We start from the raw sequence: 144,179 nt of genomic DNA, 5'->3' as shown, positions 1-144,179 counted from the left end.
CACACAGTACCACATAGTGAGCTGTGATCTTGCCAGAGCACAGGTGTTACCAATGTGAGCTATGCCCCTGCATCAGGTGCACCGCGTTGTGACATGGCACATGCCATGTCCCATGCACGTGGATGTCTGGCTGCAACATTTTCACACCATGACATGACCTATGCACAATATAGCAGACATCCACACTGTCTGCATATCTGTAGGGAATGTGACACCTTACACTAGTATGGTTGTATGTCACATGGGCAACCACAGGGCCGTGTGCACGATGTCCACCACACACAATTGTCAATGACCCAGACAGACAAGGCCATGGTCGATACCTACAGGCATGTTGCCACACAGTACATCCACAGTGGGTAGTCACCGTTGCACCCTGTACACACATAGTGGGCTCATCACTGTAGTGGACCCCCTGGACATCCGATGTAGTACACCAGTGACATGGAATGCCTCTCTACAGCTACTACAGGTGCCTCCAATGTCCACCATATACGTGCTGCTGAGCAGCTGAACTGACTTACAGACATGGCAATGTAACGCGTCCAGGTCACGCATCGCACAGAAACATAACTGTGTCCTGCTACTGTGCAGTGGCACAGTGCCCGCACTCCACACTGTACAGCTATGTACACAGCTCACACCAACCGCACCTGCACAGACATCCCTGTTACCCATACATTGTATCTGTAGACTGTACACATAACACTGCACCGTGACAGCCGTTGTGATGTGGTGCATGCGGTGGACACCATCGTCACATGTCCACATGATACCACACATGTTTGCGGTGTACATGACATAGTGTCGGCAGCCATGTGTACTGTCAACTTCGCCCGTGGCCACGGTGTATCACGGTGATGCATGCAAACTACCATGAATGTGTGTACTGCATGCCTACTAAAAGACACCTGCCTGTTGTACTGTTCCCACCAGGGCCACTATGAATGTCTGGTCTACATTCACTGGTCTGTGGTGTGTGAATGCTGCATGCCACCTGCATTATCACATGCATGATGTGTGTGTGTGTGTGTGTGTGTGTGTGTGTGTGTGTGTGTGTGTGTGTGTGTGTGTGTCTGTATTGTAACCGATGGTATGTCTTTGTATTGACAGGTGCTGTAGGTGAGTTCCCCTCCTGCGGTCCATCTGATGCTAGTGTCCCCACAGATACTAGTGGTGATGACCATGTGCATGAGGCACAGGCAGGGTCGTCACAGGCAGACACTGTGCCATTGAAGAACATCACACGTACGTCCCCTTCATCCCTGCACACGGTTCGGATGCTGACACATACCCCAACACCGTTGCCCATAGATGACGGTCAGTCAGCGTCTGTTGGCACCGAGCAGGAATGTGTGGTGGCTGCAGAAGGTGTGGATACACACGATGTTGCCAGTGTAATGACTGGTTCAGTGCCACGCAGGCATGTGGCAGGTGCTGCTCGTAGGGGGAGCACCGCTAGACATACACCTGCCGTACAGGGTGCAGCAGCTGGTATAACCAGACGCATGTTCCAGACTGTAATGGCGGCGCAGGCACGTGCCGAACGGTAGAACCAGGAAGGGCAGAGGCTGCAGAGGTCTGCAATCCGTTCCTTGAATGACAACATCCAGGCATTGGCGAATGCCCAACAGCATCTTGCCGATGTTCTGGATAGGAGATTGGGTGAGATGGCTGGTATCCTCGACCGAGGCATGGCCATCCTTGGTAGGGCTGTCCGTGCAGGAACACCAGGTAGGGGTGAGGCATAGGGCACGTGGGCGTGGGCCAGCAACACCACCTGGTGCAGGTCAGCGTGTGCGTGCCACCTCCCATTCCCACCCACACAGTGCTGGTAGCAGCAGCAGTGCAGCTGCTACTACACCAACCACACCAGGACAGAGCAGGCCACGTGGACGTGGCCCTGGACGGCCCCGGCGTGGGCACATTTCCAGCGGACATGTGACATCGGAGAGTGGACAGTCCATACCTCCACCCAGTCATGCCCGTGCGACCCCAGGCAGGCACGGGTCACGTCACCGCAGGTGGATACAGTGAGCCGTAACACCTGCACTGTACAGTCTGGGGCTGCCAAGCATACCCCGTGTAGGCATCACAGATGACTGAACTGTGTACACACAAACCCACACACAGCAAACACGACTGTAGGGCTCCACCACACCCACATGCAATCTACACAGTCATGCCCAGTCAATGCACAGGCCCTTACACACACACATGATGTCATCCATTGGTACAGCCCATGCCTGTGGCACACATATCACCCTGTGCATATGATGAAGTCTCTGCCACATAACTGTGAGCTACACCATCAGTGCACGGTTATGCAAACATATTCTGATGCACAGGGTGGACAAGATAGTGAGAGGTGTATGTGATACCTGTGTCCGCATAGTACGTGATGTGTATGTTGTGGTGTGTGTGTGTATGGCTGGTGACAGGTGCGTATGTGATGTGGGTTGTGCACTGACATCATGCAGCAGACATACCATGCAGGACAGGTGCAGCATTCATTGATCTATGTACACAGTATGCGTGGTGGTTACATGTGTAGCACCATGTTGGTTCAGTTAACCCGTATGACAATGATGGTGTACTTGCATGTGCCTACTGGGAGCACTGTAATTAGTTCCCCACGTGTAGTCGTGGGGTACCCACAGGCATGTCTGGCAACATCAGCATAGCACAGGTACCCACAACTGGCATGGACCCCTACATAGGTACATAAGTGCACATGTACATAACAGGGTATGTGCCCTACGACATGTGTGGACCTAGCATGACTGTGTGTGGCTGCTAACACCCCTCAGGATGGGGATGCCACATCCATCAGTCCCCAGTCCCTTGTCCAGCACTGACACACAGATGATGCCTGGCGCATAACTATATTCACACATCCACACGTCATTATTACTCCTGGACGAAGGCAGTCAGGGCCATTCCTTCACATGGGCTGGCACTCCTCTACGTGTTGTAGGGGGTCTCTGTCCGTTGACCCTGTTCCCCCAGCACGTCCCACTCATCTTTGTGGTGATGTGTCTCACAGTCGCTTCTGTGCCCGTGTTTGCCTGGAGCCTAGGAAGTGGAATATGCCCATGTCACCCAGGTCAGACATGGCCGTGTATGCCAGGCACAGATCACCACAGAGCAGATGTGCTGGGAAGGTTTACAACCAGAGTCCCCTTGGTCGTGCAGCTTGTGACACATGTCCTAGCACCATCATCCCCGCCTTGTGTAACGTTTGCGGTCCTTCCAAGTGCTGCAGGCGTCAGGTTAGCTACAGGCCAGATGTGCCATTGCACGCAGTCATTGCTCTGGTGTGTGATGTGTACAGGGGTACAATGAACACCCCTGATGTGGATGCGATTCCTTCCAGACCAGGAGGCCACAGTGGAATGTCTTCACACCCACATTGCCATTGTGTGTGTTGACAGAGGTTACCGACAGGTGTGGTAGCCATTTCCATGAACATGTCCACCATCTTGAATGGCTTACCACCTACATGTGACATTGGGCCAAACATGTCCTTCACACTGGGTAGGTCTGCACCTTCTCTGGCATGTAGTAGCAGGCCATGGCTCTGGCACCAGTTATCCATGTCTATGACGCCCTAGGTGGATGTCCGTGTCACATGGGGTGTTGGGTATGGTGGCGGTTGTGTAGTCATCTGCATACCTTGTCTGCCACAATCCCCTATGATTGCATGCACATTGGAAGGTCGAATGCCGATGGGCACGGGGCCCAGGACTGAGCCCTGTGGGCCTCCACTGGAGACCAGATATGAGTGTGACAAGGCACCAGGAACACCAACCCTGTGTGGTGTGACCTCCAACCTTTCTGAGAAGCATCGGGTGACATATGTCCCCACATGTATGCTGGCGAGCCTTTCCATGAGTCCCATGTGGAGTGTGCTCTGAACGCTCCCACCAGGTCATGGTACTGTGTGCAAACCCACGTATCCCCATCAATGGCCTTGGTGACCACTCCAGACAGGACGAGCAGGTTCGGGAGGCAGGATCCGCCCTTGACTATGTTGTTGTGGGTATGTTCCGGTATTGGCTGTACACCGCTGTCTGTATCCATGGGCACCTGTATGGACCTCCCCACAGCTTTGCAGACAAGGCTTGTCAAGCTGATAGGGTGTGGCTGTCTACAGTCCATAAGAGCACTACCCTGGCATAGTGGGACCACAGATGCCATATGCCATCCATCTGGGACATAGCCCATAGTAAGGCTAACATGACACAGTGGCCGCATGTGTGGGCCGAGGGCCTCAATGAGGATGGGTAGCACACAGCCAGGGACACCATCGGTGCCCATTGGTGCTGTGTCAACCGCCATAGAGATATGGGATCACTCCAGGCCATATGAGATGTTTGGAGGCTACACTCTGGTGGGATGGATATGTCCCCTCTTGGGGGGGGGGTGGATGTATGCATGGAACATGTCCGCTGGTTTGCAGACAATGTCTGTGGGTGCAGTGACCGTTGTACCATTCTGGACCATTTCGGCCAAGTCTGTGTGCCCCAACCATGTCCTTACCACAGTTAGGGAAGGCCCTATGGTTGTCTCATGTGCCCTCTGCAGTACCACTCCCACAAGCGGCCGTGGATGATTGTATGTGGCCGTATGGTGACGCCGGTATGAATGGGAGATGGTTTCCCTGGTACTGACATTGCTCTGTCATGTATTAGCTCCAACTGTTGATGTACAGCTTGTCAGTGGCTGGGGTCCACCACACCATGTGCCTACCTGTGGTGGACAAGGTCCTGATGTTATCATGTTTGCCTGTTGCAGACATGCATGTGGGTGCTCAGAGAAGGCATTCGTTAGGCGGTTGGCAGTCTGGCCTGTGTTCAACACTGGCATGGAGGACTTGTAGGTACCACACCGGTCGTATGATGTGTGTGGTTTGTTGTGGAGAGGTCATCACTTAGGTCCCCCATGCCGGTGTTGGGTGCAGGATGTGGATGACCAGTGGATCCACTATATGGTCTGGCATCACCATTGAGGGCTGTACATCCTGTGTGGGACATATCCTCACCATGTGTGATGGGCAGAACTGTCAGACATCCCCCCCTAGTGTGTATGGTGCATGGCTGTTTAACAGTGGCCAGGTGTGAGAACACCTGGGACCGGTGGCGTAGTGTGTTGTGCCATGGGTAATGTTCCCAGTCTATGTATGGGTGGTTCATGTCACCCAATACGGTGTTGTTGTGAGGGCATGCACACTCACCAGTGTCCTCAGGACGTCTGTGCAGGTATCCTGTGTTTGGGAGGGTTGTCTGTAGCATGCAACAAACTGTAGGCCAGACCTACACATGGTTAATTGCACCTAGATATTCCCCGCTGCAACGGCCATGTCTGTGGCATGGCCGGGTTGCTGTTGTGTGGCTGGACACACACGATGGTCCACATTCCGCCACCCATGCCGTCGCACCATGTGTATGCATGTCTGCCCTGTGCCGAGTGTAAGTGTCTGAGCATGCCCAGTAGGCAGCTGTGTAGATAGACACACAGCACAGTGCACACCGCCCGACTGCAGTTATACCCGGGTGCATGCCTGTATCCCCGCCATAGCGGCCACGTCTGTGGCATGGCCAGGTTGCTGTTGTGTGGCTGGACACACACGACGGTCCACATTCCGCCACCCATGCCGTCGCACCATGTGTATGCATGTTCTCTGTGCCGAGTCTAAGCGTCTGAGCATGCCCAGTAGGCAGTGATGTACTGATCAGTAGTTACTTGGTATTCCCGACTGCAGCACTAACGTGTTACTGTACGGCGACCTTGGGATGGTAACAGGCTGCGTGACTGCGCACTCTGACATAATTCCCGATCGGGCGCATTGCTTCTGCAAATGATACCACCCACGTAGGGGTATGCCTCCTGACAGCGCTCTGCTCAGTAAACTCGGTAGCACGTTCTGCAAATGCTTCATACTGTAGTGTGTTCATGTAGATAGGCGTAGGTTCGTCTCCCGTCCCTTCCATGTGTGTGTGTGTGTGTGTGTGTGTGTGTGTGTGTGTGTGTGTGTGTTTCCAGCTGCCTCTGCGAATGAACATGCTTTTAGACGCTTCGCAACACATACCTTGGCTATTGCCAACTATTGTCTTGCGGGTGATGTCACCAGCCTAGAAGTATGCCTCTGACAGCGCTCTGCTCAGTAAACTCGGTAGCGCGTTCTGTAAATGCTTCATACTGCAGTGAGTTCATGTAGATAGGCGTAGGTTCGTCTCCCGTCCCTTCCCCGTGTGTGTGTGTGTGTGTGTGTGTGTGTGTGTGTGTGTGTGTTTCCAGCTGCCTCTGCGAATGAACATGCTTTTAGGCACGCAACACATACCTTGGCTATTGCCAACTATTGTCTTCTTGGTGATGTCACCAGCCTAGAAGTATGCCTCTGACAGTGCTCTGCTCAGTAAACTCAGTAGCGCGTTCTGTAAATGCTTCATACTGCAGTGAGTTCATGTAGATAGGCGTAGGTTCGTCTCCCGTCCCTTCCCCGTGTGTGTGTGTGTGTGTGTGTGTGTGTGTGTGTGTGTGTGTGTGTGTGTGTGTGTTTCCAGCTGCCTCTGCGAATGAACATGCTTTTAGACGCTTCGCAACACATACCCTGGCTATTGCCAGCTATTGTCTTGCGGGTGATGTCAGCAGCCTACAAGTATGCCTCTGACAGCACTCTGCTCAGTAAACTCGGTAGCGCGTTCTGTAAATGCTTCATACTGTAGTGAGTTCATGTAGATAGGCGTAGGTTCGTCTCCCGTCCCTTCCGTGTGTGTGTGTGTGTGTGTGTGTGTGTGTGTGTGTGTTTCCAGCTGCCTCTGCGAATGAACATGCTTTTAGACGCTTCACAACACATACCTTGGCTATTGCCAACTATTGTCTTACGGGTGATGTCACTAGCCTAGAAGTATGCCTCTGACAGCGCTGTGCTCAGTAAACTCGGTAGCGCGTTCTGTAAATGCTTCATGCTGTAGTGAGTTCATGTAGATAGGAGTAGGTTCATCTCCCGTCCCTTCCGTGTGTGTGTGTGTGTTTCCAGCTGCCTCTGCGAATGAACATGCTTTTAGACGCTTCGCAACACATACCTTGGCTATTGCCAGCTATTGTCTTGCGGGTGATGTCAGCAGCCTACAAGTATGCCTCTGACAGCACTCTGCTCAGTAAACTCGGTAGCGCGTTCTGTAAATGCTTCATACTGTAGTGAGTTCATGTAGATAGGCGTAGGTTCATCTCCCGTCCCTTCCGTGTGTGTGTGTGTGTGTGTGTGTGTGTGTGTGTGTGTGTGTTTCCAGCTGCCTCTGCGAATGAACATGCTTTTAGACGCTTCGCAACACATACCTTGGCTATTGCCAACTATTGTCTTGTGGGTGATGTCACCAGCCTAGAAGTATGCCTCTGACAGCTCTGCTCAGTAAACTCGGTAGCGTTCTGTAAATGCTTCATGCTGTAGTGAGTTCATGTAGATAGGCGTAGGTTCGTCTCCCGTCCCTTCCGTGTGTGTGTGTGTGTTTCCAGCTGCCTCTGCGAATGAACATGCTTTTAGACGCTTCGCAACACATACCTTGGCTATTGCCAGCTATTGTCTTGCGGGTGATGTCAGCAGCCTACAAGTATGCCTCTGACAGCACTCTGCTCAGTAAACTCGGTAGCGCGTTCTGTAAATGCTTCATACTGTAGTGAGTTCATGTAGATAGGCGTAGGTTCGTCTCCCGTCCCTTCAGTGTGTGTGTGTGTGTGTGTGTGTGTGTGTGTGTGTGTGTGTGTGTGTGTGTTTCCAGCTGCCTCTGTGAATGAACATGCTTTTAGATGCTTCGCAACACATACCTTGGCTATTGCCAACTATTGTCTTGCGGGTGATGTCACCAGCCTAGAAGTATGCCTCTGACAGCGCTGTGCTCAGTAAACTCGGTAGCGTGTTCTGTAAATGCTTCATGCTGTAGTGAGTTCATGTAGATAGGCATAGGTTCGTCTCCCGTCCCTTCCCCTGTGTGTGTGTGTGTGTGTGTGTGTGTGTGTGTGTGTGTGTGTGTGTGTGTGTGTGTTTCCAGCTGCCTCTGCAAATGAACATGCTTTTAGACGCTTCGCAACACATACCTTGGCTATTGCCAGCTATTGTCTTGCGGGTGATGTCAGCAGCCTACAAGTATGCCTCTGACAGCACTCTGCTCAGTAAACTCGGTAGCGCGTTCTGTAAATGCTTCATACTGTAGTGAGTTAATGTAGATAGGCGTAGGTTCGTCTCCCGTCCCTTCAGTGTGTGTGTGTGTGTGTGTGTGTGTGTGTGTGTGTGTGTGTTTCCAGCTGCCTCTGCGGATGAACATGCTTTTAGATGCTTCAAAACACATACCTTGCCTACCAGCAGCCATTCCTGTACGGTTGTTGCCACCCACCTGTACATGTGCCTCTGCTGGTGCTGTACTCGGTGGTCCACGTAGCGCATACCATACCTGTGTTGTACGTTTGTGCGGTTGAGTATGTGGGTGTGTGGTCAATCATCATGCGTGCCACATGTGTGTGTGTCCAGGCTCCCAGCTGCATGGGTTCATACGGTATGGCTCTGAGTTTTACGCGGAACACCCATAACCTGACGCCATCCTTGTGTTTGTGGATGGCGGGACGCAGCTCGTGTACTGCTTGTGTGCTTGTTCTGTTCGGCGACCTCCGTAGCGTGTTCTCCACGTGCACCCTACTATGGTGTTGTGGGGTGCTGCTGTGTACATTACACTCACGGGCCTGACAGATGTGTCCGCCTGTATCTCTTTCTTTGTATATCTATGTACCTATGTTGTGGACGTACCGCTGCTCTACCATGGACAGCTGTCTTCCCCATGTATTGCATATTGTCACGGCTGCCACATATAACTGTGGTACGTTGCATATTCACACATTGTCCATGCACCGTCCGTATTCCAGAACACCTCATAGACATCTGCTGGATTACGTGGCAGACAGCTATCCTTGCTGTCCTGACACTGTACCCATAGACGACATACACCTTGTGTGTAGTTGCCTCTATGGTGTGTGTATGTCTAACTGTGCTGTATGCATGGCCGTGTGTGTGTCCCGCTATAGCCATGTGTGCAGCTGTCACCACTATGGGTATCCTTGTGGACCGCTGTTACATGGGCACGTCTGAACATACCTGCAGACTGTACTACCCCTCCGATGGCAGCGGCCTTAGATCGTCCGCTGCCCTAGGCTCTGGGGCTACATGGCGCACGCCAACACAACACATGGTGCACCCATCTTGGTATACCTACGTGACACGCCTACTAGACAGGTGGCCCTACTAGAGCGGCGCCCTGGGCAGCCGCAGGATTGGCGTATGCCTACGGCCGGCTTTGGGCCCATCACAAGGCAAACATCTACATTCGGTGTTTTACGACGTCTAGATTATAACACCACAGGAGGGACTTCCTCAGCTATGCTGAAGAATGCGGATGTGGATAGATTAGTAGGTGGAGGGTTGGCCACACACCAGGGCTGACCGATGGATAACTGCTGAGGCATCTTTTGAGAGGCAGGTGGAGCAAACACCCGTAATGGGAATGTAGTGTAGATACAGATGTAGGGTTAACATACATTTGTCCACTCTGTCGGTTCTGTACCATTGTATTACAGTGATATGCTATGCATATCTTCCATAGACATTGTTAGGTCTTCGGTTTTTGAGGATTCGACATAGTACAATATCATACTACGGAAATACGGAAAAATGCAAAACCGTAAAAACAAACTAGCAACCTGCGGCAGAATAGCCGTAGTTCGACACAACACAAGTCTTCTTAACGTTTTATTTAAACATGCAACGCAGCCTTCTTCGGAAAAAAGCAAATTCTTAAACTGTTCACAATCAACAATGTGAGATTTAAGAACTCGTTAAGACTCACATTGTTGATTGTGAACGTCTTTAGAATTTGCTTTTTTCTGCAGAAGTTGTGGGAACAACGAAAACGTTGCATGTTTTAATAAACTGTTTAAATGTTAAGAAGACTTGTGTTGTGTCGAACTACGGGGACTATTCTTGCCGCAGGTTGCTGGTTTGTTTGTTTCTCATAGTACAATATCATGTAATACGTGTGTTCATAGGATGCTTTCTGAGATGTTGACATGTGTGTGTTTCGTTAGCAGTGCGTCTGTGCTTTCTATGCTGTGGCTACATGTTCATTGTTCGCATAGAAAGTGACAAATGGAAGTGCAAGGGTGGATATTTAAAGCCTGGATGCTTCCATGTTATGTGTAAGTCTCACGGGGCCTACGGGTGATAGCGCATACATGTCTATGAAGAACCTTTGGATACCATATGCGACCTGTCGTGGACGAAATGTTTAAGTTGACTGTTCCATCTACCTATGTGTGACATGGTTTGTGGCCATAGGGTGCCAGCAAGTCTTTCCTGTTCATTGGGTGTTTGCCATGGTCAATTGACATCAATCCTATTAATTCACTGAAGGATGTCTTTCTTTGGTGGGAACGCCATAGTTTGACCATCGTATGTCTTTCCCAGCCGACGTTGATATTGTGCCATTGGTATGTTTACACAGGTCACCCATCTGTTCCACTGTATGGAAGCGTGTGATCCCCATTTATGTGCTGGCAGATTGAGTGCTGTGTATGCCGGTATCTGCCCAGCGGTCTGGCTTTGTATGGGGAGTGTCTACTGTAGTCCCTATCTGTATTTCCTGGGTTATGCCTTGCAACAGCTGTGGCATTCCCCCAGGTTTGCAGCTATGGGTGCCATCTTGGCCGTACGTTTGTCCATCCATGGGAACTGCCTACTGGACACTAGTATAGGGCTGTACACATTTCACAGCTGCATTCTGCATTTCCAGTGGATGATCGGCATTATTAGTGTGGAGTAACGCATATGCCATGGCCACGTCCCGCACACGGGGCGGGACAACGAATCATCTGCCAATCCACACCGAGACCCATTTTTGCATACCCACGATCCCATGTCTGCAACCCTAGACAGTACCCATTGCACACCCTTCATGTGTGCGGAAATGGGATGTGAACGCACGTATGGACGCAGCAACCTGGGGAGTCCTATTCATATGTCCTGCATTTCATGGACGGTTGTCATCACCCTTGAAGACGCTTGTGGTGCATATATCTACCTGTGCCGTAGTCATGGCTGTCACCTCTTCTGGGTCACACGATCGCAGCCTGTTGCCAACACTTAAGGAGAAATTTTGGGTCCTGCAATGGACACCGATGTGCATATGTAAAGTGTAGAACATGTTGGACTGTGTCCATTCGGCCAGTGGGTTTGACTGCCGCCATATGTTCCCCAGTCCCGGATGTCTGTTTGCCTACCCATATTATGTAGTGCTACGGAACCCGTGTCCTTCCACAATTAACCCATATGGTGTTACTGTAGTACTGCAGGTTGGCAACTGCTTTAAGTAATCCTCAGAGGTACCATTGTGAACTATCCGCCACTGTATTGTCATTATCACACAGCCGGTACATGTAGAACCTATTTATTCATGAAAGGATGTTATTTATGTGGGAACGCCATAGTTTAACCATAGTATGACCTTCCTAGTTGACGTTGTTGGTGTGCCATTAATATGTGTTCCACAGGTCGCCCGTATGTTCCGCGGAATGGAAGCGGGTGTTCCCCACATACTTGCTAGCACCTTGGCTGCTGTGTATGCCGGGATTCGCATGGCAGGATAGATGTCTATGGGGTGTGTCTACTGTTGTTTCCATCTGTATTTCCTGTGTTATGCCTTACTACGGCTGTGTGATTCCACCAGGTTTGCTATTATGGGTGCCATCTTGTCCGTACGTTTGTCCATCCTTGGGAAATGCCTACTGGACACTGGTGTAGGGCTGTACCCATTTCACAGCTGCATGTAGCATTCTCCGGTGGATGATTGTCAGTATTGGTGGGTGGTAAGGCATGTTCTGTACCCACATCCTCCCACGGGCGGGACAATGGATCATCTGCCAATCATCTCCAACACCCATTTCTGCATACCCACTATCCCATGGCTGCAACCCTCGACAGTACCCATAGCAAATCCTCCATGTGTGCTGGAATGGGATGTGGACGCACATCTGTGGACTCGACAATCTGTGGATTCCTGTGCATATGTCCCGCATTTCATGGACAGTTGTCATCAACCTTGAACACGCTGGTGGGGCATATATGTAGCTGTGCCGTAGTCACGGCTGTAGTTCATCTTGGTCTTCCGCTCGCACCTGGTTGGTGTTGCAAAAGGACAAATTTTTGGGTCCTACAATGGACACAAATGTGCATATGTAAAATGTAGAACATGTTGGACTGTGTCCATCTGGCCAGTGGTTGTGACCGCTGCTGTATGTTCCCCAATCGCGGATGTGTGTTTGACTACACATATTATGTTGTGCTACGAAACCCATGTTCTACTACGATTAACCCAAATGGTATTGATGTAATGCTGCAGGTTGGCAACTGCTTAAAGTAATCCTCAGAAGGCCCAGTAGGACATATACGCCACTGTATTGTCAATATAAAACAGCCAGAACATGCATACCCTATTTATTCATTGAAGGATGTTCGTTAAATGCGGGAACGCTAGTGTTGAAACATCGTATGACCTTCCTAGTTGAGGTTGTTAGTGTGCCATTAGTATGTGTTCCACAGGTCGCCCATTTGTTCCGCAGTATGGAAGCGAGTGATCCTCATGTTGTTGCTGGCAGATCGAGTGCTGTGTACGCCGGTATTCGCACGGCGGTCTGACTTTGTATGGGGAGTGTCTACTGTAGTCCCTATCTGTATTTCCTGTGTTATGCCTTACCGCAGCTGTGTAATTCCACCAGGTTTTCAGTTATAGGTGCCATCTTGGTCGTACACTTGTCCATCCATGGGAATAGCCTACTGGACACTGATATAACGCTGAACACATTTCACACCTGCTTTTAGCATTACCCAGTGGATGCTTTGCATCCTTAGTGGGGACTAAGGCACGTGCTATACCCACAGCTCTCCCATGGGGCGGGACAACGGATTATCTGCCAAACAACACCGAGCCCCATTTTTGCATACCCAGGATCCCATGGCTGCAACCCCCCACGGTACCCATTACACACCCTTCATGTGTGCGGGACTGGGATGTGGACGCACTTCTATGGACACGACAATCTGGGGATTTCTGTTCATATGTCCTGCATTTCATGGACAGTTATCATCAACCTTAAACACGCTGGTGGTGCATATGTCTAGCTGTGCCGTAGTCACAGCTGTCACTCTGTCTGAGTCGATCACAGCTGGTCGACGGTGCAAACGGAACAATTTTTGGAGTCCTACAATGGACACCGATGTGCATATGTAAAGTGTAGAACGTGTTGGACTGTCACCATCTGGCCAGTGGTTTTGACTGCCGCTGTATGTTCCCCAATCGCGGATGTCTGCTTGACTACCCATATTATGTATTACTTGGCCTATCTATATCCACGTGCCAGTAAGCGGAAATACAGCAAACCGTGCGTCCTGCCCATCTTCATAAAAGACATTATTGAACATATATCGGCCAAAACAGACAATGACAAAAACGATACACTCCACAGTCAAACGATACTGAGCTCTTTCACCTACTAACATGGGGCATCGTCGGAGTACGAAATACATTACATAGTCGTCCCTTATACACTTCCTTCAGAGTCAGTTTAAAGTCAATTAATCAATAAACCTGCTCATAGTTAAGTGGACAGTGCTCCAAGTCTTGATGATAACGTGACATATACAAATCAGTGTTGCATACATTACTTAATGGAAACAATAATACGACAACAATGTGTTAATATAAATACAATATTGGTCAATACAATCAGTATATTGAAACATAGTTGATAATTGTTGTGAGTAAACCTTAGAATGTAGTGTGTTGATCAGGATATTTTATATCAATGTGTATAATTGTAGCATTACGATTCCAAAGCATGGAATCAATAAGTACAATTTAAGCATATATTTTACAATTATGAATGTAAATGAGTGGAGGACACATCCTTAACCTTCCCTGCTTCGAGTGGATCACACACGCACACGCACACTCGCATTTCCTAATTGTGGGTTACGCGCAGGCGCACATGCATATCCGTATTCTGTTTATATATGTTTACTGGGTCTGTGTGGTTACGTGGTGTGTGTTAGTTGTGACTATTCCGGTAACATGTCTCTGATCCGGTTGACGGACGTGTGCAGAATGCACTTACAACTTTATACATGTAACAGTCTTTGCAGCATGGACGCATTACGTACACGTTCACATCTATATGTTCTATAGTCGTAATTCAAACGTGACTGCATTCACGTTTGCCGGTTACTGTGACCACTACACGTTAGCTGTTCGGTGTCATTAATATGCATACCCATGGTACTTAGCTACATTTACATATCCCCCGCACTCACGCACGTCACAGGCATCCATTCTCCTGCTAGGAAAGGTGCGGTACTGCATGTTAAACATTCCTTATTCCCTCTCGCTCATGGCCCAGGATGCATATGTCGTGACCGCAGGGATGTTCAGATCACAGGTGCTTATATCCCCTACGCATACAGGCCTTCGATTGTCAGGGTGTTCCTGTGGTGCTTTGGGTTTGGTCTTGTCCGCCCAGTGTACGGAACTGCCCTGACCGTGTATGAATGTTAGATGAGTCACATGGGCACGGTTTGTCCGTGTCTATGATACCATGTCACCCCCCCCCCAATTATTCATAACCGTGTGCTGATTGGCCGGTGTACCCGTTGTAGATCTTGTTATACTAATTGCACACGGTCTGGTCGAACGGACCTATTTCCATTACTAACCCTCGGTATGTATGACCTGTGTCGCAATATTACATGGGTTTACCATTGCGTGATGGCTTTCACTGAGCCACAGACATGTCCGTTGCTTGGTTTGGGCCGGTTCCGCTCTGCTACACACATTTAACATGGCGGAACAGGTTGAACAGCTCAGCCACGGGGACATTGGGCTCTCCGTCGCTGTTTAGTATTGAATCGCTATGTTGAGTTTGTTTCACAAAGCGAGACAGTGTCGACATTGGTAACGGACATCTCGCGCGAAAGCCCGCACCGCCGCGGGTGCCGTATGTCTGCGTTTGGGCGGCAGACAGGCATTATGCTGTGCCATTATGTCTGGGAATATATGGTTTCTTGCCATAGATGATATGGCATACTAGCAATGACCCGTGTCTGGGTGTGGGTACTGCTGTATTACCCACGGGAAGAGTGGCCTTAGGTTAAGTGGTGCCCTAGGCAGAAGGACTCCATGTTGCCACCGTCACATCACCCGCTACCCCCCTCCTGGTCTACCTACACCAAATAAAGTCTGGAAAGGTGCCCCGAGTAGAACAACGCCCTAGGCGGCTGCCTACTTGGCCTATGCCTAAGGCGGCTATGTGTGTGGTCCCTCGGGCATCAGACTCGGGAACGCGGCACGTCTGCCGTGGGTATGTCCAGCATTACCCACATCCGGCCGTGGTTTATTGCTATGATGTTCCATGTGTACAGTGGTGCCGGTTACCATACATATGCCTTTCTCAAAAGCTGATTTCACACTTCTGAACACTACTGTGGTCTCCTTTAAGGCCCCTGAGCCAGTGGTGAACATTACTCAAACCGCTGAATCACATACATATGCCTTCCACCAGCACCTACAGGACTGCATGGATCAGGCAATCCCATACAAAACTGTGACTCTTTGTACCAAAGACAAGCATCCAGTCTGGTGGACCCCAGCCATGAACAAGCTCTACAACGACAGGAGGTAGCTACTACAAGTTAAAGCGGAATACTTGTAAGGTAACACACCCTTGCTCATTATATGTGAAGAACTACAAGCTGTCATGAAATCATCCAGGGGAAATTCAACAGAGAAATTAACAAGGACTCAACAGACAATCATAAGGCCTTCTTTAGCTATGTTGGACACCTGGGAGGACACTCCCAGATATGCTCAGACTGGGTTCAGAATGATGTGAAGATGACTGAACCTACACACATTGCCAACATACTGGCTGACAGGTTCAGTGCTAACATTTCCTCCCCCACATGGAGAGATATCTATACCAGAGAATTGTAGATCCTGGAACATCTGTAACGCAGGTGGAAATGCTGTCTCAAGGCAGTAAACACAGCATCCATGGGACCAGATGGTGTCCCAGCTGTGTACTCCATGAACTCTATGGGGAATTAAACCCACACTTAGGACAGCTGTTTAATCTTAGCCTCACCTCAGGATACGTACCCAAGTAGTAGCACAAGGCGACTGTAGTCACACTTCACAAGGATGGTGCCTCCACTGACCCTGGTTATTACCATCCCATTAGCTTGACAAGCCTTATCTGCAAAGCCATGGAGAAGGATCATAATGGAACTCATAGATAAAGACATAGGTGACTTGCATACTTTGGATCCAACCCAGTTTGGCTTGGTCAAAGTCAGATCATGCCTTTTACACGTGTTTGACTTTGTAGGATCAGTCACCAAGGCCATTGATGAGGGTAAAGCAGTCCATACAGCCTACCTCAACCTGGCAAAGGCCTTCGACACAATACCCCCCTTGGGTATCATTGATAAACCCATCATCTTGAACGTAAATCCATACATCACCATATGGGTTGCAAACTGGCTAAGTCACGGAACCCACACGGTCATAGTTGCTGGCGCCATGTCATACTCACAGCCAGTCACAGGTGGTGTCCCATGGGGCTCAGTCCTGGGTCCACTATTTTTCAGCATCTACATTTCCAAAGTACAAGCAAACACAGGGGGGTTATGGCTGACAATGTTTGCAGATGACTGCAAACTGGGTGCCATAGTCGGACACACATCTGACACAGATATCCTTCAGGAGGGCCTCACAGATGTGGATAAGTGGTGCCAGAGACATGGCCTACAGCTAAATGCCAGGAAATGCATAGTCATACCCTTCGAAGAACAAGGTTACCCTAGCTACCATATAGGTGGCAATCCACTGAGCACAGAGGAAGTTACCAGGGATCTGGGGACCCAGGTTGTTGTTAACCGTTCGTTCGACACACACGTTGCTAACGTAGTTAGGTAGACCTTCAACATTGCCCACATCATCATGAAGGGATTCACATATAGATCAGGGGAGGTCATTGTCCCCTTGTACTCATCACTCATTAGACCTATGATTGGGTACAATGCCCCGTTCAGAATGTATCTGACCCGACACCTGCAGCAGCTGGACAGGCCCCAACAGTTCATCGACAAACAGATGCAGGGTCTCAGGAATATGTGTTATGCTGACCGACTGAAAGAATTCCAGCTGTATACAGTCGCATACCACTTGCCCAGAGGTGACCTGTGCCTGGCATACAAGGCCATGTTGAACCCAGATCTGATGACTATGCTTCACCTAAAGAATTTAGATCCCTCAGAACCACAAGGGCAGGTGACGTACACCTTCACACTGTCATTAATAGAACGTGCTGGTGGGACAGATTCATCACCCAGACACTCACTATGCTGTGGAACAACATCCCAGTACATGTGAGGCCAAGCACCTCGCTGGCCTTGTGTTAGTATTTTTACAAGGATGTCTGAATTGATTTCTTTAACTAACCTTCTAAATGAATATTTACTTTACCACATTGTGAATCTTTACATTTCGTTGGTCTATTTTACATTAGTCATAATCATACGGTTTATCTCTATATATTATGGTTCATTTATATTACTAGGTGTCTGTAGTTCTTTTAATATATTGGCACAATCCGTAGAACATATATATGTAGCTTAAACAGTCAGACATTTGGAAAACATTATGTTGGTTCTTCTTTCATATATATACATATATTTCTATTTTTCTATGAAGAATGTACCTTTCAAGCAATGTCTGATGTACTCACTGTGTGGAATCTGTAACCCAAGTAAAGTTTGTTTGCTTGTTTGCCTTTAAGGCATTTAATTAATACTTAGCACATCTAATTTAATGACCAATTAAGGGTTTTAAATGTAGTAGGTTGGACTGCATTGTATGTATTCTGAATAAGTCTGCTTATGAAGCAGACGAAAAAAGAGCTTCAATAAACTATGGTGACTGCATTTAATTCCTGGTGGGCTCTGAGTGGTCGCTGACGGTGTCTACAGTACCTCGTCTTTGCTTTGGACTTCTTCAGCTGGTTGTCTGTGTTTTTTGTATGGGGAATGTCAAGTGTAGTCCCTATGTGTATTACCTGTGTAATGCCTTACTGCGGCAGTGTAATTCCACCGGGTCTGCAGTTATGGGTGCCATCTTGGTCATACGCTTGTCCATCCATGTGAATTGCCTACTGGACACTGGTATAGGGCTGTACACATTTCACACCAGCATTTAGCATTCTACGGTGGATGCTTTGCATTAGTAGTGGTGAGTAAGGCAGGTACTATGCACACATCCTCCCACGGGCAGGACAACGGATTATCTGCCAGACAACACAAAGCCCCATTTCTGCATACCCAAGATCCCATGGCTGCAACCCTCGACAGTACCCATTACACATCCTTCATGCGTGCGGGACTGGGATGTGGACGCACATGTATGGACACGTCGATCTGGGTATTTCTATTCATATGTCCTGCGTTTCATGAACACTTGTCATCAACCTTAAACACGCTGGTGGTGCATATGTCTAACTGTGCCGTAGCCACGGCTATAGCATCGTCTGTTGTTAAACGTCTGGAGTGAGTTATGTGAAAAGGTATTTTAGGGTCCTTCAATGGACACCAATGTGCATATGTAAAGTTAGATGTTGCTGGACTGTGTCCAACTGGCCAGTGCTTTTGACTGCTGCTGTATGTTCCTCAATCGCGGATGTCTGTTTGACTACCCATTCTTCGTGGTGCTACGTAACCAGGTGATTTACAGCTGTGAACAGATGGTGTACATCCAAAGATGCAGGTTAGCAACTGCTTCAAATAAAACTCAGACGTCCCAATAGGACATATCCGTCACTGTAATTTCAACATAACACCACCGGAACATGTAGATCCCCTATGTCTTCATTGAAGCATGTTTTCTTCATAGGTGGGAACGCCATAGTTTACATATCCCAGTTGACGTTGTTGGTGTGCCATTACTTTGTGTTGCACAGGTCGCCCATCTGTTCCACAGTATGGTAGCGAGTGCTCCCCCATTGTGTTGCTGGCAGATTGAGTGCTGTGTACGCCGGTGTTTGCATGGCGGTCCAACTTTGTATGGGGAATGTCAACCGTAGTCCCTATGTATATTTGCTGTGTTATGCCTTACCGCGGCTGTGTAGTTCCACCGGGTTTACAGTTGTGGGTGCCATCTTGGTCGTACGCTTGTCCATCCATGAGAATTGCCTACTGGACACTAGTATAGGCCTGTACACATTTCACACCTGCATTTAGCATTCTCCGGTAGATGGTTTGCATTATTAGCGGAGAGTAAGGCAGGTGCTATGCACACATCCCTCCCACAGGGCGGGACAAAGGATTGCCTGCGAAACAACACCGAGGCCAGATTCTACATACCCAGACTCCCTTGACTGCAACAGTCGACAGTACCCATTACACATCCTTCATGTGTGCGGGACTGTGATGTGGACGCAGTTCTATGGACCCAGTACCCTGGGTATTTCTGTGCATATGTGCTGCATTTCATGGACAGCTATCATCAACATTGAACACGCTTGCGGTGCATATGTGTACCTGTGATGTGGTGATGACAATGAGTTCACGTGGGTAATGCAGGAAGCTAGCAGGCATTCAATGAATGGAATTTTTGGGTCCTACAATGGACACCAATGTGCATATGTCAGGTTAGATGTTGCTGGACTGTGTCCACCTGGCCAGTGCTTTTCACTGCTGGTGTATGTTCCCCAATCGCGGATGTCTGTTTGACTACCCATTCTACATGGTGCTACGTAACCAGGTGATTTAGTACTGTGAACAAATGTCATACATCCAAAGATGCTGGTTAGCAACTGCTTCATATAAACCTCAGACATCCCAATGGGACATATCCGTCACTGTATTTTCAACATAACACCACCGAACATGTTGATCACCTATGTATTCATTTAACCATGTTGTCTTCATAGGTGGGAATGCCATAGTTTACATATCCTACTTGACGTTGTGGGTGTGCCATTAGTATGTGTTCCACAGGTCGCACATCTGTTCCGCTGTATGGTAGCGGGTGCTCCTCATTCTGTTGCTGGCAGATTGAGTGCTGTGTACGCCGGTGTTGGCACGGCGGTCCGACTTTGTATGTGGAATGCCAACTGTAGTCCCTATGTGTATTTCCTGTGTTATGCCTTACCGCGGCTGTGTAATTCCCTGGGTTTGCAGTTGTGGGTGCCATCTTGGCCATACGGTTGTCCATCCATGACAATTGCCTACTGGACACTAGTATAGGGCTGTACACATTTCACACCTGCATTTAGCATTCTCCGTGGATGGTGTGCATTATTAGCGGAGAGCAAGGCAGGTGCTACGCACACATCCCTCCCACGGGCGGGACAAAGGATTGCCTGCGAAACAACACCGAGCCCAGAGTCTACATACCCAGAATCCCTTGACTGCAACAATCGACAGTACCCATTACACATCCTTCATGTGTGCGGGACTGTGATGTGGACGCAGTTCTATGGACCGGTACCCTGGGTATTTCTGTGCATCTGTGCTGCATTTCATGGACAGCTATCATCAACATTAAACACGCTTGCGGTGCATATGTGTACCTGTGACGACAATGAGTTCACGTAGGCGTTGAAATAAGGCATCATTCTTGTCTTTAGACAATTTTTGGGTCCTACAATGGACACCACTGTGCATATGTAAAGTGTAGAGCTTGTCGGACTGTGTCCTTGTGAGCAGTGGGTTTCACTGATGCTGTGTGTTCAACAATCGCGGATGTCTGCTTGACTACCCATACTGTGTAGTGGTACAGGAACCATGTTTTCCGACAACAGAACCCAATGGTGTACATCCAATGTTGCAGGTTAACAACCACTTTAATACCCAGAGGTCATGATTGGGAGGTATTGCCACTTTATTATCGGAACAACACCTCCAGACTGTGTAAATCACGGGAACTTTAGGCCAGTCTTACCGGCCATTTGCAATTGTAATTAGCAGACATGTGTCAATACATGTATGATAAGACATATTGTCATGCAGAAGTTAATCTATGTTATTTGGACATTGGCTTCTGCTATTGGCATCCGTTGCTGTGAGTGTTGCCAGTTACCATACACATTGCTTGCTCAGAGGCAGACTACACAATTCTGCACACTACTGTGGTCTCCTTTAAGGACCCCGAGCCAGTGGTCGACAGTACTGCAGCCACTGCATCAATCACATTTGCCATCTACCAGTACCTACAGGACTGCATGAACCAGGCATTCACTTACCCAACTGTGGTTCATTGTACCAATGCCAAGCATCCAGTGTGGTGTACCCCTGCCATACACAGGATGTACAACACGAGGAGGTGGCTACTACAAGGTGGAGCAGACACCTTGTGAGGTATGACACCCTTGGTCATCATATGTGTAGAGTTACACACTGTCATGCCATGGTCCAGGGCACATTCCACAGATATACCTACATGGACCTGGCTGACAATCATACCACCTTCAGTTGCTATGCTCAACACCTGGGAGGTCACTCCCACATATGCTCTGACTGGGTTCACAAAGAGGTGGAGTTTACTCAACATACACACATTGCCAACATACAGGCTGACAAGTCCAGTGAGGACATCTCCACACCCTCCCCACACATGAGGAGATGTCTGTACCAGCGGTTTGTGGTCACCAAATGTTCTGTGACACACAGGTGGGACATGCTCTCTCCAGGGTAGTGGACATAGCATCCATGAGACCAGCTGGTGACCCCACTGTGTACTCCACTATCTCATTGAGGAATTAGACCCACAGTTAGGACAGCTATTTCTTTGTAGCCTCACCTCAGGTAAGGTACCCAGGTTGTGTCGCATGGCAACGGTAGTCCCACGTCACAGGGCCAATGCCTCCACTGATCCTGGTTATTACTGTCCCATTACCATGAGGAGACCTATCTGCAAAGACATGGGGAGGGATCATACTGCGGCTCGTACATGAATGCATAGGGGACATACATACTTTGCATCCAACATGGTTTGTCTTGTTCAGGGGCGGTTCATGCCTTTAAAGCATGGTTGACATTTTCGGGACAGTCACCGAGGCCATTGATGGGGGTGTTGCAGTCCATACAGCCTACCTCGACCTGGCAAAGGCCTTCATCACATTACCCCCCTCAGGTATCATTGATAAACCCATTGGCTGGGATGTGAACACGTACATCACAGAATGTGTTGTAAAGTGTCTATGTGACACAACCCACACGGTCATACTTGCTGGCAGCATGTCAGACCTACTGCCTGTCGCATGTGGTGTCCCATGGGGCCCTTCCGTGGGTCCACTCCTGTCATACATCTACATTTCCACGGTACAGGCACACACAGGGGTGTTATGGGCAACATTGTTTGTAGATGACTGCAAAACAGGTGCCATAGTGGGACGGACATCTGACACAGATATCCTTCGAAGGGGCCTCCCAGATATGCATATCTGCTGTCAGGGACATGGCCCACAGCTAAATGCTAAGTAATGCAACATCATACCTGTTGAGAAGTACTAGGTCACCCCTGTCCAGCATATAGGTGGCTGTCCACTCAGCACAGGGGTGATTACCACGGATCAGGGGACAGAGTTTGTCGGTCACCATTCATTCAATACACACGTTGCTATCACGGTTCTGTGGGACTTGTACATTGCCCACCTGTTTGTGCAGGGATTCACATCTACATCAGGCTAGGTCATTGTCTCCTTGTACCCATTACGTGTTACACCTATGATTTACTACATTGCCCCATTCAGACTGTATCTGACCATACACCTACAGCAGCTGGGAAGCCCTCATAGGTTAATTGTCGTACAGATGCAGGATGACATCATTTTGTGTAATGCTGCCCCACTTGTAGGACCCCTGCCCCATTAAGTCACATACCTGCTGTTTAGTGTTGACCTGTGCCTGACATACGAGGCCATGTCATCCCATATGTCATTTGTATGCTTCACCTACTGTATCTGCATCCCTCAGAACCACTAGGGCAGGTGACATGAACCTTGTCACGGTCATTAATGGGATGTGTTTGAGTAACACATATATCACCCAGACACTCACAATGCTGTGGATCTACATCACAGTACATGTGAGACAGAGATCCTTCATAGCCTTGTTCGCGGGTATGTTGTCCATTGGATGGAGAATTGCAGGTATAGGCCAGGGATTACATCATTATCACTGCTTGACGGAGGTACAGCAATATCATGAGTATTTTATCTGAAGCACAGAAGGTTGGCAAAGTCATCCTAACTATGGTGTAGTGTTATGGCTGAACCTGGGACGATGGCCTACCCTGTACCTATGGACCTATGAACCTATATTCATAGTTTGTCACATTTACACTTGTCTATCCCCTATCCTCTTTCTCCAGTGTATATTTCTGTGGCACATGATTGTCCTCTGTATTACATGCAGGTATGCTGTGTACAGTGCACATATGTCACAGTTGATGACAGTGTATCTGTGTCCCTAACACTGTGATACTGAGGACTACCACACATCCATCACAACATTACATGCATATGTTCTTTCTATTCTTCTTTGGCCTATGGGGGGTGTTAAGGCAAACATTACACAAGTCCCTGTTTGTGCATGCTTCATGTTGGTGTCTGACCAGGCTCCATTGCAGTCGTGTGTTGGACGGTAGTGTTTCTGTGTGTTTGCCATGTGTTTTTATTGCCGGTACATCTGTGGGAGGTGTGGTTGGCACATGTTCCTCTTTGCAGGGACACCCATCCTGGGGTTTGTGTCATGCATCTGCACATGGCATGTGCCATATGTCCTGTACTATTCCCACAGTTGTGTATGCCTTCATGCACTACTACTGCGTGTTACTGGCTGTTTGTATGTGGTACACATGGACATTGTGATGGTTGGCTTGAGCTATTCCCATGCTAGAACATACACATCTGTCAATTACGTTGTTTAAATCAAACTGTAACACTCATTCGTCTTTTCAAAATGACAGTCAATAACACAGGAAGCTGAGATTAATAACGTTTTACTACTGTGCAGCAGGAGGCAAAGAACTATGCAGTACAAGTTTAGACTTTTGTTTTACTCTATACATGTTACAGCTGTATGAGCATTGTGTATACTATCATCTTTTGCACACATTAATGATGTGGTCAGTCACAGGGCATTTACATCACTATAGTCCACAAGATTGTATTCCTACAACAGTGCTAAGGTAATGCTTATTAAATGTTTTCCCATGAGGATAGCACAGCCTTGCGAGCCACATAGTCAATTAGAATGTACTTGATAAATTCTGCTCTGTCACGGTTCCAACACTGTTCAGATCCGGTCGTCACTCCATTTCCTACTAGGTTCCTTTGTCTCTCTGGTGAGCAGCTGTACTCTGTGTTAGATAGAGCTCACAAGCCTATCCTCCTCAGTGGAAGGATGACAGATATACCTGTACATACATTTATTATTCTCTAACCGAGCAGATGACTAATGCTGAATGACATACACCTGCTGCACTGGTTACTGCCAGGGTCAGGGTTCAATCACACTGCAGCTACACTACAGGCAATTACATGCATGATAAGCTCTACTGCCATATTGTAAGATAGAATAATATGCATTATACACTATTTGCTTCTAAAGTAGCACGTCATATATATGTTTAAATATGTATTTTGCTAACATTCTCCCTCCTTTGATTGCTTCTATTCTATCCAGAAACATATACAACATTATTTCATTTCCTAGCCTCTTCCTCTCTGGAGCGTTTAACTAGGCAAGTAATTTGTTGTACATTTCAAGAAGGATTGCATTTTGTATTAACAAATACCACTACAGGTCTTGATACATAGTCTCGGGTACAGATACGTCGACAGAGTCTCTGACTAATACTTACATGCAAAGTATCCATAATAGACACATGCTCCCAATATGAGCAGAACAACACAAATGGCAATCATGATATTCAGTATGACTGAACCCCATCCACCAAATGGTTTGTGGAAATGGTTCGTCAGTGGGTTTGGGCCTGGTTCCGCCATGGATGACACCTGCTGTATTACCTCTAGGTGGGCGTTGATTTTGGTCTTTTTATGTGGTACTTGGACACAGCGATCTTCTTTAATAAGCGCCAAGACGTACCAATTCTCACCGCCAGGGTGCAGTCGTGCGCTATTACATTTTGTGACACAACAGTTCTCATTGCATCCAGTTCATCAGTCACAAGTTCAAGAGCGGAAAGTCACATTCATCATTCCTCCGACAGGTTTTGACAACTTCCTCTGTTCCCTGATTGATTTCACTACTCCACAAGCTGGAAGTGTTCCAGCCCAGGTTATGACCCTGTCACTCAAGTCCATATGAATCGATATTCCTTTATCTCTTGCAGAAGACTGGAATGTCAGAACAGCTTCCATTTCACCCACTGGATTAGTAGGTTTCTCGACTGTGTTCCCAGTTCTTCGAGCTATATGTGTTATAGTTCGTTTCGCACCCAGAGGCAATTGTGCAGTATGTCATGTGACTGGAGCCAGATAACCCAAATAACAACTGCCGGACCAATTCTCAGGTAACCATTGATATGCTTTTTTCCCACAAACAACATAACAATATTCTACTTTACTACTGATGCGGGTTACCTCTGCATGTAACATCTTCCTGTCTATAACAGAGGACTGTTTATACAATTCAGGATGTTTCTGCACATCCTTCCACGTTGTTCTCATGAAGCTTCAATACAGATAATGAATGGAGCTACAAGTAGTACTGTGATCTTTGGCTGTTATATGACATTTGTAAGACACAGTTATGTTACAAATACTCCCACCAACTTGAACTGTATCATGTTTATGACAACATACAATTACTTTTTGTGTAACAGGTAAGTACAGTGCCACTTTGTCCTGTGATCTCACAGAACCTGTATCAAAGTGTAAATATTCACAAGTCTCAATGTATCCCCAAGGGTCACCATACATCGGAAGTCCTCCATATGATGTAGGTATGGCAGTACAAACACAGCAATTTAAAATGTTCATAGTCTGTACATGCACACGCGTCATGCCTAGGTATTTGTTGAAGTGTGGAAGACACTCTGTGGCCAGTTCATCACGTATCACTATTTGTATCCATGTAGTTATATGCAGGTAAGGTCCCAGCAAATGTAAAGTAAACACAAACATGGTTAATAGGTGTATAATCATTAGGACAGTAAACCAAATGTCTTTGGGGTTGCTTTGTATTGTTATACAGTCTTGCCCGGGTGATTCAGGCTCTATGGTATATCAGCTACAAGATGTAAATCAGACTTGATATCCTTTACTGGTTTGAAAACTGTGAGGTGGACCCAGGACGACCTCTCTGCAAACTTTACTGCAGTAGGCGTTGCCAACAGTACCTGGTACAGACCTTCACACTTTCCACTTGCCAATTATCTTCTTTGGATAACAGTGACATACACACAGGATACTGGTGTCAGCTATGCGTCCGGCTTCGCTTGCTCTTTATCTGTAAAAGACTTTAACTGAAAAACAGTGTTATTGGTTAACAATCCTCTCATATCACCTGCTAATGAGCCATCGACCTCCGGCTCTGCAGGCATGACAGCTTTCCACTATGGCACATGATATGCCATTCCACATACTACTTCGAAGTGGGTGCAACACTTTACATTTGGAACTGTTGTCATACTCAGCAATGCTAGAGGTAGACAGCAAATGTAACTCGTCTGGGTGTCACCCACCAACCTCCTCTACTTATTTCTCGGGATCCCATTTTACCGCGCCAGCAGTCATGCTGACTGTGAGTTGTACATGCAATTTACATTCATGGAAATACAAAATAATCCCCCAGGTTGCGTGATTGTCTGGTTCACTAAATGTGTTCTATTGTCACTGTAGCTTCTTTACAGTATGCCAGATCTAGGGATACTTTATTTTACTGGCACCTTTGCCACTGCTGCTGCATCCGGATTCATGGTTGGGAATGCTTCTACCCATTTTGATTATATATATGTGTAATCACTAAACAGTATTACTTCCCTTCACATTTATTCAGATGTATGAACTCCATACAAATAGTACGGAACGGTTATGGTGGTGTAGGTAAACTCACTCCCTTCGGTTTAAATGCTCCCTGTGCATGATATCTACTGCAAATGTGACACGCTGCTCATGATGTTTGTATGTGGTTCCTAATTCCGTATGTTAGGGGCATTCTGTTATCCAAATGTACCATCCCCCCTGTTGAGACATGTCTCTACCCATGGCTCCACAAAGCCGCATATCTGAATACATTAGACGTTAATATTGGCTTTCACTGTGGATATGTGCAGTCCGTCTTCAAGGATTGCTCCTCGTCATACCCACGTCGGCTTTTCTGCTTTTGTAGTTGATGTTTGCATTGTTTGTAACATTTCTACATGTAAAATGTCTGAGGATTGTCATTCCTCATTCAAACAAACACTTTCCAACTGTGAGGCTGCTTGTTTTGCAGCTGCATGAGCTCATGCCTTACCTTTCCTACTGTTATCCTGTTGCTTTCTATGACCTGCACATTTACAATTAGCTACTTTAGTGGGTAACTGAATGGAATGTAATGCATTCAAGATCAATTGCGCATGATTAATCGGTTTACCTGTGGATGTTATCATTCTCCTATTCTTCCACTGCTGCTCATAAACATGCACTGTACAGACAACATACTGACTATCGGGACATATGTCCACACATCAGTTTTTCGCCACAGTACAAGCACGTGTTAAAGCTATCTATTCTGCTGCTTGAGCAGACACGTTATGCTGCAGGGGTTGGGCGTCTACAATCTCATTATCAATAACTACTGCATAACCTACTTGATTCGTTCCTGTAGGACTCTGTCTACATGATCCGTACACATTAACTGTCACCTCTGCATCATCTAAGGGTATATCAGTGATATATCATGTCTGTGTGTAGTTATTTCATCCATTTCGTATAGGCAACTGTGTGGTGTGCCATACACAGGTGTCGGACGTGACGCTGATAGGTTTAATGTTGTACAACGTTCAATCACCATATGAGGTTGACTCAGTGGTATGGTCAAACAAGACAAATGTCTAGCACGGGTCAGGAATGCTATCTTCTCTTGCAGCAGAATGATCGCAACTGCATGAGACATTCTCACAGTGAGAGGGTGGTATAATAACATTAAGGCCGGGGCCTGTACTGCCATGGGTGCTACAACAACTGCCTGTACACAATGTGGCACTGACCATGCCACAGTGTCCAACTGCAATGAGTAGTAAGCTATGTAGCGTTGCTTACTTCCATGCTGTTGCATCAAGACTGACGTCATATATCTCCGCTTACAATCTACAGTCTGACAACATGTGTTATGATTATTCGGGAGACCTAATACAGATGTTGAAGCTATCAATCATTTTAGTCTGCAGAAAGTTATTTCTGCTACTGTAATCCAGTGTAGTATGTGTTATGCTGCCATAGGTGTATTATAGATTAAGGCAGACAATACAGCGGATTCCAAAGCATTGTTTGGTAACCAGCTTTGACAAATGTTAGTCGGCCCAGACAGGACATCATTCCCTTCTTGGTAGTTGGCTTGGGTGCTTGTGAAATTGCTACCTTCCTATCGTCATGTAATGTTCTACCCTACTTGGATACCACATATCCCAGGTACTTGACCTGTATTCTCTGTAGTTGCAATTTATGGTTGCTTAATTTATGTCCCTGTTCTGCTGAATATCTCAATAATGCTATTGTATCTTCCATACATTGCTGCTGGGTAGGGGCATAAGCAGAATATCATCCACATAAAGTAGAACTTGACTGGCCCCGGGTGGAGTAAACACCGGAATGTAGCTAGCCATCTCATGTGGGAATATCGTTGTACTTTCACAGTATCCCTGCGATAGCCAGGTATGGCTGTATCTGTTACCCTGAATGTAAATGCAAAGCAATACGGACTATCTGGATGTATAGGTATTACAAAGGAAGCATAGCTTGTATGTACCACGGTAAGATACTTCTGTGGCGTGTTCATAGCATTCAATATTGTGTGTGGGTCTGGCACCATCGGTACCCTAGGTATTATTACATGATTTACAGCTTGTAAATCCTGTACCATCCGCCATTCCCCCTTTGTTTTCCGATCAGAAGATACAGGGTATTGCATGGTGAATAGCGATTACTTTGTAGATGGGGAATTCCTCTGTGACTTTACAGATATCATCTGGTGTCCACGGTCTATACAGTAACGGGGTTGAGTCCTGGCCTTCCTGTCCTGCATGAGGGTTCGGTACTTCAATTAATTGACAGATATCCTCACTCTGTTCTACTGACTGTCTTCTTACTCGAGTGTCCCTAGGTATGTTACGAGTTCGGGATGTGGTTTCAATAGCTTCTGTTACATTTGGTCGTTGTGATACCTCTGTTGACACAGGACAACGTGTGGGGACTAGCCTGCCCTCCCGCTTCATATCCTGGATGTGGTATCGGAGGTGGTATGATAGTGGGGGGGCTGTCGCTACTACTGTATTATGATCTTCTCTGTGTACGTATGATGCTTTCGCATTTGTAGTGTTCTGTTCCCTTCGGTTCACTACCTCAATCCACCTATGTGCTTGACGGATACCCAATTGTCGCTGTTTTGTCGCCTGCACATCTTAGGGCTGCCACCTTTTCAAATGCACAATGTGGGACATTAGTGTTCTGAACGTGTAATTTGCCAGGAAAAAGCATACCCACGGCCAGTACATAGGACAGGATTTCACTTTTGCCAGGAGAGCTACCAATTCTTGTAGCATTTCAGTTGCTTATTCTGTTTATTATGATATTTTGTTGTTCCAGATACAAAATTACTGTTTTATGCTACCATTTGAAAAGATATCTGGGAAATCTTTGTCCTGAGATATCAGGACATTTGCCATTTGTTCTGTTTGTTTGCAGGACACAACTGGCCAATAGGGGACTGTCCCTCACAGGGTGGGACAGGTGGTTACCCTAGAACATGTGCATCACATTTTCAGAGATTACAATGTTTCAGTAATGATATTTTGTCTAATATACCATCAATGTCATATTTATTACCCCATTTTGCTGAATATCTCACATTATGTGCTCTCTGCAATTGCATATACTTCACGTCACCCGTCAAACGCGGATCACATGATCTGTTTGTTCACTAATCCCCCATATCCTCTACACGACTGTTACGTACCCTTCTCTCGTACCACGTGGTATCTCCTTCCCTGTATCCACTGTAATGTCTACAATGACTATTTACTCTGCTCTGTGTTCCCCTGACCTATGTCCAGATTTAACACTATTTGGATTGGTCTTCGACCCGCTATCACGACTGTTAACAGAAACACAATGTAGTCTGGTCCCTGATCTACAATAGACACAAAGAGGCAAACACTCCTTACCTGAGCCTCCTGTTTAAGACTGCACGTTTTCTTCTTGGGATCCAGTTTTCCGCTTTTCAGCCACAGATCAGACGGTAGACAGCCTCTTTACACACAACAATTCAGTCGGAGGTCTTTTCATTCAAGAAGAACCATTTAGGCAAATTCTCCTGCGCAGATGTCTAACCACCCATGCACTCTGACCTGTAGCTTACCAAGGGAATTCTGGATAAGAAGGATCACAATGTCAAATAAGTTGTTAAAACCACACTGTAGTTATCAGTAGGCTTTTCTAAGTGACAGTCAATAACACAGGAGGCTCGGGTTCACAACGTTTTAGTAGTGTACACAGGCAGGCAAAGTAATATACAGTCCAAGTGTGAGAGTTTTGTCTGACTCTATACAGTAAGCAATTTCTTTATATAGTGTTTACAATCAGTTTTTGCCCACCTTACTGACATGGTCGGTCACAGGGCATTTCCATCACTATGGTCCGCAATAGTCTATACATACGTGGGTGCTGAGGTCGTGCTTTTAAAATGTTTTTCCATGAGAATAACACAGCCTTGCAAGGCACCTGGTCAATTACAGTGTCCTTCTGTGATTGTAGCTGTTTCAAGGACCCTGGACTGTTCTGATACAGTAGTCAGTTCATTTCTTAATACGTTGCTTTGTCTCTCTGGTAAGGAGTTGTACTCTTATCTTCGATAGAGCTCACAAGGCCATCCTCCTCAGGGGAAGGGGTGATGTTATGCATGTACATACATTTATTTTTCTGTCACCCAGCAGATAATTAATGCTGAGAGACATTAGCCTGCTGTACTGGTTACTGCCAGGGTCAGAATTCCATCACACTACAGCTTAGCTTCACCAATTACATGCATGATCAGTTCTACTGCCATATTGTACGGTACAATTCAATGCATTATATAGTATTTCGAGTCTAAACTGGCACTTCATATGTGTTTCTATATATATTTTTCGAACAACATCCATCCGGCCATATGCATGTTGTTCCGTCCTTTACCTTGACCGTGTGTATTTGGCCGTCCGGCAACACTACTCTCCACATGTGATGTCCCACCTTCCCCTTCTTTGCCTTTAGCACCCTGTTAGGACGTCCTGTTTGGTAGGCACGTGTTCCGCTATATGTGTTCGACTTCTCTGCATAGCTAATCATCGATGCGGTGGTTCAACAACCCGACTTGTCCACATGTGTACAGTTATGTGCACCGTGTCGTATGCAAACCTATATGGTTTGGACGGGTACATACCACATGCGGGATGTACACATTCTGCAGACACATTCACATGCAGCCATTTCCATATCTGTACCTGAGGTGGGTTGGTGACATGTGGGGTATGATTTGCCTCGTGGCACTGCCTAACACAAACATCTTACCACATTTCAGGTATGCACATTGTGTGTAGGTGTATAGCTGCACACGGATGCTAGCAGGTTTGGGTGCACAGGTGTACATGGGTGGGACTTACATGCTACAATGAGGCTATTGTGTATTTCATCTGAATGCATGGGTTCTGCTTCTGGATATTACACTTCAACATACGCCATCCAGTGTATGCGACAGAGACGTTGCTGGGTGTGGGATATGTTGCTATGCACATGTTTGCCTGTGTTTAAGGTATCTTGGTTCCTTCCTGTTGTTATGTCAACACAGCTACCCGGCTATGTACTCTCACTACTGCTTGTGACCATTATGGTTGGCACCTTTTCCAATGCCCATAGTGGGACATGTTTTGTGGGAACATCGGATTTTGCAGGACAACACATACCCACAGTAAATGGAGTTGACAGGACTTTACTTGTTTGCCATAATATACGCTTATTCTGTTAGCATTTGGGTTCCTTATTCAGTTTCTTATGCCATGTATGTGTTTCATATACAAATTATATGTTTTATGCTACTATTACATGTATATTAGGGAATATTTTTGGCAGGGAATCTCAGGTCATTTTCATTTTTTTCGATTTTTGCAGGGACACAACTGTCCAATGAGGGACTATCCATGGCACATTGGGACAGCTGGTAACCCTGGTGACCATGCCCATGTCGCTACTGGGGTTGCCACCTTTTCCAGTTGCCAAGGTGGGATATTTCCGGGACTCACATCTGATTTTACAGGCCGACACATACACACGGTCACTATATGGCATAGAACTTCACTTGTTTGCCTAAATAAAAGCTTATTGTTGTGGCAGTTTGGTTGCTTATTCTGTTTCTTGTGACATTGAGATATTTCAGTTACAGAAATAACCAATTCATGCAACCATTACATTAAATACGGGATATCATTATGTCCTACAATCTTAGCACATTTGCCATTTTTAATAGTTTTTATCGGGACACAACTGCCCATAGAGGGACTGCCCCTCGCAAAGTGGGACAGGTGGTAACCTTAGTCGCTACTCCTATGTCGGTGCAGCACGCTGACATGCTGCAGTACACCTTCTATGAGTATAACCACTGACGGTGCATTGCGGGACAAACGCGGTCTTATGCGTATCCTTTGCTCCTTGGACGGGTACACTTAAGCCTTCGTGGGTTGTATTTGCTTTTCCGTTTAGTTGGGACGGGTACTATGTTGCATACTCTACGTGCGTTTCATTCTGCACGGGCCCTGGCTGCTGCCATTACTATTATGGGCGGACCGTGGCAGTCAGCACATTAGGTTGCTCACCGCATGCCGGCTTAGCCACGCCTCCGGACGCATCCTACTTGGGCTCGCTCACGTACACTACGCACGTGTCTGTGGTTGCGGTGCACTCTCATTAATATGCATATGGCGCTACTACGCCGGCTATTCACTGCACCGCCGGCGCAGCCCTTACGCCGGCCTTGCGCCGAGCTTCATGAATCCCGGGGTATATCTTTTGTTGTGAAGGGGTAAACATTGTAAATCTCTGCCATCCATGCCCAGAATGTGGAATACTACCTTTCATAAGATTTCAAGCACAAAAAGAGAAACTGGCTAGGCTTAAAATGGCCTTTAAGGGCAGGTGGCCTAGTAATTACCTATGAACCTATAAGCCTAGAAAGTGGAACAAATGGGCAAAATGTGGAACACTTGCTAACAACTTACTAACAGCTTCAACTAGGAAGCTGATATAAAAATGTGTTATATTATATTTTCAATATAAAATGATTCATTATTATTTACAATGGATATCAGTTAAAATTCTAAACACTGAATGCCTGAATCTGTGACAAACCCTTTTAGCATGGAATAGTGAAGAACATAGATTTTTTAAGACTCAGACTGATGAATGTTCCTAGTAATGAGGTACACTTGAGAGGCATGGGCAGAATATGGCCATGTGTACTGTACTGTGGTAGGATTCACCTATGGGGGTGCAGTATGGCTCCAGTGTGCATAATCTGAAAATTCCTGGCTATCTCAATGTGAGGCACACCCATTTTTTTTTTTTTTTTTAGTATTGTCACTTAGTAAACTTCTTCAAAGCCATGTAAGTAACATAGTTATGCTACATAAGCAGATCACAATCTTCACTGGCCATCATTTTGCAAACATACTGCTGTATACAGACAGGTTACCATGTTTTGTCCTATTCTCACCAACGCCGAGCAGCCTAATAATCCTTGCTTGCGTTCCAGTACTGAAAAACACACACCACACGTGGGGAACAAGCAGGTACCACTTACATGTGTAAGACATCACTAAAATTTGTTGCTTTCTGAAGTCATGGGACTTCACTATCACAAGACTCTTCCATGATTCACATGTGAATACAGCACATATATTGCATGGTGTGTGCACTTGTAGAATGTTGTCCAAGCAGTGTGTCTGTCCTGCAGTACTGCAAAATTATAACAAAATTATAACATTTGCAGTACAGTTTCATGGTAACTTTGATTACTAACTGGGTCATGCATTTTTAGCAGGTGGCTCTGATGGGTCCACTTCCACTCACACAGAATCACAGACGTATGCACATCTGCAATATACATATTTCCTTGCTGTCCACTACCATTGATAAATAGACTGACACAGATCACATTCAGTGCACACAAACACACACACACACACACACACACACACACACACACACACACACACACACACACACACACACACACACACACACCATGCCTGCTGTAGATCTTGTACATCTGTCAGTCTAGCAGCTATGTTCTGATAAATACACTGCTGCAATCCTGATACCATAGGTTTCTAGGTTCATATGTAACTGCTAGGCTATCATGCTGCAGTCTATGCCAAGGCTAGCCAATAACCAGAAATCAGAATCAAACCATGTAGCTTGTATCAGTGAGGTAAAGATTTTAACCAATATGCTATCCCCTCTCCAGTTATGCAACCCCTGCCCTATGTAAAGGCCACATATAAATAATGTGTCTGTCTGGTGTTGTCCATGCTCTATTGGTAGCTTATCTGTGTCCTCCTGAGCAACCTGTGAATCCTGTTCTGCTTCCTGTTGCTATGCCCAGAGCTGTTGAGTTAGATCATCTACACCTAGGAATGGAAATCCACCATGTTTGGATGTTACCATACTGTGCAACATGACACACATGGTGACCATTTGCTCACCCTTGCACAGCACATACTGCAGTGCACTCCCAGATGCATTGAGACACCTGAAACTGGCTTTGAGCATGCTAAATACTTACTCACTGTGCTCTTTTAAATGCATCCTCAGCACGTGTGGAGTAGATGGGGCTTTGAATGGCATCATGTACCAGGGCTTGCTAACACTTTGCTGATATGGTCACTAAAAAGGCCAACATATGCACATTCACAATTAGTGAGTGTTTGGCTTTATTGGCCTAAATGTACCCATAAAGACTAAAAATTAAAAAGTCATGGGTATTCAAAATCCATGGATTTGTAGCACTCTATGCCCTTAAGGGGCCATTTACATATATCCCATGGCCCTTATTACAGGAGGTTTAAGATATCACACATTGAAAAATCTACCTTGGCTATTTTTTTTTTCAATTTTTAGTACAGAGAAGGAAGACATATTAGTAACATACCATCACAAAGTACTACAATGCACATCCATATTCTCACACAGGTATACCGACCAAGTTGTAACTCCACAGAGATGTCACTATATTGAAACATTGAATGTAGAGTACTTTTTCACCATGTGGTGGGACCATGTACAGTACCAGACAGCCCTGCAGTAAGGTTAATGATGAGGCCATCTGACAACTGAGCAAGTTCCACCCTTTTCAGTTGTTTAATACTTTTCCACACCTACACCATCTGAGATTTCACTTGGTACCTGGGTGCAATCAGTGGCATCAAGGACACAGGGGAAATTGTCTATGGCATAGAACAATTTGATGGCAGCCTGTTGTTCCTCGATGCACTTGGGAAGTGGAAGTACTCCTCCATCTTGCTACATGTGACTTGCAGGAATTGCCCTAGTATATGACTAGCAAATGTCTGGCACACCCCTACAGTATCAACTCTTTGCGACTGGAGTGTCCCAGATGTCAGTATAGCAAGGCTCAGACATACCTTTGTTTTAATTCAGACTTGGTTAACCCACAGACTGAGTGAGAACATGTGAGGTACAGCATCTACCAGACGTCTGTTTAGCCTATACCTATCTGGAATTTATTGGTCAGCTAAGTGGCTAAACTGCATCCTGGCTTTCTGCTGTGCTATTTGTAATCTCAGGATAAGATACATTTGCAAGTTCTTCTCCATCAGATGTAGTACACTCATACCTTTTAACCTGCTAATTATGGGGGGACAAAGAGCCAAAAACAGATTTAACCTGTGGCACATGAGATAAGTACTGTGATCTATAGTGTATAAGATTAGATAGGTAGGGGTTCTAATCTCACCCCAGGCCACTTAGTGCATGTGTGTGTGTGCATATCCCCCTCCAAAACAACTAACTTGCCCTCATGGGCTTTCCACCTACAATGGTTATGCACTTTTTGGGACTTAGGGACACACATAAATAGGGTCTATATTAGATCAGCGAACGCTTAAACAAGCAAATGCTTATTGATCGACCTTATTTTAGTGAAAGTTAAAAATATCGAAGCAACAGAAACTCAAATTTTTTCCTAGGGAAAGAATTTGGTTGTCTGTTTTTGTTGCTTCGGTATTTTCAGTGCTGTGGTGGAAAGTTATGGCTTGGATTCAGGTAAGTGTGTGATTGTGTGGATGTGAGTGTTAGGGTGGGTTAGGTGAGTTAGGGTTAGGGCTCGGGTTAGGTATGTGTGCGATTGTGTGGACATGAGGGTTAGGGCGGATTTAGGTGAGTTAGGGTTAGGGAGCGGGTGAGGTGAGTGTGCGATAGTGACAGACCTTAGGGTTAGGGTTAAAGTAAGTGGATAGTTAGTGGTGTGTGCATAGTTTAGTGTAGGGTTAGGTGTCAGATTTTAGGTGTATGTGTGTGGATTTCTGTTTGTTTGATGTGCTTGTGTTGTGTGTATGTATTTTGGATCAGCGATTTTTTTCCCTAGGAAAAAAATTCACTGATCTGACAGTTCGAGATTGTAAGCTTTTGCTTACATAAGGTCGATCAATCAGCGTTCGCTTTTTTAAGCGTTCGCTGATCTAATATAGACCCCATAGATAGTAATCTAGCCTTCAATCATTACGTGTCTACAGTGCCGAGCAAATCATTCTATGCCACGCAACTTATAAACAAAGGTATGACATCTAAGTCCAAGGAAGTCATTGTCACACTGTACTCAGTATTCATCAGACCTATCATTGAGTACAATTTTCCTTTTGGTATGTACTTAACCAAGCATATCCAATGATTGGCATGTTCACAAAGGTTCCCCACTAAAAGAATACAGGGCATAAGTAATATGTCCTATCCAGATCACCTCAGGGCCCTGTCTCTATATTATGTCTCCTACAGGCTTTTGAGGGGAGATCTATGCCTGGCATGCAGGGCATCATCATTCCCCACTCTGTTGCACCTCCTGCATATTCACATAACAAACAGCACCATAATTATCCATTCTAAAGACTTAAACCTTACCTGTGATATACATAGGACCTGCTGGAGAGATAGGAATGTATCCCAGAGACTACCCCATTTAGGGAACAGGCTCTCTATCCATGTGAATTAGAGTTCCTCCCTAACCCAATTCAAGTGCAACTTGGACAATTGGATGGAAAACTGGAAATTCATTCCTGGTTTGGCACCTATGCCTCTGATGCAAACAGGTAACTTCTAAATGGTTCAACTCCCAGGCCTATGTTTACACTTATCAAGGGTATCAGAACTTGTCAGAGATTTGGGATGCATGGCTAGGCTTAAAAAGGCCCTTGTGGTCATTAGCCTAGTAAACACCTATGGACTTATAATATAGGGACAGATTTTAAATAATGCTCTTACACATTTAGAATGGTGCTAGAATATTAGGTTTTATGTTAGCATGCATTTTTGAAGGATATGAAGTCTGCATCTCAAATTTTTATCACTATTTAGTGACTTTAATCCCCAGTGGCTTGTCAGAAAACCTCACATTTTATGAAGAAACGACGAAAAACATGAGGCAAAAATCTGGACAGTGTGAAAATCTGGACAGTTGAGAGGTATGATTATGCTGTCCTGCTGCAATGCATTATCTGCACATTCTATCTTGTTTTGTAATTCTGTGGATTCCACAAAGTTAGAAAAAAATCACTAATAAAGAATGACATACAACATTTGTGTGCCAGAAAATGATGTATCCTACTGAAACTGTTCATAGCTTTTTATTTTTGTGTGCCAGAAAATAATTATGTGTCCTACTGAAAGCGTTCACAGCTTTTTTATTTCCCTGTAATCATGTGCTGCAGTCCAGAATGAGAGGAATGCCAGTAAAGGCTGCAATTGCAACACACCATTCTTATTCTAGTATAATCTATTTGTGGATGCTTTAGAATTGCTTCCTCTAATAGTTCACTGAAGATTTACTTCAGCATGTTACAATGGGCACAGCTTTCTTCTGGAATCTGACCCATTGCTTTATTTGTTTCTTATGTTAATTGAAAATTGCACCAGCAAGTCCTTACAGCTGACTTTACAAACTGGAGGAATGTGACAATGAGAATAACTAGTTAGCAGTTTTAAAAAAGCTAAAACTGTGTTTTACTTTTTATAATCCATTTGATATCATAATTAATAAAGCCTGCAAACTGATTGTAAGGTCAAACTCATTACTTAGCCTTACTTTGGACACCAGCATGTCATTTGACCCTCATACTGATTTGTCATTAGGGAAACTGTTTAGAGTAAACTAGCTCAGATGTATGCTACATCAAGCTGTTTACAGTCTGAAATGTTAATTTGATTAGAAGCACTATTTTTATTTATTATTGGTTTTGACTTTTTAGCAAAATTATATTATGCAATTTGCAGAGGTGTATCTATGAGTTCTTAAGGCATTCATTACTAAATCTGTATAAAGAACAAACAAACAAAAAATCCAGGTGATTACCACTGGAAAAAAATATATTGATCTTTTTTTCATTTGAAATTATTGTATACAGTATATCATGGTAAAATATCTAAAGGCATTGTTTAGTTGACCGACATTTTGTATATAAAAGAAAGATATTTACTAGTTATGTGATGATGCTTTATATAAAAAACCCCTCAGAAATCGGTTTCACTTCAGAATCTCAAAGTACCGAAATATCGAACTTCAGTAGCTGGAGACAGAAGTGTCAAAACTGCACTTGTGGGAAAATGCAGAATCCTGAATGCAGAAATGTTGAATCTGCAGTTGTGGAGACGCATATGTGACATGGGATTACCTGTGTTCGTGAGTTGCAGTGTGGTATGTGGATGTAGCTGGAGATTCAGGTAAGTGATATTTTACTAGGGGGTTTGGGTAGGGATTTTCGTGTGTGTGAGTGTGTTTGGAGTTTTGAGGTATGGGTTAGGGTAGGTAGGTAAGATTGTGAGTGTGTAAGTGTTGAGAGTGGTGGTATTTTTATGTATGAGATCTGTGTTTGTGCAAGGGGAGTGTAGAATGTGTAGTGGTGGTTTTTGTGTGTTTGTGTTTTTAGTGCAACCTCGGAGTTAGCATATATAAGTAGTGGGAGTGTGGGTGGCACAGTGCCTCACATGGGGGGTGCAGGGGAGGCTTGCCTCCCTGCTTATATGTAGGGTCCACATGTGTGTTTGTTTTGTTGTGTTTGTGTGTGTTTTGTTGGTTTGTAGTGTAGGGCAGAAGGTGTATATGTGCTTGTTTGTATGTGGAGTGTGTATGTGGGCAGTCGAAAGTTTGAATTTCGCATTTTTGGGGTTTTGGGTTTTTCAGTTTTCTGCTTTACAGTCTCGAGATACTGAATTTTGATATTTCAGTATTTCACGATTGTAAAGTGAAACCCATAAATTACACATTTTAGAGTCATTCTGTCTTGAAATAATGCTTTTAACTATGCAAGTGTGGTACAATTTAATTAAATTTCTAGGAGATTTTTATTGCTGTATTTTTTGTATTATTGCATGTGTTATTGTTCCAAGCAATTCTCAGTCTATTCCCTTCTGTTACTATAAAGAAGAATTTTATTCCAGTATGAATTCTAAAAGTAAATATAAAGAACTGAAAGAATGTGAACTGTTTTCTTTTAAATATGTTAGTTTTTGTTTTGCTGATCATATGAGTATTTGAAATTCTCTTATGACCTAGGGGTATCACAGATTTTAAGAAGGATTTTTAGATTCCCCCATCACAAAAAAAGTCACACTACAAGAGACTAGGGAAGCACTGCATTGAAGTAACACCATTTAGGAAAAGGTAAAGCAACCCTTGTCATATTTCTGATTACATTATGGAGATAGGTCTATTGTGGAATGGCCAGAAATGCCAAAAAATTCAAAGGAGATGGATATGGTTTTAGCAGTGTGTTGTAAGAAGGCAGCTTGGTCACAGAAGGAGATAAGGAGTACCACATGATTAGCACTTTAACATGAGTAGTACATAAAAACTACTGTAACATGAGTACTGCATAACAAGCACTGTAACATGAGTACTACACAAACAGTAATGTAATATGAGTACTGCATAACAGGGAGATAAGGAGTACCACATGATCAGCACTTTAACATGAGTACTACATGACCAGTACTGTAACATGAGTATCACATAACCAGCACTTTAACACGAGTATTACACGACAAGCACTGTAACATGAGTACCACATAAACAGCACTGTAGCATGGTACTACATGACCAGTACAGTAACATGAGTACCACATAACCGGCACTGTAACACGAGTACTTCATAACCATTACTGTTAACATAAACAAACCAAACAGCAAAAGACTAGTAATAGAAAAAACGGCTAGCGGTAAAAACAATAAAAGGCATTCGGCAATAAATAAAAAAAAAACAATTTATTAGCGCTTTCGTTTAGCACAGTCACCCACTACTGTAACATGAGCACTACATAACCAGCACTGTAACATGAGTACTACACGACCAGTACTGTAACGAGTACCACATAACCAGCACTGTAACATGAGTACTACACGACAAGTACTGTAACATGAGTACCACATCAACAGCACTGTAGCATGGTCCTACACTATCAGTACAATAACATGAGTACCACATAACTAGCACTATAACATGAGTACTACACAATCAGTAATGTAACATGAGTAGTACATAACTAGCACTGTAACATGAGTACTACACGACCAGTACTGTAACATGAGTACCACATAAACAGCTCTGTAACATGGTAGTACACAACCAGTACTGTAATAAGAGTACCACATAACCAACACTGTAACATGAGTACTACATGACCAGTACTGTAACATGAGTACCACATAACCAGCACTGTAACATGAGTACTACACAAGTACTGTAACATGAGTACCACATAAACAGCACTGTAGTATGGTACTACATGACCAGTACAGTAACAAGTACCACATAACCAGCACTGTAACACGAGTACTACATAACCAGCACTGTAACATGAGAACTACACGACCAGTACTGTAACATGAGTACCACATAACCAGCACTGTAACATGTGTACTACATAACCAGCACTGTAACATGAGTACTACACAACCAGCACTGTAACATGAGTACTACACGACCAGTACTGTAACATGAGTACCACATAAACAGCACTGTAGCATGGTACTACACTACCAGTACAGTAACATGAGTACCACATAACCAGCACTGTAGCATGACTACTACATAACCAGCACTGTAACATGAGTACTGCATGACCAGTACTGTAACATGAGTACCACATAACTAGCACTGTAACACGAGTACTACATAACCAGCACTGTAACATGAGTACTACACAACCAGTACTGTAACATGAGTACTACACATCCAGTACTTTAACATGTGTACTACACAAGTACTGTAACATGAGTACCACATAAACAGCACTGCAGCATGGTACTACACTACCAGTACAGTAACATGAGTACTACATAACCAGCACTGTAACATGAGTACTACATGACCAGTACTGTAAAGTGAGTACCAAATAACCAGCACTGTAACATGAGTACTACACAACCAGTACTGTAACACGAGTACTACATAACCAGCACTGTAACATGAGTACTACACAACCAGTACTGTAACATGAGTACTACACATCCAGTACTGTAACATGTGTACTACACAAGTACTGTAACATGAGTACCACATAAACAGCACTGCAGCATGGTACTACACTACCAGTACAGTAACATGAGTACCACATAACCAGCGCTGTAACATGAGTACTACATAACCAGCACTGTAACATGAGTACTACATGACCAGTACTGTAAAGTGAGTACCAAATAACCAGCACTGTAACATGAGTACTACACAACCAGTACTGTAACATGAGTACCACATAACCAGCACTGTAACATTAGTACTACACAAGTACTGTAACATGAGTACCACATAAACAGCACTGTAGCATGGTACTACACTACTAGTACAGTAACATAAGTACCACATAACCAGCACTGTAACATGAGTACTACACGACCAGTACTGTAACATGAGTACCACATAGCCAGCACTGTAACATGAGTACTACATGACCAGCACTGTAACATGAGTACTACACGACCAGTACTGTAACATGAGTACCACATAGCCAGCACTGTAACATGAGTACTACATGACCAGCACTGTAACATGAGTACTACATGACCAGTATTGTAACAAGGGTACCACATAACTAGTACTGTAACATGAGTACTACATGATCAGAACAGTAACATTAGTATGGTTAAGTAAGATGTTTGAAAGTGATTATAGTGGGTAATAGTAAGGAAACATCTTAAAAACTCTCAGTGTGATCTGTATACAGTTTAATTATCATCATCAGTGCACACAGTACTGCTAATTATATAACAGTCTAGTAAAGAAGGGATACACACTGAGCGCTGACCGAGACTAAAGCTTCTGAACTGAGCAGGTACAGTGTAGCCCCTAGTTTCCTGAAGATAATGGATGTGTTCCTTATCTACTCTGGGGACCCATTTGTTCCTGACATGCTTCATCCATACTGGGTGAGGTACTTTGAGAAGTGTGATTTATACAGTAGTAACAGTTAAATGCATACATGCTGGTATTGCTTTCTACATCCTTGGATGGATAGTGACATTCATTAATTACTCTGGAGAACTGACTGTTTCTGTCATGTTTCAGCCCAGGTGTACAATACATTTTAGGCTGTGGGAATGTATACTATTGCAGCAGTTGAATACATATGTATATGTGCATATGCATCCTTAGGCTGACAGAGAAATGCTTTGTCTACTTGGGATACGTCATTGTTCATGTCATGTTTCAAAGGTTACATAGCTTTCTTTGAGATGTGGAAAATGTACAGTAATTGCAGCTGTATGTATAAATACTGTTGTGGCTTTTTGTGTCCTATTATTGGCTTTCTTCATGCTTCGCATGAGGCTTTAGCAGGGCACTCCTCCATTTTCATGCATGAATCACTAGTTTCTTACTGCACAGTGTTTTAGACTATCTTGATTGAGTGTCCTTGGAATCAAGAGTTAAGGAATCACTTGATCGTGATGGCTTACATACTTCTTAAGCTGCATAAGCTATAAATATGCCTTCTCTACAAATTAGACTGACTTTCAATGTCTCACAAAGGTCAGTAGAAGTAAATTGTTGCAATTCATATTCCTGTTCTTTGCTTTATTCTATATGTTATAGAGGTCAGAAGAGGTAACTTGTTGTGACTTTATTCCATTTCATCAGTAACATTTTTCTGTAATTACTGGCAATAAAGCTGATTATTATATCATATTATTTTTATTGATATTCTAAGAGTGCTGGTTGCTCGCTCAGGTGCCATACAGGATTAAAGCCCTGCATATGACCCAGATGACCTAAGTTTGAATGCCAGCTGTGGTTCCTGTTTGAAATTACATGGGGGAAGGGAAGAGTGATGCAGATTTGGTGGTTTACTCTGTTTGGGGGAAAAGGGAGGGATGCAGCTCCGATTTTCAGTTCATATGGTGTAATCCATGATAGAAATCAGAGATCACATGTGAATATTGGCTGGGAATGAAGCAAGGCAGTCTTTAAGGGTTAGATCACTTATAGAAGCAAGTAACATGCCTTTGCTGACATGCTCATTATATGCTAAACTCATATATTGAACAGGGCATGGGCAGAAAGATTAGGGATACAAAGTCCAAAACCCCAAGCCTCATATAGGTGACACCTCCACTCTCTGGTGCGCAACTTTTGTCCCAGGGAAGAATGACTGTGCCATCAACCATGGGATACATAAGATCAATCTATAAACAAATGAGATAAGTTATTTTGAGTACAAAAAAGGGAAACTGGCTAAGCTTAAAATGGCCCACAAGGGCAGCTAGCCTAGTACTTACCTATGAATCTATAGGGCTCCTCCCTGATGGAATGAATAAGCTATATAGGGTATGCAGTGGGAGGAAGACCTGACGCCTATTGAGGCAGGGTGAAAAAAATACTGAAAGAAAGTCTTCCTGATATAAATATATAAATATGTTTGTGTGCATTACAGATACTTGGGGTGTGGGTGATGCATTAAAATTTCTTTGATTTGACATCAAGGGAGATCTGTATGGAATTTCCTGCTGTCCATTTCTCCAAACAGTAATTAATATAGATCAGGCATGCATGACTTATTTAGTTTTCGACTTTGATTGCAGCATAATTATGAATAATTATTTATGTGGTCTGCCAAGGTGATCTGTAATCTTTTAATTTATCATTGCATTTGTTTGATATGTACCTTGCACCATTACCTTGAATATTAAAAATAACATACAACATTTAAATGTAAGCTAATTTGTAATAGAAATGACACATCAAAAAATCCTCAAAAGATCTGGGCAGCCGTTAATAACATACTCCTTCCAGGTAAATCTAGTACACCCTCCCCAACTACTACATGAACCACTGAGAACATAGCAACTCAATTCAATAAATACCTCACATAATCCATTCTGGCCTTATCTCACCCCAAGGATCCTTCTCGGTCTACAGAACCACACAAATCTCATGTCAACAACAATACCTTTTCCTTTCATCCGGTCTCTATAGATGCAATAAAAAAATGCTTAAGAAACTAAAATCTACAACACTGGCCACAGACAAACTACCAGCCTACTTTCTGCAAATAACTGCTGAAGCAATTGCCTACCCAGTAACTATTGTTATTAACAGATCCATATCTGAAAATCTAGTCCCTGTAATTTGGAAAAGTTCACATATTATTCCACTACACAAAGGAGGTGCTTCCACTGAGCTGACAAACTACCGCGCAATTGCTATTCTATCCCCTCTAGCTAAACTCCTCGAGAGATGTATATATTCTCAAATAACAGACTGCTTACTGACTCATAATCTCCTAAACACTCAGCATGGCTTCCGTCCCTTCCATAGCACTATCACTGTTCTAATGTCTTTCACTAATACAATAAATCACTACAGAAACCGTGGTAGTTCTGTATCTGCTATCTTTCTAGACCTTTCAAAAGCCTTTGACATTGTCTCACATAGTAAACTCATTAATGTTCCCGCTGATCTAAATCTCAGAAAATCCACCATTACTTTGTTCCAAAGCTGTTTCAAAGACCAGCAGCAAACAGTCCAATGGCAGCAGGACCTCTCCCCTCTTCTTCCAGTCACTCTAGGAGTTTCCCAAGGCTCCATCCTGGGACCCCTTCTGTTCTCTGTTTTTACTAACAATCTCCATATTTCTGCCCAACACGCTACTGTCATACAATATGCAGATGATTCTGCACTAATATTTGCTCTTTCCTCCTTACAAGAACTATACATAAAAACTCAAGACTCCGTTCTCTCTGTTGAAGCATGGCTTTCCAAATACCAAATAATTCTAAATCCAAACAAAACTAAACTTCTGATTTTCTAGCCTACATGATCTGCAGAACCTAACCCCTCATTCATTATCTTGTCCAGTAATAAAACGACTACCTCTCCTGTAACCCACATAAAACTATTAGGCATACATATTGACAGTAATATGTAATTTGACAATCACATCTCCCAGACAGTAACAAAGTACACAAAAATCAGGGTGTTCTATATAGAAACAAGCAGTTCCTTACTAAAACTACTAAGTCCACTATTCACACACATATCCCTCAATACTCCTTTATACCTCCCCAATTCTCATCAATCTTAAAAAGACTGAAATAGCCAAGCATGACTCCTGTTACAACAAAATAGCTAGGTTTGCCACTGACTCTCCTTACAGGGTACACTACTCTACAGCTCTAAAACAACCTAATTGGTTGAAACTCCCTCACCTCCTTCTATACAATTAACTGGTGAACCTGGGTATCCTGAGGCAATGTTACAACTGCCTCATGTACACAGACAACCCTCTCCTCCTACCACAAAACATTAACTTATGCGAGAGATGCAATTATATAGCTAAATTGGAGGCTAAGCTCTCCCCACCCAAGATTGGAACAGGCAGTCATGAGGAGAATGTTAACACATGCACCACACCTCCAGCCTCACATAGACATACTAAACCAGCACTGGCAACAAATACACATAAATACATGAAATCATACTCAGAGGCTCTAAATAAAAACCTGCAAAAGCATAACAGAACTCCAAAGCAGACACCCAAAAAATCTGCATCTCCCGTCACAAACCAGACAACACATAAAACACAAAATCAGTGTGCCGCACAATCTCAGCCCTTAAGGCGAAATAACATACCTAACACATTAGTAATATGTGACTCTATAGTTAGGCACACTGACGTCCCACTCACTAGGCTGGACAAGGAGAAGGTTAACTGCCTGTCGGAAGCCAGAATCTGCCATGTAACACAAGCACTCAGGTCACTCCAGAACAAGTACAAATATGACTCTGTCATTGTTCATGTTGGTGTGAATGACCTGAGACATACCTCCCTGGACTACATAAAAAGGGACATGGAAGAGCTCTCTGATCATATAGCCCAGGCGGGTATGACACTGACCCTGAGTAGCATCCTGCCCTCACCAAGAATGATACTGCAGTATAAAGAAAAAATGATCAATTTCAACAACTGGCTAAGCTTCTGGTGTCATTCAAAGGGGATCTAGTGTCTGTCAGCCTGGGAAGACATGCTCGACAGGCCTCGTTGCTTCACAAGAGACGGATTGCACCTGTCACCCCTAAGCTTTCGAATACTGGCCAAGGCTCTTGCTGCCCCCATAGTGCCTTTTTTAGGCAAGGCTCAAAAGTCAAACCCACCTTCGTAAATAGCACAAATAAAAAAATGAGGGTTATGCTACTCAGCGCCAGGAGTTTAAAATCTCAAAATGCATGCGCTCGAACCACTCCTCAGTATGGAGAACATCAACATCTGTGCAGTAACTGAAACTTGGTTCAAGGCTCCACAAAGCACACCAGCACTACTGGGCTACAACTCATACCACACATTTCAGCCACAGAAGATAGACGAAACACAAAAGGAGAGGGTGTATCCATATTAATCAAGGATACCTACACCTCCAGGTTAGTGGCGCAGCATGATACCTCCGAGATCATCCATGTGCAACTAACATCAGGCAAATCTGCAATGCAAATTGTGGCCTGCTACAGATCACCCTCCATGACCCGGGACCACCACTCTGCCTTTCTGGAGACGCTGGAAAACATGAAGGTCCTACCGAACACCCTGATATTGGGTGATTTCAATTACCCTACCATTAACTGAGAAAACTACTCAAGTACAAACTCCCAGGTCCAGTGCTTCCTGAAATTTATCAACTCAAATGCCCTGGATCAGCTGGTAAACTCCCCTACCAGAGGTGAAAACATATTGGACCTGGTCACCACCAACATGGACGACAGGTGTTCCACATCAGAGGTCAACACATCACTGGTTAGATCAGACCATAAACTAATCACTCTGGATGTCCACACCACACCACCACCTCTAACCAAGGAAGCGACAGTGAAAATCTTTTCTATAGCAAACTTCACCTTACTTAAGACAGAGGTAGTAAGTTTCACAGCCCCCACGCTAAAGGTTAACAGTGTCCAAGATGCAGGAACCTTTACAAATGCACTCTATGAGCACCTACAAGGATGCATGGATCATGCCATCCCTAGCAAAACCAAGAGTCACTCCCCTAAGAGAAGGAAACCAGTCTGGTGGACCCCTGCCATAAACAGGCTATACAAAAGAAGGAGGAAACTATTTCAGAAAAAAAGCAAATCCCAAGAAGGAAAGACATCCCTGATCAGTATCATTAAGAAACTAAGGTCCCTCATAAAATCCTCCAAGGCTAACTTCAAAAGAAAAATAGCCAAGGATTCGAAAGATAACCACAAAGCCTTCTTTAGCTATGTCAAGAATCTAAGTGGCAACTCACAGATATGCTCTGAGCTAGTGCAAAATAGCACAAAATATAATGAACCCACTGATATTGCCAACATCCCGGCAGATAGATTCAGTGCAAACTTCACCCCCCTCTCACCTTCAAAAGGGCCCACAATAATACCGGAAAAGTGCAGTGTCCCAGAAATCACAGACGCACAGGTGAAAACAGCCCTTTCAAAAGCCAAAAGCACAGCGTCAGTGGGGCCGGATGTTGTCCCAGGCTGCGTCTTGCATGAACTACAGAACGAACTAACCCCCCACCTAAACACACTGTTCAACCTCAGCCTCTCCATAGGCTATGTGCCCATAGAATGGCGCACAGTAATGGTTATTCCGCTCCACAAAGGAGGGGCCACAACTGACAATGGTAACTATCGCCCCATAAGCCTGACTAGCCTGGTCTGCAAGGCTAATGAGTGCATCATCATGGAACTCATTAACAAAGACATTGGATACCTCCAAACTCTTAACCCGACCCAGTTTGGCTTTGTTAAGGGCAGATCATGCCTATTAAACCTGGTTGACTTCTTTGAGACAGTCACCAAGGCCATAGATGTGGGAAAGGTAGTTCACACAGCCTACCTTGACCTTGCCAAGGCTTTTGACAACATTTCCCACTTGGGAATTAAAGAAAAACTCACCAGCCTGAACATAAACCCCTACATCATGAGATGGGTTGCCAACTGGCTTACAGACAAAACTCACATGGTAAGAATAGCTGCCTCCTGGTCTGACTCTAAACCAGTCACAAGTGGTGTCCCACAAGGCTCGGTCCTGGGACCCCTACTGTTCGGCATATACTTCTTAGAAGTACAGGCAAACACAGGAGGACTATGGCTAACCAAAGTCGCTGATGACTGCAAACTGGGAGCCATAAATGACTCTCCGGCTGACAGGGACATTCTCCAAAAGGGCCTTACTGAGACGGACACCTGATGTCAAAGTCATGGTCTCAAGCTAAATGCCAAAAAATGCATAGTCATCCCATTTGGGAAAAGCAAAACACCCATGAATTACCAAATAGGTGGCAGCCCCCTTAATACAGAAGAGGTAATAAGAGATCTGGGGACCCAAGTAGATAGTAATCTCTCCTTTGACAATCATATTGCCAAATTAGTTACGAAATCCTTCTATGTAGCCCATCTAATTACTAAAGGGTTCGCATCTAGAAATAAAGAGGTTATAATGCCCCTCTACACTTCACTTATCAGACCCATCATAGAGTACAATGCCCTGCTTGGGATGTACCTCACAAGACACTTCCAACAGCTGGAAAGACCACAAAAGTACCTCACCAAGAGGATTACTGGTCTAAAATGTATGTCTTATGTAGCCCGACTGGAAAACTTCAGCTGTACTCAGTGGCATATCGCTTACTCAGAGGTGATTTCTGCCTGACTTACAAAGCCATGTCCAACTCAGAATTGATGGACATGCTCCACCTAAAGAAATCCAAGTCACTGCGAGCCACTCGCTCTAGTGAGCTAAACCTTGCCACAACAATATATAGAACAGGCTGGAGGGATAGATTCCTGTCATAGAGACTCCCCATGCTTTGGAACAAAATTCCTAACTACATTAGGCAGAGCCCCTCACTAACACTCCAAGAGAAACCTTGATGAGTGGATGGGTAACAGAAAATACACCCCTGGGATCACTTCATTGGCTCTTCTTGACAGAGGCTCAGTTAATTAATCAATTGGGCGGCAAAAGCTGACACACACTGGCTAGGCTTATAAATGTCCTCAGGCAGATAACCTAGTACCTACCTATGAACCTATGAACTTACCTTAACCCATAAAATCCTACATCAGTGAGAGAAAACTCCCTCACTCCAAAATCTACTACACCCTTACACTAGTAAAAGAACTCTCCACTCCAGTAACAAATTCCTTTTTGGAGGTAACTAAAGCTAAAATTACAGCTGGTGATTCCCTCATCTCCAACTTCATACAAAAAATGTGTAATACACTGCCTATGTGTATAACATCCAATCCTTCCTTAGGACAGTTTAAAAAAATCCTAAAACTTACCTAACTAGCACATGGCTCTGCTCCTGTAATAATCCTGGTTAATTCCTATCCACAGGTCTTATCCCCATACTCACCTCCAATAACTCTACTACTAGTTTACAAGTATCTCAGTCTGTACCTCTAGAACTTGTTATATTCACCCTTACTAACTATTCTAACATATGGCATTTCACTAATTTCCACTTGGACTATCATCCCATGTTATCTGCTGAATTACCTGCCTGTGAATATACAATATACCCTAAAGTATATGAATCTGTGCATCTTCTATATGTACTTTTTATGATTATAATGTGCATTTATCTATACGCACATGTATTCTACTGAATTTCCTGTTTGTGTATATACAGCGTTACCTTAAACTGAATGCACCAGTTTATCTTTTATATCAGCCTTAAACTGAATGTTCCTGTCTGTCTTCTATATGTACTTTATAAGGTTATTAATGTTCATTTATCTATATTTTATATATTTCTGTTTAAGTGGAGTTATTTCCTCAGGCCTCCATTGAAAAAGAACATGTGTACAATCATACTTTCCCAGTAAACAAATGTAAAATAAATAAATAAATAATACATAAACAGTATTACAGTTATTCTGTTTCACTAAGATCCTATGTGTCAGCAAGCTGCCACATTGGCATGTTGTATGCATAACTTTATGACGTGGCAGAGCAACCTGCAGACTCTTAAATGAATTATGGGAATTCAGGCACACCCCACTGGTAACTGCTTATCCTGATCTTGTGCCATAACAGCTTGCCTCTTGGGCAATCAACCCCCTCACCCTGCTGTAGTTACAATGCCTGCTTACAGCTTAGGTATTTGTGCAAGGTGTCATAGCACTTATAGGAAGAAATAGCAGGACATTTCCCCTAATATCCTGGCAAAATTTCCTCGTTATGCATAAACATAATCTTGGTTTTCCTTGGAAAAGGACCACATACCTAGCAGGTTTAACCTGGTGAGTTATAGTAAGGAAGTAGGGAAGTAATAAATATTTTTACCTACCTTTACCAACAGATAAATAACATTTTTATTAAACCATTAAACATAATTTTAGATCTCTTTGCAAGCTTGCCAAACTTAACCCTTAAGATACCCTTATGATTCAGCATGTGGATTTAATTTTTATGTATTTAAGTATTTATTTTGGTTTATTTTATTTCTAGCAGAAAAATGCTGGGATAAAAGTCTGCAAAACAAATCCTCTGGTCTTTTCCCTGACAGTAAGCTGTAGGAGTTACACTGAAAGAAAAGGCGAACAGATTTTGTCTGCCTTGCATGTCCAATTCATTTTCAATTGTGAAGTGTGTGTCTCAGTAGCTATCCCTTATAGAACCCACAAACTTGAAGGGCAGAGTAGTGAATCAATGTCATATTCTTGCAATCATGCTATACATTGTCTGAGAGCACTGACAAAATTAATGAAAAATACGTTTCAGCAAAAATTGCAAAGTGTCAAGAAATCCAATGAGAATTCATAACAGTTGAAAGCAAATTGAAACAAAGAGCCATGACCTTCATGACCTGATGTATAAGATTTAAAGTACAATACCAGAATATGGACCTAAAACGTGCTGCAATCTCCTACACAGTCATTATTGTGTAATGTGGCAATGGCTGCAGATAACTGCTGTTCACAAACATGTGAATTATATTAAAAAATATTTCTGTAAATATACCATAACCACACACTTCCTGCCACAATTCCAGATTATGTTCTGCTGTCTTCTGTTGATAAATGTTGATAAATGTTAACCAGAAACTGCAAAACAAATTGTGGTTTTAAAAGCAATAATGTTTGTCCTATCAAGAGGGACAGTTGCATTATATAATTTCAAATTCCCCATGTTAATAGGTTATAAACCATTATTATTTTTTTTTACTAAATAAGAATGCTGCCATAACAGGTCCTATTTGAATTGTCTACTCACATGGCATCTAGCTAATTTTGAGATAATAATAAAAAATGTATTATGATGTTGTTAATATTAATGCAAAATTATTTGTTCAGTTTATATATCGGTCAGGGTACACTGCGGTGCTGGTGCTGCGGTAGCGTTGTCGCCTCACAGCAAGATGTTGGGCCGTTCGATTCTCAGCTAGAGCATCTTCTGTGTGGAGACGTGTGAATGGGCATACCTTCATTGAAGGCTGTGCGTCAGGGCTGGCAAACTCGACACGTAATAAATCTACTGCCAGTCATTAGCAGACCGGAGTTCCACTGTGGCGACCCCTAACCGTGAAAAGCCGAAAGACACAAACAAATATATCGGTCAGGGTCACCTCAGATAGTATTCCCTAATATAAATTAGTATCTGCTACATTGTGAATCTCAGCTCAGATCCTACATGATTCCAATCCAGTATTTGCCATGGCAAGGATATACCTAAACAAAATGAGAACATTTATCATTGTGCCAATCAGTGATAGGCCAATTGTATGGCTAGTCACTTCCCAGTCAAGGAAAAAGTGATGGCAATTGTAAAAGACTTGCACTCTCATTCAAATAAAAGAAAAAACTGGCATAATCAGTAAAATATTATTTTTGTCACATACTACATAGGTGAAAGATATATGGTCATTTGAACTGTTTGTGTTTATGTGTTGATGATAATGATAAAATCTGGGTTAAAGTGGGTGTTTGTATCCTTTTGAACAGCAGATGAACAAAGTATTATTATACAAAGCCAGCTTTACAGTACGTGACAAAATATATATATGAATTAATCATTATCATTAAAAAGGTCATGCGAGGTAATTAATAACAAATGTTTGTGTTATAGTGCAAGTAACAATAACTGTACTGTGTGCAAATGCAAGAAAAATCAAATGATAGTCACGTTAGTCATCAATATGCATTACAGACCATAAATCAGAATTACAAAAACATATCAAGAAGAGATCCACGGTGGTACAGTGGTAGCATTGTTACCTCACAGCAAGAGGTTCTCCTGTTCGATTCTCAGCTGGAGTGCCTTCTGTGTGGAGTCTGCATGTCCACCCTGCAGTCGAGTGGCCTCCGAAAGACATGCGTGAATGGGCATGCCTTCGCTGAAGGTTAGGGGTCGGGCTGGCAACTTGCCACCATAAAAAGCAACTGCCAATCATTAGCTGACTGGGGTTATGCTGTAGCGACCCCTAAGTGGGAAAAGCCGAAAAGACAAACAACATCAGTAAATACATAGAACTCTGGAATTAGCCATGAAAGAAAGCATTAAAGATAAATAAGATAAAAGTACTGTGAAAAGGACAACAACAGGTTAATCAAGTTAAGAAAAAATTTATGTATTGGTCATATTCATTTGCAAAGATTCTAGTTTATGATTAAGTCAGGAATTTCTTCTGCAATGTCTCACTTTTTCAGGTTGCTATAAATCACTCTGTTCTATATTGCTGTATCTTAAGCCATCTCTTCTCTGTTTATTATATATGTGTTTTTGTGTGTGTGTGTGTGTGTGTGTGTGTCTAGGTATATATATATGTATATATATATATATATATATATATATATATATATATATATATATATATATATATATGTATATGTATATATATATATATATATATATATATATATATATATATATATATACTATGTAGGTGTGTTTACACACACACACACATGCACACACACAAACACACTCCACCTAGTCTTGTGTTTTAATCTTACTCACTCCATTTACAATCTCTGTCTCTGCACTAACCAGTGCCTCTCTTTCAGATGGTACCTATCTCTTAATACCAGGAACTCAATAAATTCCTGCCCATCTCAAACTCCCATTAGGTTTGCAGTATGCCTAATACTCTCCTTTGCTTCTCATCTTTCTTGTTCCCAGTATTTTAGATAATGCCCCCTGTCATGCATTACCCAATTCAGTCAACCCCAACTTCTCTTTTAATCTCCTGTTAACCTCTCTCTCCACATTTCCAAATAAGGCCTCGTCACTGCTTCCCTCCTCCCTTCCTATGTAGCCCACCATAGATCATTATCACCGGTAGCCCTCACAGTCTGTGCTGCATAAGCTGCTACAGCACATGATCTGAAGTATGCCATTCCCCAGCCCAGGCCTTAACCTTTCACCCATCCTCATTCTGCTGTTTCTGATCCTTCCTCTCCTTCCCCTGCAAACAAACTCATCACATTCTTTACACCTACAGTGTCAGTCTGTTTCTGAGGTTAGCTCTGCACATGCCACATGTGATATATGCAGCCAATGCCAATAGCATTATCCTAATCAGAGCTGTAACTATGGTGAGAAGGAGGGGGGGTCTGCCCTGGGCATAACTTGTTTGGGTGCATGTCATGCAGGTAGCAATGGTTCAAGAGTGCAGTACTGGGTTGATGAAGCTGCAAGGATATTGCTGCTTCATATACAAATGGAGATAGTACATTTGAAGTCATGGATGTCACATCAGTGTGCAGTAACTGTAGGAAATCTACGTTTTACAGTTTCAGCAAGCAACATGCTTCAGGTGTAGCAGTTACGCAGACTTTTTTTTTGGGGGGGGGTTAGTTATTTACTTATTTCTGCTTCTAAACTTTGAGTTGTGAGTGGGCATCACCATGTGATCTATCTATAGTTCTGATCCTAATCTCTTCTAGTTTTTCCTAATGTGTTCATCTTTCTTGCCTATCTTTCTACCATTCTCGTAACTTTCTTCTTTAGCACTAAGCGATTGTTTTAATCACCTAGTCCAAGCCTTGGACCTTACTTTCTGAATGCTTTTCCTCTTTAGAGCATGGTAAGCTTATACTCATACTCATACAGTCCACAAATATGAAGCATGATCTCTAGAGATATCTTTGATAAAAAAGGAAAACAGATTTCTCTTCAGATTTACTAATAAACTCCTTAACATTTTCCAGTAGATTCATGTCTACAGATACAAAAAAAAGTACAACTTGTACCATACTTCTTTCATTCAGAAATTTACATTTTTCACCAGTTTTTTCATTGTCACAAAAAAAAACTGTTGACAGTACACATCATTGCTGCATGCCTTTTCTTAATCTTACCTATCTGATATGTCCCCACCCTGAATAATATCCACTGACATTTAAGCAAAGCTCTTACTCTATGTAAAGTCCTTGTTTCTCTGTCTGGCCACTATAACACCTCATACAGGTATTGCAAATGTGCTATGCTAAATGCCTCTTGAATATCAAATGATACAGTACCAGCTATCTCTCATCTTTTCTCCCTCCCATTCCGCCTGTGCCACAAAATGTAACAAAGGTCTCCAATGGTCATTGAAGATCTTCCCTCATCAAAGCACACTTGCATGACTGACAGTATTAGCCTCCCTGAAAAGATTCTTTGAAGCATATTACATTGGTATTTATTTGTTAACTGGGGTGGAACACTGATGTACACAGTCCATAGTCAGATTCATGTTAGGAACACTGTCATGTAAAAAAGCATACTCATGGCCATACAATAGTCAAATGAGGTTGAGAGAATCAAACCCTGGGCCACTATGATCAGCACATTAACAAAGTATAGCCTCAGTCCTCTGTGCTATCTACTAGATGTAATATGGTGAAGCAGGCTCATAAGTGACACCTATTTAAGTCATTGTCAGCTACAGGTCCCCCTCCATGAATCAGAACACCCACTCTGCCTATTTGGATCTACTTGAATCTATCAAGATACATCCCAACACCATGGTTTTGGGTGACTTTAACTATCCATTCCTTGACTGGATAAATTACTCATGCTCAAATTCACTTACCTAAAGGTTCCTCAACTTCTTTAACTCCAATGCCCTGGAAAGGCTGGTTGACACCCCCACAAGGGGTGCCAGTATCCTGGATCTGGTGCTTACTAATATGGGGGACCATTGTAACACCCCCACTCTGAGGACTTCCCTGGTGAGATATAACCACAAATCAGTCTCATTCAAAGTAACAATCACACCTAAACCCCCCCCCCCCAGTAGCAACTAACTAAAAAACTTCTCCAAAGCAGATTATAACGTCTTACAGGATTATATAAAAAGCTTCACTGCACCTCCCCCCTCAGATGGAACTGGCAGCTATGCTGAGTTCTACACCAATGCTTTATACAAACACCTGTATAATTGCATTTACTCAGCCATACCTGATAAGACCAAAACAAGCTCCTCCAGGAAGAACAAACTTGCTTGGTGGACAACTGCTGTTAAAAGGGTTTATAATAAGAGGAAGAAATTGCTGTCTAAGAGTAAAAAGGAGTGAGCCTTAAACTCGAAATGCTCCTTCCTCAGCTTAAACAAGCGAACAAGACTTCTTATGAACTTCTCCAAACCAAACTATGAATCCAAATTAGTTTCCTCAACTAAGGACAGCCATAAGGCATTGTTTAGTTACATCTGTAACCTAAAAGGAAAGGCCCAGATTTGTGCTGAACTGGTAGTTATTGATACCACATATACTGAGCCTGAGAACATAGCTTACCTGTTGGCTGACAGGTTCTGTGAAAACGTAACTCTCCTGCCCCCACCACACATATCCCATGACATTCCTGGCACCTAACCCCTACCTTTTGTCTCTAAAGAGAGGTCATCAATGCCCTCTCTAAGGCCAAGAACACAGCATCTGTGGGACCTGACATCCCAGTCTGGGTCCTACATCAGTTCTAACAAGAATCAGCAAGACCACTGGATACTCTTTTCAGTCATAGTATAAGCACCAGCTTCATCCCAGCTGAATGGAAAAAGGCCACCGTTATCCCCTTGTACAGAGGTGGTGCTTCCACTGACCCCAGGAACTATAGACCTATTAGCCTGACCAGCCTTACCAGCAAGGTCATGGAGCAAATCATCATGGACCTTATCAACAAAGACATTGGTAGCCTCCAAACACTTGACCCTGCTCAGTTTGGATTTGTCAAAGGGAGATCCTGCCTGCTAAACCTGGTGGTCTTCTTCGAGACAGTCGCCAAGGCCTTGAATGAGGGAAAACCTGTGCATACAGGCTACCTAGACTTAGCCAAGACTTTTAACACTATCCCCCACTCCGGCATTATTGACAAACTCACCAAGCTTGGTGTCAACCCTTATATTGTTAGATGTGTCACTAACTGGCTCACTGATAGAACACATATAGTCAAAATAGGGGAATCCACCTCCAACAGCAGACCTGTAACCAGTTGTGTTCCACAGGGATCAGTCCTCGGACCTCTACTATTTGGAATCTATTTCTCCAAAGTACAAGCAAAAACTAAAGGAATTTGGCTGACAAAGTTTGCTGATGAATGCATACTGGGAGCGTCATAGAATCTCCAAATGATGTCAACATTCCTACAAGAGGGTCTTACACAAACAAATGATTAGTGCCAAAGTCATGGCCTTAAACTCAATGCAAAAAATGTATTATCATCCCTTTTGACAAGAGCAATATTCCTGCTAACTACCACATCAATAACAACACCCTAAATATGCACTCAGTGGTGAGAGACCTGGGCACACAGGTTGACAGCAGCCTAACCTTTGATCACCATGTCTCCACAGTGGTAAAAGGGCATTCTGTATTGCTCATCTCATAAATAAGGGCATTGCCTCCAGGTAAAAAAGAAGTTATAACCTTCCTGTACTCTTCCCTAATCAGGCCAATAATTGAGTACAATGCCCCTTTTGGTATGTACCTTTCCAAACACCTACAGCAATTGGAGAGACCACAAAGATTCCTCACAAGGAAAATCAATGTCTTAATCATCTGTCCTATGTGGATCATCTGAAATCACTGTCACTTTACTCTGCTTCATACAGACTGCTCAGAGGTGATCTCTGCCTTGCACATAAGGCAACCTCTGACCCTGCTTTATTGGAAGTGCTGCATATGCTCAAGTCAAATGGTACACGGGTTACTTGCTCTGAAGACCTTAACCTGGTATGTGACATTAATAAAACCTGCTGGAGAGACAGATTTGTCTCCCAGAGGTTAGCACACTTTTGGAAAAAAACTTCCACTTAATGGCAACAAGAACACCTCATTGGCCATCTTCAAACTCAATCTGGATGATTGAATGGGTAACTGTAAATTCACTCCAGGGGTTCCACCTGTGTCAATCTTGGACAGAGGCAATATGTGCTGATCATGGAAATAAGGGTAGGACTTGGTTAGGCTTGTAAGGGCCCTAGGACCATTAGCCTAGTAACTTCCTATGATCCTGTGAGCCTATGATCCTGGTCTGGGCTTTCTTCAAAATTTAAAATGTCTTTAAATACTTAAAACAATCTCATAGTTCAGTTCTCACACATATGTAAACACATTTGTTGAAAACCCACCTGTCTCTACTGTTTTCCTACCTTTCATGTATTTTATTGATACTAGCTCTATAGCCCCTCCAATTTTTCTATGTAGCGCACCCTAGTTTTTTTCCATCAAGGTCACGCTTACCATTTCCTAAAACACTTTTATATGATAATTCCTTACAAGTTGCACTAGTCTTAACTACTATCTCACCTTGCCATCCCTTTTTATTCTTCTCACTCATGTTTGTTTATGCTGATTCTGAATTCTCCACATTGGCAGCTTAGCTAACTACCACTTTATCCACTATCTAGCTCATTTTCTCTCAAACTCTGTTTCTCATTTCAACTCTGTCAGCTCTTTGAAATTCTCTTTCATCTCCTTAATACTTCATTTTCTGTCCTCCTTACACCTTTGCTCCAATCTGTCTTGCAATCTTATTGGCTCCATTTTAGCTGCATCGCAGTGGCAGCTGGTGACTTCAAATCAAAGGGGGGCTGCAGATGACAGCTGAATGGGTGGAGTCAATTGGAAGGGGTATGACCAACTAGAAAGGGGTGGAGCTATGATCAAAACCACAAAAACTGGGTGCCAAACTGTCATTATGAGAGTCCAATCAAGACAACATGCAGTGGAGAAGAAAAAAATTATATCAATGCATTGGCTACATGACAGCTAACTTAATATCAAGATGGAAACAAAAAGGTTGTGAGGCATGAAAAAATAAATTACTTTTTTAAATACATTACTGAAATGTCAGTCAAAATCAAGTATGAAAAAACAAGCAACACTCAACTCAAACCACTTCTCCTTGCACTGCAGTTCTAATTATAATTTATATTCAGCTTTATGAAAGTACCAAGTAACATGCTGAAAGTAGCACTCTCTGTGATACTGATTACCCCCACTTGTAAAAATGTTTCTTATCCAAAAATGACCTGCTGCCTGACAATAACTATGTACTTGTTTCATGGGGAAAACATGATCAAAGTAAAAAATGAGCAGCAAACAACAAACAAACTCAAGATAAATTGCTTAAAGGATTACTGCACAGGTTATGGACCACACATGATAGACTGGCATTCTGTTTAGTTTACGGGTAAAGCCTGAAAAGATGACTGCAAGTCTCCAGCACATGTGATGAGCTTCTGAAAATACTGCAGTCCTGTCCTTTATTACAAATACTGTCATATGCATTTCGATAACTAAGGCTTATACGTTATCTAGTTATGTAAATATTCTCTGCATGGCAAAAACAAAAAGGCTTTCAATGTTGATAATTCTTTAACAGTATGCTTATTAAAGCTTACTTGCATCTTACAATCTCAGACAAGCTTACCTTATGGTCAATAAAGCATTGCTACTGAAACACAGAGAAACAGGTACTGCAACAACATGCATTTTCTGAATAATAAGAAGCATAAATCGACAGTATAAAAATATGACAGAAAAACAGAATATTCTGCAAAATCCAGGATGGATGAAAAGCCACTGTAGTACTTGTGTCTACCTTGGATGGGGGTATAATTTGCATACTTACACTGCATAACTGCTCCATGCCTTGCTTGGACACATCCTGAGTCACTACATGGGGGAGTGGGGTACAACAAGTTTGTTGCAATTTGAAATGTCTCTGGCTGATGATGATAGCTCCGACATATTTTTCATACCTCTCAACCTCAGAGCAAGAAATCTGGAAAAAACATAAATAGAAGTTGGACAAAGGCCCAAAAATAAGGACAATGTTTAAATATTGCTCTTATAAACTTAGAAAGAAAACAGAATAGTAGGTATTGCATTGGTATGAATTTTTTGAAGGGTATAAAATCTGAAACTCAAATGTCTGTCATTATTTTCTAACTTCAATCTTTAATGATTGCCCACTAATTTGCCAGAAAACCACACTTTTATGAAAAATGGACCAAAAATGTGATGCAAAAATATAAAATAGCCACACAATACAGCTGGGAAACTGTCAAAGAAGGGACAATTTTTAATATTAGTACTGTTAAGCTGAGCAGCTGACAAAATAAAAGAATCTGCATGCATTTCTAAAGTAAAAGTAAATTGTAACTCTGATCATTACAATTATTTATTAATTGTAAACCCTCCACATTTCTTCCAAAATTGCCATTTTGTGGAGGGATTATTAGGGGGAGAGCAACATTTTATATACATATATATATATATATATATACACACACACACACACACACATATATACATATATATATATATATATATATATATATATATATATATACATATATATATATATATATATATACATATATATATATATATATATATATGGATACATGTCCCAAAATGCTCATACAAACATATGCCCACAACTGGGGCAGCATGCACAGTTGGATACAAAAGCAGCCATGACACTCACATCTGCCCCCCCCCCCAGCACACTGCTACAAAATCATGATAGGCCATACACAATGGCCAGATATACAACAACCTCTTAGCAAAACAAATAAAATGTCTGAACATAGCAAAGAAAAATACAACCAGACAGTAATTCACACATGTTTATTATACTCTAATATCTTGGCCAAAGCCTTCAAAGAGTAAATCATTACTAGAAATACATGCCTTAATCACAAGAAGCAATTAACACCTAATTACATAATTGAATACACAGCCTCCAATTACACTCCTCATTTAACCCCCTACAGGACAAAGTATCATAGTTAATATTAATACATTGAGTCTGTACATAACAATTGTCCTTTTATGAATGTTTCATCAAACTCAGGAACAGAATTTTTCTGAAACAGTACCTTGGGACCCACTACTGTCCCCATGGTGAGATTTATTGAAATGTACCATTATAACACCTGTCATATTTCTTATCAGTAATATGTCTCGCATGATCTAACAGCCTAGTTTTAAAACATGTTACTGCCCCCACATAGAATATGTTACAAGGGCATCTAAGAACATTCTCTATATCCCATCCTTTTGAATGTACAGACTTCAACATGTTTCCCAGCCTTTCCCCTCAGCAGGAAGTACAGCACTAAATGCTGATAGACCAGTATACCTATCCACCTACTATTATATGACATCTAGACAAAGCCTAACATAATTTTTTGACAGAGGCCCAAATACATGGCCAGACTTGAGATATCGCTGTTATAGACTGAGAAAGCTGCTGGTGTTACAGGGTTTGTTGTAACATATATTTTCTGAGGGATATAAAGTCAGAAAAACAAGTGGATGTTACCATTTACATAATGTAATCACCAGAGTATGCTACTGATTTGACAAGGACAACACCTGCCTGGGAAACAGCCCATACATAACAGGCTAACCTGTGGCCATTATGTAGATGGCCTTACAGCTGAAAGATATGCAGAGACAGAACTTTGTCAGACTGAAACCCATGCTGAAATAACATGTGCAGACAAACCCTGTTAAACTAGAAGTATTCCAAACATATAACAGCAATACTCACATTCTGCCCCTAAGTCTTGAACCTTCTCCACCATTTAGTTGGCATGCCTCTTCAAGTCTTGTTGTAAGAGGTAGCAGCTCACACAACTCCAGGATGTCTTCCTCACAAACAAGGGAAAGGGCCAACGCCCCTAGAGTACTCATTTATGGGAGTGTGTTGTCATGACATTGGCTATTGGAATAACTACACAGCTGTTCTGCATGCAATTAGCAAGTGGGGAACTCCAATAGGTGCACAGGCCATCACTAGGTCATGAGCATCACTTACAAAAGGCATGCTGCCACCTACTCAAACCAGCTCTATCCTTGCAGTGCACAGGGAGAGAGAGAGAAATAGCAAATGAAACATAAAGTGGTAAAGAGAAGACAGAAAAAAGGTAAGTGGAACATGTAAGCAAGTAAGTGAATATAGTACTTGGTCTGTAATAATGGAAAATATAATTTGGAGGAATATATCTCCCAACAAGTCTTGCTTTACTATTGTCCTGCTGAACAGCTGCTATGGCCATAGCTTCTGGCCCTTTCTGCAGTGGGAGTTATCACAGACATACCTCTCAACTCTACAGATCTTCAGAGAATGTTCACATTTTACCATCATATATTTTGTCTGTTCCTCCTGAGATCTGTACTTTTCTGGAAAATAGCTGAGGATTGAAGTCATCAAGTAATGACAAACACTTGAGTTTAAGACTCCACATCCTTAAGAATATTCACCGTAATGCAAAATGTATCATTCTACGTAGTTCCTATGTTTGTAACAGGAATATTTAAAGTCTGTCCCTATTTATCCCCCCATCATTTTAGGCTTTGTCCAGATGTGATACTCTGAGAGGTTGTGAGGTAGGATCACAGCTCAGGAGCCTGACTGACCCTGGGAAAGGACAGTTCATATATGACAACTGCAGGGGTGTCTGTCAAACAGTTGTGACTGTGCCACTGGTAGGCCAGTTAATGGGATGTTTTCCATATCCATGTTACCTGTGATTATGAGTATGACACATCTTTGCCTTCTAAAGCTAAAAGACCTATAGAGGGTATGTGCATAGTTCAACTGTATAGTGTTTTGCTGGACAATAAGCACATGTGTGACTAATATCTGTAGTCACATACACATATACCTGTATGTCAGCCAAACCATTGGCAGGTCTGTGAGCAATGACATTGTAGCATAATAGCCTATGTATGACTGTTGGACATCGTCCAGGTTATCACAGTGATGTAAAACCCTACTGTGCAATCAATGTACTAATGTATGGTGCAGCTATATTAATACAGTATCAATACTGATATCCCTTTTGACACCCATTTATGTGTGCCATTCTCTGGATGTACTGCTGTAACAGGTAGTGAAGTATGATTGAGTGGCAAGATTGTAAATACAGTGCACCATACTAACATACAACAGAAATGTATAACAGGTATCCCCTGAGCACATCTATGTATGCTTATGTTCAGCTGGAAGGCACAAAACTAATCACATGGGTTTCAAGCATTCAGGTGCATAGGTTGTGCATGTTGCACATGTGTGTAAAATCAGTGTCAGTCCATACCACAGACATAAATGTGTACACCTACTGGTTGTTGCATTGCCCTGAGACTGATATGGGTACTAGAGTAGGCATGATATTCACGTATGAATCAGAGAAGTGTCCAACTGTGTTATGACTCTTTCCATCCCTACTACTACCAGCTATACCAATACCTATATACAGTGGATATCACAAGTGTACACAGCCTTGTTACAATGCCAGGTATGTGTGCTGTATGACAATCAGACCACAGAAGATCATTTCATAATGTTTCCCATCTTTATATGACCCCTAATCTGTACAATTCCATTGAAATACAAGCAAAGGTGTTTCTGGGAAGGTGAGCAACTATTGCCAAGTGAAGATGTGCCATGATGTTAGAGTCCAGACCAAGACGGATGAATGCTGTAACCATCTCAAGAGGTGCATGCACAACATATAAGTTTAAGGGTGTGCACACTCATTCAACTGGCTTATTGTACTGAGTATTATTTCCATATGTTTTCACAGACCAGATTGTTATGTTTTCAATTGAATTGTACAGGCTATAGGTCACATTACAAGTGGGAATTGTTATGAAAGAGTTATTGTGGTGTCATGTTTCAATTGCACAAATACCAGGCAGTGTATCAGGGGTAGCTGTATGGATGCAGCAGTACCTGATCTGTATATCCAGCCTCCACCAAGGTAGAGTAATTCCCTTTGGTGGACAGCAGCAATACACAAACCACATAATAGGTTGCTACATTGGCTGTAGGGGGACACATAGGTGCAGACAACACCTATATCTGAGCAAGCATGTAAGTTCACAGGTGACTTCCTGTAAGGCTGACTATGACTATAAATCAGACATATCCACACCACCAAGGGCAATTGCAACTTTGTCTCCACATATGTTGTAATCTCAGTAGAAACAACACAATTCATCCTGTACTGGGGATAAAGAACACCTCATACACACATGCATCACACAAGTTAGATGGGAACATCACCACCCTGTCCACCCCAGTTGTACAGGGGGATATGCACATTAACCACAGTCCTCCACTCAGCAATGGTAAGCATGTACATATTGCCTACTGTTGGCAACAACAGCATATCTCCATGGGGCATAATAGCATCACTGTCTGCCTACTACATGAACTCAGCCATGTACTCACAACTCCAGCACACACCACAGTCAAACACAGACCTGCCACAATCCACACACCATCCACATGGAAGATGCCAACTGTCAACCCTCTACACAGAAATGAATGGAGGATAGAGGATTATGCAATCAAGCTCAGGGACAGGCATTTAATGCAAGCTGCTATGACCACAATAGCTTGGAGGGTTTTGGTATAGTGTGGATTATTTACAAGTAATATCCACTGTTGATGTGCATTTTGACAACAATATGAGGTCCTGTGGCCTTTCTCCTGTTTATGTCTTCCAGGTAACATGCAGAATGCTCGCATACCAGCATTCTCTGTTGGGGAAACTGACATCATCACCCAATATGTGATTGGACATTATGCCCTGTTATTTGGATGGAAAGCAGAAAATATGTTGGAGAGGACTGTCCTGTGGAATAGTGTGGTCCACAGGGTAAATGATGCCGGCCTGCACAGCAGAACCTATGAGCATGTGCAGCATCAGGCCACCATGCCCATCAATGGGCTGCTGATGTAGCGAGGTACAGGCTAGCCACATGTGGGGGCCCAGCCATCCAGCCTCCACTGACGCCCACTGAGATGCTCCTCACCAAACTTGGGCCACATGCCCAACGCACAAGCCATGATGCTGAGAAAGCTTTGTGGAGGTGGGTTGCGCACACACACTGGATGAAAAGCGTGCAGGTAAGGGCCCAATGGGGATTAGTGCACTAATGTATCAGACATACATGTATCTGTATTGTTTCTACATGCATGTGTCAGGTCCGATTGCAGTTGTGGATGGGGTTTTCTAATGCACAGAGGTGCACATCTATGGTGAGGACAGGACATTGTGTATTATTGAGGTTAGTACTGTAGATGAGCAGACATGCTGCATCCATCCTGTACCAAGGCCACATGTGAGTCTGCTGACAATAACTCCATCTCAACTACATAGAACCCTCTGGTCTGCATATGGGACAGCAGCCTGAAGCTGGTGAGTTATGACATTGTTCTGTTGTTGCCTGGCAATACCCCAGGCATGTGAAGCACATGCAATTTTCCATGCACACAATTTATTTATTTATTGACATTTGTTAATAGGGTTGGTCCAACTGGGTTTGTGGCCCATTTTCAGTGGAGACCCAAGGAGAAAAGCTCCATTAAACACACAGTTTACATAACAAGATCCTTACATGATAAGAAAAGACAAAGCTAATCTAAATAAAAATACAAGTGGAACATATAACATGGTGATGCAAAAATCAAACAGTGTAAAGGTAAATCATTTTCAGAAGTAACAATGTATTTACATGAAAATTTTAATCATCAGGAAAAAGGAATCAGAGAATAAAGTGTGGTAGAGGCATACAAGCTGTATCTGGGGTAGATCAAGGAGGGGTGGTGAAAGTTTAGGTTGGGGCTTGGCAGGGACAGATTTTAGTGCTGAGTAGATGAATTTTAAGTTTTTCTTTAACGTGGGATAGATGAATGATGGAATGTATGTCTCTGGGAAGATTGTTCCAAACTTGGGTAATGTAATATTTATAGAGGAGCTTACCTATTGTTTTTTTGGGTTGGTAAGTATGTAGTAGTAATTGATTAGAGGAGCAGAAAGTATGAGAAGGAGAATATCTAGAAATGAGGGAAGTGAGAGCAGGGCAGGATGAAAGTTTGTAGAAAATGGTGTGTAGCATTTGAAGTTGAGATAGCAGTACATGGGAGAACTTAAGCCAATGGAGAGAATTTAAGGATAGGCAGTGATGTGCATTATATGGGGCCTTAGTGACAAATCTAGCTATCGTATGGTACTTTTGCTGGAGGTTATTTAAGATTGTAGTTTGAAAGCTGGTAAACACGGTGGCTGCATAACTGAGGCAGGGTAGGAGAAAGGTTTGGGCAACGGAGAGGCCTGCATTTGGTTTTAGGAATTTTTTGTTACGATAATGTAAACCCAGTTTCTGGTGTTCCTTTTTTATACTTTGAAGTATATGCATATTGAATTTGAGTTTATCGTTGATGATTATGCCTAAGAGTTTAGTGTGAGCTTCAGGTTTGATAATAGTGTTATTTGAGGAATTGATGGTAAAGGTAGATTTGTGGAGAGTGAGTGAGAGGGGAAGAAATAGTAAGAGTTTGGTCTTTTTAGGGTTAAGAATGAGAAGGTTACTGGTTAGCCATTGTTCAGTAGATATGAAGACTTGTTGAGTACGATTGTGGAGTTCAAAGTTGTCAGAGATGGAGATGAGAGTAGAATTGCCGGTATATTTGATGAGGGAGGATTATTGGCAGGATTTGTGAAGGTCATTGGTAAAGACATTGAACAGGAGGGGACCCAGGATAGAGCCTTGGGGTACACCTGTTGGGACAGATATGAAAGGAAAAGAGGAAGAGAGCCATTTAACAGATTGCTGTCTACAGGATAAGTAGCTGGAGAACCAGGCAAGAGAGGAGGAGGATAGATTGAGATTAGCAAGTGTAGACAGCAGAAGGGAATGAGAGACTGCATCAAAGGCCTTGGAAAGGTCATGGAAGAGACAGGGGATGACTTTATTATTGTCTAAGGCCTCTGCAATGGCATGAGTGAAGGATGGGAGGGCAGTTGTGCTATGATTGGGATGAAAACCATGCTGAGTAGGAGTGAGAAGACTGTGTGTGATGACGTGGTTTAGAAGTTGTGAGTGGATGCATTTCTCGAGAATCTTGGAGAAGGGTGATAGGATAGCTATGGGGCAATAGTTAGATGGGTCAGTAGAGTTGCCACCTTTATGTAGTAGGATGGTGAAGAAGGAGTTCCAAAGGGTTGGGACAGTGGATTCCTATATAGACCTATTGAATAGTATGGACACTGGATAAGCTATGGTGTCTGCAGCTAGTTTGAGGAAGGTAGGAGGTAGATTATCTGTGGATGGAGAGCAGAGTTTGAGCTGATAAAGACGAGATCAGATGTAGGAGGTAGAGACAGGGTGGAAGGAGAAAGGAGGAATATTAGTTAGGTTGGGAGGGATAAACAGAGGAGTAGTGTTACCATTTGATGGTATGACTGTCTGGATGGTATCTATGAAGTGTTTGTTAAGTAGAGTAGCTGTTTCTAGAGGAGATGTGTGGGGGTTGAGACTAGGGTTTGAGGGACAACCTAGAGAAAGTATTTTGTTAATAGTGGACCAGAACATTTGAGGGTTGGATTTGTTGTTTAGTTGTGTAGAGTTGTAGAAGGACTTTTTATCTGCATTGGTTTGTTTCTTAGTAAGATTTCTGAGATGTTTACAGCTGTGGAGAAAGCATTGTTCTTTGGTTTTGATCCAGGTTTTCCAGACTTTATCTCTTTTGAGCATAAAGGACTTAGTTTCTTTAGAAAGCCAGGGAGCAAAATTGGATTTAATTCTAATTTTTATGGTAGGAGCAAGGGAGTTTAGACTGTTCAGGAAGGTGCTATTAAATCTGTTTACTGCGTCATTAAGTGGGATTACTTTAAAGAATGACCAGTCAGTGGAAGATAGTATAGAGTTAGATTGGCTTTGATTAAAGTTAGTAAGTTTATGGCAGTCTCGATAAAGGTGGGGTTTGGGAGGTTGGGTGGGGTATCTGAGCACAGAGGTGGGGAGATGATCACTAAGTTGGTCTGGTAGAGTAGTGGGGTTGTGGTACAAGTAAGGAGAATTAGTGAGTATCCAGTGTATTATGGAGCTAGAAGATGAATTTTTGTAGAGCCGGGTGAGGGAAGTTATTAGTTGATGGAAACCATTTAGATTGATACTGGTTTGTGGAGAGTTAGTTTTACGTTTGGCCCAGTCTGAGTTGATGTCTCCTAGTATGAGCGTTTCATAGAGTATATTAAGGGAAAACCAGGCTAGTATATTTTCAAGTGTGGATAAGTTGTTCCTGGGAGGGATATAGATGGAGGCAACAGCTATTTTCTTGTGGGTGTTGAGGTGGGTGAAAGTTGGGGATAGGTGTGGGGAAGGGTGATAGGTTGAGTTTGTTGGAATGGAGGATGGCAACACCACCCCCTTTCTTAGGGAATCTATCTGAGCAGTAGATATTATACCTAGGTGGGAGAATTTCATTGTTGGTGATATGTAGCTTAAGCCAAGTTTCAGACAAATTAGGATGTGTGGGTTTATGTGGGCAATCCAGGCATGAAAGTCTCTGCCGCACAACCATCAGTAATAGCTATATTGCTTATTGCGCATGTTCACTTGTGCTGGAGTTAACTATATTACATCACAGTGATCACCACTGGGGCCTATTTGACCTGTGAGGGCAGCAAACATTGTATCAGCATGATGTTTCAGTCATGTATAATACCTCATGCTGCCATATGTGTCAGTACACTCACTGTGGTCTATTTGGTTATAATATCACATACATGGGCATTGTTAAGGCACACAGACTACTTCCGACCACGTAAAGGTTGCAAACATATGGATATTCCAGACTCATCTGTACAAAGGACTGTACACTGGTTTAACCTGCTGCATGTGAGGCAGATGGTGTTACCACACTATATAAAGTAATGGCAGCGGGAGGTGGTCACCAGCCATGTATGGTATACACAACAAAATGGTATAATCCACAAAAGATATGATCCTCACACACACACAAACAGTTGCCAGCATTAGGAATAGAACTCCTGCCTATCTAGGTTTTCTTAATATAGTGCTGTGCAGTTATCAGACACACCACAGAGGTTATACATTTCCACCTCTTCCAAAGGCACTTCTAAGGTGGATGACATCAACAAGTCTACTAAATTGGAGTGAAGTATAAACAGTAGAAAACAGGTCAAAAATGGTATGAGCCAGACAGTACATGATTTACACACACACACACACACACACACACACACACACACACACACACACACACACACACACACACACACACACACACACACACACGCACACACACACACACACTTGCCAGTATTGGGATTAGAATTCCTGCCTATCTAGGTATTCCTACTATAGTGCTAAACAGTTATCAGACACACCAGAGAGGTTATACATTCCCACCTATTCCACAGGTACTTCTAAGATGGATGACATCAGCAGGATTACTACATTGGAGTGAAGGGAAATGTAAAGGGTAGTACACAGATCAAAAATGGTATAAGCTAGGCAGTACATAATTCACACACACACACACACACACACACACACACACACACACACACACACACACACACACACACACACACACACACACACCAGTATTGGGATTAGAACTCCTGCCTATCTAGTTATGTCTACTATAATGTTACACAGTTACCACTTGCACTACAGAGCTTGCTGAATTTTCACATAGCCAAAACTGCTGATAACTGCACAGCTGTGGTAAAGTATTACAGGTGGCAGACAGTCTGCCTTCTGTTCCACCCATACATCATGCTAGTTCTTTCTGTATTGCACTTCAGCTAGCATTACGGCTTGACACTTTACCAGGTTATTGTAACAAGAAATGTGGCACACATGGGAGCCGTCAGCAGTACTCGTTCATCACAGATGTAGCCCCAGTACTTACTAGTTATGTCCACCCCTCCTGGCATATTTGAAGGCCTGTTATCTGTGCTTTCACCCATTAACCTGGTCCACTTGTCCATTCTGAGGTGCTGTTGCAACTTCCTCATGTACACAGACAACCCTCCCCTCTAAGCTCCACACACTCAGACCTGTGAGGGTCGCCCATATATCACCCAATGTGGACATATGCACTCTCCAGCAAAGACTGAACTAGCAGGTCAAGAGGATAAGATCAGCACCTGCACCACACCATATTGAACAAGTAGTTCACCATGACACCCACTTTGATAGCCATGACATACAGTGAAAAGCCACACATCCACCTTCCCAGAGGCACTCAATGGACATTTACCCAAACAGCACAGACCAGCAAGGCAGACACACACTCAGACACCATGACATGGCACATGCCAAGGGACACATATTTAACCTACAGTGTGCCCCTCAACCTAAGTTCGTAAGGCTAACCACCTTGCACAATACAGTGATCATGGCTAACTCAATACTGAGGCACACACATATCCAACTCACTATGTTGAATATGAAGCAGGTAACAGCCAAATAGCTATCACATGCCAGCATCCAACACATGATACAGCCAGTCATGGCACTCCACAACAACTACGAGTATCACTTTATATCCATGTTGGTGTGAATGACTTGAGACCCACCTCCCTGGACTACATGACAAGAGACATGGTTGAACTCTCTGATTCTGTGGTCCAGGTAGGTGTGACAGTAGCCCTGGGCAGTGTACCGCTGTCACCCAGAATGATGCTGTGGTACTATCAACAGATGATTGACTGCAACATTGGCTTACATGTTATGTGTCATTCTCAGGGGATACAGTACATCTCTGCTTGGGATGACATGATTGACAGAACCCAATGACTTGCTATGGGTGTCCTACATCTATCACCGCTAGGTTTCCAGGTACTGGCTAAGTGTCTTTCCACCCCTATGGTGCCTTATTAGGCAGTGTTCCTAATGTTATTACCACCATAACAGCTACACATGTATGCAATCTGAGGGTCATGCTGCTCAACAGTAGAAATCTGTCAGGATGCAGTCACTCATAGCAGTCGTTGGAGTGGAGGACACATCTCTGCTGTAATTGAGAGCTGGTTCACAGCAGCAGACAGCAGACCTGCAGTATCAGGCTATGATGCATTCCACAGCTGTCAGCCCCACACACATGGACCACACCACACCTCCACAGGTGGTGTTGTCTCCATATTCATTATGGCTAGGAACACCTCCAGACTAATATCCCATCATAATGCATTGGAGATGCTTCCAGTACAACAGCATTGTGGTAATTGTGCAATCCAGACCATAGCCTATTATGGGTCCAGATCTATATCCCTAGACTGTCAATGCACATTCCTCAACACCCTGCCGTCTATGATGGTCCAACACAACACTGACATAGTATGAGACTTCAACTACTCCTCCATCACCTGGGAAGAGTAGCCAAGTGCTAGTACAGTGGCCCAACACTTCTGGGATTCATCATTTCCATTGCCCTGGACCAGCTCATACTGATCCCCGGTAGAAGATGCAACAACCTTGACCTGTGTTGACCACTTAAATATGGGACTGTTGCTCATCCAAAGATGTCAATCCCTACATGGTGGGAATCACACAGGCTGTAATCAACATGGAACTCAACAGGTCAGTCACAACCCCCACAAAGGTAACCACCTTGCAAAACCTCCCCAAAGCTGACTTTTCAGCTATGAAAACAGGGGTGGATGTCTTCACTGCACTCCTGGCAATGGGAAATAGCTACATGACTGTGGAATCAAACATATAGATACTGTAAAAACAGGTACATGAATGCATGGTACTAGCCCGAGCCAACAGAACCCAGACACTGTCCTCCAAACACTGGGAGACAATGTGATGGTCCCCTGCCATTACTAAAGTGTACATCAGAAGAGGGACACTCTTGCAGAGAAAGGTGGTGTCTCATGACCATTGAACTCCCTTATTAGCTTCAAACACAACTATGGATCCCTCCTGGAATCCCCTACCGACATCTAGGATGGCAGACATGCAGCAGACACTGATAACAGTCACAACAGCTTTTGATAGTTACATCAACAACCTCCACAGCATTAAACACAAGTGCTGTAAGTTACTGCACAATGCTAACACTTATTCTGAGACAACAGATATTGGCTACAGTCTTGGCAACACATTCATTGCCAGCTTTACCCCTCTCTCCCCCCACAAATGAAGTGCTGACTGAATGTGTTCTCACATGCTATATCCCATTTCTATTCTAGATGTCTGTGTGTCACCAGGATGTCACCCTGCAGCAAGACCATGGGGTATGGCAGTGTGGTAACACATACACCATATCACAGGCGGGGTACAGTATGTGCATGGAAATCCCTGGTCTGTAACACAGTGATTGCATATGCCTTGCAGATTATAAGGCTGAGAGTTGTACATAGGTATATGTTGATTTACATCATCTGTTGTAGAATGGAGAATGGTACGTGTTGTGGTTTGGACACAACTCCGATTACACACTGACATTACTATTCACACACACACACACACACACACACACACACACACACACACACACACACACACACTTGCCAGTACTGAGATCCATAGGTTCATTGTATCACAGGTGTGTAGTAGGTGAATGGGCCTAAAGGCTCTACAAGGCTAGCCCAAGGGAATACCCTGACATCAGGCCACATGAAAATAGTCCTCAGGGTGACTCAGGAGTATATTCACTGGAGTGGTCGCCAGAGGTGGGTGTTGCATTCCCATACACTCATCCAGATTTCTATTGTGGGTGGCCAGTGATGTGCACTGCTTCACATGTATGTGTTTTATATTCCATAACATGGACAGTGTCTGGGTTGTGCACATGTCTCACATGCATGTTCTTTGAGGTGTGGAAGTGGGCTTGAGTTCTCTGGGGCATGTTGTGTGGGCAGATTGGTATCTTCAGAAGCAGCATTCCTGACCTCATTTGTTGAGATCTGACTATGTACTGAGGTAGTGATGGCACCTGCGTAGACAGTATGATATGGGGATTCATTGGCGTTATTGGCATCTGCCCATATAGGGCATGTGTATAAGGTACGGTATTCCCTTTGTGTGGTATGTTTGCAGACTCTACAGTTGTTGCAGGCATCCAGTGGGGAACATGATAAAAGGACCACTGTAAACATTGATTCAGCTACTGAGGAGATGGAATAGGGTGCCATGTCCTTTTACTTGTCGGATAACACACACTCAGTCAGGAGATGTAACACATCAAAGTACTTTCTGATGTCAGTGGTCAACAGGCATATAGTCCACTGCAATCACACAGTGGGTACTATCTTTAAGGAAATTTGCAGGAGAACTACCAATATAGTGGTTGCTGCCTAGCCAAGTGTGTTTGTGTATGATCCATGGGTGGAGAGTGATTTCTGAGTATTAGAAGGGTTACCTTTATTGTTCACTAATCCATACTGTCACATAGTCATTGCACATGGCACTAGACATTTAGGGCTGTGGATTGTCTACACCATCCTCTATGGTGTTTGACAACTGTTGGTCTTGTAATGTGGAAATTAGGATATATACTAGGTCCTCAATATAATAATTTAGCAAAACCCACCCCAATGGATCCTGTTATTACACAGTCACAACAACACCCTTGTACAGAGGTGGTGCTTCCACTGACCCCGGGAACTATAGACCTATTAGCCTGACCAGCCTTACCTGCAAGGTCATGGAGCAAATCATCATGGATCTTATCAACAAAGACATTAGTAACCTCCATGGCTGATGACACCCATCAGAAATCCACACACACCCAAATAAGAACACCATAATGAGGCACATGCACAAACCAGGATCATTGTAGAGCGTGAGTTTGGGATGCTCAAGTTATAGTTCTACTGTCTTGACATATCCAGTGGAGCCTTGCAGTACTCTCCAGCTACATGTAAACAAACGCTCATAGTATGTGCCATGCTACACAATATGATCCTGCAGAAACAGCTGCAGCCGGAACAGCATGGGGCAGGGCCATATAGCCCCCCACCATTGACAAGGCCAGCACAGGCACAGAAGGACTTGGAGGAGGAACATCCTGAGCCTGCCCCTGTAGGCAGAAGGAGGCATGCCCAGTATGCCCAGACCTTGGCAAACAGGCAAGGCATAGCACACACACTGACACTGTAGGGCCCCAGGGACTGATACCTCTCTCCGACTTGCACAAACAGTAAAAGTGATGCCAACCATGACACTACCTGTGATGTATATGGAGTGTACTACATGCATCTGACATAGTCAGCCCTCCAGCACCATCCTCAATACTGGCCCAGCAACAAGGTATATCACCCTCCCTATCAATTACTGAATGGAGTAGTATGTTCTCATAGTTGTATTATGATATGGATGCAAGCATGCAAAATAATTGGGTGGCTGAATGGGATAGCAGTAGACAGTTATACGGGACAGCAGGAAATTCACAACAAATACTGGTGTCAACATACTAGGCAGCACTACAGAAGGTGACAACCCCAACGCGGTACATGTGAAGGCCCAAATAACTGTGGGTGTCAATAGGTCACACACATGGATGTCAAGTGAGGGTCATATACCCACCACCAGCCTCACCCAGTAGAACAGGTGTAGATGACCATAAAGAAATGCCAGGCTAAGTCCCTAAATAATAACAATGGTGAACAACCCCCCACCAGACCTACACAGACATACTACAACAGGTCTGGTAGTTGCATTCTAGTTCTGAAGGGTAAAATGTCTGAAACTGAAATTTATGCTATTAAGATCTAACATGTGTACTCTACTGATATGCCTCCTTTCTGAACGATAAGTCATAATACAATATGAAATGGAAGCCAACAGAGTAATTGAAATACCAGTACAGTCATTGCAAATATTTAAAGTCTGTAGGTATGCACCCCCCCCCCAACAATCCTGCATAGAAATGCAGTAACAGATGGCCTGCAGCACTCTCAAATGGCCTACAGTCCTCTGGCAAAGACCCATGCCTCATCCATAGTGCCAATGTATGGAATGTCATGATGTCCCAACTAACAATCTAACACAGTAAACAGAAAACAAATGCAAGGCCATGTTGACAAATGCTAGTAGCATACCTCCCCATGTCCTACTGCAAGGACTGTGGACCAGGCCATAAACAGTACTGGGATAAATGTCCAACTATAGGGGTAGCTCTTAAATATTGCTTACATATTGTTAGGAAGAGGAGAAAATAATGGGGGGGGGTGTAGAAGCATGAATGTCATGGAGTGTGTGAAGTCTGAAACTCTAATGTCTGCCCATACTACTTCCGACTGCAAACCCATGAATGAATAGCCATAAAGCTGCTTGTAAACCACATTGTGAAGGTAAACTGACCAGATATATGAGTCCTGCCTCTGGATAACCTGGGTGTATCTGTACAGCTGAGAGGTATGGCCCCAGCATGAGGCGGTCATTCCGTGCAGTTGAAAAAAGCACAGAGGGTATCCCCAGCCAGCATACTAACCAGGTGCTGGACCATTTACACAGAACCAGCAATTGTTGTCTGTAGCTACCCCACCACAATGGCAGGTGAATGCCAGAATGTGTAGTCTATATGCCTCAGAATATTGGTCTCAGCTTCCTTCATCCTGTATTTCCCTGGTAAATAACTGTGAGCAAAGAATGATAACTTTCAGTAGCTGATGACATGATACATCACAGTGTAAAACAGTACATATTTCAGAAAATCTATGCTACAACCAAACATGTCACACAAGCAGCACAGACAACAATAGTTACAGTAACTCCCATGTGTTATGCCCATTGTGTCTCCATATTGGCAACCTATCTACAGATATCCTGCAGAAAGAGTTTGCTAGGTGTAGCTGTAGCACACAAAACCCTGAACTGGAGTCCAACCCTCCCTGGAATGGATGTACACACTTAATATATAAGGTCATACTGGGCATGCTCTTACACTTAGAGAAATGAAGCCCATGACTCACAACAAAGTGGACTACAGATATCGGTTATTCGCAGCTGTCTGTGCACACACACCAAATTGTACACCATTGATACTTCACACACACACATTGGATAGGAATGCTCACATATATTTAAGACCAACATAATATAATATGTCAAACATACACACACACAGACGGGGGAAGAGAAAGATAGACAGCAACAAAGAGAATCCCATTATGAAGCCTTTCCCACACTGTACACATCCCATTGGCCTATATTACATGATGTGCTGATGTCATTCACTGTAGAAATACATTTGGTTAGCCCCCAGCCCTATAGTCTCAGTGGTGCTTGTGATAACTGTGTAACACTACAATCCAAATAAGTATCCATGTAGCAGTTGTAATCTCAGTCCTGTCAAATGTTAAGTTGTGTGCGAGTGTGTGTGTGTGTGTGTGTGTGTGTGTGTGTGTGTGTGTGTGTGTGTGTGTGTGTGTGTGTGTGTGTGTGTGTGTGTGTTTCTAGATGAATGTGGTTGAGGCCATTCACACACACTAAACTTCCCTTACCCCTCCTTCAGCACTGCTGCTGATGTCACTCACCTTTAAAGATACCTTTGGACAGCTCTCCACTATATAAATTATGTGGTGCTTGCAATAATTGTGCAATGCTATAGTGTAACAAACTAGTTAGGTAGGAGTTCTAAACCTGGTCCTGGCAGCTGTGAAAAAGTATGTGTTTGTAAACACCTGATTTTGTGGTCCTTCACACTTACTACATTTCCCTTACCCCTCCTTTAGCACTGCTGCTGACGTCACTCACTTTCAAAGGTAGCTTTGGACAGCTTTCCAATGTATAAGCTCCGTGGAGCTTGCAATAACTGCATAATACTATAGTGTAACAAACTAGTCAGGTAGGAGTTTTAATCTTGGTCCTAGCAACTGTGAAAATGTGTGTGTTTGTGTGAGAGAGTGTGTGTGTCTTTGTAGACTCTCGATTTTGTGGTCATTCACACTTACTACACTTCCCTTACCCCTCCTTTAGCACTACTGCTGATGTCACTCACCTTCAAAGATACCTTTGGACAGCTCTCCAACATATCAGCTTTGTGGCGCTTGCAATAACTGTGTAATGCTATAGAGTAGCAAACTAGTTAGGTAGGATTTCTAATCCTGGTTCTGACTACTGTGAATGTTTGTGTGAGAGAGTGTGTGTGTCTTTATAGACACCTGATTTTGTGGTCATTCACACTTACTACACTTCCCTTACCCCTCCTTTAGCACTGTTGCTGATGTCACTCACAATATAAGTATGTTTGGAAAAAGTTCTACCTATAATCTCTGTGGTGCATGTGATTAATGCAGAATAATGTAGTAGCAATAACTACGTAGGTAGGGGTTTGAATTTCATTCCTGGAAAGTGTTTGTGTGTACATATATATGTCTGTACCTTAAAGATTTTGGCCCCATTTGCATACAGTACACTTCTCAGTGCCTGACTTTAATAGTCCTGCAGATATCATTCATCCTGTTGGAAAACCTTAACCATGTAAGGTCAGTGGTGCATGTGGTAAATGTGTAACATAATCATCTGAAAACATAGTTCGATAGAGGTTTGAACCTCACTCCTGGCAAATGGAAATATGTGTGTAGGGTGAAATCTCTCACCCACTACATCATCCAATCCCAGTATTTACAAGGGCTGGTGATGTTCCTCACCTTAGAAGTACCTTGGGACAACATCCATCCTATAAGCTCCATGGCACGTGTGATAAATGTGTAATACTGTAGTAGCAATACATAGCTAGGTAGGGGTTCGAAGCTCAGTACTGGCAAGTGTGTCTGGGTGTTGTATATGGATAGCCAGCATCCCCCACTAGATGGCCATATGGGATGTCCCCGCTGGCAAATGCCTGATACAGCTGTGAGGAATGCTAGATGTGGGAGTCGTGATAGTTTCCAGAGCTACCAGCACACACATTCATGATAATGCCCTGGGCATCGCACATGACCTGGCAGTTGATTGTGGGGGAAGCCCTTGCAGTTTCTTTAGACCCTACCCCACTCACCGGATGGTACTTTGATGTGGATGTGCATGCAGTCTATAGCACCAACTACCGCAGGTTATTCTGCTATACGGTGGAAGAGACGCATACTTCTGGTCAATGCCCCACGGCTGGTGGGGAAATATATGTGCTCATTGGTATGTGGTATCATGGCATCAAGGAACTGGTGGAGTACCCTGGATGCTGATGCCTGTGAGACCCCATGATATCCTCAGTTGGTCTTTGGAAGGTATCTGTGACTAATATTCTTAAGCCTAGACATATCTTGGTATCCAATGGGATGGGTTCCCCTCTATTAGTTCTGTGTGTCAGGTGTGGCCAGCACAGCTCAACAGTTTTCTGTAGAATGTCCCTGTCCACACTATAGTGCTCCACTATCTCCAGCTCATGTTGGCCCTGGTAGGTTACCCTGGGTCTGTACACTCTTCTCCTTTTCTTCACTTTGGGTCGGTTGTCAGCATTCTCCTCCTCACCGCCCTCAGTCTGTAGCACATATTGATGGAGTAAAGCAGCAACAGCCTCTAACATTTTTAGTTAGTTTTGCCAGTTAAAAATTCACTGTCTGTATACAGCAGTGGTATAGAGTTTGTGGGATAAACAGTCTGAAAGGTGTTTGCATAACTTATAATAGTGTGCTGGGCTGCTGCATGTGTAATTGACTGATTCTGATACATTCCACCTGCCAGCTATACTATTTATTCTTGATTGCCTTCCTACTGCTGTTTCCCCAAAAAACAGTCTGAAAGGTGTTTGCATAGTTTATTGTAGTGTGCTGGGCTGCTGCATGTGTAATTGGTTGATTCTGATACATTCCACCTACCAGCTATGCTAGTTTTCCTTGATTGCCTTCCTACTGCAGTTTCCTCTTCCCACTTCCTCCCTATTTAAGCCCCAAGGCACGCCGCACATACCCAGTGCTCAAATGTAAACAGTGCTGCCATTTCCTCCCTTTTTCTTTTAAACCTGTTTAGGCTATGTACACACTGCTCAGGCACTTCTGACACACACCCCTCCTTAACTGTGCTCAGCTTAGGGTAAACATGGATCACATAGCTCCAATGAGCTTACAGCAAGCATGACACATCCCCTTTGAAGTCATTCTGCTCTTACACTTGCACTGTTGTGCTGCTGCACCTACATAGTTAGGTACAAGCTGACACTTTGAAGAAATTTGTGATTCAGTATAACTCCTCTCATTTGCATACCCCAGTGTGTAGGTCGTTAGTTACTGCACTAAAATGGACCCTTTCCCCTTGACAACCAGTACACCCTGGTGATGTTTACATTCTGCATGCCATTGACTATAATGGCAAAATGCAGAATTAACTTAAAATTGACTTTTCTCATTTTTTTTTTATTTTCGGCACAATCCCATTTGCGACCTGCTGCCCTAAGCTTAAATGGCCGAGATCGGTCAAAAAAAAAAGTTCAATTAAAAAAAAAAAAAAAAAACTGTTTTTAATGCCAATGGCCTTATATTTGGCCATTGGCTTATGTATTAAACATAATATATGCTTTTACACGAGCTGTCATGCCTCCCTTTTGTCATTTGCAGAAATGTATTTGCTTACTAGCCGAATACATTTCTGCACTGACACTGTTCTTACACGGAGTCCGAGCAGCTTGGTGAATCACAAAATCACCTCATTTGCATGGTTTTCACCAGCAAATGAGGTGATTTGGATATTTGTCTGCTTTCCATGCTAGAACAGTGTAGGGCCACTCGTGCATGTGAAAATGGCACTTTCCTGGATCGCTCGGTGGCCATTTTCCATGCAGGAGCTCCTACACTGTACCTGCACAGAAAATGCAACTTGCTGAATCCTGGGGCATATCTTTTCTGGTGAACATAAAAGGTTTGTTTGACAAATTCAGTACTTATGGGAAAAATAGCATATTTAACAACTGTATTTATGTTGCCAATATTATTTGGAAAGGAATTATTGCAGATATTTTTTTTTCATTTATATTGGGTTCTTGATTAAACCCAGTAAAAATAGGAGTTTTGTATGCAATTAAAGAAGAAGGAGGTTTAAGGTTAATTAACCTAGTGGTATATGCAGCTTCATTACATTTACACAAAGTGTTATAGAAGATAAATGACAAAAGATGAGAGATTAGTAGTAAAATGTATAAATATAATTGTGATAAATGTTAGGATATGGTAAAAAAGTAAGAGAAAAAGTGTATAAATAAAAAAAAAATAAACTCAACAGAGGCACTAGGAACTAAGGTCGGGTGGCATGATGCCAGGGTAATCCTATGGGCTAGGCTTGTAAAGGATCCAGGGCCATTAGTCTAGTATACACCTATGAACCTATGAAATAAAATACTACAAGAAAAAATATTTTTGGGGAAAATAAAAATTGATGATATAGAAAAAGATAGAAATGCACGGTATAAGAATGTAATGATAAAACATTACAATGTAAAACCATGGGAAAATCTAACAGATGAATAAAATAAAGCTGTAAAAATAAGAAAAATTGAATAATAAGAAAGTAGAATGGCAAGAATTTTTGTGGAGACTGGTAATAGATAAATTACCAGTAAAAGGAAATATGCCATTTAAAAAGAAATGTGATAGAATATGTTTACTTTGTCAAGAAGAAGAAACTATGGAACATATGTTTTTGAAATGTAAAAGAGTAAAAAAGTTATGGGTAAAATTATGTAAAGAAGATTTTTTGGAAATATTAAAGATAAAATAAACATGAATGGGATTGAACATGGATGATATAAGAATAGAAGTAAAGAATATATTCAAGCAGATGGGATCCCAGTTTAATATCTAATCCAAAGGACAGCAGCACTCCCCTTATGCTGCACTGTCAGTAACTGAATTATGTGGTGTGGGAATAGAACCTACAGCCTCCTGCAACAAAAGTGATTGTGCTACCTGTCATTTTGATTTTACCAGTGTAATATTTAAAGTAATATTATTTCTTCATTGGTCTCTCCAGGCATACTGTATCCTCATTTTGGTTTTCAAAGGGTTGGAATGTGCCCATACCTGGTGTACTGAAAACAGTCTAAAGTTAAATAAAAAATGTGCAGTAAAGTAGCATTAATCTAAAAAGCTGCTGTCTCCTCATATGTTCTAAATGGTACTGCCATTCAGACAGAGAAGAAGCCTTGGTACTCATGTGGACAAGTTTCTGTCATTGGATCATCATGTCTGCCATAGTCAGGAAACCCTTCTATCTGGTCTAGTTAATTACCAAGGGGATATTTTCAAGAGCCAAAGAAATCACACTACTCCTGTATTCTTCCTTTATAGACCCATCATTGAATAAAATTATCCCATTTGGTATGTTTATATCTAAGCATATCACTCAACTGAAAAGGCCCCCATAAATTTCTAACCATGAAAATTAAAGGTCTTAAATCCTTGAACTATCCTGAATGATTATGATGACTATCCTTATACTTAGGAGCCAGCCAGCCACTCCAAATGGCAAATGTCTAACTTTCAAGCCATGAAAGAACCACTCTTATTTGACCTTCTATTTCTTTTCAAAACCAGTGCCTCTACAAACATCTAGACTAGATACCTGAACCTAACACAAACATGTAATTAACACTAGTTGGATGGATAAGTTCTGAAGATAGTGTAGTTCTTACTTAAGTTATAAGTTGCCAGTATATGTCAAACATTGTAGTACTCTGGTTAACTGTAAGACTAGTCTTGATGACTATAGACACACATTTTCACCAGGCTTATCATGTAAGGCCCTGCGGGTAAGCAGCAATGAATGCTTGACAGAGGTGACAACAACATCTGAGTCTGTTTGCTTAAGGATGTCTGTGTCTAGACATTTTATGATCCCTATGTTTTCTTGCCTATCATTGTTCTTGTGTTCCTATGTTACGAAAATTGTATTATCAGAAGATATAGCAAGTCAAAATATTCCATAAATTAGATCTGTAAGCTATGTATAGGGCATGAACATTTCAGAAGAATGTATAGCAAAACTTAAAACAATATAAAACATAGCTCTCAACTTTCCATCTCCAAAATGTAGAACACTGCAACTCACAATATGAACCAAATGGACAATGTATGTAGCACTTACTAAGCACTTACTAATAGCTTCAAGAAGGAAGCTGACCAAATTTTAAGAATTATTTTAACACCCAGAAAATGTATTTTTATGAATTAATATGATTCTGTATTATTTAACATAAGTATTTGTTAAAACCATTATTAACAATGAATGTGTGTCATATAGTTTAATTGTGGACCAGAGCAGAAGACAGATTTTTGAAGAATCAAAATGAGGAGCGTTCCTCCAATGAGGTGCGTGGGAGGTATGATGTAAACATGGCAGAAATGCAGTAGCATTCTTAGTCGCCAGCATTCTTAGCTTCATGTGCTATATTCAGGAATCATCAAAACAGGGGTGAAAGGGCTGTCTGCTTTTACTCAGAAGTGTTAGATTTAGAAAAATTAGGATAAATACCACATGGAAGGCTATGTGTGTGCAAGTCCATTAGTTCAACTTTGGTAAAGAATGTTTCTTGATTAGTAGAGTCTTTACACATCTATTTGTCTTTTCATATATATTTCTGGAAGAAATTTCATTAAAATATAAGCCCTCTGTTTTGTAAGTTGTTTTACTACAGTTTACTCACACACATGTATACCCACATACACAGATATAAATGCAAACACACACGAATACTCACACATACACACACACACACACACACACACACACACACACACACACACACACACACACACACACACACACAATTTTAAGATGTGTGATTTATTTCAAACTGCAAAGCCAGTATTTAGTCACTTTGTTTTAAATTTATTAAAATTGTTTTATTTTTGCAATTCAGTAGTATTAATGTCTGTAGAAAAAAAATGGCGTCTTCAAAATAAAATAAGCAGACAGAAGAATTGTTATTTAAGAAGTCTGAAAATTCATATTGTTCTGTATTTCTGGCAGTAAACTTTGCATGAGTATTCCCTGTCTTCCTGAATGTATTCTATTATTTTCAGAAAATCATGTTTTATATTAATTTTAGCAGTGCAAAGAGGCATAGGTTTTATTCAAGACTCTTCTCTCATTTCCATTTGAATTTCCTGTCCTAGCTTGTATCCAAGCTACCTTTTATGTTAGACAGAATGAAACAGAAATGACTTCTGCCATTTCCCTCTGTGTGAATGCACTCTGCAAATAATAATTGAAGTTAAAGCTTTAACACTTTTCTCCAGTGACACACACAAACATTCTTGGGAGAGCAGTAGTAACAGTTTGCATTACATTGGGGCCATACTTCACTCTGCCAGTGTAGCTGGGATTGTATTAGACTCAAAAATGACCTTATAATAACATCCCTGGAGAAACAGCAATAAGAACCCAAGCTATGTTCATATCAGGCTTGTATGTATTAACCTAGCTAGCACTATGTCAGACTCAGCATTGACTTCATACTGGGAAACTTAGAGAAGATGTTGTAACATACAGAGGCATAATCAGGTCATGTTCACTCTATCACCCACCTGGGTCCTTCTGCTCGGCAAGGAACATGATGAATTTACTAGTTGTTGTCTTCTATCAGAATCAAGGCTAAAATGTAACTGTCTACTTCATGTCTTTTTTTCCTTAGTAACATTCATCGGAGCACCATTTTAATTTTAGAAATTTCTGTTTGGTTTGAAAGAATTCCTTGGATGTCAGTCTGCAATTGAAGCAATGGCTCTTCCTTTTATTACTAGCATTACAAATGACTACCAGTATTGCAAACACAGCTATACAGTTTTAATAATCAAACTCGGATGATGCATGGCTCCAAATGATTTTGTGTTAACCTTTGGTTATGGTGGATTAGATCAGTTGACTAAGGCTATGAATTGCTAACATGGTTTGCTCAAATTACACATAATTTCATTGCAAGTTACTAGTCGTGCAAGAATTTAACTTCATTTCCTAACTGCCAAAGCAATGTCTATCTGGTTTGGTGACTTAGTCAAGGTTACAGAAGAGGGAAATGAAGAAAGAGAGAATTATACCATGTACTTAAGGAAGAAGTATGTTCGCAGCTCAGAGATATAATATTTTCTGCTAACTGCCAGACATGGAATATATGTGACTGTAAACAAATCTCTTAAAAAGACAGTGTGCCAAGTCACCTGTGAAAAGAGACAGTTCCGGGCACTGGACTTAACCTCGTTAACAAATATATAAAATGATATAAATGATACGTATTGATACATTTTCTCTATATACATGTGCATGTTGGAATCCATTCAGAATAGAAACTTTTGCATTTTTACTATCTCTGTAGAGAGTTCATAGTCTTTGTGCTAGAGAGTTCCTGTCAGAAAGGGAAGATGGACTGTATTTTCAATACATCCCATTTAATTTTCTCCTCTCTACAATGGAAAATATTTGGCGGTGGTGGTGCTGTGGTAGCGTTGTCACCTCACAGTAAGACATTGTCCTGTTCGATTCTCAGCTAAACCGTCTTCTGTGTGGAGACATGCGTGAATGGGTGTACCTTCATTGAAGGTTGTGCATCAGGGCCAGCAACTCGGCATGTAAAAATCGACTGCCAATCATTAGCGGACCGGTGTTCCGCTGTGGCGACCCCTAACCGGGAAAAGCCGAAAGACACAACAACGATGGAAAATTTTGCTTGGAAGATACGAAAACAGCACTTTACATAACAGAGAATATGCATACAATGAATTCTCTGTCATCTTTAATATGTCTCAAGTGCAATGAGGAAGCAGGTGGATCACAGGAATATACGTTCTGTGAATTTCTCTGTGCCCATAAATATTTTTAGAAGTTGTGTATTATGTGATATGGTGCAGGCAGGTTTGTATTGAATTATCATTAGCTGTGCTAAGCTTCTCTCTTGAGCAAGTTAGACATGGTACATGTTAGGTAGTAGTATGCAAGGAAGATTTAGGAAAGTCCTTCAGAATAGTTACTAGATGCAAAATACTGTAATGCTCATTACCATTTCTGAATGCTACAGATAATCTTCCAAGTAGAATTAAAAGTCTCTTGTTATCATCCTGTAGAAACTCATTTATATAGCTTTTTTTATACAGCTTTTTTTACTGGTATAGTTTATATTTGGATATTAGAAGCTTAAGTTTTTGTTTTGTTGGCTCCCATTTTCACTAAACCTGTTTCAGGGCTCCACAAAATTATAGTGCTCAGGAAGCGATACTCTGTGTAAGTTAAAATCTACATTATAAAGTGCTGAATGATATTTACAGTAAACTGGTGAAACTGCTGCATTGTTTCAATATTGTCTGATAATAGCATATTCTAACTAGTTACACTGACTGCTGATAAATAAGTTTGGTTGTAGAGTCCCAATGTATTTGTTTTTGCTGACTTTTAATGAGCTATATTAATTTGCTATGCTTTCTGTACACTATGTATGATGTCTAGGCTCATTTTGATGTCCTTATTTTGTTGCTTTTAGTCTTATATTCCTTCCTTTTGTCTTCTTTGCAACTTTTAGTGCCACTGAGCACCTGGTCACCTTGGGACTCCCCCACCCCTCTACTTGTGTGAGAGAGGACTCCTCTCACTCCAGCTAGAAATAAAGGAAACACATACCAATAATCAACAATAAATAAAGATTGCACCCCAGCTTTTACTCTGGGAATTCTGCTATTGCCACTTATGAGCAGTTTAGGTGACTGCTTTTGTGACTACTGCTATGCCTTGTTAAAATCTGTTACAATCATCTAGAGCACATACCCTAGAGGTGACAGCTGCAAGCCTTATTCCTCTTAGCCCCCCACCCTTTTCATTGGTTTCACTGGTGATACATTTTGCTTAACTTATCTGTTTTGTTATGCTAAGATATTGAGCCCCTCAGTCCCTACCCCTCAATAATTATTCTTCACTAATTAAACAGCAAATGAAAATGCAAAGTATCAAGCTACTTTCATCTTTTGCTTCATAGTGTGCAGCAAACAAAGAGTAAAGGGGAATACAAATGTAAAACAAGAATAAAAGCCACCATTGCAAACTTGTAAGTCTCATGCAACATCTACCTGTGGTGTTCTCTTACTGATTGTTTATTCTTAAGAGAAACCTTCCAATCCTCGAACAGGGTGGAAGCCCACTCTATTTGCCCTCACTGGGCTTGGGCTCACTCCACTCCCCTACCCCACCCCCATTCCCACCCATCACCACTTTCCTTAAATTTATATTTCACTAGACACAACCTCTTGACAGTTCATACAATCAAAACACTCCACTTAATAAACTCTAACTCAAAATTATTTTTCTAAACCCATCCCACTTCAATTACTGCTACAAACAACAGATACATACCAAATTTAACTTAACTAAAATGCCTAATAACAAATATCCTACAATGACAAAGGCTAAAATCATCCAACCTTCAATCAAATTCATAAACCAGATGTACTTAATGGCAACCACTCTGCTACTTTTAGCATTAGCAGCTTATATCACTTTTTACCATTTCAACATAAAAATCCTTTCTCTTCCCACCCCACCTGGAATAGCTACCCCCTAACACCCAAAGCAGTTAACATCGACATAAGTAGCTCTATTTTCAACATCACAATTCTGCACCATGTGCAGTTTTTCCCTTCTCCCTCACCCAAACATGCCTAGCATCTCTCGGAAATATCATAAACACATAGTCAAATTATAGAAAACTCTAGTCAACTTAGCATCCAAGGTAACTCTCAGTGGCAGCATACACCCAAACTCTGGTCCATCCTATAAATCTTATAATTCAATCTCACAAAATGGCATACAAACTCAGGTCTACTCAATCTACAATCCTTCCTCTTAGGGAAAAATCTGATATTCTACTAGTAAATATTAATATACGAAGTGTCAACAACAAAATTCACGAGCTGCATGCTAACTTCTCCCTGCACTGCCCGGATATTGTGCTTCTCACCAAAACCTGGCTAAAATCTACCACCCCCAGCAATGAAAATTACCACCAGGATATAATATCATACATACAGATAGAACTAGTAAAAGAAGGTTACGTGACTCTACTCTTTAAAAGCCACCTCTCCATAGAAACTTCAGATGAAAAAAATACTAAACGTTAACAATTCTGAAGTAGTATTTGTTAAACTAAACATTAATCCCAAGAAAAATATATACATAATAGGTATCTACATATATGCCAGCAGGGGATAATATCCAAAGATTAGAAAATATACTATACTGGAGCAGTAAAACAGTACCTCAGGAAACAATTATTATGGGTGACTTCAATGTCGACTGGTTAGACTGCAACTCCACAAACCCCAAAAATTTCATCAACCTGCATGGCTTCACACAACACATCCAGTCACCCACTAGGATTAATAAGCCATCCAACAAACACTCCTCTCTAGACTGGATATTAACAAATAGGCCAGCCCTCTACTCCTTCTGTGGCTGTCTACCAGACACTCTCAATGACCACGCCTCTACCTATTTTCTTAGGAAATGAGCTAACCCATTTAAAAAAGCTACATTTAAACTGATAAACAAAAAACACCCGAACCCCAACTACATTGTAGGTATACTTAAACATTGTAACTGAACACCACTGAATCTTCTACCCCTACAGGATGCAATTGATTACTTCAACTCTACCTTCCTGTTTATAGTAAACTCTCAAGTTCATAGCCGAAAAATGTGCGTGAAATCAAACTATGCCCCGTGGCTAACAAAAGAATCACAATCATTACTTAAATCAAGAGACAAGGCTTGGGCAACCTGTAACAAAACAAAGTCCCAACTCACTCTACCAACCTACAGAGAACTTAGAAATAAACCAAAGCAGCAAATTAAGTAAGACAAAATAAATTACTACTCAGAAATCCAGTTAAAATGCTGTAACAACCTACAGAAATTCTGTATTGCTATAAACCATATACTTCTTTCAGGCAAAGTTAGTACAACCCTTCCTACCACTACTTATAATTCAGACAACATTGCTACTCAATTTAATAAATACTTTACTAAAACTATTATAGCTCTGTCCAAGAATCAAATCCCCTCTCCTATCAGAACTAACACTGCCACCTCCAATACTAAAATCACCTTCTGCCTGCAACCTGCAGCTACAGAGATGATCAAAAAACTGCTTAAAAACTAAAACCCACCACTTTAGCTGCAGACAATTTAACTGCCAATTTCCTCACCCTAACAGCAAATGATATACCCTATCCTATACCAATTCTTATCCATAGATCCATAGCAGAACAACAAGTCCCTCCCATTTGGAAAACATCTTACATAATACTCCTACACAAAGGTGGCTCATCAACAGATCTTTTCAACTACCGCCCGATCGCAATATTATCACCGCTGTCTAAAATACTTGAGAGGGTCATTCACATGCAAGTTACTAATTACCTACATACTAACAAATGTCTAACCAACACTCAGCATGGCTTTCAATCTTACCATAGTACATCAACCACTCTAATGCCATTTACTAATGCTGTCAACTATCACAGGAGCAATGGTAATTATGTATCCTCTATCTTCCTGGACCTATCAAAAGCATTTGATATGGTTTATCATAGTAAACTACTAAAAGTTCTCGCCAAACTAAATTTCTGGCAATCTACCCTTGTCTGGTTCCAGGATTACCTTACTGGACACCAGCAATCAGTTTCTTGGCAACAGACTTTATCACTCCTTCAACCAGTGACTATCAATATCCCTCAAGGCTCTGGCTTAGGGCCACTACTATTTTCAGTATTTACAAATAACCTCCACACCTCAACACCATAAGCATCCCTCATTCAATACCCAGGTGATTCAACAGTGATATATGCTACTTCCTCTATTCAAGAACTTCAAAACCTAACACAACAATCCTTTCCACCAGTTGAGACCTGGCTTACAAACTCTCAATTAATTGTAAATCCCCCAAAAAAACAAACATGATTGTCCAACCCACTAAATCAGTCCCGCCCACTAACACTTTCAACATTGTATCACAAAATAAAACCATCATCTCCCCATCACCACACACCAAACTTTTAGGAGTCAAAACTGATTGCAACTTAAAATTTGATCTTTATATTTCCCAAACAGTAAAAAAAGTACACAAAAAACTCAGAACATTTATTAGGAGCAAACACTACTTCACTAAAAATACTAAAACTATAATTTCTCAATCTCACTTAATCTCCACACTGCTGTATGCAGCTCCCATACTCTCAAATCTAAAAAAATCTTAGCTGGCAAAACTTGGATCTTGTTATAATAAAATTGCCAGATATGCTACAAACCTACCAGCTAGAGCTCACCATTGTATAGCATTCAAGCAACTCAATTGGCTAGAGCTCCCCCATCTCCTTCACTATATCCAGTTAATCATGGCCCATAAAATACTCTATGAACCTGAATAAACACCTGCCCTACAAGTATTTCTTCAACCGTATGCCACTGACAGAACCCATGGTTCACTAACAAACATCACATAAAAATCGATATAACCAAAAACCAAGCTGGAGATACCCTCTTCTCAAATTATATAGGTAAAATCTGGAATGCACTACCAGAAAACATTACAATGGTTATATCACTAGCCCAGTTTAAAACAATACTAAAAACTTATTCAATAAATTGCTGTGTTCTTGCTCTGCACCAGAATAACCTCTTCCTCTGACTATGTTACTAGTTTGTTTCACTTTCTGACAAATCTATCCCCTCTGTCTGTTCTGTTGATTATGTCTCTCTGCAAACTAACATTACATAGTACTATAACATTGTAGAGTTGATGGCATATTAAGAGTTAATTCAATTTCTTAGTAAAGTGTGTTCAGAATTTGTGCAATTGTCATACTGGTCTCTCTATTTTCTTATACAGAAAGGTTTAATGATACAGTGTTTCACTACTTATTATTAATCTTCTGATTCTGTTGATTAGATTAGGAATTGCTGTGCATGGTCAGCCTTAGGCATAGGCCAACTAGGCAGCCGCCTAGGGCGCCGGTCTAGCAGGGGCACTTTTCCAGTATTTATTTGGTGTAGGTAGATCAGGATGGGGGTACCAGGTAATGAGTTGGGGGGTGCCGTGGAGCCCTTTTGCCTAGGGCACCAGTTGACCTAGGGCCGCTCCTGTTGCTGTGTATTAGCTAAACTGTGATAGTCTTTAACTAGTCTGTATGTATACCTGCTTGTCCAAACTGTATATAGATAGTGCTTTCACTTCTGTGCCCTGTATAGTCTACTTATATATTATATTGCTGTATGTTTCCAGGTGGAGCTTTTCTCCCATATCTCTGCTGAAAAAGGACACGTGTCGAGTCAGACTTTCCCGGTAAACAAATTTAAAATAAAAAATAAATAATAAAATATAAACTAAGTAATAAAATATAATTGTGTCCACTTACTAATAATCTAAGTTTCTAGACCAACGAAATTTAAATTTAGTTAGTTCATCAATTAACCTTAATCCTCCATTTTCTTTTCCACCCCACCTTTTCCTGGCATAGGTTAGTGCATAGTGTACAGTGTTTATCTGTACTGGAGTTTCTTTCATCATAACTGTTTTTTTTACACAGCTAAGAACAATGTTGATAATAATAGATTGAATCAAAGTGATGGAAACTTTAAAATCAGTTAAGACATAATGTATTTCTTCTAATCCTTTTTGTTAATACCTTGAATAGACAAGCTTAACCTGTTCAGTGCATTTACTTCTGTATGCATGCACTCTGCAAATAAAAGATTGATCTTAAAACTTTTACACTTCTCTCTACATCTTATGATTATTTACCAATGTGTGTTGGTCAATTAGTATACTGATGAGGAATTTTTGGTTTAAAGACAGGTATGAACATAATGAGAAAGTCTTAATTATGGGCTCATTACAATGTCTCTGAATCGAACAATAGTGATGCCAGAATCCACATCCACAAAAATGTGTAGACAATAACACACACTCATACCCAAGTCGTTGCTGAACTTAATTGCTTAACCAGTAGCAAATAACTCCCATGGAGTGAATGAGTGACTGCTGTGTATTTATGATGATCGTGTCTTCATCCTTGAGTAAAATCTTATTTGCACAAATGATTTACTGAGTCATTTGGTATAGAATCAGGAGCAATGGTCATTTCTGCTAGCAAACACATTCCCGCAAGACCCAACTACATTCTGAAGCCCCCATGATGAGTAAATGTCCATATTAGAGTGGCCACTGAATTGGAAAGTCTTATGGGAACCTTCCAAGCTTAAGGTTCCATATCATGCTTAGCCTTTGTGAATCCATGGCAAGATAAGAATGAATATATTTGATAAGCCTATCTTTTAGATTGTCCGATAAGTACTAAGAAAACAAGAAATTTTAATTTGATTTCTATCAGATTTTGAATGGCACAAGGTATTGTGAAATGTATAAGGTATGTAAAACTGAGCATTATTCAAAATATTGTTAAAATAGACAAGACAGAATGAATGGAGTGAAAACTGTTATGTACAGAGCTATGCTTTATTATTACTGAAGTTAGTAAAATAAATAGGGATGGCTGTTTTTTGCGATTGAATTGACTTACCTGCTTGCTTATGCATGTTTGAATTTTTCATAAGAATTTCTCAAGATTTACTATAGTGAGGACTCCGCGGTTCATCTATGACTTGAGTAATGTCTTGACCAAATCACTTAGAGCCATACTTTACACCATTGAGTGGCTAGCCCTGCCACAGCATGCAGTCTGTGACCTGTGTAAAGTATGGCTCCAGGTGATTCGGTCAAGACATTACTCAAGTCAGAGGGGAACTGCTGAGTCCTTACTGTGGGACAGATGAAGAAATGAGCACTTAAAAGCAGAAGCCAAAGTAGTTCCAATTGCAGAAAAGATCAAAGAGAACAGATTACACTGGTTTGGGCACATGTACAGAAAAGCAGAATACAATCTGGTGAAGAAGATTTGGGACAGATAGGAAGAAGGTAAGAGGAAATGAGGGCATCCAGTGAAGTGGTGGATGGGTTGTGTGAGAGAAAATCTGTGACAGTCAGGCACGAGTGTTGAAGAAGGCCGGAGTGTGACACTGAACTGAAAGAGATGGTGACAGTCAATACAACACCCCCACCCTATGCAGAAAAACAGGAAAATGGGGGTTGATTATGATGATGATGATGACGAAGATGATGATTGAGTAATGTCTTGATGATGTTATCGCTCAATAAAAACAAGTATTTCCAAATTCATTCAAATGCAGAAAAAAATATTACAGGAGGTAAGGCCTTAGCAGCATCCCATGTGAGTAGCAAGCCCCAGTCTCACCAGCCAAACTTATATGTACCAATTCCACAGTTGTATAAACATGAAGAAAGGATAATCACGTCCACCACTTAATTGGAAACTGTGCCCTGCAGTTGTTTCCTAGGGAAAATATTTATTGGGGAGTTCATCTTTACTGTATTAAACTGGACATTGTGACACCTCTTCCAGTTTAATCTTGACATGAGTATGAAGGCAAACTCACTTGCTCATTTGCTTTTCTTTTAATTCATAATTTGATAATGGTTTATTAAGTATTTACACTAGAATCTTTTAATAAAATAATTGTCCAAACATTAAACACGTCCATATTTTCTTTATGCAATAAACACAATCTTTAAATGGATCCTAAAATAAAATGACTGACAAAATGTAACAATATGAATTACATGCTGTTCACACTGTTGAAAACAGAAATTAATTAGCAGCAGTTATTCACTGATTGTATTATTACTGCTGGTTATTTGTTGAAAAACCTTCATCTACATTGAAATATTTGCAGATTATTTCTTCTCAATATACCCCAAACATTCAACAATATAGTAACTAATTAACGTGTGCTTACTGTTCCTGTAGTCAAAGGCTGCTGAAGTAAATGTATTTTGGCAGAAAAATCATTCTGTTATCTAAATGAAATACAGCCTTGTCTTGCTCCCTTTAAGTCTTTAAGTTATTTTGACAATGCTCACAGATTACAGACAAACTTAAACAAAAGCTATAATTTCTTCAACTGAATACAAGCACCATTGCTTCCTGCATTCCTTCACTAGTATCCTTGCCATGCTAAGGTTTACCTCTTTGGTATTTAATACTGCGCTGTATACAATAATAAATTATTTTTTCCACTCCACTTTCAAACTAGCCATCAGCTGTTCTTTACACACTTAGGATTAACTTTTCTAGGACTGTATCTTTTGAGCAAGACGCTCTTATCCTTTACAGCAATAGAAAGGGTTTCCTTCAGGATATATCCCTGCCATATGAAGCCTGATTCCCTGCTGCTTTCTTGCTCCTAACTCTCCATAACTGCTCTTTGCAATTATATTTCCTCTACAGAGTATAGCGGCTTTATATATAAATAACATATATATACTTCATAGCATCTCTGTTTTATACTGCTCTCTCTCGCTCCTTCTTGTGCATTCTTTCTCACTGTTACTTCAACTATTTCCAGATTTTCACTTTTTGTCTATTCTTTTAATTGTTTTCTCACTTTTGTCATGTTTCTTACTTTGTTGCCTTCCTATACAAGAATGTGTACTACCTTGCTGTTCAACAAACTCATTCCTTTGTAACGCACAAGAAGGTGGCATGAATTTGTATCTTCTGCCGTAGCTGTTCTTTTCCTTCATATCGTTCTCTATACCATGTTTCATCCAATAAAAAACATCCTAGTCTTCTAGCAATCTATTCTTTATAATTCTCTATAATTCTTATGTTTTTTTTCTGTTTGTTCAGCCTATAACTTCATCTTTTTATTTTTCTCTTACTTTCCTCCTTTTATCCTCAAAACTGTATCTGAATGGTGAGGTAAACACTGATTTATAATAAATATGATTAGGAATAATTAACAGTCTATATTATAGCAATAGTGCCTGTTAATTATGCATGTTATGCAGGGGTTAACTTGTTACTGGCTAGGTTCATCCATGAGATCAAAAGTGTGTGTGAGTAGGCACAATGTACCTGTATAAATCCCACCCATGGCAGTTGGTTTATAAAGAGTTATGAATGGGTTTTCACATCCCCACCCATGGCAGTTGGTTTATAAAGAGTTATGAATGGGTTTTCACATCCCCACCCATGGCAGTTGGTTTATGAAGAGTTATGAATGGGTTTTCACATCCCCACCCATGGCAGTTTGTTTAGAAAGAGTTACGAATGGATTTTCACATCCCCGCCCATGGCAGTTGGTTTATAAAGAGTTATGAATGAGTTTTCAAATCCCCACCCATGGCAGTTGATTTATAAAGAGTTATGAATGGGTTTTCACATCTCCACCCATGGCAGTTGGTTTATAAAGAGTTATGAATGGGTTTTCACATCCCCACCCATGGCAGTTGGTTTATAATGAGTTATGAATGGGTTTTCACATCTCCACCCATGGCAGTTGATTTATAAAGAGTTATGGTTGGGTTTTCATATCCCCACCCATGGCAGCTGGTTTATAAAGAGTTATGAATGGGTTTTCACATCCCCACTCATGGCAGTTGGTTTATAAAGAGTTATGAATGGGTTTTCACATCCCCACCCATGGCAGTTGGTTTATAAAGAGTTATGAATGGGTTTTCACATTCCCACCCATGGCAGTTGGGGTATAAATGGGTTTTCACATCCCCACCCAGGGCAGTTGGTTTATAAAGAGTTATGAATGGGTTTTTGCATCTGTAGATTCACCCTCCTTTCCCTCACTAAGAGGACCACTAAGCATTTCTGTCCAAGGCCCACTAGTTCCAAGGCCGTCTGTTTCCTTTTCCCAGAAAGGTCTGACTTACTCACTCATCCTGGTTTATAATGCCATCAATCACAACAGTTGTCCACAACATTTAACACACATTACAAATTAAACCAGTTGTAACGCCTTCACAAGCAAGCTAAAATATCAGCCATTGGACTTGAAACTGCACATATTCTTCATCCTGCTTCAATTTCAAAACTTTATATCCTCACACCTTCACTTTGTAACACAACCTGTCATCTTTCACCCCATTCTTTCCCCATCTCTGTATACCTGTCCATGTTTACCTACACTTTCCAGCACACCTTCAGCATACACCATTAGCCATTAGTGTGTCCTCCTCTCTCGTCCCCCACACATAGTATTATCCCTGGTCACTCATTCTTCTCCTTCTGTTCTCATTCCTTCTACTCATCCATCCATCTTTTCAGTCTTTTTTCTCACAAGATGCTTTCAACAACCCCTCCTGATCTACAGTCCCTCTCCTCCACTTCCTATTGCATTTATCGATTCCATATATACAAAGCCTTTGCATTATTCAGTATTACTTTAAAATAATTATTTAAGGTTTTGTTACTAACGGCTACCTAGATTTTTGTTCATTAATATACTACATTCAGACATGTCCTGTTTGTCTTAAATATGGGTATTTTCATGTCTATACTGTTTCCAGTATATGAGGAGCTATTCTCCCCAGGCCTCCTACATATAGATAACGTTGAAAAATTATAAATAACACAGCCATAAACACGCAGATGCATACATTTTATAGTCTAGCAGCTCTTAGTTTAAGTGCAATATTGTATGATACAGCTTCATTTATTCCTGGAATTCTGCATGAAGTTATTACACACTTTATAGTATACTTTAGTAATTAAATCCAATGTGTAGTCCCCCTTGTGAAACATGGATTTAAGTATATCAAGTTTTTTTATTAATATTTTCTTGTTGGCAATCATTCTTGCCAATCTCACTGTTTGTCCTTTAATAAGACTTGTTTTTACCGAGGTGGATGAAAACTATGAAACATTAAAATGGGAAAGAAAGCAAAAAAGGCAGGCAATGAAGGACATGCCAAAAAACACATTGCATGATCCAGCTTCCAAGTCCTTAATATAGCAGTTAAGTGCTTTTGTCATTAGAGTACATTTTGGGCAGCATTCATAATAGCTTGTGCAAATGTGATAAGTGGTATACTTGATGCTTACGAATAAGCATAGCAAAGGCAAGATTCATAGAGGACATTCGTGCCAATGCAAAAGGCCGTAAAAATAATGAATTGCAAATGAGAAATGTTGCACAGCACAGTATGCTAATGAAGTGGTTTTGCAATTCATAGTCTGACATCCCTGCAGTATGTACATCCCTTGTTAAATGCAATGCTTTGCCTTTGATACTGGAGTTCCAATACGCAAGTATGCAGAAGCACTTTCCTGATGAATTTCCAAATTAATTATTCCCCCATTCATAACCATGTCATTAGTTTGTATTAAGTAAATACAAGCAGTGAAATGATGCAATAAATTATTTTGCCCAGTGATCACTTCAGTAGTCTGACCATGCATGCAGAAGCACTTTTCTGGCACACAAATGCATTATTTCCCCCACCAATCCTTTCAGTACCATTTCCTACAAGCACTAAACTGAAACATTCACCCAAGCAACCCCTTCATTAACATGTCCTAGTATGCACAAGCACTGACATGAAATATTCACCTAAGTGACCCCTTCAATAATATGTCAAGTTATGCACAAACATTGAGATGAAGCATTAACCCATGAAATCCTTTTATTAATATGTCCAGGAATGTACAAGCATTAAAATGAAACATTTACTCAAGTGATTCTTTCAATAGAAATGTCCAAGTATGCAGAAGCACAACATAATCTCCTTTCAGGTCTTCATATTTTCATTGAAAACTGCTGCATAATAGCATACGTTCAGGCTATTTGCACAGTTTATATCCAGATGAGCTCATTATAGATTCATGTCTATAAATTCATAATCATACATGTAAAGCCCCTTAACAGTGTAGAAGCTGTCCCCCAATCACACGTGTTTATCATGTAAAAGTCCTTTGAATTCCACGGGCATCCTAAAAGTCCAGGATTTGCATAACCATGTAGTTCTTCTCTTTGCAAATCACCACTGTGAATATGTGAAATCCTAGACTATGAATACTGTCCTGAGTTTTTCAGAACTAAATTTTTGACACATAGACACTCTAAATTTAAACTCAATAAGATCACATTATCCAGAACCAGTACTCCCAAACAATTAGATCTATCTAGTTGCAATATTTAAAAAAAATGCAACAATTAATTAATTAAAAAACATTGTAACTAAAACCTAATATAATGTATACAGATAGAATTGCAAAATTATAAATAACACTGTTAGTAAACACATAGTTGCATAAACCTAATACTTTAGCAGCTCTTAGTTTAAGCATAATATTCTATACACATTTTCATTTATTGTTGGAATTCTGCAAGTTTTAAGCTTTAACTGACATAACAGCTCTCTATATTCAATAGTTTCCTTCCAGTACCCTTCCTCCCTCTTAGATTCTTGCCAACTTTCCCCAAAGCTAAACATAACACCTATTTATAAAGTGCATTTTTAGGTTATGTTTTTCATATCATCTCCCTCTCCCTCTCTCTCTCTCTTTCTAGATATATATATATATATATATATATATATATATATATATATATATATATATAAATTGCTTAATGAATTTGCAGAATGTCCTTTCTGTTTTGTCTATATGATGGGCTATACAGACTTAACACTGAGCAGCATATATTACACCCTTCAGTATTGTGGTTATCTTCAATTACATATTGACAACACAAAGTCACCCAAAGCTTAAAAGTAACAATGCTGTTCATACTTGGAACAGCTGATTTATTTCTATTTTATGGTTACATTGGTTCATAGTGGTATACTAGGCTAATGATCACTAGGGCCTTTATAAGCCTAGCAGTGCAATGCAAATGTAACCCACAAGTTTCATGTTTTAGACATTTATATAGGGAGTGATTTTTAGTTGTGACATTATTTACTAGCTTCCACTGTCCATCAGACATAGGTGCCAGACTAGGGGTGAATTTTCGATTTCCCATCCACTGGTCCAAGATATCCTTAAATACGGTTTAGAAGGAACTTTGCCTCATATGACTGGGGTTTTCTCAGACAAGTTCTTTAAACTCATACCTCTGCTTTATGTTATAAGAGAAGTTCCAATTTTATTGTATAACATGGGATCTGCTGTACATAGGTCCAGGTTTTTTCTAATAATGGATACAAATGAAGCAGTATCAGTGCTGTAAATTAAAGTTAATCCACGCTAGAATTTATCATCATTAACCTTTTTATGTTTAATATCAGCATATTTCTTGCTTAATAAAGAACTGTAAGTACCATTTATGCATTTACTCAAAATTTCCTGATCTTCTTCTTTCGGCTTTTCCCAGTTAGGGGTGGCCACAGTGGATCACCTGTCTGCTCATGATTGGCAGTGGAGTTTTACAGTGTCGAGTTGCCAGCCTGGCATCCAACCTTCCACAGAAGGCACACACATGCACACACTCACAGCTAGGGCCAATTTAGAGTGCCCAATTCACCTACAGCATGTCTTGGGATGTGGGAGGAAACCGGAGCACCCAGAGAAAACCCACGCAACCACAGGGAGGACATGCAGACTCCACACAGAAGGAACCCTAGCCTAGGATCGAACCAGAGAACCTCTTGCTGTAAGGCAACAATGCTAACTGCCGCACCACAGTGGCCGCCCACTCAAAATTTCCTGATACACTTCATTAATTTAATCAAACGGATATGCACTCTTTTAAAACATGGATTTATGTGGGTCCCTATTATTTCATTGAAAGGCCACTTTGTTGAGCGGGTTTGTCGAACCATTCTGACTGAGATTGGGTTATGGTAGGGATGAGGAAATTTACCCTTTCTCCACTGTAGTGTGAGCTGATAGTTGAAATATATAGTTAGTGGGGGGTGTGGGGAGCCCAGCTCCCCAGAAACAACATTTTCGTTGAAATGCCATTTGACAATGTGCCCATTCAATGAAATAATAAAGGCCTATTTATGTACATCATGTCCTTTTATTAGTGTTTCCTTTTTAGTCATAATTCTTGCTATCCTTACTCTCTGGCCTTTTATAACCCTGTTTTTGTTGTTGTTGTTTTTGTTTTGAGTGAGGTGGATGACAATTTAAGTGCAAAAACAGAGAAGATGTACATGCAGTCTATACATAAAAGGCACCCCAGTGCTCTGCTGCATAAGAACAAGAAACATTCTCACATTATTCAAATTAAAAACACATCACAAACAATTCTGAATATCCTTATGTCATTTCCTGTATGCGTATCAAACAAATAGTGCATGTTAACTCACCATGACATACTTAGTTTAAATTTAAAAATGACGTTGCATATTAATCAGCTGTACAGCAGGTAGTCAGTCTGCCAGATTGTTTTCTACTAATGACAGCTACTTATTATATATGTAGAACATCTCTCCATTAGAACTTGTTTATTTGCATCAACATGTCAAATCAATAACTATCTGTTTCACCCACGTAAGATAATAAGTCTTCTGATGACACAGCAATATGATTTACTGGGAGTTCATTGATGTTAATTGGTTTCTTCTACTGACACCCACAAAACCCCAGTGCATACTGCTGACTGAAAACATATGCTAACATTCTTCGGAGAACAGCTCATTGTGGATGGGGTGCAAGATGGTTTCATAACCCACAATCTGTGTTGTGGTTGAAGCACTAGAGATTAGGAGGCCTTCATGCTTATTTGTACGTTACTATTATTGGTACTTTGTTAGTACAGAGTATGTTCACTTGCAGTGAAGAGGGTTACTTCACCACATTAAAGTCAAATTAATTGAACTGTCTTCATTGAAGCTACTTCATTCAGCAAATAAGCTGTATTATTCTGTAATACTGTATTCAGCAAATAAGCTGTTACCCCAACTGTGCTTTGACAATTTAATTGCTGCTGAAACAAAAAAGGTCACTAAATAATGAAGGCAAGTACATGCTCATTTATTATAAAAGAAATAAAGTACTCTCTATAGTTATGTTAACGTTTAATTGACTTAGCTCCTGTGGACAACGTACAATATACATCAATAACCAAAGGATGGTAACTTAAAGCATGCTCCTAAACTGTGTTCATACATTATTATTTCATCAGGACTGCAGGAAGTAATTGAATGTATAAGCACTCATATGATAATGCTGATTACAAGCTAGTTTTAGTGCAACTGATTCCACATAATTAACAGACCAGCAAGATGAAGCTTTTCCTCCCAGAGCCTCCACTGGTAAAAGATTAAATTAACCAGTTGGACTTTCCCAGTAAACAAATGCTAATAAATGAATAACAAAATAAATGTAAATGGAAGTGAAACATCACTGCAGTCTGTGCATTTACTCTGTGCACAAGAAACAGGTTGCTCTTTCTCAATCTGTTTCTAAACCAGAATTTTGAAGCCCTTGTTTTTGTTCAAGTTTGTAGACAATTCTAGAATGTACTGTGAGCTGACCCAGTGATGCTTTGTACTCCTTTTGCTAATAATAATGCTACATAAATTAGATAAGAGAAGACCAATAGAAGGGTAGCATGGCTAGAAAGCTACAGAATGGAGAATCCTCCTATGTACCCACTGCAGGTTGCAGTCAAGGACCGGCTATGATAAAAGACTTGCTTTGCATTTAATTACATTCACTGTGTAATGAGTTAGTCTCAGATTGAAATTCAAAGTTCTGTGAAAAGAAAGAGCAAATTTATTGACTAATTAACATCTGGCTCAGTTACTTTGAAGAAGACTTTATATTCTATATAGTCATTTAACACATTACTTACATCATTAATAAAGAGTGACCAAACCATGCCAATCATAGGTAAATCCTCATATACCCACTCATTAGTCATTGCTTAAATTCATTTTAAATGCATTAAACAGTGAGGAAAACAGGATGGGTCTTTTACTTGCAAGGGCCCATGACTAAACACAAGAAGTGAGTGAAAGACTGAGATAAAAAAATGAAGCAGATTTAAATATAAGTAGAATGTCATTCATTGTAAACTGTTCATGTTGTCCCCAACCAAGATAACCTACAGGATTTACAACAGGGAGTGCGCCCATAGTCTTTGACACTGACATATACATAAAACAGAGCATTACATCCTGAGCTTAGAAGCCCACTAGAGGTACACTGGTGCATATATTGAACATAATGTAACTATGGCACTGTCAGCTGGTCACTGTAGGTGCTCTGAGCAGCTGCAGTGTTTTGTGTGTGTATATGTGCATATATAATTTCTTATGTGCATTAAAACTGTTATTGAGGCAGCACACGAAGCTACTACAGATGTGGTACTCCAAGAATGACATCATTTGATGTCAGAAGACTAGCAAATTCATCTCCTAGACAGTGTGATGGATGTATTTAACCAACTTGTACCTTAGCACATAACACATACTGCATACTGATAATAAACTAAAATCTTTTGTGATGGAGGCCATGTGGATTATCAGTATGAATCTTATTTTGTGACTGAGTGCAGACCAGTTTAATTCAAATGTTCAACAAAACAAATTGAAAAAACAGAATCATAGGATTAAAGAAGGCTGATAGTAAAGCTCTACTAATACTATGAGGAATTGCCAGGCTGACAAAGTAAAATAATTCAAATGTAATAAAAAATATCATGGCATGTTAGCCAAACATATAGTGTTTTTTTTTTTTTTTGCAACTCTAAGTTTGCACAATTTAAATAAGATAGACAGTCATTGACTAATACACAAATGTTTCAGAGATTTTATGTAGTCAAGTCAAATAAACAATCTCAGTCCCATGCTACACCAATATATACAATTGATATTATTTGAAAACTTGGACTGAAGGTTAGTCGACAAATTTTATATTCTTGGGTGAAAATTATTTTATTTCATAAGATGAGCCTGGGGATTCATTAACTTCTCATCGGCATCATGGCCAAGCTAACAGTATTCACATTTCCAGAATGACAAGCAGCTATACTAATCAGATATGCATGTAGGCGGGTCAGGCCAGGCCAGTTTGCACAATGAAGAGCCACTCATCTGAACGCAGCACTGACACATGGATAGATTTTGGTAAGCCACCTTATAGCCATATCAACGTACACAAAGATGAGGTACACGCTGAAGGTGCATGAGCATCCACACTATTGGATCTGAGTGCACAGGCACAGTTGGTGATGTTGATGTAAACAATGGCAAGAAATGCATACACATAGATATTTGTAATGGAAAGGCATGTTTTTTGTCCCAAAGTTTTAACTTACTACAGCTTATAATTTCTAATATTTTTATAATATTATTTCCTTTCTTTTTATGCTTGCCTCTTAAATCACAATTAAAGTCTGCTGTTATTATTGTATTCATATTTATCACTACATAGTCTGAATTCTGATGAAATAAGCTTTCTCTTTCTTTAAAAGTAGTATGTAAGGTTATAATTCTGCATATTTGTTTTTTCCATTTCAAATCTACAATGCTTAATCTTCCAATTTCTGCTAAAGTTACATCTAATATCTTTACTGTATTTGTACAGAATATGGCTATTGCAGAACATCTGTCATTTCCCAAATTCCAGATATTCTTTTCTCCCCACAGTTTTTCTGTGTGGATTTTTTCTTCATTTGTTAAAAATCTCATGTCTTCTAATATAATTACATCTACATCACATGTATTACACCACTCCACAATTCATATTCTTCTTACTCTATTCTTAATACTACTCACATGTACAGAAAGCACTCTAAGCTTTTCAGTTTCCTTTTTCATAGGTTCATAGGTAGGTACTAGGCTATCAGCCCTGGGGCCTATACAAGCCCAGCCAAAAAGGTACCGTGGCTTTTGCCACCCAAGAAAATTATTTTCCTGTGCCATTGTCGAGCAGAGCCACAGAGGTGATCCCCGGGGTGAATTTCCTATTTCCCATCCAATCAAGATTTTTCTTGAAAAGTGCTAATGAGGAGCTTTGTTTGATATAGATAGGTAGTTTATTCCAGAGTATGGGAAGTCTTTGGGACAGGAATCTATCCCTCCAGCATGTTCTGTTTATTGTGGTGACAAAGTTTAGGTCCCTAGAGCATGTAGCTCAGAGGGATTGGGATTTCTTTAAGTGGAGCATGTCCAACAGCTCTGGGTTTGACATAGCTTTGTATGTTAGGCAGAGATCACCTCTGAGTAGGCGATATGTGACAGAGTAAAGCTGGAGTTTTTTGAGACGGTCTGCATAGGGCATCTGTTTGAGGCCGTTAATCCTCTTTGAGAGGTATTTCTGCAGCCTTTCCAGTTGTTGTAGATGTCTTGTGAGGTACATACCAAAAGGGGCATTGTACTCTATAATGGGTCTAATGAGTGATGAGTAGAGGGGAACAATGACCTTTTTTTCTGGATGAGAAACCTTTTGTGATGAGGTGTGCCACGTAGAAAGATTTCCTGACTACTGTGGTGATGTGATTATCAAAGGAGAGACTACTGTCCACCTGTGTCCCAAGGTCTCTTATCACACTTTCGGTGTTAAGTATTCTACCGCCTATGTTGCAGTTCACGGGTACAGAGTTTTTACCAAAGGGGATGACAATGCACTTTTTGGCATTGAGCTTGAAGCCATGGCTTTGACACCAGGCATTTGTCTCAGTGAGGCCCTTTTGTAGGATGTCCACATTGTTAGGAGTTTCGATTATGGCTCCTAGTTTGCAGTCATCTGCGAACTTCATTAGCCAAAGACCTTCTGTGTTAGCCTGTACTTCAGAGAAGTAGATACCAAATAGGAGAGGACCCAGGACTGAACCCTGTGGTACTCCACTTGCCACTGGTCTGAAGTCGGATTTGGAGTCTGCTACTTTCACAGTGTTAGTTCTGTCAGTGAGCCAGTTGGCAACCCATCTTGTGACATAGGGATTTATACCTAGTTTAGTGAGGTATAATTCCAGAGTGGGGGATGGTGTTGAAAGTCTTGGCAAGATCTAGGTAGGCTGAGTGAACCACCTTACCCTTGTCTACGGCTTTGGTGACAGCTTCAAAGAAGTCTATCAGGTTTAGGAGACATGATCTAACTTTTACAAACCCGAACTGGGTGGGGACCAGAGTTTGAGATTACCATTGTCTTTATTTATAAGTTCCATGATGATACATTCCATGGCCTTGTAGACCAGGCTCATCAGGCTAATGGGGCAGAAGTTCACGGGGACCGTGGTGGCTCCCCCCTTGTGGAGTGGGGTAACCGTTGCTGTGCGCCATTCAGCAGGCACAAAGCCTGAGGTGAGGCTATGATTGAACATGGTAATTAGGAGGGGTTCCAGTTTGTTCTGTAGTTCATGTAGAACGCAGCCTGGGATGTTGTCTGGTCCCATGGATGCTGTGTTCTTGGCTTTGGAGAGTGTGGTACCTGTGCAGCCGTAATTACAGGAACTTTTACATTCTTCTGGTATAGAGATGGGCTCTTTAGGAGGTGAGGGGGGGGGGCAAGTTAGCACTGAACCTATCTGCCAGGATGTTGGCAATATCAGTTGGGTCTGTATATTTAGTGCCATTGTGCTGTAACTTAGACCAGATCTGAGTGTTGCCATTGAGATTCTTGACATAGCTATAGAATGCTTTGTGGTTGTCTTTAGAATCAGTGGTGATTTTGTTTTCATAACTAGCTTTGGAGGATTTTATCAGGGATCGCAGACTCTTACTGAGGCTGACCAGGGAGCTCCTCCACTTGTGGGATATTACTCTCTTTTGCAACGGTTTCTTCCTTCTGTTGTAGAGTTTGTTTGTGGCAGGGGGCCACCAGATTGGCTTCCTTTTTTTGAAGGATAGCATCTTGGTTCTGTTTGGGATAGCATGATCCATGCACTCATGTAAGTGCTGATAAAGTGCAATTGCATGGGATTCAGTAGCCGTAACTGTATTGTCCATCTGCATGGGTGTCATGAAGTTCACCACTTCTGTCTTAAGAAGCATGAAGTTGGCTTTGGAGAATTTTTTTACCATGGTTTCCTTAATGGGGGGTGGAGGCAGGATGTGGATATCTCAGATAGTTAGCTTATGGTCGGATGGACTAATGAGGTGTTGACTTCAGGTGTGGAACACCAGTCACTCATGTTGGTAATGACTAGATCTAAGATATTGTTGCCCCTGGTGAGGTGTGGATAAGTTGATCCAGGGCATTGGAGTTTATGAATTCCAGAAAACGTTGAGCGAAGGGGTTGGTACATAAGTAATTTTCCCAGTTAATGGTGAGGTAGTTGAAATCGCCCATTATTAGGGTGTTTGGTTGAACCCTAATATTTTCCAGTACATCAAGAAAAGAGGAGTGGGAATCCTGGGGCATGGTGGGTGATCTGTAGCAAGCTACAATTTGGATTGCAGTTTTGCCCAGAGTTACTGGCACTTGGATAACCTCGGCTGCATTATGCTGAGCAACTACCCTGGAAGTGTGGATATCCTTAATAAATATGGCACACCTCCACCTTTGGTGTTCCGGTCCAGGTTACATGGCCGAAAAGTGTGGTATGAGTTATAGCCTGGTAGTGCAGGGGTGCTCTCTGGAGCCTTGAACCAGGTTGCTCAGTCACTGCACAGATATCGATGTTCTCCATTTTAAGGAGTGCCTCGAGTGAGTGCATTTTGAGATTTAGACTTCTAGCATTGAGTAGCATCACCCTCAGTTTTTGCTTGCCTGTTCCTGTTATGGTGGTGAAATTGTCATTTGAACCTTGCCTAAAAAAGGCACTATAGGGGCGGCAAGAACCTTAGCCAGTATCTGGAATCACAGGGGAGACATTTGCAGGCCATCTTTGGCAAAGCATCGTGGTCTGTCAACCATGTCATCCCAGGCAGACAGTTACTAGATCCCTTTAGAATGGCACCAGAAGCTTAGCCAACTGTTGAAGTCAATCATTTTTGTCCTTGTACTGCGGCATCATTCTGGGTGATTGCAGAATGCTACTCAGGGCTAGGGTCATACCTGCCAAGGCTACAAGATCGGAGAGCTCTTCCATATCTCTTTTCATGTAGTCCAGGGAGGTACGTCTCAGGTCATTCACACTAACATGGACAATGACAGAGTCATATTTGTACTTGTTGTGGAGTGACCCGAGTGCATGGGTTATGTGGCAGATCCTGGCACCCGACAGGCAGCTGACAGTAACCTTCTCCTTGTTGAGCCTGGTGAGTGGGACATCAGTGTGCCTGACTATAGAGTCACCTATGACTAGTGTGTTGGGTACGTTGTTTTGCCTTATTGACTGTGGTTGAGTGGCACACTGAGTCTGCAGGCTTTGTGTCATTTGGGTTCTGTTGGAGGTGGAGGTTGCTTGCATTTCTGCTTTGGAGGTCTCTGTTGCTTGAGCAGATTATTATTGAGAGCCTCCGCAAATGTTTTTGTGTTTCTATGTGTGGATTTTGGTGGTATAGATTTAGTGAGACTATGTGATGAGTGTGGTATAGTGCAAGTGTTTACCTTCTCCTCTTGACTGTCACATTCAGTCTTGATTGGACAGAGCTTTACCTCCAGTTTGGCTAGATAAGTGCATCTCTCACAGGCTGTAGTGTTGGGTGGTAGGAGGAGAGGATTGTCTGTGTACATGAGGCTATTTCTACATTGCCCCAAGATGCCCAGATTCATCAGATAGACCGGAGAGAACACTGTGAGCTGACCCTTGGACATGCCTGAATAAAAAAATATTTTCCTCTTGATAAGTAAGGAAAGTGAGTACAAGAGCTGTTTTTCTCTAAGCAAGTGAAGAAAGTAAGTACCAAAACTGTTTTCCTCTAGGTAATGAGGAAGATTGAGTGCTGTAGTAATTAGTAGGTTATTTAGTGCTTACAAGTTCTGAACAAGTGCTGATCACAAATAAGCAAATTCAAGTGCTAAAACTAAGAATCTGTATCTGGACTAAACTAGTTACAGGAAAGGGGGGAAACAAGTGCAAATGCGGGCTTTTAAATCAGAAAGGTGAGAGAGATGGAAAAACTGCCCAAATGGCCAATAACTACAATTTCTGGACCAGAACCACTCCTTATGTGGTATATAGGTTACCTAGTGCTTACCACTCTCACTGATAAGCTAGAAGGCTTCCCTCCAACACAGAAAGCTTGGGGGTGGGGTGCAGAAGCTTACATACAGTCCTGGATACAGCAAATCTGAATCTGGACTACACTAGTTACAGGAAAAGTATTTACACACACACACACACACACACACACACACACATATATATATATATATATATATATATATATATATATATATATATATATACATATATATATATATATAGATAGATAGATATAGATATGTAAACAGAAAAGTAGCTGAAACAGCAGTCAAACAATTCAAATGCAGTGCAAGCTTGCACACTTGAGTATGTAGCAATGTTAGACCAAACAGTTTAAAAATGCAATTAAATGACTAAAAACAAGTGCAGAAGGAGTCTATTAGGTAGAATAAGGTAAAGAGATGGGATTGGGGGGAGTGTCCTAGATCCAATCTACAGTGGGGGTGGGCAAATGCAAAAGCTTCCAGATTTAAACAACAACACAGGAATAGGGAAGGTGGGTATGGAAAAACCAACACCTTCAGCAGAGACGTGAAAAACTATACAGTGAAGCAAAAATAACAGTGCACAACTTTGAAGTCAGCCACAATGGTATAGATATAGTCAAGCAACAATTACCAGGACACAACTCTGAAGTGCCAGAAAAATATACTCAGCTCTGTATATCTCAAGATAGTTTGAAGAACACTCTGTCAGGACACAGGAAGGCTCCAGCAATCATATGCATACTTTTTACTAAGAGGGTCTAATTTTATGCAAGTAATCCTTGAGATGGTCAGATAACACACAGGATGTAAAACCCGTTATACCAACTTAAGACACAGAGAAATGGGGGGAGGGGGAAACACCTTCAGAAGAGATCTGAAAAACTATACAGTGAAGCAAAAATATCAGTGCACAACTCTTTAGTCAGCCAGCAATGATATAAAATTAGTCAAACAACAATTACCAGTACACAACTCTGAAGTGCCAGAAAAATATACTCAGCTCTGTATATCTCCAGATAGTTTGAAGAGCACTCTGTCAAGACACAGGAAGGCTCCAGCAATGATATGCAGACTTTTTCACTAAGAGGGTCTAATTTTATGCAAGTAATCCTTGAGATGGTCATACAACACACAGGGTGTAAAACCAGTTATACCAACTTAAGACACAGAGAAATAGGGGGAGGGGGAAAACACCTTCAGCAGAGATCTGAAAAACTATACAGTGAAGCATGGTTTCATAAGTTCAGTTAATTACTAGGCTAGCTATCTTAATAGGCCATTCTAAGTTTAGCCAATTTTCTTCTCAAAATGTGAGACTCAAATACTGCACTTTGTGTCTGTGAGTCAAATACCTTAACCATTATACTAAGTCCCATTTTTTAGAAAAAAATGCATTCTTTTTCATTCATTTCATTTTTTTCTTTTGTACTTATTCTTTTAAATTTTCTTTTATGCCTTTTACCCATTAAACAATAGAATTCTTATTTTCCTTTTTACTACCTTCCAATTTATGTCTTCATCACTTGTTTTGGAATCCCTTTCTTTGTCTTCTTTATTATTTTTCTCATCTAATTGTTATTCTGTTTCTACTACTTCTAAAGGTTTTTCTCTTTCTTCATTTCTTCATGTTCTTCACTTTCTTGTTTTCTTTTTCCTTACTCTTATTTTCATTTTGCAATCTATCCATAAATGTCCAATTGTGTTGTATTTATAAAATTTCAATTCATATTTTTGAATTATATTAAATTACCCCAGAAATATAACATTTTCTTTTGTCACAGTTACTTATGAAATGGCCTTCTTTTCCACAAAAATACACCAACAAAAAAAAACTTTTGGGTTGTCCCCAGTATTTTACAACAACCCTATTCCTCTCCACATTTATCATGCTTGGTATAAGTATAGTTTTTTTCTCTTTCTATTTTTAACAGAATACTACAGTCCCATACATGAGTCTCTAAACCCCTTTTGTCATAAACTTTTTTAATGTCCAGTACTTCTTTACATAAAGCTTTCAAATGTCCTTTCAAAGTCTCTCTTTCTGCCTCTATTCAAAATCGTACACAAATATTCTTTTTTTTTTTTGCTTCCCTTTTAAATGCTTTTTATCACATAAAGATTCTATGGGCTGCAATCTTTCTTTTTCCATATTCTCCAAGAAAATTTTCCACAGAAAAAAATAATGTCACAAAGTGTTTCTTTGTTAATAAGAATATTGTTTTTACCTCATGTGCTTTTACACCCAAAGGAGCTATTAGATTGTTCCATACTTCGTACCTGTCCATATCTTTGTCTTCTTTGCTTTGAATCTTTATCACATACTTCTGTTTTTCATTTTCTTCTGCCTTGTTTTTTGCTACTCAATGTTTGCCTTCTTTTACTTTCTCTGCATATGTTTTCTTTTCTGTCTCACCACTATTCTTCAGGATTGTCTCTGCATCTTCTTTTTGTACTTTATGTCCCCCCAGGAAACATCTCCTTCATGTTCTGGCTCACTCTGCACCACCTTTTCTTTAAGTAAATCATCCTGCAGCCCTCCTGACAGCAGGGTTGTAATTATACATCTATAATTTGCTGACTCATCTTCATCAAACAGGTTTCTTTTAAATATTTCCTCAATATCCTGCACACATTCTCTGGTCTCAATATTTATTTTATCCTTCATTTCTTTCTCCACTCCTTCATTTCCCTCTCTCCACCTGCCTCCTGGCTTATCAAGGCTGCCTCTGTGCCTGGAATGGAAACAGGAAGTTCTCCTCCAAAATGGGTCTCACTCACAACAATGACAAGTAGGGGAAGTTCTCTGATGTCCTGATCAAGTTTCCCCTAGTAGTGTAAGAAATACAATGTTAGGTCACCCCTGAAAAGAGACCATTTGCCTAGTGCAACAAAATAAGTAATGTGAGGTACACATTACTTGGAGAAAACCATACTTGCACGTGAAGCCACAGAAGAACTGATATTGCATATTTCTGACAACTCACACTTTTCAAAAGAAAAACCACAAATGTGAAGAAATATGTAATATGCACTGGGGAGGTGTGTGAAAAGGAAAGATATAACTCATGCAGTATAACCCATGCTTTTCATAGTCATATTCCCTATATCAGTGCATTATCCAGGATTGCAAGTAAGGCTGTCTGAATATTTATATATATGACACATCAGGTAATTTTACACTATTTGGAGACTGGTGTCATGAAAAAAAAAAACATTTAAAGTAATTATATATTTTTTTCTTGGCATCAGTCTGCAAATGTTACACAGTTCCCTGTTGAATGGAAGACAGATGAAGACTGAGAAGCAAAATGTAAAACATCCCACTTTCAGAGTATTAGAATACTGTACCATGAATTCTGGTATAGATTTATCATGTAATTAATGCACTGGGCCAGGGAAGCTATTACAAGGAACAGAATCACCCTTAGTATCATTTCTATCAGAAATGCTTCCTGACATGTGCCCATGCTCACCTCAGATGACTGAGCAATGGAAAAGTCTGAGCACATGCGTAGGAATTTTCTTTGGTTTTTCCATTTGAAGAGAACTAGCATTACCCTCTATTCGACCATTTATGCAATTCTATGCCAACCATTGCACAATGAATGAGTACAGAAAGAGCTATTTCTGTTTTTAAGGTATACCTGGCCATGTGTGTATTGCATTTATCTATTTTTGCGCAGAATAAAGGTTGGAAATGGAAGGTTAGGACAGAGATAAAAATAGAAAGCAAGCAGTGGGCAGAACAAAAGTTATCAATTCAGAAATGATCAGGAGGGAGGTGGGATAGGACCATATCTCTCAATACTAATTGAACCAAATCATTTGTGTACATGACCCACATGTGTGTGAAGCTAAGACTTATGTGCGGGATATCATTTTTTATGTGGACAGGTACCCTTTTTCCCCACTGAGATTGAAAACTGGGGAAGGAAGAAGGACACTAGGTAGCAAGGAAGGATAGACATAACAGGCATATGGTGAGGGGGACTACAATGGTGAAGGAGACATCAGACAAAATCAGAGCACAGCCAGTGATAAAGGATGGATTGTGAAAAATAATAGGGCTGGTTATGGACACAAAAGAGAGGGAGAACACTGGGTTTGGGGATAGGATGGGGTGCCCAGAAATGCATTCTCTGTCAGTTTTGACAGACAGGGAATTTATGCCTCACTCTTAGAGCTGCTACCACTAGGTGCTATTGCAATAAATGCAGGTAGTACATTGAAGGGAATTGACTCAAAGAACCATTAGAGTCTCTGTGTGCTCTTAAGGGAAATTACACCTGATGGAGAGAGCTGCATCTGGAAATACTGTATGTCTACTTGTCATCCTCTCAGTTAATATCTCCCACTGTTGCCAGTGGTGAAGATTGAGGCTCCTTGATTACTGATCCAGTGGAGGGTGGTCCCAGATAATATTGTGCATTTCTTGGTATTTAATATTAGCCCATGGCTCTGATGACAACTGTATGTCTGTGTCAGTGCCTCCTGGAGAACATTTGTGTCAGTGCAGAATATAATTACAGCTCCTCATTTGCATTATTCAGCGATGACTAGAATGTTGGATTTTGTGTTGGCTTGACTTATGGGCTTATAGGTTGTTCCTCCATGACATGTTGCTCTATGTGTTGATATGTGTTTTCTTTTCACAGAGTGCATATGGGTTGCTGAGGGTATTTGTTATCTGGACTTTCTCTATGAGGTATTTGTTATTTACATGCATTTCTGAGCACCCCATCCTGTTTATTTTTTTCTCACTCCTTTGAATGCTACTTGTTGCTTGCAATCCCTAACTTCCTTTGTTATTAATCATGTAATAAAACTTTGTATTGTGGAGCTTTTCTCCCCGAGCCTCCACTGAAAGTATTCTTGTAATTAAACTTTAATGTGTAGCTTTTCTCCCCAAGCCTCCACTAAAGTAGGCTCCCTAAGCCCAGTGAATTAAATTGTAAATATTGTTTTTATCTTTTCTTTAGAATGCTACCTGTTGTTTGTAATCCTAACTTTCTTTGTAATTAATCATGTAATTTTCCTTGTAATTAATCATGTAATTTTCTTTGTAATTAATCATGTAATTAAACTTTGTATTGTGGAGTTTTTCTCCTTGGGCCTGTACTGAAAACGTGCTCCCCAGGCCCAGTGGACCTCCCCGGTCATCAAACTGGAATAAATAAATAAATAAATAATACATAGGTTACATCATCTTACATGTCATTGCCTCAACTCATGTCTGCTGTTGGTTTTGTGTGATGGCTGTGGTGTATGTACCACTGACTACCTTATTGACATTAGGAGTACTTTTATGTGAGAGCTTTGCCTCCAGTCACATTGTGTACATACATTTCTCACATACCATATCAGCTTGTTTGATAATGAAGTGATTGTCGGTAAACATGGGGCAATTTTTACATTGCCTCAAGATGCCCATATCCACAAGGGTGGTAAAGGTCTCAGTGGGAATAATCATATGCATGCCAATAGAGCCTTTATTCCTGACTAAACAGTTGTATTGAGAATGTCACAAGTATCTGTTCTGCAATTATGGGGACAGTGCTTGTTAGTCCATGCTGGTTGTCCTGTGTGCAACTTGGTTTTGCAGTTAATGCCATCACGATTTCCAAGAAAAATGTCACCCGAGGTGTCTGGTTCTGTACAGAACACTGCCAAACACTGGAGTGGAATGTAATATTTATTTATTTATTTATTTATTTATTTATGTTACATTTGTTTACTGGGATAGTCCGACTCTGACAGTGCCTATTTTTAGCGGAGGCCGGGGGAGAAGAGTTCCAGTCATATCTTACATACAAAATGCCACAAAAAATGATAATATGCTAGACACAATTGACAAAATAAGTGCAAACACAAATACAAAAATGTAAAAAGTATACACATTAGTCAAGCTGAACAAGATATTAAACACTTGAAAATAGATAAAAAATAATATATGGCTTAACTTATGTTTGTGGGTAAACCTAACATTAATTAAAAAGTTAGACAGTATGAATCACCTTGGTTAGTAGCGCATGGTTATTAATATTTTAATGAGTAGACTTGCACTTAGGAATGTGGTTACAAATAATGCTACAATGCTACAATTGGGAATCCAAGTATTATAATGCATGTTTATATTACCTCATGTATACTGTATTGTTTGTAAACATTTTTATGGTGTATGTAATACTCTGTGGAGCTTTTCTTCTTGGGCCTCTGCTGAAAAAGGGCACAAACTCAAGTCAGACATTTCTGGTCAACGAATGTCAAATAAATAAGTAAATAAAATATAGGAGTAGTGTTGTTATGAGAGATAGGCTAATAGAGTATGTGTATGCAGTTAAATTGTATAAGAAATGCATAAGTTTAGTGTTTAACCTGGGTATAACACTTGCAGAGCCAAGATTCATATAAGTATGCAGGATCAGTGCAGGAGCCCTATTAGGCAATATGTCTGCAATGCGATCCGGGAATAGCCTGCAGGAGCATGCACTAGCCCTCCTGCATTAGTCCTGCACGGACTCAGCCCCTGTATGCAAATTACCCAATTTGCAGGAGAAATCCACGCAAATGAGGTGAATTTGCGATCCAGGAAGCTGGAAACTGGCCGTGCAGGATTAGTGTAATCTGCAGAAATGTAGTTGGCTAGTAACCGAGTACATTTCTGCAAATTCCAAAACAGAGCCATGACAGCTCCAGATAAAGGGTGCATATCATTCAGGAAGCATGCCAATGGCCAAGTATAAGGCCATTGGCATTGAAAAGAGCTTAAAAAATAGAAAAATCAACTTTTATTTTTTTTTATCCGATCTCGGCTGTTTAAGTGTAGGGCAGTGGTGCTCAAACGGGATCGGGGGAGAAATAAAAAAAGAAACCTAAAATAAGTATTCTAACTAAAATCACTATTTTTCCATTAAAGTCAATGGCAGGCAGAAGTTAACATGGCCAGTAAGTAGTGGTTGCTAAGGGGGAGGCATGTAACTATGCATTAGCAGGCAATCCTATGCAAATGAGGAGAATGATAGTGAATCCCAGATTTCCCCAGCATGCTAGGCAGCTCCCAACAGTGTCACAGCAGGAATAGCTTGGTGCAAGCCTAGGAGTTAGCTGACATCATGGGGGGGGGTTGTGTGTCAGGCATACATTAAGTGGATTGGAGCCCTGAGGCTCAGGTTTGCTCCTAGCTAAGCACAGCTAGGCATGGGTGTGTGTCTGAGTCTGCTTAGCACTCTTTACATTGCCTAAGTGTGTGTGCGTGCCACACACTGGGTTTGAAAGAAAAAAAAAAGGTAAACCAGGAAATAGCAGCTCTGTGCACATTTGAGCACTGTTTTTGTGCAGTGCGCCGCTGGGCTTTAACAGGAAGGCAATGGGAAGGGAAACAAGCAGTAGGAAGGTAATCAAGGAGAACTAGCATAGCTGGCGGGTGAAATGTAGCATAATCAGCCAATTACACATGCAGCAGACCAGCCCAGTCCAGAACACTACTGTAAACTATGCAAACACCTTCCACTCTGTTTTTTCCCATACTTTACACCACCAGTGTATACAAGCAGAGAAGTTGTAACAGATAAAACAATAAAATGATAGGGGCTGCAATAGCTATCATACAACAACTTGTGGAAGAGGCTGAGAGTGGTGAGGATGTGAATGCTGTTCACCAACCCACAGTGAGGAGACGGAGAAGAGTGTACAGACCCAGGTTAACCTACCAGGTTCTACGTGAGCTGGAGATAGTGGAGCGCTATGGGGTGGACAGGGACCTCCTACAGAAAATCGTTGAGCTGAGCCGGCCACACCTGACACACAGAACTAACAGAGAGGAACCCATCCCAGTGGATACCAAGGTATGTGTAGGCCTAAGAACACTAGCTACAGGTACCTTCCAAAGGCCAACTGGGGGTATGATGGGGATCTGACAGGCATCAGCATCCAGGATATTCCACCAGTTCCTGGATGCCATGTCAGCACATGCTGGTGAGCACATATATTTCCTCAACACCCGTGAGGTGTTGTCTAGCAATATGCAACTGTTCCACCAAATAGTAGACTACCCTGAGATAGTGGGTGCTACAGATTGCATGCACATACGCATCAAAGCACCATCTGGTGAGCGGGGTAGGGTCTACATCAACCACAAGGGCTTCCCCTCCATCAACTTGCCAGGTCATGTGTAATGCCCAGGGCATAATAATGAATGTGTGTAATGGCTGCCCTGGAAGCTATCACGATTCCCACATTTGGTATCTGACGCAGCTGTACCAGAGATTTGCCAGTGGGGACATCCCTCACGGTCACCTAGTGGGGGATGCTGGATACGCACTGGAGCCGGGGCTAATGACACCCATCAGAAATGCACACACACCCGAACAAGAACTCCATAATGAGGCACACGCACAGACATGAATAATAATAGAGCATGTGTTTGGGATGCTCAAGACATGGTTCCGGTGCCTGGACACATCCGGTGGAGTCGTGCAGTACTCACCAGCTACATGTACCCAAATTGTCATCATATGTGCTATGCTACACAATATGATCCTGCGGAAACAGCTGCAGCAGGAACAGCATGGGGCAGGGCCACACAGCCCCCCCACCATTGCCAAGGGCTGCACAGGCACAGAGTGACTTGGAGGAGGAGCAACCTGAGCCTGCCCCAGTAGGTAGAAGGAGGCGTGCACAGTATGCCCTGGCCTTGGCAAAGAGCCAATGCATAGCACATACACTGACACAGAAGGGACCCAGGGAATAACACCTCTCTCTGACTCTCACATACAGCAAAAGGAATGCCAAACATGACACTACCTGTGCTCAACCATGTGTAGATAGTGTACTATGTGCATCTGACATAGGCAGCCCTGCAGCACCACCCTCAATACTGGGACACCCACAAGGTAAGTAACTAACACATGCCAGTCAGGGGGGTTCACATGCACAACACAGCCAGCAGGACAGGTGTAGACAAACACAAACAAAGACTATGCTATGGCCTCTGAATGATGCCTATGGGTAAACCCCCCCCCCAGGCCTACACAGACAGACTACAGCAGCTCAGGCAGTGTGATCTTAGTTCTGAAGGGTAGGAAGTAAGAAAGTTATATGTAGGTCAGTTAAAGCTAAGACCTGTAGTACACTGATTTGCCTCTAGTCAGCATTATAGGTTAGAATACAGAATGAAATGGAGTACCTGACATACCAGTACAGTCATAGCAACTGTATACAAGTGTCAGGTGTACCCCCCATCCTACGTAGAAATGTAATAACAGTTACGTGTGCCCCCCCAATCTTATGTAGAAATGTAGTAACAGTCAGGTGTGCCCCTCCAATCCTGAGTAGAAAATGTAGCAACAGTCATGTGTGCCCCCCATTCCTGTGGAGAAATGTAGAAACAGTCAGGTGTGCCCCCCAATCCTGTGTAGAAATGTAGAAATAGTCAAGTGTGCCCCCAATCCTGTCTAGGAATGTAGAAACAGTCAGGTGTGCACCCCCCAACCCTATGTATGTATGTAGTAATGTCCTGATGTGCCCTCAATCCGATGTACACACGCCATAACAGTCAGGTGTGCCCCCCCCACAACCCTATGTAGAAATGTAGGAACATGTATGTGTAGGTATAATACCAGTGGAGCACAGATGCACAGAGGTGGCCAAGGTAACAGGAAAGGTTGTAGCATCTGCACAATATGCAGGTATGTGTGTGTTAGGTTGGTGTGTGTTTCATATTGTGTGAGAGTGGTCGGTATGTATGCATGTTGAGGTAAGACCTGGTAGCCATTGCGCACTACTGTTGATGACAGGGACAAGTCCTCACAACTCCAGTGCCAAACACAATACCCACCAGTATAACACAAGCTAGCAGTAATGTGTTTAAAATGTATGGTGGTAATAAGTGTCACCATCTAAAAGACTGACATGGTATGGCAGTCAGTCTAGATATGCAAGCAGTACACAGGGGAAAGAACCCCAGACTTACAGTATATATTGTGTCACTGCGAAATGGACACACCCTTGGAATAGTACAAACAGGCATGCATCACATTATCTGGTCCTGTAGTAGGGGATACCAGTGTTGTCTGCTTAAACACTAGCAGATCACAAAGGAGGTAGGACTGATGTATTGGGAAACAGATGATGTACCCGCACATGCAAGCATAACTGGAATGCAAAATGCATATCTGTGTGCCAGATGCAAGTAGTGTCCATAGCACACATGCACCTAGCTCATGCAGACACCACCCACAGGTACCTCTCTGGTTGTACCCCTGCTGTGGGGAATGGGTACAATATGACCTCAGCTGTATATGGCAATAGCGAAAGAATGTAGCATGCAATGCAGGTGTCTCACGCAGGTGTGTCACCAGGTGTAGGTCTCAATATTTATTTTATGCTTCATTTCTTTCTCCACTCCTTCATTTCCCTCTCTCCACTTGCCTCCTGGTTTATCCAGGCTGCCTCTGTGCCTGGAATGGAAACAGGAAGTTCTCCTCCAAAATGGGTCTCACTCACAACAATGACAAGTAGGGGAAGTTCTCTGATGTCCTGATCAAGTTTCCCCTAGTAGTGTAAGAAATACAATGTTAGGTCACCCCTGAAAAGAGACCATTTGCCTAGTGCAACAAAATAAGTAATGTGAGGTACACATTACTTGGAGAAAACCATACTTGCACTTGAAGCCACAGAAGAACTGATATTGCATATTTCTGACAACTCACACTTTTCAAAAGGAAAACCACAAATGTGAAGAAATATGTAATGAGCACTGGGGAGGTGTGTAACAAGGAAAGATATAACTCATGCAGTATAACCCATGCCTTTCATAGTTATATTCACTATATCAGTGCATTATCCAGGATTGCAAGTAAGGCTGTCTGAATATTTATATATATGACACATCAGGTAATTTTACACTATTTGGAGACTGGTGTCATGAAAAAAAAAAAACATTTAAAGTATTTATATATTTTTTTCTTGACATCAGTCTGCAAATGTTACACAGTTCCCTGTTGAATGGAAGACAGATGAAGACTGAGAAGCAAAATGTAAAACATCCCACTTTCAGAGTATTAGAATACTGTACGATGAATTCTGGTATAGATTTATCATATAATTAATGCACTGGGCCAGGGAAGCAATTACAAGGAACAGAATCACCCTTAGTATCATTTCTATCAGAATTGCTTCCTGACATGTGCCCATGCTCACCTCAGATGACTAAGCAATGGAAAAGTCTGGGCACATGCGTAGGAATTTTCTTTGGTTTTTCCATTTGAAGAGAACTAGCACTACCCTCTATTCGACCAATTATGCAATTCTATGCCAACCATTGCACAATGAATGAGTACAGAAAGAGCTATTTCTGTTTTTAAGGTATATCCGGCCATGTGTGTATTGCAATTATCTATTTTTGAGCAGAATAAAGGTTGGAAATGGAAGGTTAGGACAGATAAAAATAGAAAGCAAGCAGTGGGCAGAACAAAAGTTATCAATTCAGAAATGATCAGGAGGGAGGTGGGATAGGACCATATCTCTCAATACTAATTGAACCAAATCATTTGTGTACATGACCCACATGTGTGTGAAGCTAAGACTTATGTGCGGGATATCATTTTTTATGTGGACATGTACCCTTTTTCCCCACTGAGATTGAAAACTGGGGAAGGAAGAAGGACACTAGGTAGCAAGGAAGGATAGACATAACAGGCATATGGTGAGGGAGACTACAATGGTGAAGGAGACATCAGACAAAATCAGAGCACAGCCAGTGATAAAGGATGGATTGTGAAAAATAATAGGGCTGGTTATGGACACAAAAGAGAGGGAGAACACTGGGTTTGGGGATAGGATGGGGTGCTCAGAAATGCATTCTCTGTCAGTTTTGACAGACAGGGAATTTATGCCTCATTCTTAGAGCTGCTACCACTAGGTCCTATTGCAATAAATGCAGGTAGTACATTGAAGGGAATTGACTCAAAGAACCATTAGAGTCTCTGTGTGCTCTTAAGGGAAATTACACCTGATGGAGAGAGCTGCATCTGGAAATACTGTATGTCTACTTGTCATCCTCTCAGTTAATATCTCCCACTGTTGCCAGTGGTGAAGATTGAGGCTCCTTGATTACTGATCCAGTGGAGGGTGGTCACAGATAATATTGTGCATTTCTTGGTATTTAATATTAGCCCATGGCTCTGATGACAACTGTATGTCTGTGTCAGTGCCTCCTGGAGAACATTTGTGTCAGTGCAGAATATAATTACAGCTCCTCATTTGCATTATTCAGCGATGACTAGAATGTTGGATTTTGTGTTGGCTTGACTTACGGGCTTATAGGTTGTTCCTCCATGACATGTTGCTCTATGTGTTGATATGTGTTTTCTTTTCACAGAGTGCATATGGGTTGCTGAGGGTATTTGTTATCTGGACTTTCTCTATGAGGTATTTGTTATTTACATGCATTTCTGAGCACCCCATCCTGTTTATTTTTTTCTCACTCCTTTGAATGCTACTTGTTGCTTGCAATCCCTAACTTCCTTTGTTATTAATCATGTAATAAAACTTTGTATTGTGGAGCTTTTCTCCCCGAGCCTCCACTGAAAGTATTCTTGTAATTAAACTTTAATGTGTAGCTTTTCTCCCCAAGCCTCCACTAAAGTAGGCTCCCTAAGCCCAGTGAACTACATTGTAAATATTGTTTTTATCTTTTCTTTAGAATGCTACCTGTTGTTTGTAGTCCTAACTTTCTTTGTAATTAATCATGTAATTTTCCTTGTAATTAATCATGTAATTTTCTTTGTAATTAATCATGTAATTAAACTTTGTATTGTGGAGCTTTTCTCCCCGGGCCTGTACTGAAAACGTGCTCCCCAGGCCCAGTGGACCTCCCCGGTCATCAAACAGGAATAAATAAATAAATAAATAATACATAGGTTACATGTCATTGCCTCAGCTCATGTCTGCTGTTGGTTTTGTGTGATGGCTGTGGTGTATGTACCACTGACTACCTTATTGACATTAGGAGTACTTTTATGTGAGAGCTTTGCCTCCAGTCACATTGTGTACATACATTTCTCACATACCATATCAGTTTGTTAGATAATGAAGTGATTGTCGGTAAACATGGGGCAATTTCTACATTGCCTCAAGATGCCCATATCCACAAGGGTGGTAAAGGTCTCAGTGGGAATAATCATATGCATGCCAATAGAGCCTTTATTCCTGACTAAACAGTTGTATTGAGAATGTCACAAGTATCTGTTCTGCAATTATGGGGACAGTGCTTGTTAGTCCATGCTGGTTGTCCTGTGTGCAACTTGGTTTTGCAATTAATGCCATCATGATTTCCAAGAAAAATGTCACCCGAGGTGTCTGGTTCTGTACAGAACACTGCCAAACACTGGAGTGGAATGTAATATTTATTTATTTATTTATGTTACATTTGTTTACTGGGATAGTCCGACTGTGACAGTGCCTATTTTTAGCGGAGGCCGGGGGAGAAGAGTTCCAGTCATATCTTACATACAAAATGCCACAAAAAATGATAATATGCTAGACACAATTGACAAAATAAGTGTAAACACTAATACAAAAATGTAAAAAGTATACACATTAGTCAAGCTGAACAAGATATTAAACACTTGAAAATAGATAAAAAATAATATATGGCTTAACTTATGTTTGTGGGAAAACCTAACATTAATTAAAAAGTTAGACGGTATGAATCATCTTGGTTAGTAGCGCATGGTTATTAATATTTTAATGAGTAGACTTGCAGTTAGGAATGAGGTTACAAATAATGCTACAATGCTACAATTGGGAATCCAAGTATTATAATGCATGTTTATATTACCTCATGTATACTGTATTGTTTGTAAACATTTTTATGGTGTATGTAATACTCTGTGGAGCTTTTCTTCCTGGGTCTTTGCTGAAAAAGGGCACAAACTCAGTCAGACATTTCTGGTCAACAAATGTCAAATAAATAAGTAAATAAAATATAGGAGTAGTGTTGTTATGAGAGATAGGCTAATAGAGTATGTGTATGCAGTTAAATTTTATAAGAAATGCATAAGTTAGTGTTTAACCTGGGTATAACACTTGCAGAGCCAAGATTCATATAAGTATGCAGGATCAGTGCAGGAGCCCTATTAGGCAATATGTCTGCCATGCAATCCAGGAATAGCCTGCAGGAGCATGCACTAGCACTCCTGCATTAGTCCTGCACAGACTCAGCCCCTGTATGCAAATTACCCCATTTGCAGGAGAAATCCATGCAAATGATGTGAATTTGCGATCCAGGAAGCTGGAAACTGGCCATGCAGGATTAGTGTAATCTGCAGAAATGTACTTGGCTAGTAAACGAGTACATTTCTGCAAATTCCAAAACAGAGCCATGACAGCTCCAGATAAAGGGTGCATATCATTCAGGAAGCATGCCAATGGCCAAGTATAAAGCCATTGGCATTGAAAAGAGCTTAAAAAATAGAAAAATCAACTTTTATTTTTTTTTATCCGATCTCGGCTGTTTAAGTGTAGGGCAGTGGCGCACAAACGGGATCGGGGGGGAAATAAAAAAAGAAACCTAAAATAAGCATTCTAACTAAAATCAGTATTTTGCCATTAAAGTCAATGGCAGGCAGAAGTCAACATGGCCAGTAAGTAGTGGTTGCTAAGGGGGAGGCATGTAACTATAGCATTAGCAGGCAATCCTATGCAAATGAGGAGAATGATAGTGAATCCCAGATTTCCCCAGCATGCTAGGCAGCTCCCAACAGTGTCACAGCAGGAATAGCTTGGTGCAAGCCTAGGAGTTAGCTGACATCATAGTGGGGGTGTGTGTGTGTCAGGCATACTGTAAGTGGATTGGAGCCCTGAGGCTCAGGTTTGCTCCTAGCTAAGCACAGCTAGGGAAGGATGTGTGTCTGAGTCTGCTTAGCACTCTTTACATTGCCTAAGTGTGTGTGCGTGCCACACACCGTGTTTGAAAGAAAAAAAAAAAGGTAAACCAGGAAATAGCAGCTCTGTGCACATTTGAGCACTGTTTTTGTGCAGTGCGCCGCTGGGCTTTAACAGGAAGGCAATGGGAAGGGAAACAAGCAGTAGGAAGGTAATCAAGGAGAACTAGCATAGCTGGCGGGTGAAATGTAGCATAATCAGCCAATTACACATGCAGCAGACCAGCCCAGTCCAGAACACTACTGAAACTATGCAAACACCTTCCACTCTGTTTTTTCCCATACTTTACACCACCAGTGTATACAAGCAGAGAAGTTTTAACAGATAAAACAATAAAATGATAGGGGCTGCAATAGCTATCATACAACTTGTGGAAGAGGCTGAGAGTGGTGAGGATGTGAATTCTGTTCACCAACCCACAGTGAGGAGAAGGAGAAGAGTGTACAGACCCAGGTTAACCTACCAGGTTCTACGTGAGCTGGAGATAGTGGAGCGCTATGGGGTGGACAGGGACCTCCTACAGCAAATCGTTGAGCTGAGCCAGCCACACCTGACACACACAACTAACAGAGTGGAACCCATCCCAGTGGATACCAAGGTATGTGTAGGCCTAAGAACACTAGCTACAGGTACCTTCCAAAGGCCAACTGCGGGTATGATGGGGATCTGACAGGCATCAGCATCCAGGATATTCCACCAGTTCCTGGATGCCATGTCAGCACATGCTGGTGAGCACATATATTTCCTCAACACCCGTAAGGTGCTGTCCAGCAATATGCAACTGTTCCACCAAATATTAGACTACCCTGAGATAGTGGGTGCTACAGACTGCATGCACATACGCATCAAAGCACCATCTGGTGAGTGGGGTAGGGTCTACATCAACCACAAGGGCTTCCCCTCCATCAGCTGCCAGGTCGTGTGTAATGCCCGGGGCATAATAATGAATGTGTGTGCTGGATGCCCTGGAAGCTATCACGATTCCCACATCTGGCATCTGACGCAGCTGTACCAGAGATTTGCCAGTGGGGCATCCTTCACGGTCACCTAGTGGGGGATGCTGGATAAGCACTGGAGCCGGGGCTGATGACACCCATCAGAAATGCACACACACCCAAACAAGAACTCCATAATGAGGCACACGCACAGACATGAATAATAATAGAGCATGTGTTTGGGATGCTCAAGTCATGGTTCCAGTGCCTGGACACATCCGGTGGAGTCTTTCAGCATTCACCAGCTACATGTACCCAAATTGTCATCATATGTGCTATGCTACACAATATGATCCTGCGGAAACAGCTGCAGCAGGAACAGCATGGGGCAGGGCCACACAGCCCCCCCACCATTGCCAAGGGCTGCACAGGCACAGAGTGACTTGGAGGAGGAGCAACCTGAGCCTGCCCCAGTAGGTAGAAGGAGGCGTGCACAGTATGCCCTGGCCTTGGCAAAGAGCCAATGCATAGCACATACACTGACACAGAAGGGACCCAGGGAATAACACCTCTCTCTGACTCTCACATACAGCAAAAGGAATGCCAAACATGACACTACCTGTGCTCAACCATGTGTAGATAGTGTACTATGTGCATCTGACATAGGCAGCCCTGCAGCACCATCCTCAATACTGGGACACCCACAAGTTAAGTAACTAGCACATGCCAGTCAGGGGGGTTCACATGCACAACACAGCCAGCAGGGCAGGTGTAAACAAACACAAAAAAAAACTATGCTATGGCCTCTGAATGATGCCTATGGGTAACCCCCCCCCCAGGCCTACACAGACAGACTACAGCAGCTCAGGCAGTGTGATCTTAGTTCTGAAGGGTAGGAAGTAAGAAAGTAATATGTAGGTCAGTTAAAGCTAAGACCTGTAGTACACTGATTTGCCTCTAGTCAGCATTATAGGTTAGAATACAGAATGAAATGGAGTACCTGACATACCAGTACAGTCATAGCAACTGTATACAAGTGTCAGGTGTGCCCCCCATCCTACGTAGAAATGTAATAACAGTTACGTGTGCCCCCCCCCCAATCTTATGTAGAAATGTAGTAACAGTCAGGTGTGGCCCCCCAATCCTGAGTAGAAAATGTAGCAACAGTCAGGTGTGCCCCCCATTCCTGTGTAGAAATGTAGAAACAGTCAGGTGTGCCCCCCCAATCCTGTGTAGAAATGTAGAAATAGTCAGGTGTGCCCCCAATCCTGTCTAGGAATGTAGAAACAGTCAGGTGTGCACCCCCCAACCCTATGTATGTATGTAGTAATGACCTGATGTGCCCCCAATCCGATGTACACACACCATAACAGTCAGGTGTGCCCCCCCACAACCCTATGTAGAAATGTAGGAACATGTATGTGTAGGTATAATACCAGTAAAGCACAGTTGCACAGAGGTGGCCAAGGTAACAGGATAGGTTGTAGCATCTGCACAATATGCAGGTATGTGTGTGTTAGGTTGGTGTGTGTTTCATATTGTGTGAGAGTGGTCGGTATGTATGCATGTTGAGGTAAGACCTGGTAGCCATTGCGCACTACTGCTGATGACAGGGACAAGTCCTCACAACTCCAGTGCCAAACACAATACCCACCAGTATAACACAAGCTAGCACTAATGCATTTCAAATGTATGGTGGTAATATGTGTCACCATCTAAAAGACTGACATGGTATGGCAGTCAGTCTAGATATGCAAGTAGTACACAGGGGAAAGAACCCCAGACTTACAGTATATATTGTGTCACTGCGAAATGGACAAACCCTTGGAATAGTACAAACAGGCATGCATCACATTATCTGGTCCTGTAGTAGGGGATACCAGTGTTGTCTGCTTAAACACTAGCAGATCACAAAGGAGGTAGGACTGATGTATTGGGAAACAGATGATGTACCTGCACATGCAAGCATACCTGGAATGCACAATGCATATCTGAGTGCCAGATGCAAGTAGTGTCCATAGCACACATGCACCTAGCTCATGCAAACACCACCCACAGGTACCTCTCTGGTTGTACCCCTGCTGTGGGGAATGGGTACAATATGACCTCAGCTGTATATGGCAATAGTGAAAGAATGCAGCATGCAATGCAGGTGTGTCACCAGGTGTAGGTAACACCCTGCCAGCATCCACACCACTGAGCAAGGCTGATAGAAGGTAGTGGCATGAACACCTAAGACACTTACCCTGTCACCCTAGGGGGAATATAATGTATGGCAGTCTGAGTCTGTAGGACAGACAGAATGCAATGGCTTGCTACATCTGGCCCACATCAACAGCTAATGGCTCACAGGCCTCAGCCAAGGACCTGTGTCTCACATGTACTGCCAATACATGTTATGTCATGGACACCCAATCAACAACACAACACACTCCACATAAGCCATATGCAAGGCCATTTGGACAAACCACAGTTACTTGTCCACCATGTCCCACTGCATGAGCTGTCAACCAACACTGACACATAGCCATGATGGGGTGATAACCACAGGGAAAGTATCAAAGAATGTATACATAATGTAAGGAAGAGGAGAGAATAACTAGTGGGGGCATGGGCAGCATTGAATGTGCAAGGTCCAACACAAAGCTGTGTGCACACACTATCCCTGGCTGTAAACACATAAATGGGTGGCTATATACCTGCACGTACACCACAATAGAGGTAATGTCCTGACTCATGGCCCCTGCCTCTAGGTAACGTGTGCGAATCTGTACAGCTGTGAGGTATTGCCATAGCAATATGCAGCTATACTGTCATGTTGATGGATGTACATGTATGGGATCCCCTACCAGCACTGTACCAAGGTGCTGAACCAGATACAAAGACCCAGCAGCAAGTGTCTGCAGCACTCCCTCCAGGATGGCATACACTACCATGAATATGTAGGCATCTGCCCACAATATTGCACACAGCTGCAGTTACCCTTGTCCCCCAAGACATAACTGTGAGCAGGAATGCCCATCTGTCAGGACATGAGGTTAGAGACATCACAGTGTATAACAGTACACATGTCTGACTATGTCTGCTAACAGCAGTATCATGTAGCTGAAGCAGCACAGACACAATCACCTACACTACACACTATCCCCTGCACACTTTGTCCTCATATTGCCAAATGATCGATGGATACCCTGCAGAAACAGTTTACTACCTGTAGGTGTAAACACAAAGGTCTGCACTGGAGTACAAACTACCTGGAATCGATCCACACATGCAATACAGAAGGGCATATTGGGCGTGCTCACACACTTAGAGAAATGAAGGCAGTATCAGACAACAACATACTGAAAGGTCATACTGGGCATGCTCACACACTTACACACATGAAGCCCATGTCTTTAAACAACAGTGGACCAGACATATCTGGCAGCTGCAGATGTTAGTGCAGACACTCCTCAGTATGCACCACTCATGCTTTGCACACACAGTGGATAGAAATACAGACCTATATCCAAGGACAAGACACTATAATAAGCCAAAAGTAGATATTCATAGATGTGTGGATAAGAGTGACTGAGACAAGGAGCCATCCAGGCCTGTTCCACCCAGCACACAGCCAAATGGCTACAACCACATGAAGTTCAGATGTCATTCACTGTAGATATCAGCAGTACCGACTATGTGGTGCAAGAGCTAGATGTACAACATGACTGTACAAGGAAGTAGTCATCTAGTAGGTGTATACATGTACCTATGGAATATGGCCCTGCGTGTGCTGCATGTGGTGTGTCAACCCCTAGATGAATGGGTTATGGCCCATGCACAAACTGGCCTCCCCATAGCCCTACTATGACAAGCCTGCTGATATCATCCACTGTGAAATCCAGCTTTGGGAAGGTTGTAGCCCAGTAATCTTTGTGGCATGTCTTATAACTGCATACTGCTGTAGTGTGATAAAATAGGTAGGTAGGAGTTCTAATCTCAGACTTGCCAACTGTGTTTGTGTGTTTTTCTGTATAGAGAGCAATGCTTTTTAGGCTAGTCACACTCCTTACAATTCAAATGCCCTACTTTGGCCAGGCTGCTGATGTCATCCACCTTGAAATACACCTTTGGGAAAGCTGTAAACCAGTAATCTCTATGGTGCATCCTTTAACTGCTGTAGTGTGATAAAATAGTGAGGTAGGAGTTCTAATCCCAGACTTGGCAACTGTGTGTGTCTGACTCTGTCTGTGTAGAGAGCAATGCTTTTTTGGCTAGTCACACACCCTACAATTTAAATGCCCTACTTTGGCAAGGCTGCTGATGTCATCCACCTTGAAATACACCTTTGGAAAGGTTATAGTTCAGTAATCTTTGTGGCACATCCTATAACTGCAAACTGCTGTAGTGTGATAAAATAATTAGGTAGGAGTTCTAATCTTAGACTTGGCAGGTGTGTGTGTATGTCTGTCTCTGTCTGAGTAGAGAGCAATGCTTTTTAGGCTAGTCACACTCCCTACAATTCAGATGCCCTACTTTGACAAGGCTGCTTATGTCATCCAGCTTGAAATACACCTTTCAGGAGGTTGTACCCCAGTAATCACTGTGGCATGTCTTGTAACTGCATATTGCTGTAGTGTGATAAAATAGTTAAGTAGGAGTTCTAATCCTTGACTTAGCAACTGTGTATGTCTGTGTAGAGAGCAATGCTTTTTAGGCTAGTCACACTCACTACACTTCAAATGCCCTACTTTGGCAATCCTGCTAATGTCATTCACTGTGAAATATACCTTTGGGTAAGGTGTCCTCCAGTTATCCCCGTGCTGCATCCTATAACTGATTCATGCTGTAGTGTGTTATAGAACTCTGGTAGGGGTTATATCCCCACACATGGCCGTTGTGGATGTTTTGTGTGTGTTTTTATGTCTGTGTAGGGAGAAATGCATTTTAGGCTAGTCAAAATCACTGCACTTCAAATGCCCACATTTTCAATCCTGCTGATGTCATTCACTGTGAAATACACCTTTGGGGAATGAGTATTTCCATTATTCCTGTAGTATTTCTTGTAACCGCTTCATACTGTAGAGTGCTATAAAACTCTGGTAGGGGTTCTATCCCCACACATGGCATTTGTGGATGTTTTGTGTGTGTTTCTATGTCTGTGTAGGGAGCAATGCATTTTAGGCTAGTCACATTCACTACACTTCAAATGCCCTACTTTGGCAATCCTGCTGATGTCATTCACTGTGAAATACACCTTTAGGGAAGAAGTACTCCAGTTATCCTTGTGGTGTGTCCTATAACTGCTTCATGCTGTAGTGTGATATAGAACTCTGGTAGGGGCTGAATCCCCACACACGGCAGTTGTGGATGTTTTGTGTGTGTTTCTATGTCTGTGTAGGAAGCAATGCATTTTAGGCTAGTCACACTCACTACACTTCAAATGCCCTACTTTGGCAATCCTGCTGATGTCATTCACTGTGAAATACACCTTTGGGGAAGGAGTCCTTCAGTTATCCCTGTGGTGCATCCTATAACTGCTTCATGCTGTAGTGTGTTATAGAACTCTGGTATGGGGTTTTATCCACACACATGGCCATTGTGGATGTTTTGTGTGCATTTTTATGTCTGTGTAGGGAGCAATGCATTTTAGGCTAGTCACACTCACTACACTTCAAATGTCCTACATTGGCAATCCTGCTGATGTCATTCACTGTGAAATACAGCTTTGGGGAATGAGTACTACAGTTATTCTTGTGGTGTTTCCTATAACTGCTTCATGCTGTAGTGTGCTATAGAACTCTTGTAGGGGTTCTATCCCCACACATGGCAGTTGTGGATATTTTGTGTGTGTTTCTATGTCTGTGTAGGGAGCAATGCATTTTAGGCTAGTCACACTCACTATACTTAAATGCCCTACTTTGGCAATCCTGCTGATGTCAATCACTGTGAAATACACCTTTGGGAAAGAAGTACTCCAGTTATCCTTGTGGTGAGTCCTATAACTGCTTTATGACATAGTGTGATATAGAACTCTGGTAAGGGATCAATCCCCACACATGGCAGTTGTGGATGTTTTGTGTGTGTTTCTATGTCTGTATAGGAAGCAATGCATTTTAGGCTAGTCACACTCACTACACTTCAAATGCCCTACTTTGGCAATCCTGCTGATGTCATTCACTGTGAAATACACCTTTGGGTAAGGAGTCCTTCAGTTATCCCTGTGGTGCATCCTATAACTGCTTCATGCTGTAATGTGTTATAGAACTCTGGTAGGGGTTCTATCCACACACATGGCTGTTGTGGATGTTTTGTGTGCGTTTTTATGTCTGTGTAGGGAGCAATGCATTTTAGGCTAGTCACACTTACTACACTTCAAATGTCCTACATTTGCAATCCTGCTGATGTCATTCACTGTGAAATACACCTTTGGGGAATAAGTACTCCAATTATCATTGTGGTGTGTCCTAGTACTACTTTATGCTGTAGTGTGATATAGAACTCTGGTAGGGGCTCAATCCCCACACATGGCAGTTGTGGATGTTTTGTGTGTGTTTCTATGTCTGTGTAGGAAGCAATGCATTTTAGGCTATTCACACTCACTACACTTCAAAGGTCCTACTTTAGCAATCCTGCTGATGTCATTCACTGTAAAATACACCTTTGGGGAAGGCATACTCCAGTAATTTCCATGGTGCATCCTATAACTGCATAGTGCTGTAGTGTAATAAACTAGTTAGGTAGGTGTTCTAATGACAGGTGTTTGTGTGTGTGTGTGTGTGTGTGTGTGTGTGTGTGTGTGTGTGTATGTTTCTGTGTGTGTGTGTGTGTGTGTGTGTGTGTGTGTGTGTGTGTGTGTGTGTGTGTGTGTGTGTGTGTGTGCGCATCTGTGTTTGTAATTCATATCCTGTGTAGAGGTGGTTGTGAGTGTGTAACAACTGGAGTCAATGGGGAGCGGGTTTTGCAAATTTCCTATATGGTGGCCCTAGTATATATCACAATGTCCACCATACAGCGATAACAGATGTGAAATGGCTGAGAGGCTGGGCTGCATATCCATACCATTACATTTGACATCAAGGCCAAGTGAACAAAGTATGTGACTCTAGTATTACCCAGATAATACTCTCAACCCATGTCTCATACACACACACACACACACACACACACACACACACACACACACACACACACACACACACACACACACACTTGCCTAGGTAACCGTCGCTATGTTAGTAGTACCCTACATATTGCCGGCTGATAGTAACCATGGTGTGACTACAGTGGGCTACAGTGGGCATGGCACCCTGACCATCAGTCCAATAAGCACGTACATGCTGACAGTGTACCTTCTCCATGTTCCCCACTGGACATCTGCAACATCTGTCGTGCCTTCAAATGTGACCCACAAAGGGCATACCATGCCTGAAAACACGCCCTGTATGGACAAATGCCACCGATACCAGGGAATATCCGGTATCATGCTATCAATGTGGGTGCTGGGTCAACCTGCCATCCATTAACAGTTCCTGCCACATGAGGACAGGACTGGCACATCTAATGATAACAATCTGTATACACAACATGGGTCAGACACCCCAGGTACAGTTACACATGTCACTGTACATTTATGTGGGAGGAGTGCACATCCCAGACACAGTCCTTGTCATAGACTAAGGAACACATACATGGCAAGAAATGCACAGCATTGGCCACACGCAATAGTCACCCAGGTGACTGGATGATGAATACAATACCCACATGTGTGATGAGATCCAGACACTATACACCTAAGCCACAATGAAGAACATTGTCATGTGGCCTGATGCCAAGGTATACCCATCACCTAGCCTTGTATAGCCATCTGACACAGTTGACCATGACACACCTGTGCAGCAATGCACCCATGCATGTCAGTACTGGCACCCTGTGTCTGTGTGTGTGTTGCATGATGTGTATGACCACATTCACACTCACTACAACCCCTACTGGCATACTGAAGCATGCTGTAGGATGTCAGAAACCTCCACATACCCTTTGCCCATATAACCTCTGTATGACCCCTGTGGTGCATGTGATACCTACATTGTAATGTGTTGTGGTAATTTCACTAGTGATGACTTGTATTCCTGGCCCTGCCAAGTGTGTCAATGTGTGTGCATCCCTGTGAGAGTGGACCTGTGTTGACACTGGCACCTGTTAATGCGGACAGGCACGTGAACTACACCTACCATATAGCTACCATATCCCTATTGCAAATGTCACTCACCATCGCATATCCATTTTCAGGGCTCCTCAACAGAAAACTCTAACCAACAGTCATCCAAAAATAGACTGCAGACCCAGGTTTAACTCCAGGAACCTTGTTGTTGCCACTTGTGTAATAGCCACTGAGGACCTGATCACTTTGGGTCCCCCCACTTGAGTGAGCAAGGAATCCTCTCATTCCAGCTAAAAGAAAATAAAACTCTAACCTGCAATCATCCAAAAACAGATTGCAGCCCCAGGTTTAACTTCAGGAACCTTGTTGTTGCCACTTGTGTAGTAGCCACTGAGGACCTAATTGCTTTGGGCCCTCCCCCCACTTGTGTAAGCAAGGAATCCTCTCACTCCAGCTAAAAGCAAAGAAAACTCTAACCCACAATCATCTAAAAATAGACTGCAGCCCCAGGTTTAACTCCAGGAACCTTGTTGTTGCCACTTGTGTAGTGTAGGTGCCAGCTTTTGTGACTATTGTTATGCCTTGTTAAAATCTGTTACAGTCAGCTAGAGTGCTTACCCCAGGGGCAACAGCTGCAAACCTTCTTCCTCTTAGCCCAACCCCACCCCTTTCATCTGTTTCACTGTTGATACTTTGTTGTATTATAAGGTATTTTGCCCCTGACAATAGTTATAGCCTTTAGTCTCTCCACCTCAATACTTGTTCTTCACTAAAAAACAAACAGAGGTGCAAAGTCTTCAGCTACTTTTATCTTTAGCTACATTGTGTGCAGCAAACAATGAGCAAAGGTGAATACAAATATGAAAGAGAATAAAACCTGCCATTGCAGAATAGTAAACAGCATACAAATTCTACATGTGGTGTACTCCTACACATAGTTGTTCTTGGAGAAACCTTCCAGTCCTTGAACAAGGGTGCCTGTATGTTTACCTTATTTCCTTGGCTTTCCTTTGATAATTAGCTAAGTCAGCAGAGTGCCTTGGATTCTCCCCTGCTACTTTAAATTCCAGTTGATGGTTTCCCTCCCTTCCCCCACCCCCAAGTGACTGCTCAGGTACAAAACACAAAAGGTTTTAAAATCCCTGGATGCCATATTTGCTCTAATTGCAACTGAAAGCCCTCCACGTGTTGCATCTCTAGTAAGTGATAGTATTATTTTTCTTTTTCTCAGTGTTGTATTCCACACTGTAAATTCACTGTCCCTGCATAGAGTAGTACAGTAATTTCTCTGTAAGGTAGCTTTCCTGTTTTTTTTTTTTGCTGGTATAGTTTATATTTGAATATTAGAAGCTTATGTTTTTGTTTTTGCTTGCTCCCAATTTCAATAAACCATATTCAGAGTTCCTCTAAATGATAGTGCTAGGGTAGAAATACTCTTTCTTTTTTAAGTGCTGAATGATATGTATGGTAAACTGGTGAAACTGCTACATTGTTGCAATATTGTCTGGTAATAGTATATTCCACCTAGTTCCACTGGCTGCTGCTACTGAATACTCTGTTTCTGTAAGTTAAACATACATTGTATAGTGCTGAATGATATTTATGGTAAACCTGTGGAACTGATACATTGTTGCCTTATTGTCTGGTAATAGTATATTCCAACCAGTTACACTGCTGCTACAGTATATTCTGTTTCAGTAAGTTAAACATGCATTGTAAAGTGTAGAATTATATTTATGGTTGTGATGATTGACGAGAGATGAGTGAAGGCTGCTGTCTAGTCAAATAGAATTTGATATATAATTCTGGCATTTGTAAATAAATGTAAATTACAGGCATGTTTTCTTGAGTGTAAAAGAATACTGTAAAATGTGGAACTGCAAAATTTGTGACAACATTGCACTCTACTGGCCCAGTGAAGCATGTTATGACCCTTTCATATTAGAGTTTGGCTCCAGTGCATCTGGATGAAGGTTTCATGCCCATTGTTTTAAGGCTAAAGTTTATGAACAGAATTAAGATGTGGAATGTGCTTTATTGCTCTGGTTTCTGTTAGAGTATACATGTGAAATGACTTGTATTGTTGTAAGTTTTTGAGCAGGTGCTAGATTGCTAAATAATGCAGTTTGTAGCCTGAGAACTGCAGACTAAGTGTCAAAAATGATGTAATTTGTGAGGGCTTTAGAGACATGTTTGTTAGTAATGTTTAAATACTATTTCTCACAAGAGACTTAGAGCATTTTGTTCTTGGATATATAACTAGGCACTCTGCCTAAGCTCACATGTAAGTTTTTAGCACTGTGATTTCTTGTAGGACTAGTTAAAGCTGGTAAAGATTAATTAGATATTTTTTCTTTGAAATCAGACCTGTCCTACTGTATTATTTTAAGTTTCTGTGTGATCTCTGAACTCTTAGATATCTCTGTGGTGTAGTAGTTTTGTCTTGTTTATTAATTATTTATTATTAAATATTTTTAAAACCTTCTAAATGTGACTGGTTTATGTAGAGATAAATTATTATTTAGAGTACATTATATATTTATAGAGTTTACAATCTAAGCCTTTCCAAAAACCCTAGACTGAATAGTCACATTAACATTGGATAATAATATTGTACAGTAATAATAGGACATCCTTTTAAGGGCCTCTTTGTGCTGATATTATTAGCTGGGTGGTGGTAGGGATTACTACCATATGATCTGGTAAAGGGGCAAGCTAGAGAATCTGTGTCAGCCTTTCCCAGGAGTGTCTGTGAAGTTTTGTAAATACTTATCTCAGAATGCGTGTGTGTTGTGTCAGCTACTTGGGCAGGGACACAAAGCACTAGTTGGACAGAGAGGGTACTGGAGGTTTTAGTTTGCCCACCTAGGCTGAGACCTGAACCCTAGAGCTGTGCCAGTGGGGAGTCTTATTGGGGACCTGGTGAGCAAGGGAGCAACCAGCCCCAGACTGACCATGATCTCTATGTGCATTTAAGGGAAATTGTACTTTACTGTGTGTATTAGTTATCCTTTCCCCTCATCTCAGAGATGACCACACTGGTGTTAGTGGTGAGGATTGAGGCTCATTGATTGCTGGGCCAGGGCATGGTCGTCACAATGGTTAACTGGTGAAACTGCTACAGAGTTGCAGTATTGTCTGGTAATAGGATATTCTAACTAGTTATACTGACTACTGCTGAATAATACTGGTTGCAGAGTTTGAATGCATTTCTCTTGATTAACTCTAATAGGCTATGCTCACTTGCTCTGCTTTCTGTACAATATTTATGATGGTTGTGCTTATTTTGATCTCCTTATTTTATTGCTTTTAGTCTTACATTCTTTCCTTTTCTCTTCTTTGCAACTTTTATATAGCCACTGAAGACCTGATTGCTTTGCCCCCCCCCCTCACTTGTGTGAACAAGGAATCCTCTCACTCCAGCTAAAAGCAAAGAAATGTCTAACCAGAAATCATCCAAAAATAGACTACAGCCCCAGGTTTAAATCCAGGAACCTTGTTGTTGCCAGATTAGAGAACTAGGCATAGCTCCTCGTGGTCCCCTGCAGAGTTCCTAAGCCAGCAGAGAGCAGAAAAAGCAACTTTCTTGATCATAAGTATTTTTTAAACTTTTTAGTTTGCATTTTTCGATCTTTTGAGCTTTTCAACTACTGTGTGTGCCTATATTACTGTTTTATTACCTTATTTTCCTGTTTTTGTGAGCTTATATTGTTGATTGCACGTGTGGGCTAAAGTATTGCTTAAAAGTAACAAACAGGCTAATACACTCAAGTGTACCAGCCTTTGATAGCAATTTAGTCGAAAACAAAGCATTTACTGCATTTTTTTCTGTCCGTTTGCAAAAAAAAAAAAACAAAAATATTTCTCCTTTCCTAAACTTTCCTAGCTAGTTGTTCCAGTGATCAGATTTTGCTGATCCCTGGGCTTTGTATTTGGTTTCTGTGTTCCTCCATTTTCTTGTGTGGCCAGAGGTAGTTTCTTTACTCACCAGTGGGAGTGGGGAGTACTGAGCTGCTTGTTTGTCCTCAGAGGAGTGGTTAGAAGCAGCAACTAGTAATTAGTCGGCCATTTTGGGTCATTTCCTGTTTTTCCAGCCCCTGCTATAAAGCACGCTTTGGCAGGCTTTTCTGGCATTAGAGAACTAGGCATAGCTCCTCGTGGTCCCCTGCAGAGTTCCTAAGCCAGCAGAGAGCAGAAAAAGCAACTTTCTTGATCATAAGTATTTTTAAACTTTTTAGTTTGCATTTTTCAATCTTTTGAGCTTTTCAACTACTGTGTGCCTATATTACTCCTTGATCTCCTTATTTTCCTGTTCTTGTGAGCTTATATTGTTGATTGCACTTGTGGGCCAAAGTATTGCTTAAAAGTAACAAACAGGCTAATACACTCAAGTGTACCAGCCTTTGATAGCAATTTAGTCGAAAACAAAGCATTTACTGCATTTTTCTGTGTGTTTGCAAAAAAAAAAAAACAAAAATATTTCTCCTTTCCTAAACTTTCCTAGCTAGTTGTTCCAGTGATCAGATTTTGCTGATCCCTGGGCTTTGTATTTGGTTTCTGTGTTCCTCCATTTTCTTGTGTGGCCAGAGGTAGTTTCTTTACTCACCAGTGGGAGTGGGGAGTACTGAGCTGCTTGTTTGTCCTCAGAGGAGTGGTTAGAAGCAGCAACTAGTAATTCGTCGGCCATTTTGTGTCATTTCCTGTTTTTTCCAGCCCCCTGCTATAAAGCACGCTTTGGCAGGCTTTTCTGGCATTAGAGAACTAGGCATAGCTCCTCGTGGTCCCCTGCAGAGTTCCTAAGCCAGCAGAGAGCAGAAAAAGCAACTTTCTTGATAATAAGTATTTTTTAAACTTTTTAGTTTGCATTTTTCAATCTTTTGAGCTTTTCAACTACTGTGTGTGCCTATATTACTGTTTTATTACCTTATTTTCCTGTTTTTGTGAGCTTATATTGTTGATTGCACTTGTGGGCTAAAGTATTGCTTAAAAGTAACAAACAGGCTAATACACTCAAGTGTACCAGCCTTTGATAGCAATTTAGTCGAAAACAAAGCATTTACTGCATTTTTTTCTGTCTGTTTGCAAAAAAACAAAAACAACAAAAAAAATTTCTCCTTTCCTAAACTTTCCTAGCTAGTTGTTCCAGTGATCAGATTTTGCTGATCCCTGGGCTTTGTATTGGTTTCTGTGTTCCTCCATTTTCTTGTGTGGCCAGAGGTAGTTTCTTTACTCACCAGTGGGAGTGGGGAGTACTGAGCTGCTTGTTTGTCCTCAGAGGAGTGGTTAGAAGCAGCAACTAGTAATTCGTCGGCCATTTTGGGTCATTTCCTGTTTTTTCCAGCCCCCTGCTATAAAGCACGCTTTGGCAGGCTTTTCTGGCATTAGAGAACTAGGCATAGCTCCTCGTGGTCCCCTGCAGAGTTCCTAAGCCAGCAGAGAGCAGAAAAAGCAACTTTCTTGATCATAAGTATTTTTTAAACTTTTAGTTTGCATTTTTCAATCTTTTGAGCTTTTCAACTACTGTGTGTGCCTATATTACTGTTTTATTACCTTATTTTCCTGTTTTGTGAGCTTATATTGTTGATTGCACTTGTGGGCTAAAGTATTGCTTAAAAGTAACAAACAGGCTAATACACTCAAGTGTACCAGCCTTTGATAGCAATTTAGTCGAAAACAAAGCATTTACTGCATTTTTTCTGTCTGTTTGCAAAAAAAAAAAACAAAAAAACAAAAAAATATTTCTCCTTTCCTAAACTTTCCTAGCTAGTTGTTCCAGTGATCAGATTTTGCTGATCCCTGGGCTTTGTATTTGGTTTCTGTGTTCCTCCATTTTCTTGTGTGGCCAGAGGTAGTTTCTTTACTCACCAGTGGGAGTGGGGAGTACTGAGCTGCTTGTTTGTCCTCAGAGGAGTGGTTAGAAGCAGCAACTAGTAATTCGTCGGCCATTTTGGGTCATTTCCTGTTTTTTCCAGCCCCCTGCTATAAAGCACGCGTTAGCGCGCTTTAGCGTGATTTAGCGCGGAGCTGCTACCATTGCACACTAGGGCAGCGTCGGTTAATCAGATTTAAACTATTAGGGCTACCTAAAGTCCACTCTTCAAATTTTCCCTTAAAACTACCTTCCTCAAAGTATACTACTGTCCTATTTAGTGTATCCTACAACTATAAATTATCTCTACTTGACTCCCAAGTAGACTATTCTCTATCTGTATAGCGAAGCACTTGCTCCTACAGTACTTATCACCTCGATACAGCACTCTTGTTATAGAAAGTACCCCAAAAAAGCAAACCCCATTTCTCGGTCACCCACATCCCCAGAACCTTTTCTTAAGTTTTTCTGTCTATTCCTTCTAGCATGTCGAGGGATCAGTTGCTAATGTCCTCTCCTGCTCAGCTGGTGAACCTGGGAATATTGAGGCAATGTTACAATTGCCTCATGTACCTGAACAACCCTCTCCTCCTCCCACAAAACACAAATACATGCGAGAGATGCAACTATACGGCCAAACTGGAGGCTGAGCTCTCTCAACATAGGACTGGCATGACCAGACAGGAGGAGAAGGTAACCACACACACTATAGACCCAGTCTCACATAATACCATCACAACCTCAAATCATACACATAAACACACAAAGACATACTCGGAGGCTCTGATCAAAATCTACCAAAACAGCAGAGGCCACCAAAGCAGACACCCAAACAACTACCACCTCAGAACACAACACCTGCAACACATAGACCACACAGTCAGAGTGTCAAGCAGTCACAGCCCTTAAGGCCAAACACAATGCCAGACATACTAGTCATTGGTGACTCCATAGTCAGACACACTGACGTCCGCTCACCAGACTGAGTAAGGAGAAGGTCACAGTAAGCTGTCTGTCGGTGCTAGAATCCGCCACATAACGCATGCACTCAGGTCTCTCAACAGCAGGTACAAGTGACTCTATCATTGTCCACCCTGGTGTTAATGACCTCAGACGTACCTCCTTGGACTACATGAAAAGAGACATAGAGGAGCTCTCTGATTATGTAGCCCAAGCAGGTATGACCCTGACCTTGAGCAGTATCCTACCTTCACCAAGAATGATGCCACAATACAGAGATAAGATGATCAGCTTTAACAATTGGCTTAAACTCTGGTGTCATTCAAAGGGGATCCAATGTCTGTCTGCCTGGGATGACATGCTGGACAAGCCACGCTGCTTCGCAAGGGCGGCTTGCACTTGTCACCCTGGGATTCCGGATTTTGGCAAAGGCTCTTGCCACCCCCATAGTGCCTTTTTAGGCAAGGCTCAAATTCTAAACCTACCACCCTAGAACAAAACAAAGAAAAAAAACTAAGGGTAATGCTGCTCAATGCCAGAAGTCTCAACCTCAAGATGCACGCACTCGAGGCCCTTCTCAGTATGGAGAACATCGATGTCTGTGCTGTGACAGAAACCTGGTTCAAGGCTCCTGAGAGCACCCCAGCACTATCAGGTTTTATCTCATATCATGCGTTCCAGCCCCGAAACATGGACAATACCAAGAAAGGAGGAGGGGTATCCATATTCATCAAGGACACCCACACCTCAAGATTGGTGGCATCGCACGATGCATCGGAAACCATCCAGGTGCAATTAACCATAGGCAAGACTGCTCTGCAATTTGTAGCATGTTACAGGCCACCCTCGCAAACTCAGGAACCTCATATGGCCTTCCTGAAAACACTGGAGGGGATAAATGTATCTCCGAACACCATCATACTAGGTGACTTCAACTACCCTAATATAGACTGGGAACACTACTCAAGCCCAAACACTCTAGCCCAAAAGTTCCTGGAATTCACAAACTCAAATGCCATGGAACAACTAGTCACCATCCCCACAAGAGGAGAAAACATACTTGATCTCATCATCACGAACATGGGAGCACAATGTTCAACGCCAGAAGTATACCCCTCACTGGTGAGATCTGATCACAAACTAATCTCGCTGGAGGTCCTCATCCCGCCCCCACCCGAAATGAAAAAGACCACAGTAAAGAACTTCTCGAAAGCTGACTTCACACTTCTAAAGACTAGTGTGGTCTCCTTTAACATTACTCAAACCGCTGAATCACTTACAAATGCCTTCTACCAGCACCTGCAGGGCTGCATGGATCAGGCAATCCCAAGCAAAACAAAGACTCTTTGTACCAAAGGCAAGCGTCCAGTCTGGTGGACCCCAGCCATAAACAAACTCTACAACAAAAGGAGAAAGCTACTACAAGATAGAGCAAAATCCTTAAAAGGTAAGACACCGCTGATCACTATAAGTAAAAAGCTAAGAGCTCTCATAAAATCATCCAAAGCTAATTTTGAGAAAAAAATGGCTAAGGACTCTAAAGACAACCATAAGGCATTCTTTAGCTATGTCAGAAACCTAGGAGGAAACTCCCAGATATGCTCAGAATTAGTTCAAAATGATGTGAAGATTACTGATCCTACAGACATTGCCAACATACTGGCTGAAAGGTTCAGTGCAAACTTCTCCGCGCCTCCCCCCCTAAAGGAGAGATATCTATACCAAATGATTGTAGCCCCCCAAACATCTCTAAAGCCCAGGTGAGAATTGCTCTCTCCAAGGCAAAGAGCACAGCATCCATGGGACCTGATGGTGTCCCCGGCTGTGTGCTCCATGAACTCAACGAGGAATTAAACCCACAGTTAGGACAGCTGTTTAATCTTAGTCTCACCTCTGGATACGTACCCAGGGAGTGGCGCACAGCGACTGTGGTCCCACTCCACAAAGGTGGTGCCTCCACCGACCCTGGAAATTACCGTCCCATTAGCTTGACAAGCCTTATCTGCAAAGCCATGGAGAGCATCATAATGGATCTCATAAATAAAGACATAGGGAACTTGCAGACTTTGGATCCAATCCAGTTTGGCTTTGTCAAAGGCAGATCATGCCTTCTAAACTTGGTTGACTTTTTTGAAACAGTCACCAAGGCCATTGACGAGGGAAAGGCAGTCCATACAGCCTACCTAGACCTGGTGAAGGCTTTTGATACAATACCTCACTCGGGTATCATTGAAAAACTCATCAACTTAAATGTAAACCCATACATTACAAGATGGGTTGCAAACTGGCTGAGTGACAGAACCCACAGGGTCAGAGTTGCTGGCGCCATGTCAGACTCAAAGCCTGTCACAAGTGGTGTCCCACAGGGCTCAGTCCTGGGCCCACTCTTGTTTGGCATCTACTTTTCTGAAGTACAAGCAAACACAGGAGGGTTATGGCTGACAAAGTATGCAGATGACTGCAAACTGGGCCGTGGTTGAAAACACATCCGACACAGATATCCTTCAGAAGGGTCTCACAGAAAGCGGATAACTGGTGCCAGAGCCATGGCCTAAAGTTAAATGCCAAGAAATGCATAGTCATACCCTTCGGGAAAAATAAGGTTACCCCTAGCTACCATATAGGTGGCAATCCCTGAACACAGAAGAAGTTATTAGGGACCTGGGAACCCAGGTTGACAGTAGCCTTTCATTCGACACTCATATTGCTAAAGTAGTTAGGAAGACCTTCTACATTGCCCACCTTATCATGAAGGGATTCACATCTAGATCAAGGGAAGTCATAGTCTCCCTATACTCATCACTCATCAGACCAATGATCGAGTACAATGCCCCATTCGGAATGTATCTGACCCGACACTTGCAGCAGCTGGAGAGGCCACAAAGTTCCTCACCAAAAGGATAAAGGGTCTCAAAATCTGTCTTATGCTGCCCGACTGAAAGAACTCCAGTTATATTCAGTTGCTTACCGCTTGCTCAGAGGTGACCTATGCCTGACATACAAGGCCATGTCAAACCCAGATTTGATGAACATGCTTCATCTCAAAAAATCTAGATCCCTCAGAGCCACAAGGGCGGGAGACTTAAACCTCGACACGGTTATTAATAGGACGTGCTGGAGGGATAGATTCATCACCCAAAGACTCCCAATGCTGTGGAACAAAATCCCGGTTTATGTGAGGCAGAGCACCTCGCTGGCCTTGTTCAAGAGGAATCTTGACCAATGGATGGGAGATCGCAGATACAACCCAGGGGTTACCTCAGTGTCACTGCTAGACAGAGGCACAGCAAAATAATGGGCATAGTTTCTCCAAACTAAAGGGGTGGCGTAAGCCACAAAACTATGGGCTAGGCTTATAAATGCCCTTGGGCAGATAGCCTAGTATGAACCTATGAACCTATGAACCTATGTGCAGTGTAGGTGCCAGCTTTTATGACTACTGGTATGCCTTGTTAAAAATCTGTTACATTCAGCTAGAGTGCATACCCCAGGGGCAACAGCTGCAAACCTTCTTCCTCTTAGGCCATCCAACCCCTTTCATCCATTTCACTGTTGATACTTTGTTATATTTTAAGGTGTTTAGCCCCTCTCAATAGTCATAGCATTCAGTCGCTCTTCCTCAATACTGGTTCTTCACTAAACACCAAACAGAGGTGCAAAGTCCCTAGCTGCTTTTATCTTCAGCTGTATTGTATGCAGCAAACAATGAGCAAAGGGAATACAAATATAAAAGAGAATAAAATATGCCATTGCAGACTAGTAAGCAGCATACAAATTCTACCTGTGGTGTACTCCGACACATAGTTTTTCTTGGAGAAACCTTCTAGTCCTTGAACAAGGGTACCTGTATGTTTACCTTATTTCCTTTGCTGTCCTTTGATAATTAGCTAGGTTAGCAGAGTGCCTTGGATTCTCCCCTGCTACTTTAAATTCCACTTGATGGTTTCCCTCCCTTCACCCACCCCCAAGTGATTGCTCAGGTACAACACACCAAAGGTTTTAAAAACCTGGATGCCATATTTGCTCTAATTGCTTCTGAAAGCCCTCCAGGTGTAGCATCTCTAGTAAGTGATAGTATTATGTTTCTTTTTCTCAATGTTGTCTTCTACACTGTAAACTCACTGTCCCTAGTATTACAGTAATTACTATCTAAGGTAGCTTTCCAGTTATTTATTTATTTTTTTGCTGCTATAGTTTATATTTGGATATTAGAAGCCTATGTTTTTGTTTTTGCTTACTCCCAATTTCAGTAAACCTGATACAGAGTTCCTCTGAATGATAGAGCTAAGGTAGAAATACTCTTCCTTTTTAAGTGCTGAATGATATATATGGTAAACTGGTGAAACTGATACATTGTTGCAATATTGTCTGGTAATAGTATATTCCACCTAGTTACACTGCTGCTACTATATATTCTGTTTCTGTAAGTTAAAGATACATTTTATAGTGCTGAATGATATTTATGGTAAACCTGTGAAACTGCTACATTGTTGCCTTATTGTCTGGTAATAGTATATTCCCACCAGTTACACTGCTGCTACTATATATTCTGTTTCTGTAAGTTAAACATATATTGTAAAGTGCAGAATGATATTTATGGTCAATTGTTGAAACTGCTACATAGTTGCAATATTGTCTGGTCATAGGATATTCTAACTAGTTATACTGACTAGTGCTTAAATAATACTGATTGCAAAGTTTGAAGGTATTTCTTTTGATGACTTCTAATAGGCTGTGTTCACTTGCTCTGCTTCCTGTACAGTATTTATGATGGTTGTGCTTATTTCGATGTCCTTATTTTATTGCTTTTAGTCTTTCATTCTTTCCTTTTCTTTTCTTTGCAATTTTTAGAGCCACTGAGGACCTAATTGCTTTGGGTCCACCAACCCCCACTTGTGTGAGCAATAAATCCTCTCACTCCAGCTAAAAGCAAAGAAAAGTCTAACCAGCAATCATCCAAAAATAGACAGAAGCCCCAGGTATAACTCCAGGAACCTTGTTGTTGCCACTTGTGCAGTGTAGGTGCCAGCTTTTGTGACTACTGTTATGCCTTGTTAAAATCTATTACAGTCGGCTAGAGTGCATACCCCAGGGTCAATAGCTGCAAACATTCTTCCTCTTAGCCCACCCCACCCCACCCTTTTATCCATTTCACTGTTGATACTTTGTTGTATTTTAAGGTATTAAGCCCCTCTCAATAGTCATAGCCTTCAGTCCCTCCTCCTCAATACTTGTTCTTCACTAAACACCAAACAGAAGTGCAAAGTCTCCAGCTGCTTTTATCTTTAGCTACATTGCGTGCAGCAAACAATGAGCAAAGGGGAATACAAATATAAAAGAGAATACAATCTGCCATTGCAGACTAGCAAGCAGCATACAATTTCTACCTGTGGTGTACTCCTACACATAGTTTTTCTTGGAGAAACCTTTCAGTCCTTGAACAAGGGTGCATGTATCTTTACCTTATTTCCTTGGCTGTCCTTGATAATTCGCTAGGTTAGCAAAGTGCCTTGGAGTCTCCCCTTCTACTTTAAACTCCAGTTGATGGTTTCCCCTTCCTTCCCCCACCCCCAAGTGATTGCTCAGGTACATCACACCAAAGGTTTAAAAACCCTGGATGCCATATTTGCTCTAATTGCAGCTGACAGCCATCCAGGTGTAGCATCTCTAGTAAGTGATAGTATTATGTTTCATTTTCTCAGTGTTGTATTCCACACTGTAAACTCACTGTCCCTGCATAGAGTATTACAGTACTTTCTTTCTAAGGTAGCTTGACAGTTATTTTTTATTCTTGCTGGTATAATTTATATTTGGATATTAGAAGCTTATGTTTTTGTTTTTGCTTGCTCCCAATTTCAATAAACCGTATTCAGAGTTCCTCTAAATGATAGTGCTAGGGTAGAAATACTCTTTCTTTTTTAAGTGCTGAATGATATATATAGTAAACTGGTGAAACTGCTACACTGTTGCAATATTGTCTGGTAATAGTATATTCCACCTAGTTACACTGACTGCTGCTTTTTCTGTAAGTTAAACATACATTGTATAGTGCTGAATGATATTTATGGTAAA

The sequence above is a fragment of the Protopterus annectens genome, chromosome 1.part2 (genome assembly GCF_019279795.1).
Source record: "Protopterus annectens isolate FY-2018-M chromosome 1.part2, PAN1.0, whole genome shotgun sequence".
NCBI lineage: Eukaryota > Metazoa > Chordata > Ceratodontiformes > Protopteridae > Protopterus > Protopterus annectens.
Note: the sequence above shows the minus strand (reverse complement) of the source record.